At 52.1% G+C, this 122,172-nt stretch overlaps 4 protein-coding genes across 7 annotated transcripts in view; 1 reads left to right on the top strand and 3 right to left on the bottom strand.

Annotated features, from left to right (window-relative positions):
- Positions 1-1,473: 1,473 nt before the first annotated feature.
- UBE2O (ubiquitin conjugating enzyme E2 O) lies at positions 1,474-63,907 on the bottom strand. 3 transcript variants are annotated; one of them, XM_068209405.1, is made up of 18 exons: positions 63,490-63,907; positions 30,420-30,479; positions 25,271-25,381; positions 24,491-24,588; positions 22,974-23,037; positions 21,151-21,294; positions 20,406-20,515; positions 19,446-19,596; positions 18,156-18,661; positions 15,278-15,432; positions 14,272-14,384; positions 13,060-13,185; positions 12,013-12,102; positions 9,080-9,737; positions 8,074-8,210; positions 7,369-7,572; positions 6,630-6,687; positions 1,474-5,174 (listed from the first exon to the last, which is right to left on the bottom strand). In XM_068209405.1, the coding sequence occupies exons 1-18, from the start codon at positions 63,865-63,867 to the stop codon at positions 4,420-4,422; spliced, it is 3,918 nt and encodes a 1,305-aa protein (XP_068065506.1). In that variant the 5' UTR covers positions 63,868-63,907; the 3' UTR covers positions 1,474-4,419. The 3 variants fall into 3 exon arrangements, with proteins under 3 accessions (XP_068065506.1, XP_068065508.1, XP_068065507.1); XM_068209407.1 differs by lacking the exon at positions 63,490-63,907 and adding an exon at positions 62,909-62,992; XM_068209406.1 differs by lacking the exon at positions 30,420-30,479.
- Positions 63,908-73,739: 9,832 nt separating this feature from the next.
- AANAT (aralkylamine N-acetyltransferase) lies at positions 73,740-77,273 on the top strand. 2 transcript variants are annotated; one of them, XM_068209418.1, is made up of 3 exons: positions 73,740-74,775; positions 75,526-75,680; positions 76,279-77,273. In XM_068209418.1, the coding sequence occupies exons 1-3, from the start codon at positions 74,619-74,621 to the stop codon at positions 76,582-76,584; spliced, it is 618 nt and encodes a 205-aa protein (XP_068065519.1). In that variant the 5' UTR covers positions 73,740-74,618; the 3' UTR covers positions 76,585-77,273. The 2 variants fall into 2 exon arrangements, with proteins under 2 accessions (XP_068065519.1, XP_068065518.1); XM_068209417.1 differs by lacking the exon at positions 73,740-74,775 and having other exon boundaries at positions 74,799-75,680.
- A 410-nt stretch (positions 77,274-77,683) lies between these two features.
- RHBDF2 (rhomboid 5 homolog 2) lies at positions 77,684-97,041 on the bottom strand. Its single transcript, XM_068209408.1, is given in 19 exon segments — positions 77,684-79,492; positions 80,080-80,233; positions 80,438-80,538; positions 80,884-80,959; positions 81,177-81,271; positions 81,397-81,460; positions 81,904-82,004; positions 82,154-82,315; positions 82,645-82,719; positions 83,073-83,184; positions 83,321-83,533; positions 83,764-83,897; positions 84,234-84,359; positions 84,911-85,123; positions 85,195-85,387; positions 85,684-85,821; positions 85,823-86,028; positions 87,617-87,724; positions 96,951-97,041. Coding segments are annotated over 17 exon segments (2,559 nt in total). The 5' UTR covers positions 86,005-86,028; positions 87,617-87,724; positions 96,951-97,041; the 3' UTR covers positions 77,684-79,072.
- An 11,833-nt stretch (positions 97,042-108,874) lies between these two features.
- The window catches only part of CYGB (cytoglobin), a 13,486-nt gene continuing 188 nt past the window's right edge, over positions 108,875-122,172 (bottom strand). Inside the window, exons 1-3 of the mRNA XM_068209419.1 lie at positions 121,811-122,172; positions 111,357-111,588; positions 108,875-110,651 (exon numbers count right to left, since the gene is read on the bottom strand). The exon at positions 121,811-122,172 is cut by the window's right edge and continues 188 nt beyond it. Coding sequence (XP_068065520.1) covers positions 110,487-110,651; positions 111,357-111,588; positions 121,811-121,953 — 540 coding nt within the window. The 5' untranslated portion in view covers positions 121,954-122,172 and the 3' untranslated portion in view covers positions 108,875-110,486. The remainder of the gene's footprint in view (positions 110,652-111,356; positions 111,589-121,810) is intronic.

Below are 122,172 nucleotides of genomic sequence, written 5' to 3'. Positions count from 1 at the left end.
TGCAGTGACACTTGGGGACATCATGGGGAAGGTTCGGTGCCTGGATTCACGATGCCTGAATCCCTTCCTTCAGCAGGGAAGGATTCATGGAAGAGGTTCAAGGAGGGGTCGTTGGAGCTGAGGGGTTTGGCTTTCTGCCTGCAGCAGGGGCCTTTTGGGGGACCCTTGCATCCCTTTTCTCGGGCTGCCCGGGGCCAGCTGGAGCCCTGCTACAGGTCCCTGCCCTGGGGCTTGCCTGGGGGGGGATTACTCAGCCTCTTTGATATAAAATTGCAGTAATTAAACCTCATTTTCAGCGCTCAAGTACAAAGCAGAAGAGTAAACAGTGGTGGCTATTTGCATTTATTCAACTGCAAACTATGCAATTAGGATGGCAGATCCGGGAAAGAAGAGCACGATTGTCCTCCCCCATGGCCTCTCTTGCTCACGGAGAGAAGCCCTGTTCCTGAGCCAGCAGGGCAGGCAGCAGCTGGGAACCACCTCCCAAAATAAAGTTATTTCCCCCGTGGCACCGGGCCAGGTGTAAAACCAGGCTGAGCAATAACTTTCTAACCCTGCTGAGCTGCTGGAGGGAGAGCCCGTGGCAGGGGATGCGCTCGGAGCTCTCGCTGTCTGTCCCCGACTCGGATCAGCAGCAGAGCGGAGCCGGTCAGGCTCACAGCGCCTGGAAGGCTCCCTGCAGGCTCCTCCCGGGATCCTGTGAGGCTCCCAGCAGCAGCTTGGCCGGGATCGCCCTTGCCCTCCTTTTCCTGGGTTTCGCTGCACAACTCTGCCATCACCCATCTGCCTCCAAAACCCTCTGGACGGCAGCGCCCGGCCCTCCCCCCGCACAGCCCCGCTCCCGGACCGAGGGAGGGGGCAGAGCGGGCTGCGAACACCTCCAGCACACCGAGACACTGCCCCTGTCGTGCACTGGCACCTCGAGCTGCTCCCGCAGGCTTAGGGCGAGCAGGGAGGGCTCCCGAGTCCAGAGCACTGCTCCAGATTCCAGCAGCTCGGACACGGCTGCGTGCAGCCCCATCCATCACAGCTTACCTGTGTGCGGAGGTGAGGGGCAGGGCAGAGCTCCCAGGGCCCTACCAGGCTGGGGGGCTGCAAAAGGTTTTTGTTTTTTTTGGTTTTTTTTTGCCCGAGTCTGGCCACGAGCACCGGGGCCACCAGAAGCCGTGCTTGGGGCACGCACTGAGCCAGCCGCAAGCACCAGGTGCCAGCAAGGAGCACAGAAAATGAAAAAATCCCAGCCTGAAAGATGCCCCTCTGTACATCAGGGTCTTGGGGAAGAGTTCACAGAGAGCCACAGAAGCAGCCCCTCGCTGCCAGGCCTGCCTGGATCCCTCTGGACTCACCGGCCCCAGCTTCAGCCAGCGGGACCCTGGCCAGCCCCGAGGCTGGCGCAGGGATGAGCTGGAGAGGGGCAAGTGCCAGAAGAGCAGCAGGGGGTGGTGGGGGAAAGAAAGAGACAACTCACAGGTCTACTCACAGAGGCAAAATTTAATGGCAAGTCATCTTCCCTCCTTTATTACACCTTGGTTAGCCAAACAAAAAAAATCTGCAGGTAAAAAAAGTTTTAATGGTCACACAGCACTTTATACATATATCATAAGCAACCAAGCATCCACATCTGCACGTGAACGACACACCTCTAAGCATGGCCTCAATAGTCAGGTTTGTTTTTTTATTCATTAAATACTGTACAGAATCAAGGCTACAAACTGATTTTGTAATGCTTCTTCCCCCTCCCCAGCACTTAAAACAGTTACAGGCTGCTCTCATTTGTACATCACACAGTCGTGTAGCCAGTTTTAAGGCTAACAATATGCATCATGCTTTGGCTTTTTTTGTGTGTTTTTAAATTTTTTTAAGGTTTTAGCCTTTTAAATTTTGTTACCCTTAAATATTACATACATACACAAAAAATTACATAGCTGCAGTGTGCTCACCACCAACCTCATCACCCAGGAGCTTCACATTATCAAAAGCTTTAGAAAATTTGTAAACCTCTGTGCACGCTTGGGTTTGGGACAGCTGCAGAGAGCGAGTGGTGCCAGGGGGAAGCAGTGTCCCCTCCAGAAGGCCAACATCCACCTCCTCAGAGGGAGCCCAGCCTGTGCAAAAGCTCTTGTGTAGGATCAGAGACTTTTTGGGCAAAGGGGAGGACGTGGTGCCGGCCCTGTGAGATGAGAGCTGCAGAGTAAAGGAGAGGAAAAGGGGAACTCAACAGCTCCTCCATCCCCAGTGGGTTTCTCCCTTCCTCCATCCCTGGTCCTGTGGGTGATGGGGCAGCCACAGCTCGGCTCTGGGGACAGAGGGTGTCAGTGTCTGGACCACTAACTGTGGTTGTGCCTGGAATCAGCCTCTGCCTGTTCCCCTGCCCTGGAGCAGTGGCCTCACCTCTTGCCCCAGCCCTCCGAGACACTCCCGTGCTCCACTCAAAGGGATCCACTCACTCCCGAACGTGGCCGTGGTTACAGCTCCAGCCTGCCCTGCACCCCAAATCGGCACCTGCCCGCCTTCCCTCCCACCTGCCAGGCAGGGAGGGCTCCTGGAGCAGGGCTGGAGCTGCTGCAGATGATGCACCCACAGAGCAGTGTCTGGAGACCTCTGCAGCCCAGGTCTTCATCGCAGCCAAGCCCTGCATCCTCTGGAGCACCAGGAGAAGGACGTGTCTTCCAAAATCCCAGTGGTGGATGGCGACATGAGAAGGGCTTTGTGCAGCCAGCCCCTGGCTCAGGAGCATCATGGGGGCAGCAGGAAAGAACAGGGAGCTGGGGAGGGTGGGGGTGGATTTGGGCTGGTCGGTGCAGCCCTCAGCGTTTCTGGGAGCAAAAAGCACTGCACCAACGTGCTGGGATTCTCCCGCTGTTCTCTGTTTATAACTGCAGCCACACTGAGCAAGAGCAAAAGCAAAGGAGAGCTTTGGCTCCATCCTTACCTCTGGCAGAGCCATCTGCTCAGCCCAACTCCTCCCTGGGAAGCCTGGCACCACTGCCTCGCTGTGCAGCTGGAAGGACTCTCCCTGACAGACTGTGCTCCCCATGGATGCTAGTGGGTGCCTCTCCAGGGCCTGAGCACTGGGCAAAGGCAGCAGGGCTGGAGTGTGACCGCCCAGCTCCAAGTGAAGGTGTGTGCACACAGGACCAGAGGCTCAAAGTGCTCAAGGTCACCAGCTCAGGCTGCCCTCACCAGGTGCTTCCCAGAGCGTCCAGCAGAACCATGGCAGGGAGTAGGGATGGGAAGTGCTGTGCCCACAGTGCTGCTGACCACAACCAGGCCACCATGGGAAACAGCTGACAAGGGAAGGAGCTGAAAACGGCCCAAAACAGCACTGCTGTAACAACGCAGGAACCGGCACAAACTGGTGCTGCCACAACAGGGCCTCGCCATGACACGGCTTCCCTGGGGTGACTCTGGCTCCCACGGCTCCTGAACACCCGTGCACAGCTGGACGAGGGAGCAGCAGCCACACCAGGCTCATCCAGATCCACAACAGGCCCCAGGATCACTCGCTGCTGCCTGCCCGGGGGAGGCAGGGATCCAGGGTGGGTGTAGTGCTGTGTGACAGCCAGGATGGCTGGGAACAAAAGATACGGATACCTAAGCAAGTAACAAGGGCAGAACCCTGAATCCCATGTACTTCTAGAAGACAGGCATGCATGGTGGGGAAAGGGAAGTTTGCCTCACTCTGGAGAAAAAGAAGTGGGGAAGGCTAGACTTGCCTCCAGGTGACTGACCTGGAAGTTGCAGAACTGTATGGAAAGTCTGCAGCACTCCCAGGGCAGCACAAGTGCCAGTGCAGAGCTCTGGCCCTGCCTACCAATCCCAACTGGAAGAACCTTGTAGCTATGGGTGAACAACTAAGACTAGAGCAACTCCATATGGTGTAGACAACTCCAATGCAAACACAATCCAATGCCTAAGTAGAGATAAGCTGGGGTAGGCTTCATAGAACCCATGGGAATGCCGAGAAAAATAAAGACTGGGAGGGCATTGCCCTTCATTTCCAGAAATTACAGCAATCCCTTCTCCTGGCTGGAACCCCACCAGAACAAACTGCTGGGTGTAGTGCTGGGTGGGAAGAGTCCTTGTGTGGAAAGGTGCCCCAAGATGAAAGTGCAGAGGGAACGTGGCTGCAAGACTGCTTCTGTGCAGGTCTCAAATCTTACCATTGCAGGGTCAAACTTGCAAGAAGAGCATGTACATGGGACAGGGGAAAGGAAGAGGGGTTAGGGGCAAAGAGTTATTCATGCTTAAACAACCTTTCCTCAGAGGAGCAGTCAGACCTACCACCTTCTTTGGAACAAACCAAGCTGAGGAGGAAAAGCTGGAAGGAGAAGCCAGTTGACTGATAACAGCATTTGCCAATTTACTTTCTGCTGCTTTCCCTTCTCCCCTGCACCTGCCTGTCCCTAACCTGAAGGTTTATTTGTCCTCTGTCCACTCTGGGATGTTGGCCCCTGCTAAGGCAGCCCGGTACTGCTGCAAGACACCGCGGATGCTTTTAATGAACCCCTTGGACAAAGGGAAGAGGGGAAACCCAATATCAGGGTAACCGCTCTTCTCCGGCAGGAAACTCCTGTAGCTCTTTCTCCTTTTCTTTGGTTTCACGCTGGGCTGCGAGGCAGAGTCCTGGGCAGCCTTCCCCTCGTCCGTTCGGTCTCTGGCCAGGTCCCCCCTGGCTTGGCCTGTGCTCTCCGAGTCTGAGTACTGTTGGAGGTCGCCGGTGTTGGGCGTCGTGGTCGGGAACTCCGACTCGTCCAGCTCCTCCTTCGCGTCCAGCGCCGAGTCGGACAGTTCGGCGGCCAGCCCCTGCTCCGAGCCGCACTCTGCCAGCGCCCCCGCCGTGTCCCCGGGGCTCTCGGCCAGGCTGCCGCCGGCGCACAGGAGCGAGGCAGAATCCGCCCCGTTGGCCTGTTCGTGGCTGCGCTCCACCAGCTCGTTGGTCTCCAGCCAGGACTCGATGCGGGACACCAGGCGCCAGCCGTTGCAGCGGAAATGCTCCCGGATCTCGTGCTCGAAGACCTCCACGGGCCGGCGCAGCAGCTGCATCATGGACTGCACCACGCGGATCAGCGTCATCTCGTTGTAGCAGCGGCTGTTCTCGTAGCCCTCCTGCAGCCCCCGGTCGCTGTCGAAGCCTGCCTCGTTGTAATAGGGCTCGTTCACCAGGATGAGACCTGCCGGCAGAACGGGACACCGAGGGGTTAAGACACGAACGCCAAGAATCGCCGTCCCCTGCCAGTCCACTCCTGCCGAGAGGGTCAAGATCAAGGGGCAAGCACAGGCCAGGCTGAACCCCCAGAAGGCGCAGGATGCAAAGGACTGGGGTTGCAAGGGGAGCACAGTGTGACGTGGTAGGGACCTCAGACTCTGCGGGGAGTGGCATCCACGTTCCTTGGCTGGCAAGAACAGCCCTCTGCCAGCACAATGCAGAGGGCACACAACAGCAGAGGAGGTCAAAAGGGCAGGAAGGGAGAGGTTTCACAGCTCCTTTCACTTCCCTCCTGCAAAAAACCCCACAAACACAACAAAAGCTTTTATTTTCCTCCTCCTCTTAATCAGAACAAAGGCCAGGCTGCAGCAACAGGCTTTGAGCTGGCCAGGTTCTGCTCTATCCAGCAGAGTCCCATCAGACAGTGCAGTTCTGAGACACAGAAGACTTTGACAAGTCACCTTTACCAAGATTTCTCCTGCTTACTTCTGGTCTAATGAAATTACAGGTATGTAGCAACAGCCCCAGCATTGCCAGGCTGCTGGCAGCCTGCCACAAGTTGCATTAGAGCTGGGGAGATCATGTGTCTCTCAAAACCCAGGCAGCAGGAGAGGAGATTTTCCCCTAACACCAAGTTGCTCCAGTAAAACATTTAGTATTTCATTTTCTAAATTTGGATCCTTGGCTTTGGAAACAAGAAAAGGCTTTTATTGTGGTGTCCTTCCCCCACAGGAGGATACAGGTGGACTGTGGGAGTTCAGAGGAGCAGGAGTTGCCTCCAGTCAGCAGGAACCCTTGCTCTGTGTCAAAGGTTTCTCATCACATGCCTGAGTTCCCTGCACAGAAAGGCACCCATGAGGAAGTTACGTGATTTAGTCTGTCTGCTCCCAAACTGGATAGGGCAGAGCAAAGCCCCATGGCAGGAAGCCCTGGGGCTCGTCTAGGCACACCCCTGATTATTCTCTGTTTGGTAGGAGCATAAACACAGCATCATGTGCAAAACATGTCCCAGGTAGGATGGGCGGGTGACTCAGTGGGGATAAAAAAAAAGTCCTGCAAATGAGGCCCAGTTTAGCAACTTCAACTAACTTTGGTAACAGGCTGAGGACACGGTGGTTCACCTCTGTCAGCTCAGCGTAACAAGAAGACAACTCTGTGCTTGGCTGCTGCAGTGAGAAGAAGGGAAAGCATTGTGTCAGAGCCCTGGGATGCAGCCAGAACTCTGGGCATGAGAAAAGCTGGCACCTGCTTCCACTGCTCAAGCAGAGAGATAAGGACACTGCTTTGTCCAGCAAGGTGAGACCAAAAGGCAGCACTAAGCCAACTGGGGTGGCAGATCCCAATTGTGTGCCCCCCATAAACCAACATCCCTTCCTCCCTCTGCCTTTTCTTGCCCCACAGGCTTGGCAGGAGCATTTACCTTGGATGGAGATGAGTACCTGAAGGAGACTGGATTTACTGGTCCACCTTTCTGTCCCCTGAAATGCAAACACAAATATGTTAAAGGGCTGAAGCACCACCAGTTTGCTCTGTGACTATTGTCAGATGAAGTGAGGCCCCAGTTGTTCTGCATTCCTGTTGCTGACATCCTGTGGCTCACGGCAGGAACAAGGAACTGACTCCAGGAGCACGTGATGTGCTGGTGTCCCATCTCAACAACACATCTCTCCGTTATTTTTTTACCCGCACCACATCCCCTCAGGCCAGTTCTGTCTGGAACTGTGTAACCTTACACACCAGCCATCAGTTCCAACCCCTTCCCGGCTGCCCTGTCCTGCTCAAAACCTATTTCCCTGGGTCTGTTTATTCCAAGTCTCCAGCTGGACTTTGTACCATGCTACATGCTTTGTCCACAGTGTGGAAGACAGAGCCCTAACCCATAGGCACACCCCATGCTGGTGTTGGCATCTCTGCTATGGCTGGACTGACCACAGACTTCTCACTGAGGAGAGACAGTTGAGCCAAATACAGACCCAGAAAAAGCCTAACTACACCAGTTATCTGCTCCAGACACCTAAACCAGTGCCCAAAGCCTAAGCTACCCCAGCTCAAGCACCACCTAAGAGAGAAGTCACCCAGGTCTGGTAAGGAAGTGACTTGCTCCAAAAGCAGCCCAGCACAACCCCTGCTCCCCAGGGACAGGTGGAGGACAGCATTACCTTGCCTATCCAGGTCCCCAGGAGGCTGACACACACTTTGCCATTGTCGTACAGGTTGGGATTCAGCCTCCCACTGCACTGGGAGAGGTAGCGGAAGAGAGGCGGGACAGCGGGGTAGATGTTGGGGAGCTGGATGTCGAAGAGGAAGAGGCCATCTTCGTAGGGTGTGCGTGTGGGCCCTTTGATAAGCGCTGAGAAGAGATCCTGTGGGGAGAGGCAGGAGATCAGGCACTGGGAAACACCCTCTTACCCTGGCAGAGCTGTATGTACACAGAGGGATAGTGGGGATGTGATTAACTTGGCCCTTTCAAGTGTCAGCTCAAGCAACACATCTCAGGGCACCTTCCCCCGCCAGAAGTTGCACCCTGAGAGCAAAGCGAACCTTTGCAACTGAAACAGGGCTTCGAGGAGGGCCAAAAATCCCAAATTTACTCCCAGCTGACACAGGCCCTTGCTGGCTGCCCGCCTGTCTTCCCACTCAGCACCCAGAACAGGCTCCCTGCAATCAGCAGCTCCTTTTTTTGCCACCCTGACGCAGGGAATGCAAAAGCAGCCATTTTGGGTAATTACAGCCCTGTTTCACATGATGCACACATTCCTGCAGCTCTAATGCAAAGGATTAGGGCTAAGCAGGGAATTCCAAGGACAGGGATCTGGAAGCTGAGCCCAGCACTACCACAGAGGCATCTGAGAGCAGGCACTTGCCATTCGATCCTCGAAGGTTTTCACCATGATGCCATCGGGCAGGGAGGTGGCCAGCAGAGCCATCTCCTTCCGCACGGTGCTAAAGAACTTCTTGGCTTCTGGAGGCTGGAACTCCATTTTCTTGAAGGCGTGGGAATCTGTGGGACAAGGGAGACAACAGAATTACAGCTTGCCTTTGGAAACTGCCACAGGTTCCTCACGAAGGCAAATCTGCCCATGAGGAAGAGAGGAGTTAACTTGCTTTGGTGCTGAGCCAAGAGGCAGGAGAGATTATTTCCCACAGAGTACAGCAACCGCAACCTGCACCTCCTGTTCTCACTGTCCCACACAACACTGTCCCCTGTGGCCCAGCAAGGAAACTTGTCCCACAGCTGGGACAATCTCACAGAGCAATGGCCCTTTCCCTGCCAAACCTAAGCACAGCTCCCCACTTTCCCTGGCCCACACCTGCAGCTTCACAACAGTCTGGCCACCCTTCCCACCCAGGTCTGGCCTGGTTGGAGCACCTTGGGCTCTACTGTCACCAATGTTCCACACAGCCAGATGCTCTTTTTATCTCCGGCCACTTACACTGGTGCCAGTGAATAAGGACACCCACTCACCAATGACACCCAGCACAAGAACACCAGCTGTTTTTGTTCTGCTTCTCAACCAATTCAGCCTTAAAAAAAACAAAAGCCTGAACAAACCCTGAAACTTGCAAGGAAATGTCTACAGTGGAAAGCAGCTGATGTCTGCAGCCCTCCAATGTTAGTCACCACCCTGGGAAAGAGGGAAGCGCACTTCTGAGGCTTGGGAAGGTGCAAGAGTGCCTAGAGATGCTATCTAAAAGCCATGCTTAGGTCCCAGAACACACTGTGCTACAGAAGTTGGCTTAATTTCTCTTTAGTTAATGAGCTATGAAAAGGACTAAGAAGAAGAGAGGATACAGAATCCAAAAGGTTTGAGGCATAGGATAAAGAAACACTGCAGGAGAGCAATGAAGGACCGAGTATCCCACACTCACCTGGAGCATACTCCAACACAGAGAACACCTCTCCCTTGGCACTGGTGAAGGTGACTCCAGGCTTCCCTCCACTCTGCTGGCAGAGCACTGGTGTCTCACTGGGCCACTCTGACCTCACTGGTGTCTGTGCCTCTGCTTTTTCTTCCTTCTTCTCTGTCTCTACCATGGCTTCCATCTTTTCCTCCTCAGCAATAGCCACATTATCCAAGGTCTTCTTTAGGTTTTCCTGCAGCTTTTTAATATCGTCCAAGAACTTCTTCTCTCGAGTGGGTTTTTCCAGTTCCACAGTTGGGGAGGTGGGAGAGCCAGTCAGCAGCTGCTCCACAGTCATATTTTTCAGGCTTTCCAAGATCTTGATGGCCTCCTTTAGTTCCCGGAAGCTCTTTGGGGCTCCATCCTTGCCAGCTTTCTCTGTAGCAAGATCTGCAACTGCCATAGCCACAGCTCCCTGGACTTCTTGTTCTACTTTTTTTACCTCCTCTGCTGCTGGTTCCTCAGGCTCAAAGTCCTCAATTTTTGGGTGGTCATCTTCCATGAGGCCATTATCTGTCTCCCAGCTGTCACTTTCATCCTCCCACTCTGAGGATGCCCCGCTGGTGCTGCCATCAACAGAATCATAGTCTGACTCCTCAATTTCTGATTCAATATTGTACAAGTGCTAAAGGAGAGCAGAGTTACATGAGATTTAGGCTGAAGCACAGTTTTAGTTGTTTTTAAAAGTAAGTAATGAAAAAGGAGTTTCCATTTGGAACTGGTTGGGCTGTTTAAACCCATTCCATCTATATTGGCACCGATTATGAAACCACACAGTCCCATCCTCCACTTTTCCAACTATTGCACTGGGGGTAAAACTAGGGCAAGCTCTAGACGGGCTGCAGTCCTTCCAGTGTCTGGGATCCAGCCCTGGAGAGCAGGCAGGTGCCCCACAGCTACCTGGATGCCCCAGGGTTTCAGAACACAGAGCTCAGAATGTATTTGGTATCATGTGAGGAGTTGGTATTTCTGGTCCTGCTCCTGCACCAGCAACTGTGCTGGCACAGAGCCCTGGTTTGGCTGCCTCCACACGCTGTCCTTCCACAGAGACAATGCTGGAACCAGGAACACATTCCCATAGCAGCTCTCCTCTCCTGTGGCATGCAATACTTGCCAACAGAGCCTTGCTAGCCTGCTTTAGCTGTTATATGTGGCTACTGCTTAAAATTCAGCTGGGACAATGGAGCCTCACCCAAGTTGCTGAATAAGCTCTTACATAAAATGCTCTCTTCCCTCTCACTACTGGAGGCTGAACACATCCCCAGTCTACCCAGCCTCACCTCCTACAACTTGCTTTTGCACATGCTGCATCTCAGGAGGTCTCTCTGCAGAGGTTTACAGACCTCCTTCAGCTTTAAGCACCAACACAGAACCAGGGGAGCAACAACACCTTTACAGTGACAAGATGGGAGCATTTTATCCACAAGCTTCTGATACTTGAGTGACAGCTCAAGAATCCTCTTAATCTTGCAAGATATGACCCCAGAGGCTAAAGCACAGGGACCCTCAGTCATCTTGTCAAAGCCTTCAACTGAACCAACACTGTTGAGCCAGTCCTGTGCCACCCGGAGACAGGCAGCCAGCAGAGGTTAGCTGGGTTCAACACAAGTGACTGCAGGCATGAAAAGCCATCAAAACTCACTGCCCTCAAAGCTAATCCAAATCTGAGTTGGAAAGTTAATTAGCCTGTTATGCCATCTTTATTTTTAGAGCTGTGAAAAAGCACCCAGACAGCTCGTCTCTGGGCACATGGTCAGGCATTGATAAATCATGGTTTTACCAACTGATAATTCATGCTTCTGACATTTCCCTAAGTCCCATAATTACGCAGAGGAGCAGAATCGAAGGGACTGGCGTGACACAGCAGGAGCTGCTGCAGAGCCCTGGCACTGCAGTGTGAGAACAGCCCTTTGTGGAGCACGCATCAGACCTCTGATTGTGCCTGTGATCCAAGCACATGTGACAACAGCAGCCTGCTTTGTACGCCCCAGTCCACTGCCACAGTGCAGGCATTGACTATTCTACTGTAATTAATGCAGAGCTGCTTGGTTTAAAAAGGAATCTTGCTCAAGTACATTGTACTTGCTAAGGCATCTCTGCAGTGGAGGCAGTGGCTGCTCTGTCAGTGACAGAATGGGACTCTACAGCTGTAGGTTGTTTTGTATCTTTAGGCTGTCTGCCTTCATTCCAGGCAACAAGGAGAGAAGACATGGGATCAAACTGTATGAGGAGTAGCAAGGATGACTACAAGACATTACAACAAAAGCCTTAGAAGAACCCCAGACAAATCAGCAGGGTGCAGTGGATTAGCAGTGTGGCTGTATCTGTATTTTTCAGCTTGCACTCAACCCTTTCCCTCCCTGCCCTGGGATAAGATTTGAGTCTGATCCCTAGGTTAGCTAAGGTGACAATTTGTGGGTCTGGCCCAGCTTCTGGAGGAGCTTCTTTAGCTAAAACCCCACCATGGAGGCATTTCACAAGAGAGAGAGAACATGCAATCATCTTTTGGCAGTGCCCTGGATGGGCAATGCACTAACCCGGGCTCCAGACAGAACTGATGACCTCTGAGCTCTGCAAAGCACCAGGTGCTGGAGGCCAGGAGCAGGGCTGTGGGCAGAGCTGGGAGGCACTTGTGAAGGCAAAAAGAACCTGTCCAGGCTTTCCTAATCACTAGATTAGAGAGCAGTTGTGACCAACTAGTTGCCCAGACCTCCTGACAAAAGGATTTGCCTGTGATACCAGAACTGGGAAGCCACCCTATCATATGGGACTGCACCAATGAACAGAGCAAGAGCCCCTCTCAAGAACCCGGTGAATCTCTCTGCACACAGGATTTAAACCCACATCTTGTCACTCAGCTAAGAATTACAGTGATACTGGGAGCTGGAACAGGACCTCACCTGAGGCAGAATGATAGTCTTGGAATTGTCAGCCCACACCACTTCCACCTTGCTGCTGACATCCACACGAGCCACCTGTCCGACTGAAGGCTGTGGAGACAAGAGTGGTTTGTCAGTCCCTTTTCTTCCTCAGGCACTTCAGTGCAGAGCAGGAAGGATTTGAGAAACACATTCCCCAGCTGGAGAACCACCTAGAGCAACACCTGCATCCTACGTACAGAAACCACGTAACTCTGCCATGGAGGTGGGGAGAACTCTTCTCCACAAGGAGCAGGAGTGCTGGTCTGGCAGGAGATCCTGATCTTTGACAGGAGCAGTGGCCTTTCAGTGCCAGCAAGGGACAGGTCTTCTGTGGAATGGGGGTGCCCTCTAGTGGGGTGCCCTCAGCCCCCCCAACACCCAGCACCAGGGGCTCCTCAGAGAGCACTGGCATGAACAAACAAGCCACAGTCTTGCAGGGTGTGCAGGCAAGGAGCACCTTGCCCTGTAGCAGGTTATTTAGGTCAGCTGAGCAGGCTGGGAGTGTTTCGTGCTGTAAGAGCAACACTACACCTTTTAACACTTTTTTAGGGCAGTAGGCTCAAAAGCTGGAGGTACCTCCAGGGGTGTTTCCTCTATAATATAAATTATTCCTTCTTCCATCAAGGAAATCAATCAGCTCAACAAAATTAACATGAACATAGCTCAGTTGCCATAGCTGAACCCCAGTCTTCTGCTGCCAAGTGAAACTGTTTTCATGACAAAACCACCTCACGGTTGCTCAGGAGCCCACAGAATATCCTTTTATTACAAGTTACTCTGAAATCCTAAGCAAGAGCTCTATGAAAAGCCCTCAGGCATATGTTCAATTTTTGTCTCAGCTTCACTCTTGCTCTGCTGCAGACTGTCATCAAGGTCAAAGGATTTCAAGGTTGCATCTCCACCAGACATTGCTCTGATGTGTTACTCATGACAGCAGGGGACACCAACACAAAACCAGGAAGCTCGGGAGTTTATTTAGGATGCCCATGTGGGGCCTGTGGCCACACCACCGTGCCCAGGACCCACCTCATCCTCCTTGGCCGCGGCTCCATCCGAGTTGCCGATGCGGATGACGATGTCGGTGGTGCGGAAGCGAAAGTCGGGGTGATCGGCGATGTCGTACACGCTCACGTCCTCCTCCTCCCCGATCAGCTGCACCGAGACACAGCGCAACACGTCAGCCCCACGAGGCTGCACCGACCCCCAGAACACACCTTCAGCCCTCCAAAGCATTTTGTGTTTTATCTGATCCCTTTTCAGCTGCCCCAGCAGCCTGCAAGGGGCTGCTGCTGTCCCTCTTTGTCACCTCATCCAGTCACATGTGGATCAAGGCACAACAGAAGGAAGCAGATATTCTGTCTCATCTGCTCACCCTCACTTTTACCTCAGGGTCCATGCCACCATGTCGAGGAGACGTGCAATCACAGTGTTTTATTCCCTTCTGAACACCTAGATTTCTCAATGCAGTTCACTGGGGCCCAAAGGGCAAGAGTTTACTTTTGAAATTATCCAATGCAACAGGGAGTATATGAGAAAAAGACTTGTCATTTAATGGGAAACATCTTTCCTTTGATTCTTTGATTTCCTTTGATTTCTCCTGGAGAAAGAGAGCTAGGAGCTCATGAATTATAAGAAATAAGTGCAGCACAACCCCAGGCCAGACACATGTTATGCTTCTGCATGTGAAGGGCTCTGCTCAGTTATGACAATGTGGCCTGGCACATTGAAAAAGCAGTGTCGAGGCCCCCACTCAGCTCCAACTAGACTGCAGTCTATCAAGACTCTGGAAAATACAGCATTCCTATAAATCCCAAGAAAAAGGCATTAGGGTAACTATGGGCAATAGTACCTGGCAGAGGCAAGCACAAGGTGCAGTAGACTGATCCTCTTTCTATGAACCATGCAGAGACATGGGGAGGAAAAATTCTCATAGTGAACTCAATAATCAATTGTCTGTGACAACTTTAGCAAAAATATTCATCCATACCAGAACCCGATGATACCATGGGAAGTAAATTATCTGCCTGGTCTTTGCCACCTCACAGGCATCTACAAGTATGAAGTGACATCACCTCTAGCTACGTCTCCCATGCCCATAAGCACTGTTCCCTTCCTCAAGGACACACAATCAATGCAGAGCTGATTTCCAGGCTTATCTGTGTTCAGCTGTGAGGTTTGTGTTATTTTGTGGCTGCTTTCTCTTCGCTGGTTGCAGCAGGCACTGGTTCCTGCACTTACCTCCACATCATCTCCACTGGGTTTCAGCTTGAACCACTTCACCACACAGGTACGGCCGATGTGGTCCCCAGACTGCACCACTCCATACAACCCAGGATCCTGGGAGCTCTGAGCTATTGGTCACAACGGGAGGGAAGAAAACAGACAAATCAGGCAAAGGAGCACAGACTTTGCTGAGTGACTGAGGCTGTCAGCTCCTGGGCTCTCATGGCTAAAGCCTTCCACTTGTGAATGGCATGAGGAAAAACACTTCTTCCTACGCAGTGAGAATTGTTGCCAAACTAGAATGGTGGAGCTGGAGCTGATGGGTAGCTTTAGTTTCCACAGACTACGTGTAACCCAGAAGACCAGTCAGACATTACTCATCAGAAATGGCCACATAAAACAGCCTCTCTTTATGGTAAGCCAGCTTTCCTGCTTCCCAGCCTGAGCATCTTCTGGTCCCCACTGCTGAGGGTCTACCCTTGCTAGAAAAGGATCTGAGAGCCAAATGGCATCATCAGGATTTCATATCCAAAAGCCGTAAGTCTCCTTGAACTTATCCTGTGGCCCTCACTAGTGTCACCAATTGGTTTGGTGAAGAAAAGGGATTAAAGAAGAGGCCTCTGGCTCCCAAAACTCTCAATGAAAAAAAAAAAGTGAGGGTCATGAGAAATCAACCATACAGAGAAAACAGCCTGAGGTAAGCTGTTTGTTTCTCCCCTCACTCTGGGATCGAGCTCAGAGCTGCTGGCACTTTCAAAGTGGGCAACTCCTGCTCAGCAGGATCCTGAAAATCCTAGTTTGGATCCTTGGTATTTATTCTTTCCACATCCTTCCTGTTGTCATAGTTCAACTTTGGTACGTAAATAACGGTTTTCTGCTGCCATTCCCACCAAGACAGCTGAATCACTGTTGTCCCTGTCAGGTGCCCTCCCCAAGTGAGCACTAACAGCTACAGAGCAAATTAGGGGATCCAAACTGAACCATACTTTGCAATTAAGAGCATTGTTCTGACACCCAATACCTCTTTTGTCCACTACAAAATCGCCGGGGCAGAACTCGTTGTTGTCCAGGTGATGGACGGGGATCAGCTCATTGGAGCGGATGTTTGTCTCCACGGTGCCATCCTGCCACATCACGTCAGCTGAAGTCATCGTGGTCACCACTTCCACAGCAACCCTGGCAGCACACAAAGGCAATGGGTTACCAAAGGGAACATCAGGGATCAAGATGGACCTCATCAACACAAAGGTACACGGATCAGCAGGCTGGGAAGCAAGTCAGGAAACCCCACATAGAACACATGGACACAGCTACACAGCAGGCTTTGTTCTGATGGGTTCTCAACCCCTGCAGGTGTTACATTGCTGAAGGAGGACTGACTTTCCAGGGAGCTCCGGCTGAGCTCACTTTTATTCCTATGGAGGCAAATTAACATCTACTAGGACCCACTTTCTGCCCCTGACAGAAGCATGACAGGAGCTTCAAATAGTTTGAAGCTTGAGATCTTCTCCACTGGAGCACCTTCCAGCTCTGAGGAGTCTTTGAAACTAGAAGAACACATGACTGGGAAGATAAATTATCACAGCCCTTCCAGAGAGAAAAAAAAACAAAATAAAAAGAAAAGAGGTTACACAATGAATGTGGGTAAAGCAAAAGGGTTTCGTCTAAAAGGGAAAAATGTCCTTCCCAGCTGTTCAAACACATACGTGTCTCTGCAGCACAGAAATTAAATCCAAACACACCACAATGGACCACATGCTGCTTCTCTGCTGTGGGGCTTGAGGAGGCAAAGTGCTTGGGGCAGGAGAGACAGCCTAGCTGGACACCCCTCTAATGAGCCCTCCACTAATTTTATCCCTCCTACAGCACAGAACAAACCAAATCCTACAGAACAGAACAAACCAAATCCCACACTGGCTTTAAATCTTCCCTTTACTTTGCTGGCCAGGCCTTCCAGAATAACAGAAGTGCTGGATTTATGTTGGTTTCAGAACCAAATCAGAAAGAAGATACAATAGGCAAATACAGCTGTTTGCCCCCAGCCCTGTTTTTATTAATGTCAGACAAATATTTTTAAATGGAAACAAGATGAAGCTTTTAGCAGGACCAGCACTCAACAGTAGAAATTATCAGAGAAGGGTCTGTAACAGGCCAAGTGTGTGTGTGATACACAACAAGATGGTTTCTGGGGGACATAGGACATGTCTGGAGGACATAGGACATGTGCTGCTGAGGATGGGAGTGGAAAGGCTGTGCAAAGAAATGAGGCTCTCTAGTCTGCAGCAGTGGCTTCAAACAAAAATCAAGACTTGATGTTAATAAAAATCCCTAAATAAAGATATCCAGCGGTCTGTGTGCTGCACAGAGAGCTGCAGCAGGTCACTCTCTGATGGCAAAGCCACATGCTGAGCTGGCCCCTGCAGCCAGACTGCCCAGGAGCTGACACATCACATGCGGTGACCAAGTGCAGGCAGCCCAAGCACTCGGCATTTCTCAGCAGTGCCGGGCACAACATCTCTGATGACCAGAGAAACATCTGATTCCTCAGCACCCCAGAGGAATATTCAACAGCACTGGCCCCTCACACTGAGCTGTGCCCAGCTGCCACATGTACCCTTCACAGCATCAGCTGGGGACTCTCAGTCTGTGCTGAAAAAGCCTCTAACTCCTACTCTCTGTGTCATGGTTATCTCTGCATCTCCTTCTATGAAGTTGCCCTGATCCAGCACTGGAATTTCTTGGGGCTGCCACAGGGATTTCTCCCCACTGCCTGTATGGTACAGGGAGCCACCAGGTGCCCCAGCTAAGCTCTCCTTAGCAAAACCTTCAGTAAAATGGAGACACTCAGCGGGGGAGTGAGACATGAAGAGTGAACTGAGAATCCGTTCCCAGGAACTCTATCACACACTCCCATTTTTTCTCACACTTGGATGCTGCTCTGCTGGGCTTTGTGACCTTCAAACCTAATTCCTCCAGAACTTACAAGGACTACAACAATCACTCACAGGCAAAGCTAAGTACCTACAAAAAATGCAAATGAAGTTCATGACATTCTCAAACTAGTGGATCTCTTGAATAATCTCTGATAATGTCACTTTCCTGGGAGAATTCTCACGTTCTCTTGCACCAGTTGATGCAGAATCTGTACACAACTAAGCAGTCCAGTGAAGCCTGAAGACAGGCAGACCACCTGTCAGATGTCCTTGCATCCCATGAAAACAGTTTAAACATTCCTAAGTTAAAGGCCAAAACTGCTGAGGTCCAATTTTATCTAGAAATGGGCAGACACATGCAGTGCTCCCTCCTCCAAGCTACTGAAATCAGTTCCTCCAAGGCTCAAGGAGGAGGTGCAATTTATTAATTAAAAAATTCTAATATTAAGTAGTATACTGCTGGCAAAAATTGCAGATCTCTGCAGAGCAGGGCCAGGATAACAGAGACCATGGCAGCACTACCACCTGCCAGCTCAGAGCTCTGTGATGCTCTGGAGACAGCTCTCTAGGATAAGCTGTCCATTCCTAGTGTGGTCTCTGCAGAAGCTGCCAATAACGTAACCAATTAGTGTCGTGTTTAAGCTGTGTGATCTTTATTCACCTCTTTCCCTGCACACAGAGTCTAGCAGAGCACAGATATGCTGTCCATGCCCCGAGGCACAGCTGAAACGGAATAGCATCAGTGTCAGGTCACATGGCCCCAGTTTCATCAGAGGCTGGACTGAGACCAAGCTGATTCCACACAGGCCACTGCACAGTCATCACAAGATAACTGCTGTCAGTTACTACCAAGTGGTGCCCAAAAATCCCCATCATCCTGCACCTGAGTTCAGGTGGTGCTTTATTGCTGAGCACTTGGGAAGGGAGATTTTGGCAATTACACATGGGTGTAGAAATCCAGCTCACCTGTCTCCTGGTTTAAACTCTCGTGAAACCTTGGTCTTCTTCTTCTTGTGCTTCCGCTTCAAGTTTTTGATGGAAAGAGGGATGCTCTTCTTGCGGCAGGTGCCACTGCCACTCTGGGACGAGGCAGTGGAGCTAGCAGAAGAGGTGACAGAACTGGTGTCATCAGTGTCATCAGCTGCCTCATCATCAGCATCCTGCTCCATGGACTGCAGCCGGTAGTCAGGCAGCCCTTCCTCCTTCAGGAGAAAGGGAGGCTGCTGCTGCTGTCGTGCTGCTGTTCCCCCTTTCTCCTTCCCTGTTTCTTCAGGCTGCTCCTCTTTTCTCTCCCCAGGACTTGGTGCACTGTTGGAAGAGTCATCCAGGTCACACTTGGATTCAGGCTTAAGCTCTTCTGATTTTTGGTCAGCAGCTGCAGCAGACTCTTTTTCAGGGGCTTCACTGGTGCTCTGAGACTCTGGGGAGCACGACATGATCTTCACGATCTGCTTCTTCAGCAGCCGTCTCACCTGGAGAGAGCAGACATGGGTCAGACCTGTGCCTGGACACTCATCAGGCTGCCAGCCAGCCTGGGGAATGCTCAGCTTTGTGCAGGAAAAACAGCACCCATGGGGCTCTGCAGATTTCATCTGCACCAGACTACTCTGCAAAGCAGCATCTCACGGTGCTCTGCTCAGGAGCAGCACTGCACTAGTAAAGTCAGTAAAGTAAAGTGAGCTTTGCTCCTTCAGCTTATTTTAACCATGCATTGAACTTTTTTGTTACGAAAGGCCACAAGAAGCTGCCCAAGTAAATCCATGTATCATGCACAGACATGCAGACAGGTCACCATCTACACACTGATGACATCCTGCTATTCTAGGAACACCATGGCTCTACAGCCAGCAGATACAGACCATAGCATGACTCAATTGGCCTAGGAAGCAAAAACAACTTCCTTGTTTCACTGCAGCAAGGATTTAACTGAACATTTCAGCTCCATGAGAATGCTAAGGAAAACAACATGTTTTTATGTCCCAGCTGTCACAGCACACTTGACCCCTGCAAGGTGACACTTCTGTGTTGAGGCCCTGTTCATGTTCTCTCAAGGTGCTAGCTGCATGCTTCACCCAGAGCAGTCAGACTGCTCCACAAGGTGACTTCCCTGCTGGCAGCAACAAGCCATTACTCTTCACAACCACTTCAGGAGTCACATTTCAGACCACATGACTACCAGGAAGATCTCTGCTTTAAAAGCCACAGTGAACAGAAATGCTTACAGAAGTCAACACCTCCCTCAACCCCTCAACTCACCTTTTTGGCTACTGATCCTTCACCCAGGACACAGTTCCTCTCTGGACATTCACAGGTGATTTTTGCAGGTTCCACTTTGTCTGGGAACACGTAGAGGCACCTTTCCCCAAGCTGCCTTTGGGCATGGTCAAAGCACCCCAGACGCTTTACCCTGGCAGAACAGGAGAGCCGTGAGCACAGAACAGTAACAGAACCCAGCAGTGCCCAGAGCCTTCACAGGGCTGGCATGGCCTCACACCAACAGGGCTGCTGCAGGGGTGGCAGAGCACCACACCAAATCATTTCCAGGCACACAATTCTAAAGGAGAAGGGGGAATCTCACCAGGGACTGGGTGGGGATACAAAGGGTTTGGGCAGGACACAAGGCACTCCTCTCCCTGTAGCTCCCCCCCTTCCCTCCAGAGAGAGCTGCCAGGAGACATTTGGGGTTTTTTGCTCTAATTTGAGAGTTGTTCCCCTCCAGTGCAGGAGCTCCAGGCAGAACCCACACTGACAGTGCTGCTGCTCATCTGAATTGTCTTTTGAGCTTTCCCAGCCCATTCCAGCAGCTGCAGCCTGCAGAGGGCACCAGCTACTGCCTGAGCACCAGCCCGGGCTGCAGCCGCACCCCTGAGCCCCACCCCTGACACACACGGAGCTGCAGCCTGCTCCAGGCAGGAGTCGAAGGACAGGGGAAGAAGGAAGCTGCTGCCAGACACCACTCTGTGCACCTGCCAGCTGGAGAGAACTTGGCATTAGCAGGATGCTTGCCCTCGTGCTGGTAACTCAAGTGTCTGCTAAACTAATTTGGAAGTTGCTCTCTCATATTTTTGAAGCTCTGGGATATGCAGGCATGCAATGTGGAAAAAAAAAGTCCCACTGGGAACAGCAGCATTGTGTCTCTTCACTTGGCAGGCCTGTCACCCACAGTCTGCAGGGCCTGAGTGCTGGGAGTGAAAAAGGGTTTTCAAGGGATCTCACCTGGACAGCTTCTCCTGGCTGATTATTGAGGGAGGAGGGCTCACGCTGTCAGTACCTCCAGGACAGAAGCTTTTAGTGATCCAAGTAACCTTTAATTCTACCACCTGTACCTACAATGTAGTGACAGAAAAGACAATTACACACTGCAGAGACTTTCCCAGACCAGTGTCTCAGATCTGAACGTTTACGTACAGGAAAGTGTAAACCTGCTTTTATCATTTCATGTGGGCAAGTGAAGTTTCACTACATCCAGGACAATCACAGTGCTCCCATAGCCTGACCCCTGGCAACAGATTCTACAGCTTTTATCTTCAAGGAAAGACAAGTGACTTGGGAAGGAAGCTATGGTACATGTAAATCAGCAGTCCAATGTCACAAAGAGATATGCTAATGGACTTGGAGCTGCTCCTTCTTTAAGCAAAGAATCAGCAATATTTCTCCCTTTTTGGACAGCATGCAACATTAAGTTTCAATAGAAGATGTGCTCCCACTGCCCTAACGATCAGTAGTACTGCCCTCTGAGTGTGCTGACACATGATTACTTTACAGGGTGCCAGCAGGGACCCTCGCTAGGATGCTAAAAAGTCCTGCCAGTCCCCAGTGAGAAATTTGTCACCTCAGAACACCACAGCCAGAGCACATTTGCTCTTGGGAGGTTACCATGGCAAGCTGACTCTGCTCCAAACAGCCAGCCAGGGACCATGCAAGGCAGAAGGTGGCCATGTGTCATGGTATCAGTCCTTACCTCTTCCACCACCACTCTGAACTTGCTCTTTGTGCTCAGAACAGGCTTCACACCCGAGAGCCACTGCACACTGGAGAACACTTTAGATGGCCCGATGAGGACTTGTCCAGGATAAAAGCCATAAGAATCATCAAAGAAGAGACCCTGTGGGAGAAATGGAGGGAAGAAAAACAGCGTAAAGGACTCTAAGATTTAATATCCCAGCATTTCCCTTCCACCTTTTGTGATCAGTAAAATTAACTATAAAGGTAAAGTCTGCAAGATGCCCATCTCCTGTATCTTGTCCTCTCCTGAAGGCAACCCAGCAGTTCCTATAGCAACCTGCTCTGTCACACATCCAAACAGGACCAGGACTTCGTGCAGGAGAAGCAAAGGTACTTGCAAGAAACAAAAGATGCATATTTCCACACAGAGGTTCTCAGTAACAAGGTAGCCAAGGTCAGCAGGGCAAGGATATCTCTCTCTTTTCCATGCTCTAATTCAAGCACCTGTATCCTTCAGAGGCAAAGGATGTGTGCTTGTCAAATTTAATGTGTAAGTATTATTCTTGTCTCATGTGGATTAGTTTATACGACAGTTCTTTGAAAACAAAAACAGGACAGTAAACACAACAATTGCTTTCCTAGAGCTCTTCCCACTGATACTGAGATTCAGAGTGTGGGGGCGGACAGATCAGTTTAGGGTAGATAAAATACTTAGCATAAAACTGCATTGAGTCTTGTAATTTGTCAGAGGGGATAAGAGCAGTGTGACAAGATCTAAGTCAGGTAACCATCTAACACACAGCAATTCTGAGCACAGGATCAGGAGTAACACGGGAGACAGCCTGTGATTCAGCCCAAACTGTGATTCCCCAGAGGACTCTGTACACTTTAAAGGCAGCCTGACTCAAAACAAGCCATCTCAAAATTGGGTAACCAGAAGCTAAATGTTGCTACAACATCCATTTAGTGAGCAGAAAACACACTGCACAACCCAAAGGAGCAGAGACTGAGGTATTGGAGAATATCGAGTGACAGACCACTCCTTTTCTGTACAGAACCAGAAAACCACAGCAGCACATCCTATTGAACTGAAATTCCATTTACTCTTCAACAAGCTGGCATCAAGTTTTAGCAGAAGTGCAGTTTTAGATCAAAGGGACCTTTGCTTTGAAGGCTGGGAAGGATAAGAGCTCAGTGCTTTGCTAGTTCCTAAGAATCACACGTCATCCTCTGCCATCTCCCAACACTGCTGCCAGCAGTGCAGCAAGGCCCTTAGGAAGAACAAGCAAGCTGTCATCAGCCTTTGAAGGTGAGAGAGGTTAGATCTCATCACACAGCAAACTGTTTTACCCAAAAGCAAGCAAAACCTTCCCTGCCACATGATTTGGAAAATGCCAGTACAGTGGCAGGTCTCAGTTCAAAAAACACCATGGACTGCAGTAACAAGAGACATTCTCTTACATGACCTGAAAACCTGCTTCTAGCAGAACACCTGTTAAACAAAACACCTTTTTCCAGAAGAGGAACAGTTTTTAAAAGCAGTAAATTGATTAAGAGCCTTTAGAAGCACATGAAGACAGAAGGAGCAGTGAGCGAACTGCCTCGACACCAGCTGACAGTGTTACACAAGTTGTTTACAAAAAAACCAGTTGGATGTATCAATTGAAATACCTCCTCAAACCCTGCTGACGACTAACACCACCTCTAAACTGTTACTGTAAGTGATAAAGTCTCAGGATTAATAAATGCCCATGAATTTTGCCTTCTCCCTCCCTCCTGCACAAAAAGTTTCCGAGATAAAGTTGATCAAAAGGACTCTCAGGAGAGCCAGCAGCTCACCGAGTCACTGACGTGGGGACAAACATCATACAGCTTGGCTCCATCTTCTGTGCTCATGGAACACCTGGAAACAGACAGGAGACACATGGTCACATTTCCAGAGCCATCTACCCCAAAAGCAAACAGCACCCAAGGAACTGACACTGCCTGAGCAGGTCTGGCCATACACCCAGCAGTGTATCACTGAGCTTTTATGGGCCAGAGAATAACTCGTTATAGACAAGCTGTAAAAGCATTAAAGGTATCATCTAAAGGTCCCATTCAACATGTGAAAAACCAAGCTAAGTAACAGGCTGGATGCTGGAGAAGATGTGTCTGCTGCAGAAGTCCCATCTGTTAATCACACCATGCTGGGACCTAAAGGCAATTTGGGTGTGTTTTCTTTCCTAATAGCTTCATTTTGAGAGGAAGTTCTGGCATTTCAAATGATTTCATTAGGAAGAGGTTCTGTAAGCAGTACCTCACTTTACACAGCTGTGCAGGAGCTGGTACAAGATTCCAAGCAAAGTTTTAAATTGCACCAGTAACTGCAGGCATTACAGATAGATGTGTGGCTATTTTTCTCTCCTAGTTTAACGCAGACTTCATAACCTTCCAGCCTGGGTTAACTGCACAGTAACACAGTCAAACTCCCAGATGCATCCACCAATCATCTGCTACAGCTCCCACATTAGTCACTTCTCTTAGACTCAGAGCTGGCTGCAGGATTGGGGATTTGATTGTTGTGTTTTAAACATCAATGTCAACACTCAATTTACAAGACAGATGGGCTACTCCCCAGCTGCCAGGCCCATACGCCTCTTGGCCCTCCACTGGTTCCTTCCTTGCCTTGCATCAAGAGTTTTTGGATAAGACAGGCCTCAGTAACAGAGAACATAGTAAATCCATAATGGTTAGCACACAAGTCACTGTCTCACATGCAAGAGAAACAGAATTCAGATCCTTCTGCTGGTTTTGCAGAAATTTCACCACATATTTCTTTCAATATCTCTGGTTAAATCTTTTTCTAGGCTTTGGATTGTGTTTTCATTTATAAAAAAATCAGTGAAAAAGAAAGCTGTTCTATCTTGGGTAGCTTTTTCATCTTTGATAAAAACCACTAGCCTGCAAATTTCCACCATTTCACACACCCTTTTTTAAGGTAAGAATTCTCCCTGCATCTCAGTGAAGTTACGCTCTCCTACTGAGAAACAGTCTGGAACAACCACCCATCTTAAACAGCTACTTTTACAGAGGAGAAACACAGTTTAAAGACCAATGTGCTTTATTTCTGGAGCACTGATCTGCTGGGATTGGAAAAAACTGTCACTTTTCAGACTACAGCTTTTCCAGAGGGTTGTCAATGAATCTCAATGTTTTCAGAGAAAGAAGTATTCTCTTGCTCTACATCTGAATATCATGCAAGCAGATAACTTATCACTATGTAAATGAAGCCCAAACTGTTTCTTGTTCTTATAAAACAGATCAGGATTGTGAAAACCAGGGAGGACAGTTTTCCACAGGAAGGAGAGAAGTACCTGGCTCCATTGGAGAGCTTGAGGATGACCTGGTTCTTCAAGTCATAGACCTTGCCCAGCCAGCAGTCATAGGCTATGTAGTCACCATACATGAAAGGCTGTGATGAAAACAGGAAACAAAACTTTAAAAGTAATTGTTGTAGCTGGAGCCAATTTTATCACTAAGACTATTTTTTCATCCCAGAGGAGCTCATATCCTACTATCTTGCTGCAGGCTGTGACTTGGGATGCGTTATGACATTCCTGCTCTTCACTTCCAAATTATCTTTATCTCAGAGGAAAAAGAACAATGAAAGAACAATGAAACCAACCAGTTGGTTTCCACCTGGTCCCTGGAAACCAACTATCCACTCAAAGACAGAAGCAGATATGTTTGAGACTGTTCCAGCTCAACATGCTTGACTCATCTCAGCATTTTTATAGCCTGTTTAAGCAGCAGTGGTGTTGCAGCTCAGCAGCTCTGGGCCACAGCCACGGGCTGCCCTGGTCAGGCTGCCACCAACTTTCCACACTCAGTGCAGGAGTTCTCACATAATTTAATGTCAGTCTAGCTCTTCAAGACAATTTGGTCTCAGCAATGTGATGAGAAACACAGAACAGATGGGGAGATGAGGAGATGCTGCATCATCTTCTGCTAGGGAGGTTTTTAAAATAAAACCAAACTGCAGATGCATCTTGCACAACATGGATGCTTCGCCTTTGAGAGAGATTTGAAGTACAGCAGCATCCCTCCAAACCACCAGGCCCTGGCTCCCACGTGTATTTTGGCTGTGTTCTCACCCAGATATGCTGCAGGTCTTTGCTGTTGACAGGGTAAAGGATGCAGTTGGTTCCCACCAGCTTCACAGCACACTCGATGTTGACGTCAATTACGGTTCCACACTGACTGTCCTGAAAACACAAAAGAGAAAAAAGGTTTGTTACCTAGGGAAGGTCCTACACACAAATGTATGTTTTGTGTACAAGTCGTAAGTTCAGACAAACTTCAAGACTAAACCCCCTATTATCCTTCAGGTGCTTGTTCTGCAGGGGCATTTCATGCAACACTCTGAGAGCTCAGAAGGTGAGATCACTATTACAGACCTGTAGTGTTTTCTTCACAGTTAGAATCTGAAATAGCTGCTAAAGCAGAGACTCCTACACCTGGTCAAGTAAGACCATACTGTATCAGGTGATAAGTGATTTACTTGCTTTAAAATCTGCCTGGCTCCCAGCTCCACAGGACCACTGTGCAGATACTGCCTTGAGTCAGCAAAGGCAGGGGCAGATCAGCAACAAAACAGAAATTCTTTAAAGCTGTTGTGACTTTAACTCACAATTTTGAAGGACATTATAAATAGTCTTTATTTTGTGTCATAGTGAAAAAAAATCTGGTACCTGTGGCCAAATTTCAAGGTTTGCAGCCAGATAATTCACAGTTGGTCTAATTATAAGATGGTCTGTCATTATCTCCCTCACTTTTTAACGAAGTTTTAATCTTTTTTGTCCCCAAGAAAAGAAGGCATGCTGTCAGGAGCCTTCTGGGGGCAGCTTGGCAGGGAGCACACAATGTGCATGTTGCTCACACATATGGTGGGGGCTGCAAGGAAGGACTGCTAACCCAAACACTGTCAAAGGCAGCAGCTGCCCTGGCCTCCTGACAGCTGGGACAGTCAATATTCTTATTTATTAAAGACCACAAGTCCATTATCAAAGCTGACTGAGGGCCAGCATCACAAATACCCTGGTATGAGCTGTCCTTATCTCAAACATCAAGGTCTCTGCTCCAGCAGGACTCGAGCACAACACTCAAAGGGCTTATACCCTGCAAGAAGTGGATTTGTTTGCTCAGTTCTGTTCTTTCAACCACGGGAAATGTTTAGCCAAGCCTTTCACTCAGAGCCCTGGGCAGCCCTTGTGGGACTCCAGGAGTTTGCTGGTGCTCAACTGATTCAGTTTCATCTTGGGGACTGGCAGTTGGAGCAAAGACAGTCCAGGGTAATTCCTGGACAGACTGCTCAGCCCTTTTGGCTGGCTTGCTTTCCACCTGCCTGCTGCTAGCTCTCTCCTCACCCCAGCCCAGCCCAGCCCAGCGCCCTGCAGCCCCGAGGCTCCCAAGGCAATGGGATCAGGAGAGTGGGGCCTGCCCCAGGCAGAGCTGTGCCAGCACGCCCGGGAGAGCCAGGCTGGCAGACCCCAAAGCAGCAGGGGCTCATTCCCTCCAGCTGCTCCACATATCACTCCCATGCCTTTCCAGAAGGGCTGGGAAGCAAAGGGAGCCTTTCCCAGCTCCAGCTCCATTACAGCAGACTGCAGCTATGCTTGTTGCCTGCACAGGCTGCCAGGAAAGAGCCTAGCAGAGCTGTACAATCACTCTCACCTGAAAAGGGTTGGCCAGAACTACTTTGGCTTCACAACATCTACTGCCAGCACGATTCGAGCCGTGGGATGAGTGAGGCCTGCTCAGAAGTGGCACCTGCTCAACAAACCCACAGCTTCTGCAGGCTACAGCACAGCCACCTGCCCCGCTTTTCCTCCAGAGTCAGCTAAAACAAGTATACCCACACCATCCTCTGGCTGTGCTTTGCAGTTCAGGCCCCATGTTTTAGACTGTTTTTTAGTCAGAATCAAAAAACCCTCCAGAAACAAGTGGCTTGCCCTACACTCTGCATTTCAAAATTAATTTTTTCCCTTAATCAGCAGCCAACATGACAGCAGCTCTGAGACATGATACAATCCAACACCTGTGATTTCTGTGGATCATATTGTCTCCTTGTCTAAAACCCATTTAATGGATGGTGAAAGTACAGCAAGCAATAAAACCAGGACTGGAGTGACTGATGTGCTCCAGCACCCTTCTGCCTGTTCTCTAAGAGAAGGTACCTGCACCACCCCAAAGGTGCCTCCCACCTAACACAGCTGGGTGCTATTAGTCATGGCCAAGAGCAACAGGTTTAGATCAGCTTCCTTCTCCTTCCAGTTATAAAATGCTTGAGCAAGTGCAGAGGCCTGTCTGTGGTTAAGAAAGCAGAGATCAATGTTGTGAGCAGCCCCAGGACCTACAGGGCTGTGTCAAATCACAGTTCTCCTCCCTCACCTGCCCCTGAACCCTCCTTTATTATGGGTTTACTTATTTCCCTATCACATGAAACATTAGCCTGCGACAGAGGATGCAGATTCGCAGGCTGAGGGGTTCTGCTGAATCACTGAGTTTATAGCAGTGCTCAGCAGTGCAGTCCCAGAAAGAGACATTGCCAACTTGTCTCACCTCCAGGGCAGGTCCTCAGCTGGGCACAGCTCAAACACACCCATCCTTTCATTAGCTTATCCCATTAAAGGAGGGGCCAAATGAAACGAGCTGACATTTCACAGCTCTGTTACAAAATCCATTTCCATCAATTCCAACAGCAGAACTGGAAAAGGGAGGAGACTGAACTGAGTGAGGAGAGCTGATGGGTTCAAGCCATACTCATTCCACAACTGAGTGCACTCCCTAGATCTTGTTCCTGCTTCTTCAGGTACCCTGACATCAGGCACCACACTGGAGATAATGAGTATTTAAGCAGTGAATGGATTCCTTCCCCATCAGAGACAAGGCTTTAAGGCAGACCAGCAAACTCCCATCCAAGAGTGCAGCAGCCCTGGAAACACAGCCATCAATCCCATATCTTCCACCTCTCATCCTTCTATTCTTTCCCTCAGCACTCTTTCCTAATAAGAGGATCTTTACACCACCTTTATTCCTTTGTTTAAAAGGGACAGCATAGCCCAGAATCCTTTGAAACAACAAAATCCAGGTGTCTGACAGATTACAGACCTACTTCTTACCTTTTCCCCAATTTAGCATATCATCTGGAAAAATTACCTCTGCCATTTCTCCTGCTTCTCATCCAGCTGGATTAGACTTTCAGGCCCGACTGCATTCATTGAAAATAATTTCATTTTATACCTTTCCCCCTGAAGCTGTCTTTTCCCACACTCAGTGCTCAATGAGAAGCACATGGATTTTGAGTCAGCTCTCCTCTCTTGAGGAACAGAGGATTTCGAGTTCTTCTGGCTCAAGGTTAAAAACAAGCCCTAAGACTGTGTGGAATACAGAATAAGTTCCACATTCTCCATTTGCCAGGCCAACTGGTGCAGGGCAACCATCCCACATCCTGAATTTGGCAGGCTGACACTTACAGGTTTTCTATTTTAAATGCTCCTGTAATTTTTTGGGATAAATCTGTTAGCAAGTGAAGGTTGTCTTTGAGATAAAGGGGGTTTATTGTTTAACTCACCCCCACTAACATTTAGAAACATTTGAGGGTGAGGACATGGAAGTCATCCTCAGATTTGTTACACTTTTTAATAGAGAGAAGAAATTAAGCTATAATCTCACCATTCCATCAATTAAAAAAATGAAGTTACTGGGCACAAGGGTCAAGCGAATACCATTATTTAAACATGCAAACCAACAAAAATGAATGTGCAAGACAACTGCTGGGTACATATCTACCCAAGCATGTGCAGCAAGCCAGGGGAGCCAATTTCTGCTCAAATGAGAATGGAAAATGCAAACAAAAGCAGCACATCCATGTTTGCCAAGAGGAGAACAACCTGCTGTCCTGAAAGCTTAAAATGACTTTAAGAAGCACTGGATAAACAGTTGAGAGATAGGACTCAAAGCATGCCCCTGAGTGAAAAGAACATTCTGACAGCTCCAGCTGTGCCAGGTACAACACTGTGAACAGCCTATAATTCCAGTTTCTACCTGTTCATTGTTTTGGATGAGAACTCTTTCATAAAGCTGCAGTTTTAGAAAAAAATGTTGACTTCAAATTTCCATTTCAAACAACCATTAAATTTCTTAAGGAAATACTTTGCTTCAGCAATTTTAAAATTATTATTCAAACTTCTCATTCCTTTGTTTTCCCCTTTGTAATATGCTGTGAAAAAGGGAGTGGGTTTACTTTTATTAATTGACAAAAAAGGCTTTATTTAAAAATAACAAAAATCCAAACAAGCCAGACAGGTCAGAGAATAGCCTTCTCTATCCCTGCACCAGGCTGCACACCATGTGGTGCAACTGCAGCAGTTAGTGGCCAGCTGCTTCCTTCTTCACAGCCCTGGTAGCCACATTGCTGGAAGCAAGTCAAGAGAAGATAGAGGCAAGCACATGGCAAGGCCATATGGCTCAGGGTTAGAGGTTAGCTCTGAGCCACAGCAAGAAACTGCCAACCTTGCTGAGCTCCTAAAGAGTGCACATCCCATCTGATCATCAATACTCAACAATCTCCCCAGTATTCCCTACACAAAACCCAAATCCACACATCTCTGATAGACACAAGTGCCATACAACTAGAACAGAGGGGCTGGGACATAGAACAGCATCCAGAAAGAGCAAAGGGAACAATTATCAGCTGCTGTTTAAGAACCAGCTTCTTTCTGTCAACCCAGCTGTGTTGGATGCTCCAGCAGTGTTGGGTTTGCTGAATTTCTGGGAGAAGCTGGAAAAAATGCTGCTTACTGTAGATTGAGAGGTGTGTCTGAAAATATTCCCTCCAAATTCTCTACCAGAGCATACAAAGAGGCAAAGGCAAGCGGTGGAACTGGGATCTGCCCCCACTCCAACCTCCCTGTTAGGTCTGGGAGAATAGGTCCACAGTCCCCACATCTCAGAATGGATTAATGTAAAACTAAGAATGGCAGGGTAGACAGGCTTCTTGTCTCCTTCCCTGACCATGCCCAGGACTGCTTGCTCAGGAGACCTTTGCAGCTATGCAACTGTACAGAGGCAGCCTTAGCAGAATTCCATTTTCACTGGAGGCAGCTAAGTCTATCCAACACACGAAAAATAGAACAACCTCAAAGCATTACTGTCTAGCTCCATTCAGGCAAATTGGCAAGTCCTAGAAACCTATGCAGCAGTATCACAATCAAAAAGGGACAAAGAAAAAAAAGCACTTACACTGGAGCTCATGTGTCTGACCACATCTCGAGGGACCACTGAACGATCTTCAAGCTTCAGCTAAGGAGAGAGAGAGAGAGAGATTGACTTTAGTGATGACCCCAGATGACACTCAGTCAGAAATAACATGACAAATACAAATGCACAGTATCCCAATCCTCCAGACTGAGGAGGATTGCAGCGGAGGATGCTGAGGCACTTCCATACACAGAGTTAATCCCATTGGCACACTTGCAAAATCCAGTTGACAGATCTGGGGATCCATCCATGACTGTGCTCTAAGTCAGCAGACACATCAAAAAGGGTGCAGACATTGACTCATTCATCCCCTCAAGTCTGCCTCTCCTCTTCCTCTGCCTGCACCATGCATCATTTCCTACCCACATCCAGTCTATGTAGTAGAGAAGACAGAAGACACACAAAGCAGCACATCACACCACAGCTCTGTATCTCATCTTTATGCTTTTCACCCAAGATTCTCCCAAATATATGTGGAAAGCCTGTTTGGCTTGGGACACAAAGCAAGGTCCTCTACAGTAAGAAGTCTTGGCTGGCAGGAGAATAGTTGACAAATCCACTGCAGCAAGCACTTGTCTTGAAAAAAAAAAAAAAAGGAAAAGAAATGGCTGTTTCTGCACTTAGAAGCTCTCTAAGGTACATGCAGGTAACAAACATCAATAAGGTCATGGATAAAGTCAAAGCACTGCTTACTCCAGCTCCTGCTAAAACACTTGCTGGCAAAGAGCTCGTTCTGGCAACAAAGGATGTGGTTGGACCATCTTTATGTACCCTACAGCAGCTCACACAGACCTGTGGACACCAGGAGTGCTCCTGGAAAGGGAAAGCATCACTTGATGAATCTCCAGTGATTAACCAAGTGATGTCCTTCCAAAAGTGGCCCTTCATCCAGCTGTTTCAGTGACCTCAAGACTACTTGCAGGCTATTTCATTAAGTGTTTTCAACAAGCTTAAAACTACAAAATGCAGCTGCCATTGAATACACTGGAATGCTACATGAGGGATGATGTCCTATGGGAGGCCACAAGACTGAACTCCAATTTCAGGCTTGCTCAGCCTCCCAGTAACTCAGCTAAAATCTCCCTCTGCTAAACAGGGAGAAGCCTCATCTGCATTTCAGTGGTCCAGAAGTTATTTGCATTGGTACATCACTGAGCCCTGCAAACACACTCATTACACACCCGGTGCTCTGGGAAGTGCCACATGAACGCACCATCAGGGACACAGCCTCTCTCACATGTCACTTTCAGAACCAGCCGTGCCACTCCTGCTGCGTTCCGGGCTTTTCCTTGTTCATCCCAGCCTGAACTCCACTGTGCTCTGTCAGCATTTCATCCTAACCCACTCCCTGGCTTACAGCCTGCTTTACTAAGTTAGACAAATCTGTAATTCAAGGCCAGGATCTGGAATTAAACCAAAGGATCTGAGTATTTATCATCTTCTTGACTGTGTGTTTCAGTAAGAGAGGAAGAGACCCAGCCAGGCAGGCTTTTAGACCCAACTTCTGGAGTCAGAACCACACCAGAGTGGGAAACCTGAAGCCCACAGCACATTTCCAGATTGTAGAATTGTTTTCACTGCCTCCCACATCCCACTGCGGTACATAGATAGACATCAATTTTTATGAAGTTTTCTAAAATTATTTGTTAAAATAAGTACTGTATAGGCAGCCTTTTAAAATCCAGAATCAGGCTGCAACATTTACATTCCAGTAAGTAGTCAAGCATGAGGAGCAGTTTGGGTACTGTAACTGAAGTATTCTCGCTGCACAGCTCCAAGTGTATGATGATACTTTCATTTCAAAATGCATTAGGGCTTAAATTGATGCATTATGTTTCAACACACCACTCAGCCATACTGTTTCCTATGATGCAGCCTCTGAAGAACCCAGATCATTAAGATGATTTGATGTTACCCAGCAGCAGCAATATCTTTGGGTTAGTCAATGCTGATAAATCACAGAAGCTGTAAATCAGCAGCATTCCCATTTTGTGATCCTTCCTCAAGAATATAATCATACCAATTCTTCCCAAAGCAAAGCATAAAACTTCCTCTACAGGGGGACTATATTTAACCTATTTTCAGGTCTCTTGGCTTTTAAAGGTAGCATTATTTTCAGCTACATGTGCCAGACCCACCTGTCTCAGTAGCAAGAAAAAGCAAGCCAAGGAGCAGGCAGAATGCCAGCATCAACAATAAATACTTCACAGGTCTGTCATGTCACAAAAGACTCAAAAGCCACAAGAAACCCAACCAGAGTCAGCTGGAATGGCTGCTGATGAACACAACAGTTCAGTGATTCCTCCTGTCCTCTGTCACACCCAGAGCAATGCGATCATCAACCAATGGACAGCCTTCCTCCCTCAGCTCTGAGGGAATTCTGTTGCAGAAGCACTTTTAAAATAGGTCCTCACAGTTGCTATATTTACATCTATGAAAGTCAGCACTAACATGGCTGGGTTTCTGTTCTAGCCACGTGCCTCAGCAATAGCCCCAAGAATGAGAAACAGCAGTTTCCCAGAGATGCTCTGAGGAATCCTATGCTCCTGTATGCCAAGCTGAACTCCCTCCTCAAATGCAAGATGTGTTTGTGTTGCTTTTTAAAAAATAAATTCACTATTACAAATGTTAAATAAGGCAAACCAAAGACACTCATCACTATACACACATTTTGCCCGGGTGAAGAGGGATGACACACCAGCCTGGGGTCAGTTATGTTCCTTAGGGCCTCGACTGCAAAGAGAAGTGGCAGAACAGCTCTGGCCCCCATTTATTTCCTTTGCTATTCAGATGCTCTCTTGGTGCTCAGCACTGAATCAGTGCCTGAGCTCCACAGCAAATTTACTCATCAAAAGGCAGCAGCTGCAATCTGGAGAACACCTGATAGTTTAGCAGGGCTGATGATGCTCTCAAACCACACACAGCAGGAGGAGTACACAAATTCTGATTTTCTGCATAGATAACAAGCACCAACAGGAGCACATTCACCTTCTCAGCTGAGTCATCTCACCTCAAATGAAATAAGGGAGCCATCAGGGCTCACACCTGGAACTGGGCAGACTGGGAGAGGACAGACACTTCCACTGAGCATTAGTTCATTAAGCCTTGGGAGCTTTCTGCTTTCATGCACTTGCCCAATTTTTTATTACAAACTTGTTATTTGAAACAAAATCTTTGTGGTTTGGGTTTTGTTTGTTTAAACTAACAGCAAAGGTTGAGAGAGATGTCTGACAGAAAACTGAATTCCCACTTAAGCAAACAATTTGGCAGTGAGGAGCAAACATCCCCAGGCAGGGGTGGGCTAAACTCCCACTGTAACTCTGGGTTTTATCTCTCAACTCCCCTGAACAAATGCAATATATGGTGCCAATTTTCCTCTCCAACAACTCCCTGCTGACAAGAGCTCAAAACCAGAACAATTTACTTTGATGATCTGGACTAGCCACAAATGCCAAATACTGTGGCAGGTAAATAAGCAACAATCACTTCTGAAGTTCAGTGGCAAATAATATGGGAGTTGCTGGGATTGATGTAGGGACAAGCAGCCCTGGGTGGTGTGAATCCAAACAAACTGAGCACTCGAGATACTCAGTAGTGCCATAAATCCCTGGTCTCTCTCTGCCTAACTTAGGCAGAGCTTAAATTCACTAATTAGCAATTTAGGTTTGCTTGTAACATCACTGGTACCCAACAGTGGACAAAAACCACTCCCGCTACCAGTGTCACCCTCTCTCAGAATGTTTTATCCAACAAAGGAGAAAGGACAACTCATTCACACTTACTGCCACCACATCCCTTCCTTTCCTATTCCCACAAAGATTCTTTTCTGCATGGGGCAGGAGTCTTGGTATTTCACTTCAGGAGAAACAGAAGGTGATAATTCTGCCTGCAAATAGCATTTTGGTTTGCTACTGCCACACTGCACTCCAGGTAAACAATATTGTCACAGGAGGTAGGGATGAAAAAACTGTCCCCTGCTCCAAACATCCCAAGAACAGAAGCTGGGGACAAGTTTAAACACAGACAGGAACCTGAATGCATCAACACACAGTCCTTGGTTGTTCAGTCTCAAACATGCCAGGACATACCTTCCTTCAGAGGGGCTGACTGCTGAGCTGCATTGCAGGTTCATCCCACACTGGGACACCAGGAAGGACAGGAGACCCTGGCACTGTGACTCAACACTCAGCTACACGCAGATGTGGGAGCACACCTTCCACTCCATCAATCATGAGTTTACAGCTGCATTTCTGCTCAGCTGCCCAGCAACAGAGAGCACCCTGGCTGTGGGAGAGGGCACCTGATGCACTATAATGCCTGCCAGTGCCAGCTGCCCGTGTTAAAGTTCACGCTTGGCCAGTGCTGTCTCAGATTCTGGAGCAGCTGAGGGAGCTGGGGAGGCTCAGCCTTGAGAAAAGCAGGCTCAGGGGGGGACATCTTCCTTTTCTGCAACTCCCTGATAGAAGCTGTAGACAGGTGGGGGTCAGCCTCTTCTCCCAGGTAACAAGACAAGAGGAAGCAGCCTCACATTGTGCCAGGAGAGCTTTAGACTGGATATTAGGAAAAATTCTTCATCAAAAGGGCTGTCAAGCACTGGCACAGGCTGCCCAGGGAAGTGGCAGAGTCACCATCCCTGGAGGGATTTAGAAGATGTGCGGCTGTAACTCTTGGGGACATCATTTGGGGTAGGTTTGGCAGGGCTGAGTTAATGGTTGAAAAGAGAATGAATGGAAAGTCTTTTCCAACCTAAAGAACTGCAGTGACTGACCAATAAAGAATTACATGTGCTCAATTACATACAGCACAGAATTACATACAATAAAGAATTACATTTGTGGGACAGCGTGATCCCACAGCCTCTACCTCCAACGCAATCACTGTGGTGACAACATCACTTTCTATTCCAGACACATTCTGAATTTCATCCTCCAAAACAAGAGCTCTGGAAATAAGCTCGTACAGATGGAAGAGAAAAAGCAGCACACACGTGGGTATCTGCTTATAAAAATGAGAATATAAGGTACCACAAAAAAATGGAGGAAAGCACAATGCTGGAATGAAATTCTGTAGGTTGACCTGAACTGCTGTATTATGGTTGAGATGTTTATCCAGCTGACTCAGAAGTGAATTATCTATCATGAAAGATGCTTCTGCCTCTTGACTTCAGCTAGGACTTGGACAGCAGTGGCCACCAACAAAGGCAGAGAGGCCAGGCTGTGACCTGCACAGACCTGTCACTTCCACTCTGGGCTACTTGCCCATCTCACAGGTCCCAACCCTCCCCTTGCACATCTTGTATAACTGATATTAATTTCAAGTACTGCTTCCAGGCTCTGCACCTACAAATGTAAACAAAAAAAAAGTAAAAAAAGAAATTGCTTGCAATTTTGTGAAGCCTATTTTGAATTCTCTCAATGGGACTAAGAAAGTGTGAGGGGGAAAATAATAATGCCTTTTTTAGATGTATTATCATTTTCTGGCCTCCTTTTTAGTGAAGCCAAGGTTTTATCCATAGAAGACATGTCACACTTGTCTTTTTGTGACAATGGACAAACATTGTGATGGAGAAGATACAAACTAGGTACTTGATTTCTGTTCAACATCAACAGGTAGAACTTTAGACTCTCACAGATGGAGGTTTTTTTAAGCTGCACTGGAGAGTTCTCCTGGCAAGTCAATATCTGAAGTGTTCTGGAGTTAAAAATTAATCCATTCCCTGGGACATTCCTCCAGGGTCACCAGGACTGTCACTGTCCTATAAACCCCACATTAGCATTGTTTTGAATGGACAGCATCTACTTGAGAGCTTGGAAGTTGCCATGGAAACTTGTAACATCAATGCTCAGAAGATGAATAAAACCCACAGGTTAAGAGCAAACCACAGGGAAAGCAACTACTGCAGCAACAGGTAACAAGGCATGACAGACCTCTCCAAACCTCAGTACCACACTCCATAACCAGTTAAAGCTAAACCCAAATGCCTGGTGCTGGGAAAAGGTAAAACCTTGCTTCACTGAGCTGACAGGCAGGCTCCTTGGAGGTATTTTGAAAGACCTGGACAACCTCTCACCACCTGAAATAGCAAATGATGTACCACAGTCCCCATGCCTGGTTTCTAAATCCAAAAGCAAACAGATCCTTTTCTCCTCCAGTCCTGAAGCTGTGGCTTGGAAACTTCCATCAGATGCAATGGTTTGTGACTGGGACACTGCCAGGCTCTTACTGGAGGTTAAGAGGAAACCTCCTTACTACATGAAGCAGCTCCCGGCCACCAATCTCCAGCCCCAGGCACTAGGAGAAAACAAAGCAGCTCCAGAGCTGCCTTGACACTGGAAGGGCTGTGGGGAGGGTGCTCATGGAAATGGACAGGAGGCAGCACAACTGGCAGTAGCCAACTCAACTCAGCATCCCCTAGTTCTTATTTTTATAACTCTAAGGCCTGATTACACACTCAAATTCACCTCAGCTAAAACAGCAGTGTAGCAATCAACTCAACACAAGCTGCTTTTATTTTAGATTTAGATGAGGTGTCTAAAAAAGCAAGTCAGCTGTCCAAATATAGCATGGATACAGCAAGTTAGATGACAAAAGTTCAGAAATTCAATGACCCAGAAGACCTGAAGCCAAGATATTAAAATATCTTTTCAGTATCAACACATTACCAATGGCATCACATACTACTCTTGGAAAAGTATGTTCCATATCCAAAGTTCACCTCCCGTGAAAGACTTGTGTTACATTGATCAGATTGCATTGCATGTGAGCAGTTGTAAAAAGCAAGGACAGAAGAAAAAGCAACAGCAGAGAATCCCCTGGAAGCTCAGAGTTGATTCACACTGTGACATTTGAAGTGGCACATGTTGCTTCACTTCTAACTGGAGTTTTACAGCCACACTGGGGTTTTATGGGAAAGAAAGATGGGCAAATGGGACAGAAGACAGACTACTAGAAACTTAACACTCCTGAGAACTAAAATTCTACTACCCAGAACAGCTGAACAATGAGCTACACAAAACAGAGAGTTTTAAAAACAGCCCTTGAGGGATGCAGCTGCAAAAATATGAAAATAAATCTTTTGCACTGATTGGTACAAAAGTTCTGCCTAGGACACCTTCTGGCTACTCCTACATGGCAAGCACAAGTAGTCTGTGGCTCTTCCAGACAAAAAAATCAAAGGCTCAGGAGGCTGTGGAGACTCCTGCATTACTTACAGAAGAACTATACCCTTCTGGGGCAAGGTCTAAACTTTCACCTGCACAAGTATTAAATGTCAGAGTAGTATGTGGCTTCCTACACCAGCACAGAACTGAGCTGGTCACTGCTCTGCCACATAACTCATACCTTTAATTCACAGGATAGTTTGGGCTGGAAGGGACTTTAAAACCATCTTGTTCCACCCCCTGCCATGGGCAGGGACACATTCCACTATCCCAGGCTCCAAGCTCTGTCCAACCTGGCCATAAACACTTCCAGGGATGGGGCAGCCACAGCTTCTCTGGGCAACCTGTATACATGTGGAGATTTTCACCCATTTTACTTTAGCATTGCTCTGCATTTTCGTAATATGATATTGCTTCTCATCTGAAAGCACTCAAAGAATAACAAAAGGAGAAAATATTTAAGTTACTTAGGATTGCATCAGGAGATTAAAATTTTGTTCAAATATGAACAACTGAACTAACTCTGAAGAGCCTTGAGTGACTCAGGAACACACAGTTCCACTTGGTTTGCTCAAAGCAGGGGAAGGACAGCAAGCAGCATCTTTGTTTCCTGTATTGTGTACAAGAGTCCAAAAGCTTGTTCATGAGGCTGCTTTGGGCAGTGCAAAACATCCCTCTGAAAGGTCAGGTTGATGATTAACTTCAGGTACAGAAGGACAGCACAGGGGTAGGCAGCAGGGGTGCTAAAATGCTCCCGGATCTGAAATAGATGTTTTAGAACACTTCACAAAGGCTAAGATGAAACCAAGACAGCTTTGCATCGCAGCAGCTCTACCTGCAGGCAGTCACCTGATCACAGATTGCAATTCTTTTGTTCATGCAACCAGCAGCTCTGAATCTGCCAATCATCCAACATTCAGCACAAGCTGAGATTCACCACTAAGCCAACCCCAAGTAGTGCCTGTTACCTGCAAACTACTGTGGATTGATTGTACAGTTTGAACATAACATTTTTTTCAGAAAACAAGAAAAAGGCATGGCCTAAAGCAGAATTTCCTAATTAGCTCATGAAGATTCCATCAGTGGTAGGGATGAACACAGCAGTTTCCAGCCCCAGGCCAGCACACACTGCTCTAAAACACACTTGCCTGTCACCACCTGAATTGCCTACAAATCTCCAAGCCCCCTGCACTAAGGGAACATGATTTTTTATCTAATTACACACAAACTGTATCCAAGGCTGCCAGAGCCAGGCAGCACCTGCCATCATGCAGAGTCACTGAGTAAACAACAAGTGAGTTCGTGGCAGGCAGCAAAGAGAAGTCTCTGTGACACCCACAGGAGACCAGGCAATCTGAAAAATGAGAACTAGATCCACATCACTACTCCCTTTTGACATTGCCAGAGGTGCAGGGAGCCTTGTAACACAGCAGCTTCAAAATCCAGCTGTGTCATTAGTTCTGATAATCTCCCAACGCTGTGAAGCCTCCCTGGGGACCTGCAGCTCTCGTAAGACAAAGTGACAGCTCTGTAATTTGTCTTTATGACATATTATGGAGACACAGAAACCTGAAGTCACTCAGCTGAGTCCTTTCCAACTGCAGGCTGGAGCTTCCTGAGTCTCCCCTATTTTCACATTGATCCGCAATGGACTTGCAGATATTTTTGCTCCTGACCACACCATCTGTTTTTATTTTTGTCTTCTACATTATTTTTGGGTAATAAAGTACAAAACTCTTTTCACAGCAAGTTCTGGTCTTTCAGTCACAGCCAAACAATGCAGGATCTTCCCCTCCTCCCAACAAATATCACCTTTGAGCCTCCTGGCAGAAAGACACTGAAATATTCTACTTTCCTTTGCCAAGAGATAGAATTTAGTTAAAAAGTCTGAATAAGTCATTGGATGAAACAAAATTGCACTGTGATTGTAATGAGGGTAAATGCTGTGCTTTGGAGAAGAAAAATTTGGCTTTAACAGAAATCTTTTGCTAAGCAAAAGTAAACCTTCTATTTGGATTTCCCTTGTCCAAGAAGTACATTTATTTTACTGACAACAAATAACTTCTCTGGTTCTGCATATTTACATGACATTTTGGAAAACACTACAACACAGACTCCCTGGCCCAGTGAATTCCCCACTCTGAAAAAGAAGTACAAGGCAGCAGTTCAAGGGAAGGAAGATAAGACAACAGGAAGGTTACTGGGTTGTTATTATTTAAAGGAAAATAAACAGGTTTGGGAGCATTTCCCAGAAGAGAGAATGTGGTTGAGAGAGAGGAGGATCCTGGAAGTAGACAAGCAAAGCTGCATAAACAACAGCCACCCTCAGCTTTTCAGTATCCTCAGCCTCACTTTTCTATCTGGTGTGTAAACGCTCAACATCGCCACACACTCACATGTGCCAGCCTGGGTTGGATACCTGAAAAAAGGGTAAAGCAGCAAAGACAACCTGGTATCTAAAGAAAAAAAAATACAAAAGAGTTTGAATTTTGCCAACCTTGTCATCAAGTGCTGTTTGTTCAAACAGTACATCCCATACTCATTTCCATTAACCAATAACCAGGACTTTCATCTGGGAACACAATCAAACCTTGTATCTGCAAAAAGGTTTGCAAAACTTTAGAGGAAAGAAAAATAATAAATAAAAAATCATTCAAAAAGCATGAACGTAATAATGCTCAGCATAAAGATATAGAAGGGTAAAGTTTAATAGTACATGGCTATGACTAGAAAATATGTAAAGACCTTTCAAGAGAAGATTTAGTGACTAGGAAGTCACTTAGAGTCCTACAGGGAATCTTTCAAAAATGTCCCCAGTTACAGGATTTAATCTAAATGTTGGATTTTAGTTCTTAGCAGCAGTTTATAGTAAAAAATGATCTCCCTTCTCAGTGTTTACAGTTCTCGCCTCAAGTACTCAGTCTTCTTGGTACAGCAGTTCTGGGAACATCAACTGTTAAAAAGAAAAGACAAAAGGATCCTCTCCAGATGCAATGTCCCCAAAGCACAGATTATTACAGGACACCTCCTCCCATCTTCTTACAGTAAGATGGCTGAGTAAAAGCAATCCTGCTCTCTTATCACCTCTGCCTAAGCACTTGAGGAAAGCTTGACCAAGAGCAGTGCTCCAGCACCAGATGGCACTGTTACCTGAGGAAAACCACAGGAGACCAGAGTTACAGACACAGGAGAAGCTGGTTGAGAGCAGTAAGCAGGAAAGTGGACAACATTTTGCCTCTACATCAGCCAACACTGCTCACAGAGGCTGCCTCAACCCTCCTGCAGTAAAGCCTCACCCAAAGTACAGATCAGAGGCAGCAATCTCCAGGAAGAAACTGCTGTGAGGAACCCAGCAGCTGCACAGAGCCCCAAGCCCAGTGTGTCAAGAGATGCCTGGTTCCAGCAGGACCTAAGGAATGGCTGCAGAGACCCTGGTGGACATCTGACCACACAGGTGAAAGCAATGGCCGTGCAGCTCTTCTGGCAGCATCTGCTAAGCTCGAAGGGAGATGCTTTTGACTGCTAGAAGAAACTCTCCTGAGGAGCTCACATGGATGCTGACACCATCCAGTGTCATAGGAAGAAGAAATTTCCATTTGAGCCTCCAGTCTGGATTCCCAATAGCCCACTGTTTGAAGTTGCCAGTTAAACCGTGTTCCTCCTTGCATGCAAAAACAGTCTGTCCAGAAGCTCTTCCATTTACCTGGAGCAAAAGAATTCTTCAAATTGTTGCCTTGGGAAGGAGATGGCAGTTATTATGCAACAGGTTTTCCAAGTTCTTGCTGGACCTGGATGGATGGGGATGCCATCTGGACAGCATCAGCAGCACAGAAATTAGTCACTGGCCACTCTGAGCTGCATTTGGGGCATACGCCAGCTCTGGAGGAAAGAGTGGGGCTGCTCAGATCCCCATCTGCCTTTCAGAGGATTACAAGGATGCTGTGAGGAAATCTGTGTGACTCTTGCTGGCCAATTCACTCCTGAGGCACAACAGTGTACCTCACCTTTCTACATCTTTGACAGCAGAAGTAAAGAGTGTATCCATGAAAAATATTCTTTTGCTCCACATTCCTGGAGCAAAGCAGAATGGGATCTTTTGCTGAGCTAAACTGGACTCTGCTGGGTTGGTGGTAACTCTGTGCTAGGGCTCAAAGCATCCTCCTTCCCCTTTGCAATCAGGTCAGCAGAGTGCAGGAGAAACTCCTTATTAGCCCACAGCAAAAAATCCACCTTGCAAAAACTGCCAGGGAGCAACAAGAGGGAGACGTATCAACAGAAAATCACCGTGTCTGCTTTCCAGCTGGTTAGCTCATTTGCTGCTGCTGTGAATACAAACCAGCCATTTAAATTAGCTTCTAATTGTTCACAATTATTCAGACACAGCATAACCTGCAAGCAGGAAGACGTCAGGCAAGTAGGAAAGAAAGAATGGTTTCAGACAAGATTCACATATTCATGCCTTGCAAGTCTCACAGCCTGCCATCTCCAGCAATGCTGCCTCTCTCACGGACCTCCCAGATGTATCTTTGGCATTGCAGAGGAAGGAGATAATCCACGGGTGTTCCTACACTCCAGGTTTCTACTCTTTCTTGCTCCCATTTTTGGACTGGTTCAAAAATTAAACCAATAATATTTTGGTCTACCCCAGTCGTTCACAGTCTCTGCACACACAGGCAGTTTGAGCAACACTATTTATAAAGCTGCTTAAAATTCTGGACACAGCCAGAGCTCTTTGATAGGATGTCAGCCATGCGACACCCGAACGTAGGAGGTTGACACAGGATGGTTAGTGTAATACAGCCCACTCTCCTTTCCCTTTCTTTCACCCAGAGCCTCCACTACCACCCTCATAGGAGTCCCTTCCCCCCACAATTACTGCAATTTTCTCTCCTAAGAAAGAGGAAAGATAGTGTGTTATCCTTAAATCCCTAGTGTGCCTGTTTTAGTTCACATATGAGACCCAATGCAAGTCCAGTCTGCAGGTCAAATTACTTCAGGGGACTGAATCCAGACATATCTTAAAGAAAAAATTCCCTCACATTCAGCCCAGATTGGATCCAGAGCTAGAGCACTGCCCCAGAGCCAAAATACTCAAATAGGTCTAGTAACTTCAGCAAATTTAATAAACTTGAGCAAGAATATTTTATCAAGTACAGAATCTCCTAGAGGAGACAAAATAACCCTGAAAAGCAATGTATAAATAGCTGTAACTGAAAGCACAGCAAATGCTGTGTCATGCCACATTCCCAAGTCAATCCCAGGCAGCCAGTGCATGAAGCTGCCCAGCCTCCCTTGTACCTTCTCTGAGGTTCATGCCTGCTCTGGAATCAGAGCATCCCCCTGGAGAAATATTCCCGGTTGATCTCACATGCAGAACACACTCCCCAAACACACTGCAGTGCCTCAGTGCTCTGTTACATAGGAGGAACACTGCATGGACAGACAGGCTGCCTGCAGCCCCAGGAGAAGAGGGAGGGCAGTTGATTCCGAAGGCAGATCAGGACCTGGCTAGCTTAGCTAAGAAATACAGGATGCTCAGGCTGGCTTTAGGGGCCGTTCCCACAGCTAGAGATTAGTGACTCTGGGGACACTCAAATTTAGCTGACAAGGAAACCAGGGTACTGTCCCCTTATGGGGACAGAGCCAGGGCAGAGGTCTGGGGTCACCTCGCTCCCTCCTGGCACAGAGCAAAGGCAAACACTGCTTTAAGAGGTACAATGGCCAATGCTTGCTCCAAGGCAGAGCAAGCATTCTGCAAAGGCTTCCTGTTAAATAATACTCCTTCTGAGCCAGCTGTATCCACAGTTAAGTCATACAATCCTTAAAAAAAAATAATCAATGCCTTTACATTCAGCTGAAGCAACCTCTGGAATGTTAGAGAGAATCCACCCCAAATTCAGTGACAGTGTGGGTACCCCGTGCATGCATTTATTTCTGATAAACAGCAAAGCCACTCCCCCAGCTCACACTGCAGAAGAGTATGTGAATGCTACTGGGACAATGCAGCACAATTGCATCATAGCCCAAAAAACCTCAGCTGCATTTTCTATTCACTGAAAGAGTATCAGTTATCCCCCACATAAATAGATGTTGTATTTGCCATAACAAAAAGGAGGAACAGCCCCTGTTGAATATTATACACCAAGCTACAGAAGCCCACATATTTAACAACTGGATTTCTGCAACTCCTGCACTGTGACATCCCTTTCTGTGAGGGGTGGCTCCACCACCTGCAGAATGGCTGGGGGAAGACTAAAACATCTCCCAGCCACAGCAGGTTTAATTCACTGCTTTCTGCTTATCCACTTCATAATACAAAAGCAACCAACCTTCAATTTCTTTCAATAAATCTGAGAAAAATCTCAACAAGAACTGGTAACAGTTATGATACAATAGACACAGAAATATAAAAGCCCTGCAGAGTTTGACTCAATACCCCTGGAGCAAAGCCTTGCTTCTCCCCTCTTACACAGGTAAGTCTACTGGACTGACTTTTTCTTCCTTCCCACCTCAGCCAGAGCACAAAGCATTCAACATATTTAAAACTCATCAATGTCATCATAACAACACTCCTGTATCATTTTGCCTTCGGGTGTTTTCTTGGCTGACTTCTACACCATTTACTGTAAGCTCTCCAGATTCTGCCAGCAGCCTGAGACAACACAGCATTTGCCCAGCTGAACATCCAACATCCGCATGGAAATGCCACTCTCCTCTACACATTACTCTGCAGGTTCAGGTATTCAGCAGCATATTTGATGTGGCAATAATTCAAGCTTATAGCTTGGGGAATCTTCTCCCCATGTCTTCCTTGGGAACTAAGCAAACAAGCAGCACATCTAGAGATGGCTCACAGAATTCAGCCAGCCCCTGGTGTATGTAAACACTTACAGCAATGGCACGGGAACCACAGGAGTAATGAAGCCAGGTGTTCCCTGATTTTGTACAATGTACACTCAGTTCCTATTCTAAACCTGCTCAAAGGTAGATTATTAAGTTCTCTACACATCTTTTAAGACAAAATCCTTTCTATGTGCATTAATCCTTGCCAGTGTGGTTTTCCTCTGGACATAACATACAGACAGCTACAAAACTCCTCTAGGAATACATCTTTATGCTCCTCTGCTCTGCACAGGCTCTACAGCCCAACAGCTATAGAGCAATCACAAATTACTGGGGAAAAGTATCTCCCAGGATACTCAAATCCAGTTTTCAAGGAAGGCACAGTGTTTAGGAGATCCAGCATCTGAAGAGTCCCCAGGGGAGTAACATACTTCTAGACCAACCAGGAAGCTGTGAAATATTCAATTTTTAACCAGAGGAGTGTTTCCGAGAGACCTGGAACTGCCCCTTCACTAAAAACATTTTACCTCTTACAGGCAAGCAAGGTGAGATTGATCGTTAGCAGAACTCACCTCAGAGCTGACTATTTCCCTGTAAATGTCAAAGACTAAAGGCACAGAATTTTCCAAACTGGAGTTTAAAACTGTTTTAAGGGATGTTTTGCTGTATCTTTCACCTTGCATACAGATCAGGAAGCTGCTCCTAGCAGGAAAATTTCTTTGGTGTCTTCTTGGCCCAATGTCACAAACACCACACAGTTACACCACACAGTAACATCACCTGTAAGGTATTTCAATGCAGAGCTGGTTAGAGAAGATGCTAAAATAGCATTGAGAGATGTCATGTTTGACTTGGAAACTCTCAAATGTTTCATATTTACAAAGTGCATTTGGTTCCCCTCCTGTCTTTCCCACCCCTCCTTCAGATGTGACAGCTCAGCCTAATGTCTGAGATGAGCCAAGGTCTTTCATCTAAAGCACCTTCACTGCCTCTGTGGACTCTCTCAGGTGTAACCTAACTGGATGTAAGCAGCTCTACTGAGATGCCCTTAGAGGAGTAAGTGCTCACTCCAGACAGCACAGGCAAAAAGCAGTCAAAGCCTGTTTGCCCAAAGTCAGCAGTTCTGCCTCCAAATGGCCACATGGCCAGGCAGTGAGAGGCTGTATTTTCCCCTCTAAAAAAAGCATCCAGAGCATCTCTCACAGCAGGGAGGTACCAGGTCCTAGCACAGATGCAATACAGTCTTGCACTGTACCTGTGCTAACAGCAAATATCTTAACCAAGAAGAAAAAAATACTAAGGACAAATGATAACGCTAATCCATTACAAAGCCACTGATCCCTGTCCTGGCAGTGGCTTGACTCCAAGTGTATGCTTTGCACATCTGGATGCCTTTGCATCTACACATCAAACAAAAACAGTCTGGTGAACAACTAATCAATAGTCTCCTCTGCAAAATAAATTTTACCTTTTTAAGTCAAGCCTGTTATCCTTGACAGCGAGCCCCATATTTCCTGGAACTGTAATTCAGTTGATGCCTACTTCCTAAAGCTACCTTTTTTGAGGATATATTGCTCTGCACATATACAGTGCACCCACAGTAAGTGGGTATTTTGTTTTAACACCAGATTCTGTTATGTGCTGTACATACATAATATGTTCTTTGCTTTAATGACTTCAGCTATAAGAGAGTGATTTCAGCTCATCACAACCCCAGTGAAACAATGAGCCATAAACACAGGTAGAGCAGATTTGCAAACACTATAAAAATACCCTTGCAAGATGACTGAGAGGGCTCTGCTCCCCTGACAGCTGGAAGAGTGCTCTGCCTCTTCCTCTTCTGAAAAATTGAGGTTAACTGAATCTGCCTTTACCCAGCACTGACAGAAAGCCACAGTCAGGACTGTTCTGAAAAGCCTTGAAACAGGGACAAAGCTGCAGGCCTGTGACCGAGGAAAGGAATGACTGGACAGCAGATTTCAGAGTTGCTGAAGAGTCACATGGCATGAACTGAACAGCATTAGCACAACAGTAAGCAGAACTGCTCTGAGGTGCTGAGCCCCAGCCATGTTCTGGGAAGGATCCATGGGTTGATAAGCCTCAGGCTGCATTATACGGCCTGTCATTCTTAATTGAACACACAAACTAAGTTCCTCCTTAAAACTGCCCCTGCTCATTAATTGCCACTCTACACTACTCAGATGTGGCAGGCTCCTGAACAGGAGATGTAACCCCCAGCAGCAACTCCAACCAAGTCACAAGAGGCACTGCCAGGACACTCCTATGCTTACAACAGTGATTTTTACTTTTAAAAGGTTGCTCAGCTTTGCAGGCATAAGCAGGCTACCGTGCCATCAGCTACTGAAATGCAGCAGCACTGGGGTTGAACATGGTTCCTATGAAAAACCAGGTGCACCATTACACTGGGGACAATATCACACCAAGAAAATGGCACTTCTCCTTGCAAAGGTGAACACTTCTGCATATACTCAAGTATCCACTCATGTACTCAAGATACTGTCAAGATTAAAAAGTATGTCGAGTATACAGAAAAAAAAACCACAAAAGGGACGTTTTTGCTAGGAATATGAAATGACCCACAAAATACAGAAAGCACCTGATGCAGTAGAGTCTTTACTGAAAAGTCTTCAACCATGAACATCTGCATAACAACCAGCAGCCTGAGGCTTGCTGCTGACAGGCATTCATCATCTTCCTGTCAGAATTTTTTGGGGGATACATCCCCTACCAGGTGTGCATTAGGTGGTCCCAAACCTTTGCAACAGAGTCAAGCAGTGAGTAGAGTACTTCCTTCTCCCCACACAGCCAGCTTCCATCCCACTTAATTCCTGCATTTGGATTAATCTCTCATTACCCCAGAGCTCAGTGCCTGGCTCAGTCTGCCATGGATGCACTGTTACCTTTATCCTATCCAACACTTAACGGGGTCTCAAACCAAACTGCTCCCCTCCACCCTGGCCGTGATCTCTGACACCAGAGAACTATGATTTGGACAGGGAAAACATGGCACACAGGAGCATGGACTGGTCAGGATGCCAACACTAAAGCCTTAAGGACTGTAAGTGCCATGGCATTCAGTTTAATTAGGCTTGCTTAATGAGTCACACTAAATAGCATATATATAAACCAGATTTTCTGTTAGTGCAAGGACTTCACTGGATTATTGTGGTGAAATGCTGCCACTACAATGGAGTGGCTTTTCATTTTATATACTTAATCATGACCTACATTCCTTTGCTCAAAGCAGCCCCATTTCTAGAGGGAATGTGCTCTTTAATCATCTCCAGCATTTTTTCAGAGTTCAGCAGGGATGGATGGAGTGGCCTTATGTCTCTTCAGATAACACAGCTCACAGAAGCGCCATGAGAGAGTGGTAAAAAAGCCACCAGGTTCAAATAATGGCAGGCAGTACTTGCAACCTGGTCTGATGAGCACCCTCTGCTCCAGAGACCACTGCCCCCACATGCCCTCAGTGAGCCTGGCCAGCTGCTTTACCTTGTTGGACAAGAGCTTATCCCCTGGGGAAACTGCAGTCTAGATCAGATTTGAGGGGGAAGACAAATTCAGGAGGTGGCTTTGGGGCACTCAGAAAGCTCAACTCTTGTCTCCACAGAAAAAGGAGCCTGTGAGCCACTAGTGAAGGCAACAAAGAAAGACAAGCAGACTCATGGGCTGCATTGAAATTAAAAACAAACAAACAAAAAAAACCACAACAAAAAACAAGCAAACAATAAAACCCCAGCAATTCACATGTAAGGATTATACCTAACTCTTGTGTCCAAAAAGTTCTGGGAAATTCAAACTGCTATCAAGATGCAGCCTCTACTAATGCAGAGCTAGCAAAAACCAACCCCTCAAAACACACACACCCAACTAACCCTAAGAAAGTCCCCAAGAAACCAAAAATGAAACACAGAAAGTTCAAAAGAGAACTTGTGTAAAGAGAATTTAAAAAGAGAAAAGGGAATTTGTGTAAAGCTGCTCTGGGGCAGCATATCCACGGAGCCAGGCCCATCCCTCAGAGCTGCAGCCTGAGCTGCTCAGAGCTTCCCCATGGCACACCAGGGACATGGACACAGTCTGTCAGCAGGGCATCAGGGACAACAGCTCACACTGAGGCCATCAGAATGCAATAGGAACTGAGAAAAGGCAGGAAAAGCACCGACAGAATAACACACCTCACTGCCACAGCCTTTGGAAAACACACAGTTGAGCAGTGCATTCTCCCCATTGGAATTTGTTTCAGGTATGATTTTCAATCCCATATCAATTTTAGACATTCAAAATCCCAACAATTTTTTCAGGCTGAACCTCATCATTTTTCTGCCCTCTCCATCACCAGCAGCAGTGCAAGTCCCTGATCCCTCTAAAGGCTGCTTGCTTCGAGGATGCAGAACAGGATACGCCCAGTGCTGCAAAGCTCAACACCACTGACAGCAGTAAAAATAACTCCTGCTTTGGTACACACTAAGCAGTTAAGAGCAGCAGATGCACATAGAAAGTGCATACAATAAGCTGTCACAAAACAACAAGGATTATGTTGCGCAGAAATAGGTCTCAGATTTAAACAGATATGAGATCACCAGGGGCGGGGAAAGAAAATCACAGATGAAGAAAATCCCACGATTTTTCCTCTGGTTCGTATCACTCCAAATAAACTAAGGAGAGAACAGGCTTAAAGTTCCCTGTAATTGGAAGGAAACAAGCACATCCTCTCCTTTTTTGTGGTATAAACGCCTTCCTTTTTTCTGATACACTGGCAGGGAAATGTCAGTGAAAAGAACTTTGCACTAAGACAGTGGTCAGGCAAGTGTGGCAGCCAGACCACATCCAAATGCAGGCTCCCTAAGGCAGGACAAACCTGAGTCTCTCTGCAGCAGGACCCAGCACCACAGACACCATTTCTATGACATCCACCCCCTCACTGCAGCACCAGCACTTCTCAGGTTCCTGGTGCTGTTCAGCATCTCATCTACTCAAACTTCTCCATCCTGTGCGCCAGCCTTGGAGAAATGAAACAAATCTCCCAAACCCAGCTGTGTGCAAGCAGGCACCCTTGCTCTGTACAACATACATGCTGCTTCAGCCCCAGATTCAGAGCTCTTTATAGCTTTTGGTCTGGTCGGCAGACCAGGCTGAGATAGGGTAAGAGAAAAATAGGAATTACTAAAAATCACTTATACAGAGGTGTGGTACACTCTTGCCCATCAGTGCATGAGTCTGTCACCACAGCTGTGCTCCAGATCCTTTTCAGGACTACATTGTCACCACAATGCCACAGGCTTCTGCACTAAAATCCTCCTTGACAGTCAAAAGCAGGGCAACACAAGGATAAATTCCATGGGCTTTGGGTGTCCAAGTTCTCCAGACAGGTGCTCAGAAGCCTCAGTGTTAAAGCACTGAAGTGTCATGCACCTTTAGAACTGGAACAGCCCAAAGATCTGATGTCTGCTTAAAATCAGTCTGTAATCAAAAGTCCCAAATCTATTTCATCTATCAAAGATGTTTTCCATAAGGTAGCTTTAAAAAAAGACATCAATGGAGTTTAAAAAGAAGCTGCTGATCTCATTCTCAAGAGCAAGTGATGATTGGTAGAGTTCATCTTGAAAAGTGATTGTAATAATGGCAATTTGCAATTGAATCTAACTTTTCTTCTATCACATGTACCCATCTCAGATCCATCCACAAGGTTCAAGAAACACTCCAGGGTTGAATGGATGGATCAAGACAAACTAATTTTCCTCTTGCAGGAACTATCAATGTCAGAAGTACAGTCCCACAAAACACTGCAGAGACAGCATGTGACAGATAAATATTCCATTGGGAGAGTCACAATGGCTCACTCTTTCAGAGGACAATTATAAAAACCAAACTGTGAAGATACTTAACACTCCACCAAAAAGCAGACTGCCAGATGTTACCAACTGTCTGGGCACTCAAACAACACTTCTTTTCATAACAAAAAGAGGAGAAAATAACCCCTTGTGATGTGCACAAAAGTAGGGAACTGAAAAATATAGTTTCCTGAAAAAATATCCCTTATGGTGGCAGAATATGGTGGGATAAAACCAAGACAAACCTAACAGTGTAACATTTTAACAACAGCAGCTTTTGTGAATGGAGCATTGAGATGATTCAAGGAAGTATCAGAGTTTCAAAACACTTCAAGAGTAGCTCTGATCAATATCTATCTCACCATTAGAACATCTCTTGGCAGAGACACTGCACGTTTCAATACATCTGACGAAGACAATGCCTCTCTTGGCTCTGAGACACACACTCAACATGTCACTCAGATTTCACCCAAGTGACATTTCAGTAGCACCTGCCCCCAGTGAAAACAGCTATTTATAGCAAGGTGGGTGTTGCAAAGGGTGATTTCTCCCATCACTTGAGGCCTGGGTGTAAATCACAGACTGCATGTTGTCATTTCTGATTAAAAGCTCTTCCTGGTCTCTAATGAAGATCAGCCACTTTGCTAAATCACACTGTACCTGAATGTGGCAGGTGCCTGGTTTTCTTGAAAGCAGGAGATAAACTCAAAGGCACTGTCTGGATGAGACTAAGCTTAAGTAGCTGCACTAGGTAATCACACAGCACATACTAACCTTGCAATGTTCCTCCCAGAGCCTCATTTCCATGAGAACAGAAGAAACATCCTTTGTTTTATTCTTCTTCAGAACACAGATAATCCTGCTTCATTTTATACACCCTAAAGCAATTTGGAGGGAGGGAAGGGGAAATGTTATTTTAGCTCACGTGTCTTGTTCACTAGCAGGAAAACCTAAAAGCTCAGCTCAACATCACTCCTCAATGCAGATACAACATTCCCAGGCTAGAAAGTCGTAATTACCAGTTAAGCATTTTGAGACTAGCTATGGATCTTTTTCTGATGAAACTGGAAAATTAAAGAGAGCAAATGGAGCCCTGCCAGCCATCCAGAGCAGGGTAGGGACTGCTCTCAAGAGCAATGAACATGCTATTGCCCTGAATAACTTAATTCTCAGAGAACAATGAAAATAGCAAAGGTAAGAGATGTGAAGAGAAAGGGTCTTTGAGTCTTTCCAAGTGTGGAGAGAAAACTACACCTAATCAAAGGGAAGAATGCTTCAGGAGCTCTGAAGCAGCCAAATGGTATCAAAATCAAAGAAAGAGTTATGAAAAAACAACCTGCTACAACAACAAACTTTTGTGTACAGCAGCAGTACCTGATCCTCTTACAACCGCAGCAGGAACCAGCTGAGCCAAGAGCCCAGCTAGCAAATACTGAAGAACCCTTTTGAAGTGAACTTGGAGACCTTGCCCAGGAATGGTTCTCCAGGTCCTCACTGTGAAAGGAGGCTTGCCAGCTGTTACAGACTCTGGGTGATGGTACAATATTCAGAGAATTGATGATGCATTGTTCTAAATCACCATCCTGTCTCTCATGTGCTACTAATTCCATGTGTTACCTTACTTATTTCTGCTTCGCGTGAGTTTAATGCTTCAGAGAAAAATGACAAAGCTTATACTTGAAATATTGGGATCAACTTAATTATTTAATAGTGTTTTAGATTAGGTGCTTTGTCCTTTCATTATCCCTAGCTACAGTTTGCAACTTGGTGTCTTTCCTACCATGCTCATTTGAGTACACAGGTTGGACAATGATGCTCTGAATATCATTTTGCCTCTAATCCTTGACCTTTTGTTTTAAGGCTTTATTCAAGCATTGCCAGCACAGCAGATCAGAGGCAGACAACCTGAACTGTGCTAAAGCTGGGCTAAGTTAGCAGCACTAACAAGAACAACTGGCACTTCATAAAGATTCCTTAGGCTGCTTTCCAAAACAAGTATCATGGACTCCTCAGCTCCTGGGGTGTTCAGTTTGCTGCCACTATCACAAATTCCTCCAGCACCAAGAAGTAGAAAGGAGACACAAAGCAGAGTTCTAAGATTGCTCATAAATGCTTTTGTAGAATGGCTCGCTAGCCCAAACAGTACCAAGCAGCCACAAAGATCCCAGTTCTGGAAAAGAACTCTCCACCCTGAGTTTGCTGCCCTCTCAGCAGTACCAGAGCACAACATTCACTCAGAGACACAGGAGTACAGAGATGGGAATCTGCCCTACAAACACCACCTTCAAAGCTGATTTTTCAGTCCCTTCATTTCGCATCACACTCTCCTGACAGCAAGCACTTATCACTGCCAGATTAGAAGAGATTATCACAAGAGAAAGTTAAGGTTCTTTCAGACACTAAGACAGGAAAGCGCACTCAATGGTTACTATCAGAGGTAAGGTGGGTGATGAGACCTCTCTACCCAACTGACCATGGTCAAAGTCAAACACTTAAATCCAACAGGCTGAGTTTCCAGCACTACCAATTTACAATCTGGCACAACCACTAAAAGGGAAAAAAAATTGCTTTTGCAGCTCCACTTTAGGAGCTCTCAGATAAGAGAGCTGCCCTGCATGGCTGTACATATGCTAATCAGAGACTGCTGGAGCTCAAGAGAAAGCAACTTTGTGGGGCACTAACACAAGAAACCAAAGCATCCCTGTGAGGGAGACCTGAGGTGTGAATACACGTGCAGTGTATGCACCCAGTGCCAATTAAGCAGCAGAGTACACGAATTAGTGCAACACACTCATTCCTTCTGCATTCACATATTAAAATAAGAGGAAATTCCAATCACAATTATTTTAACCATTGTGCACAAGTAGATAGATTTCAAATGGCAACTAATACCTATAGATGGCAATTTGGTACTAAATTATGTTACTGAGAATAGAAAAAAAGAACACAGCACAATTAAGAGGAAGCCAGGAATTCAGCCTGGATTTCTTCCAAAGTGCAGAGTGTCAACACTAAAAAAAAAAAACAGAAAGACTCTTCTAACTGAAGAGTTTACACATTCATTGAAGTGACCAGAGCAATTACCATATTGGTGATATTGATTTTCAATAAATTGAATTTTCTCTAGGCTCCACAACAGAACAAGAAACACGAGAGCAGATCACATAATATTCCTGTGAAATACAAAGAGTGCCTGATGTGGGAATTGTTTTCATCTAACACGGGCTCAGGAAAGAAACACTAACAGCATTCAACAAGGCACTTGAGGCTGATCAGGGCAGCCAGAGTGAACTCTGATGAAGAAAGCACGGTGTGAACTAGAGTAAGTGTGGGCAAGGGTTGCAGAATAGTGGGGAAAAAGCCTCTTCAGGAAGGAAGTCAGTGATGTACAGTCTGAGGGTGAAAAGGGAGAAAATAATTGTGCTTCAGCACATAATAGCACATTTATAAAGACAGGCAGCTATTTAGGAGTTAGATTTGCTTTTTACTAGAGGAGATGGGTGTAAGCTGTTTGCATGTTTATGCTAGAAATTACAGCTTTTCTCATCCAGACTGACACAGGTTCCTAATTCACGGAATCGAAGCAAAGAGTTAAGTCTTTAACAGAACTCCTCTGAGACAGAGCAGGCTGCTCCTGCAGTGATGCCCTCAGCAGCACCAGCCCAGAGTGCTAGCAGGGAGTTCCTGGCCAGCACACATTTTGTTACAATAAAGTCACCCTGCCCTTTGCTTTATCATTACATTTCATTTGAAAACCAAATGACATTTTTCTCCATCATGTACCAGCACAATCCCCACCACCACACAAAACAAAACAGAGGAAGTTTCTGGCCCCAGAGTCAAAGGCACCAAAAAGCAGAATCAGCTGTGTAAGTCAGATGTTGTGGGTGAAAAAGTAGTTACTGAGTCAATGACACACTCTGGATCTGCTTGTCCAATTTTAACACAAAGTGAGATCTCACAACATTGACATAAGGGTGATAAAAATATCAGTAAATGAATTAAGAAAGCCATTGTCAAGTTTCTTCCTAAACTAAGCAGCCAGGAATGCTGGTGTTTCCTGTACAGTGTCACCTTCCCTGCTGGGGCATTCCACAGGGTGCTCTCTTCTTTCTTGTATTTCAGGAATGTACAGCAGAGATGCACAGTCGAGGAAGTTCTGTGATTATGTACTACTACAACAAGGAAGAGCTTCCCAAGCTCTTTGGAATACACTTGAAATGTTGGCAAGACCATCCCTCACAGGAAGCAAATGAATCATCCACATCTGCAGACTTTAAGAAACAAAAAACACAAAAGTTTTAAACAAAGGATGGAGATTTCTCCCTCTTCCCTGCTCCCACTTTCTGCTTTAAATTGAACCCATGGACAGTTCACTAAGACAAGGCTGTACCACAGCATGGGAAATCAGAAAAACTTCAACAACCTGCAGCACAAGGACAGAGAAAAGACTTCTGACAGAAGTCACATATGCTAAGGACAAAACAAGGAGGCTTATGGTGTATCATTTCCACCCAGTTATCCAACTGCATAGTACACTAAGTTTAGAAAATGTGGCTATTTTGTCTCAAGACTCATGTTGTTTCAAGGAACTTGGACTCAGAGGCTGAACGGAAGCATAAATATTATTTGCAATACTCATGAGATTTATTCATTTGGATTAGATACATAACCCACCTTCCAAGAGGGAAAAAAACCCCAACTTTCATCTTCAAAAGCAGCAGAAGGGCAAAGGACAAGCAGGGCCTTGCTGGAAATGCCATCAGCTCTCAACAAAAATATTAAGCAGTGTGCCGTGCACACCCATGCCAAATACTGAAAAGCAAAGATGTGAGGGCAGAGAGCAGAGGCAGCACTGAACACTTGGGATGGGCAGCAGCCCCTCACACTGCTGACACCTCCAACCCCTGTCCAGCAGCAGGTAAAGCAGAATAGCCATTTTAGTGCCATGAGGGTAAAGGAAAATACAAAGGTTTCTTGGTGATCAGTACTACTCAAGCTCCAACTGCTTCTGTATAGCTGCTGCCCACAATTTCACTGAGGACTGAGATCTAGGACCAGTTCTCTAACAACAGATCTTGAGCCAAGAGGTCTGAAACCCACTCGATTCTGGAAACACCACTAGGAACTAACTTCAGAATTAATCTCAGCTGTTCTTCACTGACTACTCTTTTCATCCAGCCTTGCAAAACCCTCAGCTCACTAGATTTATACCTAAACTAACTTTTAAAACACTGGGTTACTCAGTTTAGCTCCTCACATAAGTGAAACCAAATCAAACTTGAGTTACTCAATGCCAAAGGGTGAGTTCCCAAGCATCCCATTTCACACATACACCAAATAACCAATGTATTGTGGCTCTGCCTGAGAGTAATTTTCCTAAACAAATCTCTAGCTGTAACTGCACTGAGGAATGTCAAAAAGTTTTTCCACTTGAGCCCTGGAAATGGTCAAATAGAGAAAACACTAGGCACACACCAGGAAAACACCACCTGGCAGCACTAATGCTGGCTGTCTTACCCAGAGTCACCTGAGGGGAGAGTTTTTGTCACCTTTCCAACACCCACTACCACATCAGAGCCCAGGAAATGCTTTGAAGATGAAAAGTGCTACTTATTTGCTAAGTATCCTTTATCAGCAGAAAAGCAGCACCGTTTCTTACACCCAAATGATTCATACCTAAAGTTTTTTTATTCTCAAAGAAGTTATATCCTTTCAAAAGTAGGTAAAAAATAAATCAGTCATGATGGAACTAATTCCAGCTCACTGTATTAGTGTATTTTACTGAGCAGAAGATTCATCATCCACTGACAAATGACAACTGTAGCCAGTCACTTCCACAGGAATAAGATACCAGAACTCCCAGCTCCAGGCTAAGAAAAATAGTTAAAAGCCTTAAGCCTCTCATCTTTTTAGCTGGTGATTAAATAGCCCTCTTCACTTGTCTGTCCCCAAACCATTCCCTCACAAGCAGAAAAGCTAAAGGTTTTACAGGCAGCAGTAAGAGCAAACCACTGAGACTGTGTCTGATGTGTGCTGAATACAGAACCACACGGCACCACTGCTGCAGTTTTATTGTACAAAACCAATCCTGCTTAATGGACCAAGGGTATGGCTGTGCAGTTTCACTTCAACTCAAGAGGCTGTAACCAGAGGCTGTGAAGTGATACCACTGCAAATGCAAGCTGAGCATGGTTTCCTTGTTCCTAATGTACTCCTGTGAATTTCATTTTTCCTGGCCTGGAAGCTACAGTAAGACACCAAGTGCTCCTGTCCTCTCCTGGCCTGCTCTGCTGCCAGTCCTTGGTCTCACCTCCTGTCAACAGCCTCCACACTGCCCATTCTTTCACACAGAGAGCAGCAGCACCAGCTGTTGAGGAAAGAAACAGCAGTCACGATTTTAAACACAATGGCAAAAGCATGGAAAAAAACCAGCTCTGCAATCTCAAAGAAGTCTACCTACCTAGAGCATCCAACATACATCATAAGGGAGATGGTTGTTCAAACCCTTTGAAAAACTGGACAGATTATTTATGGTGTAGCTTGAGGTGTCCCACTTTCAAGATCTCAGCATATGTGCATAAAAAGCATTTTGTATCTTGGCTTCCACCTTGTATATCCGAGCAACCTCATGCACCATGCCAGCAGCTAACACAGCAAGCAAATCCAAAAACTCACAAAACTACAGAGGTTCATCGAGATACTGGTCTAAGACACCACTTCTACACATTAACTATTCATTTGTTAAATTTTAGACCAGCAGGTCAGCAGGTCCATGGTGCACACTCTTATCTAACAGCATAGAAGCATCAATGCTATTTAGCTTAAGTCTTCCTAGTAACCTGAACTGAACTGCAGCTCCCTGCAGTCAGAGCTTCTCTGGTACAACCTGCACCTGACTGATGGAAAAGGCTGAAGAAAGCATAAAAGTGATGCCATTTCTTTAAAAAGCAATCCAAAAACTGTACAGAGGTACAGATTTCTTAGTCTTCAAATCTGCCCACTCCCAACCCGTGGTTTTGGCCTTGATCTACAGGCCATTCTTGGAGGGGAAGAAGGAGGACATCACCTGTCCTTCCCCTTACCTCTCCTGCACACGCACATATTCAACACAGTTATCAAATCCACATCCAGAACCACTGTATTTGTTTCCATCTACATCACACATGAAGATTTGAGCCCAGTAAATGTTCACAATTTCCTCTTGTCTCTTCCAAGGCCTGGTCCAAGTGCTTCTAAACATGGGGCAGAAAGCACAGCAGACACACGACTCCATCCCTTTCCTTTTGGCCAGATGTGCAAACACAATAACCCTGAAATGCCCAGGAAGAAATGCTTTCTATCTAGAAATGCATCCAAGTCTGTAAGTCTCCAACTGCACCAAGCCAGGCTGTGTGTACTCCGTACCACCACAGGCACAGCATCTTCTGAAATTCAGTCAGCACAGACCACAAACAGCACTAAAGCTAAAAAGACACCTGTGAACTTGAAACTCGGGCACATCTGAAAGTGCTGCAGCTATTACAGTAATCAGAAATCCCTAGCATCTTTACTGTCGAAACCACATGCTGTTCATAGTATTTGATGTTTTTAATCACCCCTAACAATCATTACCCCTCAAAGTTTCCTGCTCCCTTCACAGAAACATTTAACATTCAGAAAGAAAAAACCCTATCCCAGTGCCAGGATATTGTCATTAAGAGAAACTCAATTTTGCTTAACTTCATAAATTCAAGTTAGCAGAATATTTTCGATTCAGACATAAACATGCACCTTTCTATTTAGCAGCCTAAAAGCAAATGGAAGAAAGCACAAACATTACCATGGAGCCTCTCTTCAGGTTTTTTCTTCCCCCCTAGGAGATAGCATTCTCGTACCTTGCCACAGGTTTAAAGGTCTCAGGAATGGAACACACCAGCTACACAAGGTGGAGCCTGAGCTGAGTTACAGGTCAAATACTCTGGAGAACTATGTAACACACAGAAGCTGAGCCATCATCTCACATCTCAGTTCCAGGAAAGTCAGGACTGCCAACCTCAAAAGGAAGCACAAGGATTTCAGCTCAAATGATCAGCTCCTGTACTTAAAATGACCTAAACACAGGTCCCTTTGGGCAAAGACCCTGCACATGGCAGGAGGTAACAGCAGAATGGAAAAAATGAGGCAGGGTTTTCCTAAGTAGCATTTAGGAAGGTGTCATCACCTCTGAGCCTTTGAAATCCCCCAAGCAATTAAACAGTCAAAGGAGAAAAGGCTTTTAGCTTTCCAAACACCAATTATTTCCCACACCAACACAGATGTTGAACATTAAAAATAATGTCTTTCCTCTGAAGAGAGGAGAGGGGCTGAGGACAGCTGCCATAGGCAAGCAAGACCTTGTCCCGAACAGCATTTATCAAAGCTGCTGCTATTTAACTTCATTAAAGAATCTTCAGCCAAAAAAGAAACTTTATAAAATTGTCTAAAGTCCTTTTTTTTTTTTTTGCCAAAGTCTGCACTGGAGCTGCATCGCATCAGCAAATAAATTTGTATGAGAAAGCTGCAGCAAAATGTCTCACCCACACAGGTATTTCAGAGCCTGTCACAGGCATTGATTGATTCCTTCTAAAGCTTTTAGTGCACATTAGTTTGTTTACTAGTCCTAAAAGCATTACTAATTTAGTTTGGGGTTTTTTTAAGCTCCAGCAGCACACTGAAAGGGAGCACACCTTGGAAGAGAGCACATCACAAACACTGCTTGCTTGAGGACAGGCTTCGTTCATTTTAAAAATAACACTCCCGTCTCCATTTGGAATAATTATAATAAATGGCTTAGCCCAGATGGCCACTTTCAACTCCTGAATTACCAATTCACTCTGCACACAGTACACAAAGCAGTAACAGTGTATAATATTTAGTACTCCTGAGACTTCCACACTGTGAATTGTGCCGGATTCCACTTTTACAGTAAAATATTAATGAGGATCCCCAAGTCCAAATCACAAGAGCCAAACAAATCAAAGTAAAATGGGGAATTGACCCAAGGGTACCTAACCTTGCAATGGATACCCACAGGATGGAAAGGTCACACATTAATTGGTTCTATATTATGCAGAACTGCAAAAATTCCAGTAAGCCTTTACTCTTCTGTCTCTAACAGCTACAAACATCAGGTGGTTTCAAAGAAGCCCCCTGGGAGACTAACTGAAATGTCAGATGCAAGAAGAGGGTTAGATACAGCTTCCTCACACGGTAAAACCCACTATTAATAGTTTATGGGCATGGGATTTGTGTGCTGCAACAGAACCAGAGTTTGGCTCTGTGGCCAGCATTTCCTCACAGCCCCAAAAAGGATCCTGCTATCCCTCTTCACTTGCCCAATGTGTCCACACTGCACTTCCAGATGGCCAACATCTCACCAGGTTTGAAGATGGAAGATTTTTAAGGCTGTTTTCACGCCTCAGTTGTAAATAAGTTGCAGAGTCACTAGCTAGGATTAACATCTGAAGGGCAAATGCTGGTGGGCTGGGATCCCAGCAGTGAGGGCTCAGAGTGGCTGTGAATGGACAGAGGGAAAACACAGACCTTGAGTTTCTTCAGAAAGTCCTCCTGTGACCTTGTATTAGATCCATGACCCAATACCTGAGGTCAGGAAATCTGAGGTCAGGAGTGAAGGGTGGAAAAGAGCAGAAGGTCTGTGGGATGAAGCAGAGCTGAATTCATGGAGAGCCTTTTGGAGATAACATCAGATAATTTCCAGGTAATGAGTTTATCAGCCAGCAGCTTATGTCTGAGGAGTCCTGATAGTTTGAATCTGTTTCCAAAGCAAAGTTGGATGAGGTAAGAGAGTCATCCAAACTAATTCATATTCTGGACCTTACAAAATAGGCTGCAAAAAACTTTTTTAATGGACTCTTAGAGCAAACCTGGGCTCCTGCAATGGTCCCTACATATACCTCAGCCAGACCTGCCTGTGTATCACAGCATCACACCAAGCCCTCACTCCCAGAGGTAGGCACAGGAACTCAGGAGGCCTGGCTGGCTGAAGGCCTTCAGATAAGGTGCTGAAACACAACACCTGCACTTTCCATTTCCTCCAGCTGCACAAGAGGCCTATCTGCCTTGCCCAGGCTTTGTGAAAATGAAAGGCTGCAGGGAGCTCTGAGGCTTTCAGGGGAGAGGCAGGAGGAAGAGCAGCAGCATTCTAAAGTCCCCAGAGCCTGACTAATACCTAGTATGCTCAGGCATTCCCATAAACTTCCCAAAGGCAGCTCAAGTGTGCAGCAGGAATGCTGAACTACAGTGGAGAGATCCTGAAATTAAAATTCAGCTGGGTCCCAAGAACTCCTGATAATTTATTGAAAAAAAGCATCAGGTTTTCACAGCAGTTCACAGTACTTCCAAACCTGCCTTCCAAATTACCTCCAGAGGTACGGCTTTAGCCAGCCAGAGGAACTGCTCTGGAGATTTGTTGGGTCAGACAAGACATGGATGGCAAATATATTTGGAAAGAGAAGCTTTCTCCTTCCAGGTCTGCTTAGGTTTTACAATACTCAGCAACAGTGATTTCCCAGTGTCTTAAATGGGTGATATGGCCATGGAAAGCAGGAAAGGAGCACTTGAAGCCAGAGAGAAAGAAATCCTGGCTCTTTTTATTCTCATCATTGTTATGCTGCTAATGACTATCAACAGGGGAACCAAAGGCAGGAATGTGCTCACATATACAATTCCTGGAGGAGCTGGTGGGGCTTTGCACCAACTGCTAAGCTCTAGGTCAGGAGAAAAGTTTCTATTACTGACTAATATCAGTAATTGTGTGCCTGGGTTTAAGTGGAATTCTGCCTACTATTCCCAATAGGAAAGAGCAACAGCAAGTGTTGAACCAGAACCAACAGCAAAAACTACTCGACAACCTACATCAAAAAAACCCAAACTGTCCAAGAAAAGACAGGAAAGCTGAAGGATTAATTGGGTACAGAAAGCTGCTTTTGACCTTTGCACTGGAAGCCAAAGCTGCTGTTTCACTGGACTCAAAATTTCCAACAACTTTATTTCTCCCTCGGTTAATACGCTTGCTCTATCCAATACACACACCATGATTCCCAGATCCTGAAGCACCTGACAAACAGGAGGTAGACAGGCAGCCAGCCTTTTGTGTGGAATCAGGATCCGATACACTAAATAGATACACAAAAGCCCTGGTCCCAAGAGCACCTTCACTCTCTGCCCATTCCAAATTTAAGGGAAATAAAAGAGTGCAACAAGCATCCTCTGGAGTCCAGGGTTGAGCTGTCACCAGGACAGGTTAATGTTTTAAGGACATCAAATAAGACCCTCACAGCCAAAGATGCTAGAGAGTCAGGCACAGCCAAAAGATGTACCTGTAGGCAACAGCACCAAGAAGCCAACAAACTTTAGACCCAGGAAAACCATATAATGGTTTGTACCAGCATGGACAAGCTTGTCAGGCTTACCTGGCTGGTTCTCACACATCAGTGGAACCCAAAAGAGACTGGGTCAGCAAGCAGCTAAAAAACCCAATTATAACCACAAAACCATGATCAGTCCCACTGCATGTTTCCAGTGGCATCATGTTTGTTTTCAGCAACCCCAAACTGCAGTGCAGACTGTACACAATGCCTCTCAATTTGGTTAGTGGGCAGCCTTCCAAAAAAAAAAAAAAAATCAATAGAAGTACACCTAAATTTCTCTAGCACTCAGGAAACTTCTCCCCAGGGTCCATTACCCGAGTGGTAAAGGCACCTACACCAGAGCAGCAGCACTAAAAGGGAAAACAGACAGACTGTTTATTTACATAAGTGTCTTTGATTTCTGATCCTCCTCAGTCCAGCTTTTTCTAACACTGCAATGGGTGCAGTTACCAAGTGACTGAAGTGAGAGCTAACACTTCTGGATTTAGGAACCCAACAGCACCAACTAAATCCATGGTTACTCACCCAAATGGAGGTGGCTTTGTTTAGATGCTGCAAACCAAACTCAACTTGGGACACATTTTTGCTGCAACAACACATGAAGATTTTACTGGAAGGCTGCAGTGATTGAATTACGGAGTTTCTCTAGAGAAAAGAGGCTTTTTTTTTTTTTTAAGGTAGAAACACATCATGTGGCAGTGTCTTCTCAGAATACCTGTTTTCATTTTCCTTATCTCCAAGCAGTCACGTGTCTAATGACACTACCACCTAAATTTAGCTCATTCTCTAGCACTGGCAATCCCAGCGATGCCTTTAAAGACTGCAACACACCTTTCTTCCACTCAGTCTCCCCTCTCTCCTGCCGTGTCTGGGGCCGTTTCTGGAACAGCAAAGCAGACGGCTCTCCAGAAGCCTCCTGCTTTCCACTGCCAGCCCAGAGGAGCAGGGGGAGCCTGCAGGGACAGTGCAGCCACCCGTTCTGCTCAGTGCAACGCCCATCCCTGGCAGCCCCTTTGTGCTCTATTACAGTGCCCCCCTCGCCTGCTTTTGTCTCTGAACTGTCAGTCAGCCTGGGCGAAAACCCCAGGCCAACTTTGGGAAGTGGGAATATTCCAAGGCAGACCTACACCTTGTGGCTCGTCAGATATAATTAAGATGCCACAGATTTACGTGCAACTCATTAGCAAGGGGTAAATGCTCACGTAAACAAGGGCAGATCCAAACCGTGCTTGCTTCCTGCTGAAATCTTTATCCAGGGGTGGTTTCCCTGCTCGACTGCTGACTCCCCTAGAACAGGCGGTGACGACACTGTTCAATAAAGGCTGAGACACTGGCCCACAACTCCAGCAAGTAAGAGCTGTCTGGAAGTTGGCTCAAATCACCCTCACAGGCCCGCTTCTCCTTACGCCAGCAAGCCCCACTGCCTCAGCAGAGCAGCCGTGCTCTGCCATCAGCGCAAGGCAGCAGCAGCATCCATGCTGGGCTGCCAGAGGGAGCGCGATGAAGGGAGGGAACGGGATTTCACACTCTGGAGAACACCGTCCCCCTTCCCCGCTCCGACTGCTCGCCGCACGGGCGGGCAAGGACGGGCGTCACGGGGGAAACGGGGGCAGCAACCTCCCGCTCGGGAGCCTCCAACGCACCCGAGCCCGCAGCCCCGCAGGCCGTGCAGGCCCTGCCCCGGGAGGCCTCCAAGGCGGCGGCCCCGTCTTGCAACCGGCGCCAGCCCCCCGGGGAGGGACCGGGCCCGTGCAGGCCGCGGGCCGCCCCCCGCCCCGGTTACCTTGGTCTCCTTGACGTGCTGCTTGATGCCCTCCGGGTACCACTGCACCCGCACGTAGCCCCGCCGCAGCGGGCTGGCGCGGCCCTCCTCCCCGCCGCCGGCCCCAGGGCCTCCCGACTCGGAGCCGCCCGAGCTGGCGGCGCCGCCGGCCGTGGTCCCGCGCCCGCCCTCCTCAGAGTCCTCCTCCGAGTCCTCGCCGTGGATGAGGCGCACCAGGCCGAAGCGCACGGAGCCGCGGTAGCGGCCCGACACCAGGTCGTGGGAGAAGAGGAGGCGCTGGGAGCCGCCCGGCGGGGCGGAGAGGGGCAGCGCGGCCGGGGGAGCCGGGGGAGCCGGTGCCGGCGGTGCCGGTGCCCCCTCCTCGGGCTGGTCCGCCATGGCGCCGGTGAGCGGGAGCGCGCGGCCGGCAGGAGGCGGAGGGCAGGGGAGGGGCGGCAAGTAACGGCCCAGGGGCGGGGCCAGAGGGGGACACGCCCACAGCGAGCACAGACCACGCCCACGGGGAGGGGCGGGAGGAGGGGGCGGGGCCGGGGGCGGGGCCGGGGCTGCGCTGCGTTACCGGCCCCGGAGCGGGGGGGGCGGCTTGGTCTGCTGATCCCGGGAACGGGGGGATTGCATCATCGCCCCCAGGGATGGGGGGCTGCCTCGTCCCCAGGAGTGGGGGGGCTGCATCCTCCTCTGACCCCCAGGGGCGTGGGGCTGCTCTGCATCAACCCCAAGGATGGGGAGACTGCATCATCATCCCCTGGGATGGGGGGCTGCACTGCATCCTCCCCTGACCCCCAGGGGCGTGGGGCTGCCCTGCATCATCCCCAAGGGTGGGGGGGACTGCATCAATCATCATCCCCAGGGATGGGGGGCTGCACTGCATCATCATCTCACCCCCAGGGGCGTGGGGCTGCTCTGCATCATCCCCAAGGATGGGGGAGACTGCATCATCATCCCCAGGGATGGGGGGCTGCACTGCATCCTCCTCTGACCCCCAGGGGCGTGGGGCTGCTCTGCATCATCCCCAAGGATGGGGGAGACTGCATCATCATCCCCAGGGATGGGGGGCTGCACTGCATCCTCCTCTCACCCCCAGGGGCGTGGGGCTGCTCTGCATCATCCCCAAGGATGGGGGGGACTGCATCATCATCCCCAGGAATGGGGGGCTGCACTGCATCCTCCTCTGACCCCCAGGGGCGTGGGGCTGCTCTGCATCGTCCCCAAGGATGGGGGGGACTGCATCATCATCCCCAGGGACAGGGGGCTGCACTGCATCATCATCTCCAGGGATGTGGGGAGCTGCACTGCATCGTTCTCTGATTCCTGGGGATGGGGGGCTGCACTGCATCATCCCACGAACCCCAGGGGGGGAGGCTGCACTGCATCGTCCCCAGGGATGGAGGATCCTGCGCTGCATCATCTCCTGGTCCGCGCAGATTGGGGGGCTGCACTGCATTGTCCCTGAGCTCCAGTGATGGGGGGACACTGCACTGCATCCTCCCCCAGTTCTCAGTCGCTGTGGGCTGCCCTGCATCACCTCCCGCTGCCCAGTGATGGGGCTGTGCTGTTTACAGACCCCTCTGCCTGGGCACAGATGGGGGTCCATCCTGGCACTGGGCACTGCTCGATGCTGGGAGCTGCCCTCCAGCTGACATCAAAGCATGGTCTTGCTTTTCATGGCTCCTAGAAGCCCTCATTAGGGTGTGCAAATGAGCAGAATATTTGGCTTCATTGACTAAGGATTCTTCCCCTCTGTCTGCAGAGATTTAGTAAACAGAAAAGTTTTTTTAAGCAGGTCCTGCTGCTCTGGCAGGCAAAGGACTAAAGGAATCCAAAATAGCCTTCACTGCCTATCTTTTACCACAACACATTCTGCCTCTTCTCTCCCTAGACCTTCCTGCCTGTGCAGCACTGGCTTGAATATCAAGAAAATGCCTGAAATCCTCAGCCTAATTTGTTCTCTTGCAGAAAAGACTCCAGGAGCAGCAGAGCGGTGTTTTCCCTCTCGTCCTCTCCCTCCCAGACTGCTCTGCCTTGGCTGGATCAACCAACTGGCTTTCAGTCCATCTTCCAAGGTTTCTCCTTTTAGGAAAAGCAACCAGGATAAAGGTCTGCCTGTGCTCGCCTCCTACATTCTGGAACCCGCTCCTCAAGATTGGGATTTTCCTATCTTGCAAATGGCCCTAAAGCCCTGGGAAGCAGCTGAGAAAATGCTGGGCAGGCAGTGTGTGGGTGATGCGTGCACTGGGAGCTCTGCCCAGCTCCTCACTACCCCTGGGTGTGGGTGGCAGGGCAGCAGGATGCTCGGAGGGATAAAGAAGTACAAACTATCCCTGTCCTGCCTCCGAATCAGGGAGCTGCAGGCAGTGAAGCCCTTTAGCCCCTGTCTGCTCCCAGGCCAAGCCAGCCTCCACCCCAGCATTTAATCTCTCCCCACAGCATCCTGTTAATCAGAAAGGCAGTGTTTTAATGGGATTCTTTGCTGGAGCATTTTTGGCTTCAACCCCAGGGATAAGAAACAGAACAGAGCTAAAAGGGACCAATGGGTGGCTAAATAGCAGCATGCCCTAGAGGAAAAGTTTAGGTACCCAATTTAGATACCCAGTCAGTGCCGCTGTGGATTTACAGCTGTTTCTAGGGATGTGCTCCTGGGAATACAGGCCTGCATCCACATGCCCTGACCTCTGTGGACAAGCTGTAGAGTTGATAGGCAGCATTCAGAACTTCTAGAGCATGAGTACCTCTGGCATGAGGATTTCACCCTCTGACCATTGCTGTGCTGGAGGGGGGAGTATGACACATCTCCCCAGGGCGTTCATCCAGCCCACCTGGAGCTGTGGACAAGGTACCAACCCCTCTCCCTCTGTAGCCAGGGAGAATTGTGCCTTTGTGGAAGCAGAATCAGGCCTTTGAGAAAGGCAGAAGGTGCCCTTTGACTTCATTTAATCTGATGCCATGTCTTCTCGAGGTTTCAAAGCAGAGCTTTATGCAGCACAGTGATAAATGTACATCTCCTTAATGTACATTGCAACAGCCACTAATAAAATATAGATACAGTAATGGGCACAATCATAGGTGGAGATGGAAACTGTCCCTCTTCAGGGCTATTATGTTCTGAAGAGCAGTGGTGGGGTTTCAGGTAGCCACAAATAGCCATGAAAACAATCACATTATACCCCTGACCAGGCTCACGGCAGGGGGATTATAATGGGGACAAGTCAGGGCTGTTTGCTCGTTAGCAGGAGTCAAGCCGGGTGTGTTTTTGCACTCTGATCCCTGCTGGAGCTCTGATATGCTTCCATCAGGAAGTGGCACTGAAGGAGGACTGATTGCTTTTTTAGGACACAACAGGCCAGGGCCTTGGCTGTCACAATATTGATGGCCTGCAGATTTTACAGTGCCTGGGTGTCAAAATGAGCCTCTCCTATTTAACATCACTATTCAGATGTCTACTGAGGCACCTCTGCAAGTCCACACCACCCAGCAAAACACGCAGGACTTGTGCAAAGTGACACATGCCAAACAGCCTCCCTGCCCAGTTTAGGGACAATTCTTGCTGGTAAGGCTGTTTTGGGAAGGGACGGCCTTTACTCTGCAGGAGAACATCCTCCCTGGAACCGAGCTCTCCCTGTGATCTAACCACCTTATGGCACTTAGGTTAGATCACCAGCATCTCCCTGCTGAGACACTGCTGCCCAGAGGGCGTGTCAGAATGCCCGGAGGGTGCCAGAATACCCAGAGGGTGCCAAGATGTCCAGCAGGTGCTGGGACACCCGGGATACCCTTTATCTCCCTGTAGAGGTACTGCTGAAAAGCAAGCCCTGTCCTTCCTCCTTGGCTCTCTCCCCGGGCCTCTTTGCTCAGGGTTTAAGGGGCAGGTGCTGGGTTTAAGGGGCAGCTGGGGGGGCCTGCCAGCTGCTGGAGATACCCGCAGGATACCAGGAGGCGTGGCAGGTGCCAAGGATGCCAGCAGGGTACCAGGATGTCTGCTGGGTGCTGGGGATGTCTGCCAGGCTCTGGGATGTCCACAGGGACTGGAATGACCGCTGGGTGCCGGGATGTCCACGGGGGAGGGTGCCAGGTGCCCGAGGCCGGCAGGTGCTCACAGGGTCCCGCGGTGTCCTCTCGGTGCCGGTGCCGGGCTGCGGCGGGGCTCTGGTGCCATCTCGTGGGCTGTCGCCTCCCGGCGGCTCCGGTCTGGCGGGGGGAGCGGGTGGCACCGGCCCGTGGCTCCCCAGGGGCGGCAGCTCCGCTCGGAGCCCCGGGGCTGCAGCCGGGCTCCGTCCGCCGGGCTGAGGGCTCCGCGCTCGGCTGCAGGTGAGCGCTCCAACCCCTCTGCTCCGCTCTGCAGCCCCTCCTTGGCCAGTCCTCCCAGTGTTTCCCTCTTTTGCTGCTTCGCAGAGGCACAGAGTCCCTGTCCTTTCCCTGCTGGGAGGAGCTGGTGCCTTCAGGAAAGGTCTTTCAGAGCAGCTCGTGTCACAGGGAATGGCTCCAGACCCTCCCACAGGGAGAGCTGGGGGTTTGTCTTCATCATCACGCAAACAGCTCAGCAGGAGTCCCTGTGTCCCCGTTAACATCAGAGAACAGAAATATGAGCAAGTGATACAGCAAATGGCAATCCTTCATCCTGTCTCTGTGATCCCAGAGAGCCTCTGGAGGCTGGGTGGGCAGGGAAGGAGATGGTCTGTGAAACCCTTTCCACCTCAAGCCATTCCATGATCCTGCAGGAATCGTGATTACCCAGCCCTTCCCTCTCTGGTTGTGCTGCCCTGACCAAACACTGCTGGCTCTCCTACAAAAAACTCAGAGCAGCATCACCTTGTACATGAACAACTCGATGTGAGCACGATCCTCCTCCTCTCCCTCCTCTCACCCTGTTCACTGAGACCACAACTCCCCCAGTGGGGTTGGTCCAGGCTCAGTCTCACCGTCCAGGATTTTTCTTCCCCGTGGGTGGCATCTGGTCCCCAGCCATCTCCAGGGGTCACCCTGGCTCCCAGCAGCAGTGTGCCAGGGCTGGATCGAGGGCAGGACAGATCCTGTAAGCAGCAGGATGCCCCAACAATTGCCAGGCTGCTGGAATCTCCTCTTCCCAAAGCCAGACTGGCTCTAAACTGCTTGGAGGTCTGGGTCTGGAGGGTGGGGCTGCCACTGCTGAGCTCCGTCCCACCTGCCCAGCTCTCTCCTCCCAGAGAAGCTCCTGCAGCCCCCACTGACCCCCTTTCCCCCCAGGAGTGTGCCATGAGTGGCCGTGACCTAGTTACAAACCCCAGATCACAGAGAGGAGAGGAGGTTAATCATCAGCAGCAGTGCTGTGCTCCAGGGAGGGGACAAAAGAGGTCCTGGCTGGGTCCTGGCACCCATCTCCTGCTTTTGGCTCAGGTTGCCATGGCCAAGCAGACATGGCTGAAACCATCTGCCAGACTTGTTTGCTCTCCTTTCTCAAAGGTAGAAGAGCAGTAAGATACACCAGGCCTGCAAAGGCACGTGTTTATCTACTGCAGGTCAAAGCCAGAGTTCAAAGCCTGTTCCTCTAACCATTGCTGAGAACCCAAAAAAGCTGTGAAGTAGCATCCTTTCATCCCTTCATGCCTTCCCCAGCTCCCTGAGAGTGTCTGTGGAGAGAATCTGTCCGGCCACTGATGGGCCAAAGGGAATATACCAGAGGAAAGATATATACATGTATATTTGCATGTTATTCATATTATAGATATACATACATAAACACTTGAGAGCACAGAGCAGAACTAGCCCCTCCAGGGCCTGCTCAGAGCATGGGGCTGGGGCTGGCCACCCTCCACAGGAGCCCTGTTATTGCTATTTTGAAGGAGCAGCAGCTGGCAGGTTCCTAAACCACAGTGTCCTGCTCCAGAGGAAAGGCTGGAAGCACACTGGCTTCTCAGGAGCTGCTGGTGAAATAAAACCACTCCTGGCAGCTTGAGAGGGAGCACTGGGGGATAGAGGCAGCAGGTGGGCAACCGGGCAAGTGCTGAGAATACAGAGTATGTCCAAAGAGCCACATCCTGCTGGGAAGTTACAGCAACAACAGGCCCCAGCACGAGTGATGAAAAAGAAGGTGAGGGAAAGGGAAATCAGAGCCCACAGCTGACCTCGCAGCAATGCCAAACTGCAGAGCCCTGCTGTTAGGTCATTGCCAGGAAAAAAGCATCATGGAAACATGGGTCCTGATGGCCGAGCCAGAGGAAGGCGCTAAACAGGGATGTACACAGCATCCAGCTTGGGAATTATGCAATTACGTGAGTCTGAGAGAGAAACCTCTCCAACGGCGTCACACAGGGAAGGATCCCGATGCCATCTGAATCCCGTGGCGGCAGACCCTGCCTCAAAGCCAGGGCTGCAGACACCGCAAGCAGCTTAATCCGCTGAGCACCGGGATAATGGGGCTCGGCGGGCCGGAGACACAGCACGGCGCAGCTGAGGAGCCCCTGAGCTGCGTGTGCATGGCTTCATTCCCAAGCCCTGGCAGAGGGGGGGCCAAGCCGTGATTCATCTGCCTCCCACATGTCTCCCCTCGCAGCAAATCCTCCGCGGAGATAATTGCTGTCTTCCTGAGCGGTACTCCAACAGAGGGACCAGCCCGGCTGCGGGGCCGCAGTGACAGCTCGGGGCTCTTTGAAGATGCTGAGAGAGCTCTAAATATGCAAATCTAGGCACACTGCTGTGGCTCTAATTTAATGGAGTTGTTGACCCTCTGCAGCTGTGTGGGAGCAGGAAGAGACAGACTGGAATGCGGCATCCCTGATTGACTATTCCAGCCACGGGCCAACCTCTGCTCTGCTGGGCTGTTTTAATGGCTGGGACTTGCTCCAAAATGCCATTTCTGAAGAGCAAAAAGCTGCTGGGTCATATTTCTGTTTCGATTCAATGAAAAAAACTGAAAAGAGAGAGATAAGGGTGTAGCTCCAGGTCATTTTTCCCATGGCTGGAAGCTAAAGCAGGTCCAGAGCTGCCCTGGAAATGTCTCCAGTGGAGCAAAGCCAGCTCTGCCTCCTGCTCCAGGCTTCTTTCAGGGTTGCATCTGGTTCCCAATGATAATGATGATGCCAACATCATGCTCCTGCCTGGGATAATCTCTCTTTCATTACATGTGTCCTGATGGAGACAAACATTGCTGGTTCTGCCTGTCCAGTTTCTTATGTAACAGCTCCCAGGGACAGAGGGCTGCATGGGGGAGAGATGCTTGGATTTTGGAATAAACTCCTTGGGCAAGAAACCTGAGATGTGACTCCCCTTCCTAAAAGGAGTCAGCTGAGAAACGCCCCCCTGCTCAAGCCCAAGCAATGATCATGCCTGGGACAACCAGCAGCCTCCCCATCCTTCCCCAAATAAAGCTCATCCACTCTGGGCAGGGCTGCCTTTGGCTTCCTATGGGCTGCTGATGCTGCTGGAGAGGTCAGGATCAGGCACAGGACAGTGCTCCCTTTCCTGGCTGAGTCCGCAGCTCTCCCTGCCCAGCCCGCAGAGCAGAGCAATCAGCTAAATGCTTTATCCCTCTGCGGCCTCACACCAGGAAAAAAAAAAAAAAAAAAAAACAAAACAAAACAGAAAAACCCTGAAGTGATCCCTTTGCTGGCCTGACACCTTAAAGCCTCTCACCTCTCCCTGTCTTTCATCGGAGTTCTAAACTCCTTAGGATGTCATCATGTGCTCCACAAATAACAAATATATATAAGCAGGGGCTGTGGACGATGCAGCAGACAGAGGAGGGGAGGCAAAATCCTGAGTCCTCCTCTCCTGCCAGCGCTGAGACGGCATCCCTGGAGGCAGGCGGGCAGGGAGCATCTCAGCGACCCTGGCTGGTAAGTACCCACATTCCTGTCACATCCCAGGGGCACTGACAGCCTTGGGGACAGCTGCTGGTCCCCTGGCCACTGCGGCTTGCTCCTGCGTCCCAGGACCCCGGAGGGGTGGGAGGTTGGTATACAGAGCTTGCCTTGCTGAGAAGTGGTTTTGGCACAGGGAAGGGTGTGACTCTCATCCCAGCTCCTGTCTCACCCCTACACTTCCAACATGTGCTTCCAAAACCCAGCTGCAGGGACTCTTCTCCCTGAAACCCTCCCTGTTCTCTGAGCTCTTTCACACAGTGTATTTGATTTTAAGACTGGGTGAATAACTCTGTCCTGTCAATTAATTTTAAAAATCCAGCTCCAAATCCAGGCAGACAATTCATAACTTAGTAAAAGATGTTGCCAGGGGGGTTCTGTGCACCTGCTTGTTTATTTACCTGTGAGCATCTCTCTGTGCCATGGGGATGCTCTGATTTCTGGTGCACAAACACAAGTAATGGCAGGAAAAATTTACAGAGCGAGCTCTTGGTTCACTGCTATGACACACAGACATAGTGGGCACATCTCAGGCAGGTCTGGCAAGGAGTCACAGCACAAAATTCAGCCTGGAATATAAGTGATTTGAACAAATACAGAAGGCTTTGCTGGAGCATCAGAGGACAGACGAGCCATGGTGAGAGAATTTTCCTCATTGCTGTTTCTCACTTACTCTGGGACCTGGGCAGAGTTTCCTTCACTTCTGCAGGTTTCATGCTTCCCATGGTACCCCCATGGCTGTTCAGGGCTCCTGGTTTCTCCAGGGTTAGGGAGCACTGTTGATTCCTCTGTGCTCTGCAGGTTCTATGTATCCCCCCTCCCCAGAAGACCTTATACTCTTCAGGGAGCTGAGAAACAAAGCAAGAAGTTCATTTCCAGAAAACAAATATAAATATATCAGCCCTTCAGCTGTATAACCTGGGTTGCCAGGAATAACGTGCTGGAGGGGAAAAAATACAAGGAAAACAAGCAAGTAGCAACCTTTCCCCTTCCCTGACTGCTCCAGGGTGTTGCTGGTTGGGGTCTCAGGCAATTTCTAAAAATAGCTGGAGGGACCTGCTTGCCCTTTCCCAGTTTTCTCTAATGGGATTGGAGCAGCCACTGAAATACGAGGTTTTGAACCTTCAGCTCCGTGGATATCCCTGTAGAGACTTCCTGTGACTCAGTGGTTTCCAGCCTCCCTATGCTCTGCCATAAAGACTTGCTTTTGGGCAGTGAGCACTGAATGGTGCCTGTTGGAGACCAAACACCCCTGAGGAACCTGGGCTGGTGGAAGGTGTCCCTTCTACCCTGCAGGGGGGTGAACTGCATGACCTTTAACAGTCCTTTTCAACCAAGCCATTCTATGATTCCACTATCCAGCTCCGTAATTCCCATGGGAACTGAAATGCTGGCCCTGCCTGAGGCCATATTCAACTGCCCTCTCTGCCCTGCCATCCCTGCACAGCCATCCCAGCCTGATCCAGCAGCATCTCCCCAGCAGCATCCCCAGAACTCACCCCAGGCACTCAGCACCCCCAGGATCAAACCACCACTGCATTTTCAAGGTCCCCTGAGCTTACCCTCTTGCCTACTCTGGGATTTATTCATGCAGATGAATCCCTAATCCAATTAGTAGGACGAGGAGTTCCAGAAGATTTGATAATAAACTCTACAAACATTAGACCCACCCCTCGCTCCCCCAGCACCCCACTGTCCCTGCCAGCTCACCCTGCTTTACTTTCCTCCTACAGGAGCGTGAACCATCCATTCCCAGCATGAGTTCAGTCAGTCCTTGGTGGCTGGAATGAGCACTGGGGATGCTAAATAATTCCCCTGCCAAGGAAACCCTCTGTCCCTGATGGATCTGCTCCCTTAGATACACACACACAGCCAAACCAGCGATTCATTGAAAATAAATCCTGATCACCTCGGGCTGGATAAGAGTGGCATTTCAAACATCCAGCCCTTGGCATTTCAGGATGGAAAATTCCCAGCTTGTGCCAGTTGTGCCCTGTGCAATTTTGTGCTGGTAATGCTTTTGTTTCTATAAATCCTATTAGCTGGAGGCAAGCCTATAATTAGCAGGGAAAGCCAGCACCTCTGAAACAATAATCAAAAATGACCCAGCTTTGCTCTGGCTTCACTGGAAATTGCTTGCATATTGCTCTGAGTTTGGATGGATGGTTGAATCGGTGGCTCTGATAGCCATTCCCACTATTTCTGTCTGCAGGATGCATGTGCTTAGTGAAGTTGTGGTTCACTGTGGTTCTCTCTGGGTTTATTAACTCAGTTCACTCACACGTGAAAGCAGAGGCAGATTGAAGCTACAGGCTCTGATCCAGGTCAAGGGATTTGTCTGGGCTGTGCAGGAGGGATGCTGCCAGATGACCTTGGGTGCTGGTGACCCTCTTGGAGGGACCCGTGTTAAAGGTGGAGTGTCCTGGTCTGGGCTGTGTCTGGTGGGATCATGCTACCCAAAGCTGCTGGGGCAGGGGGCAAAGCCTGAGGCTACCTCACCAGGGAGAACAGCCAAGGCTTTCAGCCTCAGTCACCTGCTCAGCCCTGCCAGGGACCCACCTCTGTGAGGTGGACATGACCTGAGAAGCCAACAGAGGCTGAGCTGTGACACTCACCTACTCAGTGAGTCAGAGAAAGGGGTAAATCCTGTCAGCCTGTGCTCTGGAGGAGGTAGCTCTGGCTCCCTGATGTGTGTCCCTGTCAGGGCATCTCTGTGACCTCCTACTCCAGCACAGCTGTGCTGTTCCAGAAACACCAGAGCATCACAGGGAACTTTCACACAGATAGATGCTTATTTTACAGCTCTTGGCACATCCCACCCTGCCTGTCCCCAGGGCAGCAGCTGGACTTGCTCCGGGGTTCTCCTGCCCATCCCACTGCCTTGTGCTGTCATGGGCTGGGCAATGTTGGGCAGGATGCTCAGGCCCCCACCTGCTCCAGCTCTGACAGCTCTGGTGTCTCTCCCTGCTCTGTCCCACCACCTGGATCACTGTGTTTTTGTCCCCCTGGTCCCTGGGGTTAGCTCAGCTCGCAGCCGGTGCCAGCCTCCTGTGTCCCTCGGCTCACAGCGAGGGCAGCTGGGGTCACTGGGGGCAGATATTTGCTGTCTATACAAACATAAATATCCATAGGAAAAGGGGGTAAGCAGCCTAATCCTGTCTGTGAACAACAGATACTTCCACTGGCTAACAGTGCTGGAGGAGCTCAGCTGGAATAAAGGTGTGGGAGCCGGCAGAGGCTGCCCCGAGCCGAGGGAGCGGTGAGAAGCCAGGCAGGAGAAGCAGGAGGAGGAGGAGGATGTCGGCACTCAGCGCGTTGCCCTTCCTGAAGCCGGTCCACCTGCGGTCGCCCCGCAGCTCGCCCGGGGGCCAGCGCCGGCACACGCTGCCCGCCAGCGAGTTCCGCTGCCTCAGCCCCGAGGACGCCGTCAGCGTGTTCGAGATCGAGCGCGAAGGTAAGGGGGACGGGGATCCTGTCTGGTGCCCTCAGCTGGATCCCTTGGCATCTGTTTCCAGTCTCTTGTGCTCCTTGTAATGGCGAATTCTCCTGTGGGTGCCCTCGTGGGAAGGATGCAGTGGCCGTGGCTTGTGGCCAGGCCACCACGGGCTCCCTAACGAGGTGGAGGAACTGTGGTTAATGAGCTGGAGAACCACGGGCCCGGCTCACCCTGGGGTGGGGATGGTGGGAGGTGATGCTGAGTAGGACCAGGTGAGTGAGGAGCAGCTCTCCCAAAACAACCCTGGGGAAGACAGGATAGGAAAAGGGGAAGTGGGAGGAAGGACACCATGCTCTGCCTCCTACTGCACAGGGGCACTTTGAGGTGCCACCCTGGCAACCTTTCCCTGTTTCCTTCACCATAGCTTCCCTCACCCAGACTCACCCAGCCCATTTCTCCCTCCTCTCCAAGGGCAGGGGCAGCCAGGGAGATGCTGAGAGGGAGGGCTCAATTCAGCACCCGCTGCTGTAGCTCTGGAATCAGCAGAGTTAGGAGCCACTCACTGGGCCATGGGGAACTGCCCCTGGAGAAGCAGAACTGCTCCTGGAACCATCTGTGTCCCTCAGAACTCCTGTAGCCCTAGGAGGCAGCAGGACACATGCCATCTCTCCCCATCACATCCCACTTTCCCTCCCTACATCAGTGCTGGGAGTGTTTCTGGGTCGGGTGTGCTTTGTCTCTCTCACTGTGTTCCCTGCCCCGCTCCAGCCTTTATATCGGTTTCTGGGGACTGTCCCCTGCAGCTGGATGAGATCCGCCACTTTCTGAACCTGTGCCCAGAGCTGTCCCTCGGCTGGTTTGAGGAAGGGCGGCTTGTGGCATTCATCATTGGCTCCCTCTGGGACCAGGAGAGGCTCAGCCAGGTATGACCCAGTCCTTCCCACCTCGTGCACCACCAGCGAGGGCACCAGCTGCTATGAGGGGAGCAATCCAGGACCCCTTGGGGCACCTCAGCCTCAGGGAAGAAGGGGCAAATCCAGCCTCAGGTCCTTCAGTGAAGGGTGGGATAAAGGCAGGCGTGACTCTGCCCTCAGGCAGGATCAGGAGGTTCCATGGATCCAAATGTTTGGCTTCTCCTTCTGCTAGAGACCCTCCAAAACCTGTCTCCTCCCGGGGAGGGGTTTGAGTGGCCCATCAGGGCACCAGCCCTGCCAGAGCCTGGGGACCAAGAGAAGCTCTCTGGGGCTCTGAGACTACTCCCAAAATCTTCTCCCACGACTAACTGCTGCAGGGCTGCTCTGGTGGAAATGAACTTTCTCATTAATTAATTTAAACTATGCTGTTAAAAAAATATGCCAAGTAATTCCCCTCAACATTCATTTTAAAATTAAAAACCCTCCTCCGAGGATGATGGGGGGAGGTGAACAGGGATGGGGAGGACGTGGACCCTGGTCCTTTGGGGTGGGGAATAAGAAGCAGGATGGGACTCCCTGGTCCTGCTAACCCGTTTCCCCCTCGCAGGCAGCACTGACCCTGCACAAGCCGCAGGGCTCGGCCGTGCACATCCACGTGCTGGCCGTGCACCGCACCGTCCGCCAGCAGGGCAAGGGCTCCATCCTGATGTGGCGCTACCTGCAGCACCTGCGCTGCCTGCCCTCGGCCCGCCGCGCCCTGCTCATGTGCGAGCCTTTCCTCGTGCCCTTCTACCAGAAGTGCGGCTTCCAGGCACTGGGGCCCTGCGGGGTGACCGTGGGGGACCTGGCCTTCGTGGAGATGCAGCACGCCGTGCGGGGACACGCCTTCATGCGCAGGAACAGCGGCTGCTGAGGCCCCGCTGCCCTGGCTGCCTGGGGGGATGAGAGGCTGCAGCCCCTCTCCATCCCCACCACTGTGAGCCACCTTCCCCGGCTGGCCCTGGCTACAGCTGCTCCCTCTGCCACATCTGCCTTCCAGCCACACCAACCTGGCCCCATCCCATCCCTGCAGGGCTGGGCACACAGGAATTCCTGCCAGATCCTGCTGGAAGCATCAACTCCCTGGGCTCTGCTTTAGCCAGGGCTGCGCTGGCAGGTCTGGGTGGGCTGCAGGGCCACCAGCCCCCTCGGATGGAAAGGTTTGCCCTGGGAATGGCTGGGGGCTCTGCTGGTTTGGGGACACTTCCACCCACCATGGATTGCTGAGACACCCAGCAGAGCCCCTGCAAACAAGTGCCTGGCATCCCAGCCTGGCAGCCCTCCCACCATCACCACCATCACGAGCAGAGCACACCAGGGCCCAGCCCTCCCCGAGCAGCCCCCAGACCAGGCAGGGGCCGTGGCAGCCACGCCACTGCCCACAGACATCCTTCCAGCCCCCTTGGAGCACACCCTCAGCTGCACATTGCAGAGCCTCCCCAGGGAACCAGTCCAAACCACGGTCCTCCCTGTCCCAGACCCACAACCAGGCCAGGACAAGCCTTCTGCAAACAACTCAGGTTGTTGGAAAGCAGCAAATAAAGATGTGGTGGTGATTTTCTACACAGCCCATGTGTGCTCCTGCCCTGCTTTGATCATGACCTCACCACAGTGGCCAGAGGGAGGGCACCAGCTGGTATGGGGGGAGCAATCCAGGACCCCTTGGGGCACCTCAGCCTCAAGGGAGAAGGGGCAAATCCAGCCTCAGGTCATTCAGTGAAGGGTGGGATAAAGGCAGGCGTGACTCTGCCCTCAGGCAGGATCAGGAGGTTCCATGGATCCAAATGTTTGGCTTCTCCTTCAGCTTGAGACCCTCCAAACCCTGTCTCCTCCCAGGGAGGGTTTGAGTGGCCCATCAGGGCACCAGCCCAGCTTGTCCTCCCTCCCTGCCACACCAGCCATCACCAGAACAACCAGAATCCCCCAAAAGTGCTGTGTCCCCACGCCCAAGAAGGGAGAAGAGACCTTGTGCATCTCATTAAATACAGGTAGAAATTTATTAAGGATGGGGGGAACCCCACAGCTTTTTAAAAAAGTATCAAAAAGAGACAAATGAGGTGAGGTGTCTGTCTTTGGCTGGAGCAGCAACTGGAGGGACAGAGTGGAGCTGAAAACTGGCCCAGGGTGGAGGGAGGGATGCAGGGAGGGATGCAGATTCTCCTGGGCTCACTCAGCAAGTGGTTGTGGAGAGGGAGCCAGGCTCTCAGCCCTTGAATATTCATCCCAGGACATCCTAACTGGGGCATTCCCACCTTCCCCCCATTTAAAAGCACTGAGGCCTCCAGCACCAAAGCAAAACATCTCAGGGGAGAGACAGCCTGGCACCAGCCTGGGTCCAAACCAGCCCAGAGGGGTCACCCGGACCCCCAGGAAGGACCTGCCTTCGTGCCATGGCTGGGGGGAAGGAGGAGGAGCTGCTGGGGAGAGCAGCCCAGGGCCGCGGGCAGGTGGCAATGTGCAGCCTTGGGCAGGGAAGAGGGAAGGTGACTGCCCCATCCTGCACTTCTCCATCTGACCAGCACCACTGGAGGAAGGAAGGGCTGCCTGGGGCTCCATGCTTTGAAAAAGGGAAAGGGGAAACAGCAGGGACTCAAGGCAGAAGGTGGGAGCACCGACAGCTTCCTGAGAGGTCTGTGGGCTCCAGAAGCAGCCACACGAGCCCCCCAGAGGGTTTTTCTCCATGTTTGCTTCCCACCATGGCACTACAAACACGGTCCTTGCCACTCCTCCCCTTCCAAAAGGAGAATTTCACTGAAATTAGGGAAGGAAAAACCCCCTCCGTGGGGACTTCAGGGGGAACAGGACTGAAAAATATCTTTGAAGTTCAGCCCTGAACATCTTGGAGCCACAACAGAGACTCGAGGGAGCCCAAAATGGGGAAACCCTGGGCCTAAAGAGCTGTGGATAAAAAGAGTGCCCCTGCAAAAAGGGGGTTGTGTTCACAGTATGAGCTGCAGCGCTGCAGGGCACCGAGGTGGGATGGGGCCCCAGACAGGCAGAGGCACAGGCTGGAGACTTCAGCAACTTCACCCCAGGAGTGCGAGTCCAGCCTGGCCATGCATACACCAAAATCCCACTTCCTTCAGCCCCTTCCCCACACAGGCAGCAGCCAGAGTCAGTCCCCAATCCAGTTATGACTTTCCAGCACCAGGAGGGAGCCCCAGAGGGGTTCAAGGCAGGGCTGGCTCAGTCCCGCTTCCCCAACGTTGAGCAAGGGGCACCCCAAACCCACCATCCCTGAGGATGGAGCCATGCCCAGGATCTGCCCCATCCTGGAGCAGCCACCACCATCTCCCACAGGCTGGGGAGGACCCACCCCGTGGAAAACATCGCCCGTCCCAGCCCCGTCCCTGCCAGCAGGGTCAGTGCAGGACCTGCTCCAGCTCGTACTTCTCGCAGAACTTGCTGGTGAAGGGCAGGCAGGTGAGGTACTCCACCCAGCGCCAGTTCACGGGGTACACGTAGAGCCACACCACCAGCGAGGTGAAGAGCCCCACGAAGACCAGCAGGGACACGATGATCATGGCCCGCTTGCGGTACTTGTCCACCGTGCCGAAGGTGATGTAGGGCAGGAAGGCGAAGGACAGCAGGAGCCCGCTGAGGAAGCCGAAGAGGTGAGCGATGTTGTCGATCCAGGGCAAGAGGCCACAGATGAAGAGGAAGAGGACGATGCCAAAGAGGTTGAGGAAGGCTTTCCAGGGTTTCTCCAGCACTTGCCAGCTTTGGAAGAGCTCCACGAAGAGGCAGGCCAGCAAGCCGAACTGGGAGCCGGCAGGGCCCACCTGCAGGGATGGGGGAAGTCAGGGCTGGACTCTGTGTCACCCCAGACACACCCCATGTCCCCCAGGGATCATCTCCTCCCCTAGCAAAGCGCATTTGGCTCCTGCATCCCCGTGCAGGACCCTGCATGGGGCTCAGAGGTGGGAGCCCTGGCACAGGAGGATGAGGAGGGGAGCAGGGTGGTGCTGTTTTGGCAGAGCTGATACTTTCTGTGACTCAGCAACCAGATAGCATCACCCCCATCGCAGACCACAGCCCCATCCTGGCACACCTGTGGGGGGATTAGGGCCCTTGGCATGATCTCATTTAAAACCTGACAGGGTTTGGCTGGCAGCAGATTAGCCATCTGCCTGCCCAGAGACCCCGCACGCTCACGGACACGTGGTGACATGTGACACACACGGCATGTGCCAACACCACACGTGGGGCAGGGACGCCCCCTCCCCCTCTCCCTGCAGCAAATCCTGCCAGGGGGTGAGAATAGGCGCTCCAGCCCCTTCCCCAAACCTCTGCCCAGGATGGGGATGGAGAGAGGCATCCTTTGGTGCCTGGGAGCTGACAGGATTTGGGACAGACCCCCAACCCTCACCTCTGCTCTGTAGGGTAGGAAGATGGCGCTGGCCAGGTTGCCCGTGATGCCACTGAGGATGAAGATGATGGAGATGCGATGCCAGCCCGCCAGCTTCTCCAGGTCCCGCAGCACCGTCATCTGGAACGTCACGGACACCAGGCAGTGGATGATGCTGGGGGAGAGGCCCTGCGTTAGAGACCCCTGCCCAGCCCTCCCACCCAGTGCCCCGGGGCACGAGACAGCTCACAAAGCACCCCCACTGAAGGCACCTGTCATCACAGTCTGGGAGTGCCCTTCCCTCCTCTCCCAGCCCATCCCGGTGGGCACTCCAGTGCCCAGTTCCCCCATCCCGGGGGATATGGGGGCTGTGGCTCACCCGGCATGCAGGAACAGGGACAGCCACAGGCGGTAGAACTGGTCAGGGACCTCCGGGTTCAGGAAGGGCAGGAGCCCACAGACCTCATCCAGGCAGTGCACCTGCAAAGGCAGCAGGGTTGTCCCCAGAGCCACAGGGAGCAGAGGATGGGTCACAGGGATGGGTTGCCAACGATGCCATGTGGCAGCTGTGAGGGGATTCTGGATGGTGTGAGGCACCCACATTGCCCCGGTGCTGGTAAAGGTGCTTCCTGCCCCACACCAGCAAGATGGGCACAGCAGCAGCAGCCTGGCCAATAGCTGGGCAAGGCACTTTGCATTGCTCCTGCTCACGCCCAACCCAACCGTGACCCGTTCCTGGTAGGACACTCTAAAGCCCTTTGGCACCAGCATGGCTGCTAGCGTTGTATCCCACATGCCCTGCCATGCCTCCCTGGCCCAGCTCACCTGCGAGCAGAGCGTTGCCTCCTCGTGGAAGTAGCCGTGCATGAAGTCGCAGTACTCCCGCGTGGTGATCTCGCAGCTGGCAGGGGGCAGGAGGGGGCTCGCTGGGGGCAGGGCACACTCAGGACACCCCTGAGCATCCCCCTCTGCTCCCAGCCTGCTGCCACTGTGCTTCCCACCCCACAAAGCTCTGTAAGCTCCCTCTGCCCCCAGGCACAGCTCTGGACACCGATGGGACACGAGGCAGCAGTGCAGAGGGGGCAGCCAAGCCGGGTGCCCCCTTTGCCACAACCCACCTGCCCTTGGTGCCGATGCAGCAGGGCCTGCCCTTGATCTCGCAGTCCAGGTGGGCGAAGCCCGTGTGGTTGGTTTTGGTCTCGTAGGTGCAGATCTAGAAGCAGGAGGGAAAGGAGCCCTGGTCAGAGTCTGGCCCCAGGCTGGCCCTGCAGACCCCTGCCAGGCTCATTGCCACTGCCACCGTGGAGCCACCAGCTGATGGTGGCAGCGGGCCCTTACCGGCCACTTGGTGATGTCGTCCGGCCACACATGGGGTGGGTTGGATGCGGGCTCCTCACACGTCCTGGCAGGAGGAGCGGGGTGAGCTGGGTGGGTCCCCCCAACACATTCTCCCTACAGACCAGTAACCCCCCTCAGGCACAGACAGCTCTGGGACCTGCCTCGATCCTGCCCACCAGTGGGTGCCCCACAACACCCCACAGCAGCTCCTTCTGCAGGTGAGCTCCACAGAACTCAGAGCTGTTGGACAACCCCACCGATGTCCACGGATGTTCCCATCCCAGCAGGACAGGGACAAATGCAACACAACCTGCTGCTGCCCGTGTTAAGGACAGGCCCCACCTCAGTTTCCCCACTGATTCCCTCTTCTTTATCACTCTCCTACAGTGTGCAAAAACCTCCCATCCTCTCAGATAAGAGGATTCAAGGCATCCAAGCTGGAAAGGCAGCCCTTTCTGCCATGTGCCACACACAGCCAGGCCACCTCCACCCAGCTGCTACGTCTACCTGGGGTCCTGGTGACACACAGCCCCCGAGGTCCGCTTCTCTCCCGAGCCCATGGCTGGCGCGTTGCTGCCCGGCCACTTGATGAACGTTGCCAGTGTCTCCTGCAGGGAGCATGGAGAGACTGAGGATGCAGCAGGGAATGCACGGCTCTGACCCTACCTGCATCCTGCCCTGGTGCAGTGCAGGGCTGAGATGGTTTCCCCTGCTTTCCCCGGGGATCTCCAGCCCTTCCCATGGCAGGGGCACGCACCGAGCAGTCCCGTGGCAGGGTCTGGATGCAGCCTGAGTTGTCGTTCTGGACGCAGCAGCCGGAGCCCCGCTCCCGGTCTCGCTCGCGCTGGATGAGCTGCTCCACCTGCCGGTCCTTCCGGATGCAGGGGGAGAACTTGGCTCCCAGGTGGATCAGGTCGATCTGGCAGGGAGATGCCAGTAAAGGGGATCCTTTGTCTGTGCACCTCCCTTTGCTCCAGCCATCCCCAGGGAGAGTTCAGCAGGGGCAGGGGGCCTCCACAGGCAATAGACAAAGGTCTCTGTCATCCCAGTGGAGAGAAGGCAGGACCATCCCACTGTGAAGCCACATGTCCCAGTGGGATGGGGGCCCAGGGTAGCAGGCTGAAGTGAGGAGGTCAAGCTCTGCCCCCCTGAGGAGAGGAGCACTGCAGAGAACCACCTCAGTTCAAGGCAGGGGAAGCAGAGGGCAGAGCGTGAGACCAAGGGCCAAGGGTCTGGCAAAGTCCTTACTGAGCTGGGCCCAATCCAGAAGTTTTCCTGCTGGATGTACTTGACGCTCTCGTAGACACCCTTATTCCTCAGCACCTGCCAAGAGAGGCCAGGGTCAGCTCCCACTGAAGGGATGAGTGCTGAGGGGTGCACCCCTGTCTCACTCCACTCAAAAGGGGCTGAGCAGCCCCTTCATCCGAGGGGAAGGGCTGCTGAGTTCCACCAGCAAGGCAGGAGAGGGGAACAGCTCTGCTCCCACCACATATTCTGCTGCAACATGGTGCTGCTCATTCCCTTGCCCTGGCCATTTCACAGAGCCTCTCAAATGCTGGCTCCCAGTGCCCCATGGTGTCATGCTCCCACAAGATGCTCCCAGTGCTTGCAGGGAGCATGACACCATGGGACACTGGTGGTTACAGTCCCTCCCAAAGGATGGCTCTTAAACTTACTAACTCTGTCGTCACGTGCTGGGCAAAGCCAATGGGTGCAATGCCGTAGGTGCCAATGACCAGCAGGGTGATGAGAATGTGGACAAAGGTGATCCAGTACGTGAAATACGGCCTGGAGGGGACAGGACCCAAAATTGGTCAAAGATGTCTAGGCAAAAGGACACTGCAGTCCCCCAGACCCTGATCCCCAAGAACTGAGGGGGACACACAAGTGGGTCGGGGTGTCCCGTGCCATCGGTGCCCCTCACCGGTGGCTGTCGGTGATCTCCAGCTGGGACTGCACGATGCTGCTCAGGCTGTGCCGGTAGGTCCTGTTCAGCCACTTGCCCACCACCCCCAGCCCGTAGTAGCGCTTCTTGCGGTCGAAGGCGAAGTGCTTCACCTTGGAGGCGATGCGCCTGCCCCGCCGCGGCGCTGGGCCCGCGCTGCCCGACACCGAAGCCAGCCGGACACCCTCCCGCCTGTCGAGAGAGGAGAAACCCATCACACCTGCCAAAAAGGACCAGCTGAGAAACAGCCTGTGGCTAGAGCCCCGGGGATGCCCTGAGATGAGGCTCTGAGCACTTCCTCTCTCCATACTCCATCATCATGGAAGTGCCTGGTGCTCATGGCTGGGGACATTGTCCTGCCTGCAGCAGGGCACCGCCCTGGGCAGCCTTGGGGGCAAGACCTGCTGAGGGTTGGTACTCACGGGGTGGGCTGCTCCACCTCAGGGGACACCCTGGCATCCTCCGCCACCTGGTGCATGCGCAAGTACGTGGCTGATAGAGGAGGTGACTCAAAGACGTCGTCGGGCATGGAGTATGTCTCATCGTGCATGTCCATCTGGAAAGGGGATGGATACATGTCCTTGGATATGTGCGATGGGTCAGAAGCCCCCTGACTGAGCATCCCCCTGGCCAGGGGGAGCGGGTGATCCCCAATGACATCCCACTAGTGGCCCATCACAGGGCGTGAAATGTGCCCAGATGGCAACATCATTCCCTGTCACGCCCAGGGGCCATCACCAAGGCTGGGGCACAGCAGCCACTGATGCCTCTGTTGCTGCTGGGTGGAGTGCCAAGACAGGGGTCCTTGTGAGTGCCCAGCTCCACACCCAGCCCCCTGTGCGGGGCACTGGGACGGCCCCAGCTCCAGCAGCCAGCATGGAAAGTTGCTTGCCTTACTGAAGAAGGACGAGTCCAGGGTATCAGCAGCATCCACCATGTCCTCGTCCATGAAGCTGGGGTACAGGAAGCTCCTCTTGCTCCTTCGCTTGGGAGCCAGTGGCTCCAGGACAGAGCGCCCCTTTGGCAGCACAAGCAAATGAAGGTAAGCAGCCAGAAGTCCTCAGTTTTTGCAGCATTGGGGGTTTCTCAGATCTTCCCTCTCCAAAGCCAAGTGGCAAGGATTAAATCCCAATCAGCCACCATAGCCCCTCGTGTGGGGAGGAACTGGTAGAAGATGCTGCCTTTAGCTCCTCAGAATTCACACTGGACCATGGCCACGTTAGTCAGCATGACAAGTGACCTTTGAATTCATCTGGTCTCATACCCACAAACCTGTCCCCAAGGTTTGTCCAGGGCTCCTCAGAACCAAGAAAATTGCTGGAGAGGTTTCATTGCCCCTCAGCAATGGAACCCAAAAGTTGTTTCTTTCTCAGATTGTCCAATTTCCACCAAAACTTCTACTTTTAAGTAGAGCTCAGGTTAAAAAAACCAATCTCACCCCTCAAACCCACCCTGGAGAGACAGCAGTCTCCATGCAAAGCAAACAGCCAAGAAACAAAGATGATGGGTGAAGGACAGAACTGAAACCCAGCTTAGGAGGATGATCCCCCTCACACTGCCCAAACTCACACGGAGGAGGGCTGCGGCCGCCTTGAAGCTCATGTGGGCGACAGACTCCCTCTTCCTGCGCGGCAGGCGGCCGTAGCCCGAGCGGATGCTGTTGAAGGACGCCAAGGAGACAACGCCGGGGGTGAGCGGGGGCAGGACGTGGTGGGGCGTGTGGGGACGGTCGGTCTCGTCGGGATGGCGGAAGGGACGGCCCCTGGCCAGCGGGTCCACGATCTGGGGGAGGGAAGAGGGGCCAGTGATGGCAGAGCAAGGCTGGCAGTGGGACCCCTCACCCCGAGCTCTACCTTGGGCATCTTGGCGGGCTTGGGTGACTCGGTGGCTTGGAAGGAGGGCGCCTCCTGGCTGGGCAGCTCCATGTCGCGGTAGGCAGGCTTCAGCTTGCCGTACCTCATGCTGCAGTGCTGCAGGCTCTTGCGCTGCCACTGCTGCCGCTTCCCCTCCCAGTCGCTGCTGACGCCGAACCACTGCGCTGTGCCCCTGGACACAGGGTGGGCACACCTGTCACACAGCTGGTCCCCCACACCACGCACCACCGTTCCACCCAGCCATCCCCTCTGGCAGGCGGTTGGGGTTGGGGTGTCTCAGCCCAGTCTGCAGCAGGGCAGTTCTGACCTGGCTATGGGTCAAAGGGAAGTGGAGGAAAGTGGTTCTTGCACTCCTTTCTGAGACACAACTCTCCAACCCCACCCCAAATCCTCTGCCAGTACCCACAATGTCCTGACGTGGGCCCCTCTGAGTGACCCAGCCACGGCTGGAGCCCAGCCTGCCCTCACTTGCGGATGCTCTGGGACAGGGACGTCTGCCGGCGGAAGCCGGGCTGGCGCTCCGGGCGGGGCTCCTGCAGGCTCTTGCTCTTGCGGTAGATGGGCACCTTGGAGGGCTGGAAGGCAGAGCAGGGCATCAGGGACAGGATGGCACCTGGCAGCCCCCCGAGCCCAGCGTGGGATGGATGCAGCTCCACCACTCACCTCCTTGCGGGCACCATCCTCCTCGGCCTCCCGGGGGGGGATGACAATGGAGAGGTTGGGGGGCTTCTTGCTCTGCAGGCGGCTGCTGCTGGAGCGGCTGCCCCCGTTCTTGTCCCCGGCTGACATCTTGGGCCGGTGGTGGTCGGCAGGCTGGCAGAGTGCAGGGAGTCAGCCACAGGGGGAGAAGTGTTCCCCCAGGAGCTTGTGTGTGAGGAAAGGCTGGGTCCTAGTAGGAGATGGGGTCTCTATCAGAGGGATATCACCAGACTGAGCCCCCTGTGTCCCTGGCTGTGCTGGTGAGACCTTGCCATCATGAACCCAGCTGCTGCGTCCCCAAAACCCTCATTCCATCCCTGAGTTTGGGTGGACAGGAAGGCTTACATTAACCACTCACTCCCGGTCCCCCGGGGGTCACCAACACCATCCCTTCACCTGCTGGGAGTAGGGCAGGGATGGCAACAGTGACCAGGTCAGAGCATCCCCATCATCCCAGCACATGCCTGTGGGACACCCAGGTTTCACACCCCGCCTGGATGAGCCTGACCACGTGCCTTGGAAATATGGGGGATCCCAGCAAGCCCTGGCCAGGCCCATGCCACACAGCTGCAGCACATGGGAACACCAGCCCTCCCAATTTGGCAAGGGAGCCAAGGGGAGATAGCAGGGGATGTCTGCAAGGAGGTCCTCTTGCCTGGACAGGGTGGGAAGAGAGAGGATGCACAAGGTCTGAAAACACCTGATCCACTTCCCCACATGCACCACAGCTCCCACGTGGGCCTGTCATGTGTTGGGGTGCCCCATGAAGGGGAGATGCAGGACATTCCCCTCTGGCACGTGCATGCACACACCAGGCTGGGAGACTGAATCCTCCCTGGCACCACGTGCAAGGAGAGGGAAGCTTAACAGCCAAGACGTGGTTAATTCTTCAAGAAATCCCCTCCCAAGGGTCCCTGCAGCCAGCTCTACCAGGCAGGGCTTGCTTTGCAGGAAAAGTAATTCCATCAGAGTGCAAGAGAACAAGTCCCAGATCCTATTAGGGACTATGAGGGCAATCAAAAGGGAGGCACAGCCCTCTCTGACCTCTTGTGCCAGTGCCTGGGGGACTCACAGAAGTCTCACAAGCATCTCTTGTCCCCCAGGACAGCCACGGCCACGGAAATGGTGACACCTGCCACATTTGCATAGTGCCACTGGCTGCAAAATGCCAGCTTGGATTTGCAGTCCACAGGCCTGGTTCCTCTCCCTGCCCGAGATCCCAATGACCAGACTCCTCCAGCTCTGCTCTCCTCAGGCAACATCACTTGAGCAACCAGATGAGTGACTGAGATCCCACCAGCCCCTTCTGCAACAGGATCCCATTGGCAGCCCATTCCCAAAGCAAGAGTCAGGGACAGGGACACTTTTGCAGCTCCCTTGGCACTTGGAGTCCTGAAAACAACCCTCCCCTTCGACCACACCACAAGCAAAGTCTGGCTTAAGAAGCATGGGGTGCCCAAGGGATCCGCTTCATGGGGAAGCAGCAGTCCAGAACCAGCTCCCCAGGGAGGGGAAAGCCTGGAGTCAGCAGCAGTAGCGGGAATTGCTGCCCTCCATCACCTCCTGGGCCATGTGATAATCTTCTGCTCCTGCATTAAAACAGGTGCTGGGCTCCCTCTCCAGCACCAAAGCTGGGAGCAATCAACTCCCAAATTTCTCCTGGGGGCTCAGCTAGTGCTGGTCCCCACGAGGGTCTCCTCACCTCATAAGAGTGACAGGGATCCTGCGCAGTGATGGCAAACACCCACGGCAGCCTTCCTCTGCCTCTGTCCTTCACGCGCGGGAGCCCCGGGACACGGCCAAATTCCTCCTGCGGGGAGAGGCTGTGATGAAAAACCACACATGGGAAAGCAGGAAAGGGCTGCAGGAGCATCCTGGCAGAGGGAGAGCTGAGCTCAGTGCCCCCTAGACCTTGGGGACAGGGCTGCAGGTGGCTGGGCACCAGGGACAGGGATCAGCCACTGGCACAGGCCAGCAGGAGGAGGAAAAGCTCCCATTTACAGCAATGCTCCATGGTAGGGAATAGCATGGGGCAGGCAGGGAGTTTTCCCCTGCTGCTGCTTTCCTGTCTCTTGGGAAGCAAGACACCCAGGAAGAGCAGGCATGGAATATGAGTGCCTCACTTGTGTATTTCTTAGCTGCTAAACTGGGAGAGTGCCAGCCCCAGCAAGTAAAACTTTCCATCCCATTGGTGAGCTGGAGGCTCTGTTTGTTTTCCTCCCAGGGCAGCCAGAAGTGAGCCCGAGATGGCAGCTGCTCTGGAGAGCTGGGAATGGGAACACACTGGGGTCAGAGCAATCCCTGGGGCACCCTCATCCTCCTCCAGCTCTGGGGAATGGCTCTGAGTGGTAAGAACCAGCACAGCCTGAAGCACAGAAGTTGGAGCCAAATTCTTACACAGCCCCACTCTCACACCCCCATCCCCAAATCCCATCCCAAATTGCTCCCATCACACCCCGGACAGCCCCAGATCTCTGCGCTTCCCAGCAAAGCAGGTTTGCAGCACGTTTAAAATCCTGGTCTCGCTTCCCACCAGCTGCCCACGCAGGGGGTGGAGGGCTGGACTGGCCTCTCCCGAGGTGACTCAGTCCCGGGGGAGCTGGCACAGCCTGGCGGGCACCTGCTGTCCAGTCACGGTCACGCGGCCGGAGCGCTTGTCACGGCTCTGTGCCTCGGCACACTTGGCATTGAGTGGGAGGGGGAGGAGGGCAGCGGCCCCCGAGGGCTCAAGGCTCCTTTGCCACACAGGCTGCAGGCAGCAGCCACCCCCTGAGCACAGATCCTGAGCCACCAGGAGCCTTATCCCGTGCCAGGCAGAGAAATCCCCAGTGGACGGTGCTGGGAAGGTGTTTTCCAGCTCACCATGTGCCTGCTGCTGGTGCCCAAGCCCTCTGGAGCTGGCGTGCTCAGCGTGGCAATGGGCCAGACGGCGCCTCCATGCAGACACAGCCTGCCATGAGCTTGGGCCTCCAGATCCCCTGCGGTCCCAGGTCCCTGTCACCCCCCAGCCCCGGCATGGAGGGCTCTGCCACCAGGAGCACGGCTCCCTGCCCGGCAGTCCTGGCACCAGCCGCCCCACCACAGGGCACAGCTGGGCTGCAGGTCCCCAGGGAGCCTCAGCCCAGTCCTTGGACACTCAGGGTGGATGTGGTGGCTCTGTCCTGGGGAACAGAAAAAGGAAATGAGAGGCAACATGCAGAGCTGGCATGGGGGGATGGCTGAGCACATGCCCTGTTGCAGGGACAAGGCAGGTCACAGCAGCAGGGGTGACGTGGGATGGGAGGTGGCAACCACAAGCACGTCCTGAGCTTGGTAGGAGCTGTGCTTTGGGCTGGAAGAATGGTCCTGGGGGCAGCACGTTGTCACCTTAGGCTGGAAAAATCTCTGTGCACTGGGGCTGCTGCCCTCGTTGGAACGATAAATGGGCAGGGTGTGGAGGGAGGACCACCTGGTCTGGTTGGTAAGAGGAGATCCCCCAAAGCTCTTGACCACTGAAGGTCACCAAAGCCTGACATCCAGCAGTGAGGGACACAGCCTGTGCTCCAACAGTAGCACGGGGGTGAAGGCCCCTCCCTTTCCCAAGAGGGCAGATGTGCTGGCATCACTGGGGAGCAACTGGGATGAGGTTTGAGCCTTCAACCAAAAAAGGCACAAGGAAGGTGACCAGGGCTGGCTCCCAGCCCCAGGGCGAATCACAACAATCACTGACCAGAGGAAGCACACCAAAGGGAGAAAGTGATGGAAAAAATGATGCGGTTCATACAAAGTGTCACCGCAGGACACGCTGGGACGGTCCAAGGAACACAAAGGGACCATCAGCAAGGCCAGGTGAGCAGAACTGGGACAGCCAAGGACAGCCATAGCACAAGGCAGCAGAGAGAACCCTGCAGAGCAGCCTGGCTGGAGGGGGGTGTGTGCAGTGGGTTCATGGATGCTTGGAGAAGGATTGGGATCTCTCTCCCTGAGCTTGTTAGCACTGGGGGAAGGGACATTACTGCAATAATGCTGTCTCCATCTGCTGCAGTTCAGCTGGAGGACAAAGCAGCTCTGAGCCACCCAAGGGTGTGGGGCAGGGGGTGGGACCCCCCACAAGCACCCATCATACCCATCACCCTGAGCATGATGAGCCCCAGCTCTTCCTCTCCACCTCCATGGGCAGGGAGAAAGGGGCCAGAAATGCCACAGGGCCCCCAAACACCCCTACAGCCTCTGCCACTGCTGGCACCCAAGAGCCCATCAGGCAGAGCTACGGCTGCTGCTGCCCATAAATGATTAATGAGCACGTTAAAGACCTCTCTCAAGGCTGGAGCTGCGTTAAAAGGTGCTCCCAGTTATTAAGAGCTCCAGATAGGAAACTCAATTTGTGCAACTGCTCTGAGCATCGAGCTCCGGTGGACTCACACCCAAGCAGAGACCCAGCACCTTCTCTGCTTCTGCTCCCTTTCAAAAAGCTTTTTACCATTTTGCAGTCTCAAGTTTCAGGGCTGGAGAAAAGGAGCCAAAGCACAAACAGCTCTTGAAATAAAATCATATTTTTGGAGAAAAAAAAAAAGAAAAACACTCAATTTTTTCCCCACATGTCCCAACCCTGTCACAACAGCACTGGATGGCAAAACTGAGACACAGGGTATTGCTCTGAGTCTTGAGAGAGGCCCTCTGTGCTTCAGAGGGGATGGTTAGCTGCCCTCTCCCTTATCACTGAGCCACACGGTCAGCATGGACACCCACGGGGGCTTAAATCCACATCTCCGTGGTGGCTGGGCTAGGAAGGTGGGGTCCGGATGAGTGCTGAGATCCCGTCTGATCCGCGGGGCGTGCAGGCAGCCAGCACACGCCTCACCCACGCCACCATTAGAACATCCTCTCCCATGTTCCTCCGTCGGGAAGGACATTGGGCAATGGCAGCAGGTTTGCTGAGCTGGGAGCACGGCACGCCCCAGGAGGAAGGAAAGCAGCTGAGGAGACAGAGCATGGTGGGTGGGGGAGCCACGCTGGGCCTGCTGATAAGGAGAGCCCTGCACAGGGACACAGGGACACGGGGACACGGGGAGCGGGGCCACTCGCCCCACTGCACACGGCAGCCCGGGCTGGGCTTCCCTGCTGCAAGGGCTGGGGGCCAGGAACGTGGCCCTGGGCTCCCCGGCAGTCCTGGGTGACGCCATCCCTATCGGCATGGAGAGGGAAGGATGTGCCTGCAATGCCTGGGAGCGGGTGGAAAAAGCCACGTGGAGGGTTTCCCACAGCCCAGCCACAGCCCGTTTCCCACTCTGCTTAATTTTTTACCAGTACAACAACCCCCACCCACCCCAGCACAGCAAGTGCTGGCACCCAAAGGCTTCCCAGCCTGCTGGGGTGGGCAAGTCCCGGTGGGCTGGGGTCCCTCTGTGCCACTGGCCACCCACCCCACGTGTCCCCACCTCCCTGGGGTCCACGCACCCTCACAGCACAACAACGCCAACCACAAACCCACTCTCTGCTCCCTGCAAAGGTGGTGGGAGCTGCTGGAGTGGCTGTGGCTGCACATGGGGACCCTCAGCCCACTGGCCCCTTCCTCAAGCCAAGTGAGGAACATGAGCGTGGAGATTTTGGGTCACCCCAGTGGTGACCTCTCTCGGGGAGAGCGAAGGGCCAAAATCTCCACCAGGAGCGAGGGAAGTGCAGCGGCTCCACTGGTGAACGTGCAGAGGGGTCAGCTGCTCCACAGGCAGGGTCACAGACAGACAAGGAAAGCTCTTTTTCGTTTTTCCCCAGCCTACCAGGATTGATTTAACTTGGTTTTATCTAAGAACTGATTAATTACTCAAGTCTACTCCAATTCCTTATTAGCTTGGTTAAACACAGAGTGCACAGACATGATGGTGCAAGTGTTTCAGCCCTGGCTGCACCGTCTGGAAGGGGCTGAGGAGTCCCAGGTTGGTCTTTACCCAAGGGAAGGGGACAGTCTGCCTGCAGGCCATGTGCCTGCCATCCCCATGCTGCAGGTCATTACTGAGTTCACTCCCACTTCCCTCCTGGAAGCAAAATTCTTTGTATGAAAGGTCAATGGGCTGGAGGGGACACTCCTCCCTCTGGTTCTTCTGCTGAACACTCATTCTTCCAGCAGCTTTTGGTGCCAGGGCTCTGGCTGGGCTTGCAGATTTCCCCAGTCCCCTGCTGCCTGTTTCAGAGCACACTGAGCCACCCAGAGCAGCACAGGACTGGCAGACATGCCCCATATTTACAGAGGGTTCCCTTGCCCTGGGCTCTGACCATCCCTACACTGTGTGGGAGGCAGCAGTGGGAGGTGGTGCTCAGCCCTGTGCAGGAATTTGGCTCACCCCAGGGATAAGATGAGCCCTGGGCTGGCAGCAGGATGAGCCCCCTTGGCTGCAGCTCCCTATCTCTGGGAACAGACTCCTTATCTCAACACAGCCATTCCAAGGCTTTTAGAAAGTGCTCCTCGCCCTGACAAAGGGGGAGCCCTGGGTGGACAACAGCAGCCTCCTTCTTTCCCATTCCAGGGCCAGCAGCTCCCTGAGGAGAGGGGAAAACGACATTGTGGTGTCCCTTTGGGCTGTGGATGATGACACCTCTGCTGGCAGGGGGCTGGAGGCTGTCCCCCAAACACCTCATTAAGTCTCAGAGTTCCCTGGACCCAGGACAACTGGGGGAAGCTGCTCCTCCCTCGTCCCAACCAGCAGCAGCCAAGCGTGGGTGGGCCACTCCTCGGCTTCCTTCCTTTCACTCCCGATTGCAGGAGGCCCGAAGCACCCAGACCTGCACCCTGCAGAGGAAAGGCTGACTGGGAGCAGCTCATCCCCATCCAGCACGGGGCAAGCCTGGCACAGGGAATCCCACACTCACTGGTACCTATGGAGTGCGATGCTCTTCCCACCACAGCATCTCCATGGACCCGTGCCAGCCAGGCACTTTGCAGCCTCTCAGCTGCCAAGAGCTGGAGATGGGGTCTCCTCAACCATCTTCACGCTCCTCCTGCCTGCTATCCCACCCCTGGGATGCTGCACCCACAGGGAAGCCACGCAGCTCAGCAGGGGCTGGAGATGCTGCTTTTTAAGGAGCTCTCCAGGAGAGCTTGGACTGGGTTAAGCCACCCTGTACAAGAGGTGACTGGTTATGGCATCACCCTTGGAAAAGCTGTACGACAGCAGCACAGCCCTGGTGACATGTCCCTGCTCATTGCATGGAGGAGCTGAGGGCAGGCAGGACACGCCAACGCTGAGGGTTGGGGATTTCCCCTGGCTGCCCATGGGCACAGAGTGCAGCCTTTGGGCTCACACGTGACAGGAGGTCACTCCCAGCCCTGCCTGGCATTCCTGCAGGAATTCCCTTACAGGAATAACTCCATCAGGGCCCCAGCACAAGCTGCAGCATGACACACAGGGAGTGAAGCCAGCCCCATGGTGTGGGAGGGGGCACTGGCACACTGGGCATCTTGGGGGACACCGGCCACATGCCGTCTGCCCCAAGTGCGTCTGTCAGACCAGAGGAATTAGACCAGCAAATATCACTTTTAAGCAATAAATCAACAAAACACAAACCAACAGAGGCTTCTTGAAGGAGGCTCCATTGCCCTGGGAGCTGCAGCAGAGAAAGGTGCCTGCAGATGGGAGGGATGGTCCTGGGGGATGGCTGTAAGGCAGGAGCATCCACTGAGGGACCACACCCCACCCATCTGAACGGCTCCTCACAGGGCTGGGCATTCAGCACAGAGCCCATGTGCCCTCCACACTGGTGGGTTTCTTCCTCCCATCCAATGTCAGCAGCTTGAGAAAAGGCCAAGGAGCATCCCTGGGCACTGCCCGGCTCTCTCCTGTCCCACTGCAGCCTCTGGCAGCACAGCATCAAGTGGGTTGGTTTATACCCTCACTCCCCCTGCCCCCAAGGCACAGCCACAGCATCAGCCCTGCTCTTGTGGCTGCACAAACTGTCCCCGAGGTGATAAGCTGTGGTTTCACTGGACACCTCCGTGCTTTCTGACTCCTTTGTGGCATTTCACAAGTGGGGAAACTGAGTAAGGCTCTCTGCCTCCTCACCCCACTGCTGCTCCACAGGCAGGGAGCTGGTTCCTTCTCCATCAAAGCCCACACAGCCCTCCCAGTTTTAAGTTCCTGGAGGACGAGGGTGGAGGAGGAAGCCCTCACATGCAAATCCCATAAATATTTGCTCCCCTGCCCTCCCAGAGCAATTATTTGGGGGCTTCCCCAGTCCTGTGCTCAGCTAACGTGACCAGTGCCCCACAGTGCCTTGGCGTGCGAGGGGGACACAGGGGTCCCGTGTGGTGGGCAAGCAGAGGGCAGGGTTGGCCTGGGTTCCTCCCCGGGTCCATTCTCCACCCTAAATGCCTCATTAAGAGAGCAACCACCAAACAACTGCTTTTTTTTTTTTTTTTTTTTTTTTTTTAGTAATAGGGATTAAGTGGGAAAAAGGGGTACCAGTGCCAAGGGTTTCCTGCATACCCACCAGCACACACAGAGCTCTCCAGGCTGACTTGGAGGACAGGAAATGACCATAACTCAAAGCACTGCACACCCCCAAATGACCACAACTGCTGGATGCCTGTAATTAAAAGGGACTGTGCCCACCCCTGCTGGGAGCTTGTTGTGTTATCAGACATCTCAGGGCCGGCAGGACAGCAGGAACTGAAAGTCATTAGGTAAAAAGCCCCTCAAGAGGAGCAGAGTTCACGATCCCATCACTTGTGGGCTCATAGAGATTTAAGTAATTAATTTTCAGTTTCACTAATTGACTCCTTCAGTGCTGAGCCCCTGACAGCACCAAACCTGCTCTCGCTCCTCTGGGTCAGGTCCCTGCAGGACTCCTAAAGCCCACAGAAAATGTGGAAATGCCTCACGAGCCCCATGTTGGTCTGGGCAGCTCTGCAACCTCCCCAGCAGCTGGTTCTCCATCAGCTGTCTCCTAGTTTCTTTGGTAATGAGCTCTGTTCTGATTCCTGGCTTGTCCCAAGGGCTGTTTTCAGCTCAGGAACAACCTAAGGGAAGGAATAAGGATGTATTTGAGGGATCCCTCAGCTTCACTGTAAGAGCTAAACAGGAGCAGCATCACAAGGACAAAAACACAGAACCAGAGGACAGCTTGTCTCTCATCCCAGCCCAAACACAGCCCACATTCCCCAGGTCCCCCAGTGCTTCCCAATGAGTGCATTCCCCCTGAGGCGACCCAGCAGTCCCCTCCCCACCGGATTCACGCCCCCGTGCTCTGCATCCCCAGCTCCGAGCTGCTCTCCCAGCATCCACAGGCATCTATTGTTCCTGCAGCGCCGCTCTCACACACCGAGCACTCACACGTGCACGGCAGAGCCAACACCGGGCTCGGCCCCGTCTCGCAGAATTTGCATCAGGGCCCTGTTGTGGTGTCAAACCCCACTCTGTGGTTTGCCCTTTCTCACTCTGGGGCTTGCAGCACCTCCAGGTGCCCCAGAGCAGCTGCAGCGGTGCCTCTGCCACATGAGCAAGCAGCAAAAGGTGCTGATCACCCCATTAGCTGCAAAGGAGGTGGGAAGGGCAGAGCCCAGGTGCAGCAGCTGGGAGCCCAGGGAGCCACATGTGAAGCCAGAGCTGACCAGGGTATCAGAGGCAGCTCTGGTTTCTCCCAGGCTCAGCCGCAGCTGAACCCTCCAGCTCATTTTGGAGGTGGGACAATTCCAAACTGGTTATTTCCCACTTGGGAAGAAGACAGGAGCCGAAGGATGCTGCTTCAGAGGGCACAATGGAGCGAGCTGAGTGGGCAGCGCTTCCTCACTCAGGACAGCCATGGCTCTGTGGTGGGGTGTGCTCCCCAGTTTCCCAGCTGGGCTGGAGGATGCGTGCCCAGGACAGCAGCAGCATGATGAGTTCACCCTGGAAATCCCCAGGAGCAACCATCCAGGGACTGGGAACGTGCAAGCAGGAGAATGTCCTGGCTCCTGGTGCCGAGAACGATGACGCCACGCTGGGGAAGAAGGCGGACACTTCCTCTTGCCACAGGGACCCAGTGGTCACAGTGCAGCCTCTCAGGTGCTCTTCCCCCTGCAGGACGTGGGCCTGGGGGGCTGAGCGAGAACTGCAGGGTCTCAGATCACCCTGGGCACCACAACCCGGCTGTAGAAAGCCTGCAAGGACGGTCTCTGCCCAGTCCTGCTGGCCTGGCAGCAAGGCAGGGCAGCATGGGGTAGAGCTCATCCTCACCCCCCTATCCCAAACCTGGAGGATCAACAGCAAAAACCTGACTAAAATACCCACGCACAGCATCCCTCTGCTCCCGGCGGGATGTACACACGGACGGAGGATGAGCCGACCCCCTGCTCTGTAAGGATCTCGTTCGCCTGCGCAGGGCTGGTGGCAGCACTCGCCACTCCAGGCAGCACGTGCGAGCGTCCCAGAGCCCTCAAGCAAACCTCAAAGCAGCTACAACAACAAAGCCCCGGCGGGCGGGAGAGCCGGAGGATGCCCGGGGTCACGGACCCGGCCCCCTCCGCTGCCCACCTGCCGCTGCTGAAGGGCGCTGCCAGCCCCGCTCACCTGGGGAGGGGGAAAAGCAGCAAACACAAACCAAAAGCACCCGCCCGCCTGGTTATCGGGCCATCGGCGCCACAAAGTAGGTTAGAGCTTTCCTCTCGGCCGAGGAGCGGGCAGGGTTTTGTCTCCGGCCGGGTCACCCCGCCGGGACACGCACCCACTTCCCGCTGTGAAGGAGAGGAGGAGGAGGAGGAGGAGGAAGAGCCCGGCCCCCGCCATCCGTCCGGATGCCCGCGCTGGAGGCGCCGGGCAGAGCGCGGGGCACGAACCCGGGCAGGGAGATGCGTGCCGCGGCCCCCGCCCCGCAAAGTGCCCGGGGTGGGACGGGGCAGCCCCAGCCAGCCCCACGGGGCCGGGCCGGGCCGGGCCGGGCCGGGCGGGAGGCGCGGGGCGGAGGAGGAAGCTGGCGGGACGCGGCGCTCACAAAGCAGCAACAAACCGGGCGGTCACGGAGCGAAGCGGCGCGGAGGCACCGGGACCCCCGCCCCGCACTGCTCGGCTCCCCTCCTCGGCCCCGCTCACCTCGGCCCGCTGCCGGTCCTGCCGCCGGTGCCACTCCCGGTGCCGGTGCCGGTCCCGCGGCAGCCGCCGCCGCCTCCACCTGGGCCGGGCGGGGCTGGGGGCGGGCCCGGGGCGGGGCCCGGCGGGGGCGTGTCCCGGGGCGTGTCCCGGGGCGTGTCCCGGGGCGGGGTCTCCTGCCGCGGTCCCGCCGGACACCGGCCCCAGCTATGGGGCATCCCCCGTGGGGAATGAGCCCCTGCGGTCCCCGCGGCACCGGCAGCTGGGAGCCGGCACCGCCGGTACCGGCACGGTCAGGACTGGGCGCTATCGGGACCAGCCGCTATAAGAACTGGCCATGTTAGGACTGGATGCTATTAGGACCAGGCACTATAAGGACTGGTCTCGATTAAAACTGGCCACTATTCGGACCAGTTACTATTAGGATTGGTAGCCATAAGGAATGGTCATTACTAGGAACGGTCGCTATTAGGGCTGCTCAGTATAAGAACTGGTCACTATCAGGACTGGTCAGCATTAGGACTGGGCATTATTTGGACCAGCCACTATAAGAACTGGGCACTATTAGGACCAGTCAGCATTAGGACCGGTCACCATTAGGACTGGTTGCTGTTAGGATCAGCCCTCTTAGGACCGGTCACTATTACGAGCAGTCACCGTCAGGACTGGTCACTACAAGAACTGCTCAGTATTAGGACCGGTCATTATTAGGACCAATCACTAGTAGAACTGGCCACCATCAGCACTATAAGGCATGTCCAAGGGGTCCTCCTGACCCCACATCCAAGCGGTGGGCACTCGGGGGTGGCAGGCAGGGGCAGGCTGGCACAGCCCCGTGGGCTCTGCGGGCCCAGGCACGTCCCCCTGGCCGGGCCAGATGTGGTGACGCCCGGCCGGGCTGGGGCAGCGGGCAGCGGCCGCAGGGCCGGTCCTGTCAGCTTTCACAGCCTGACTCATCCCGGGGCTGGCAGAGCTCAACCCCTCGGGAGCTGCACCTGCTCCATCACCATCAGTGCTGGGTTGCTCTTCTACCACAATAGCCTCACATTCAGTTCCCTCCATCCCTGAGGGGGAGACCCGGTGCTGGCAGGATGTGGGGGCTGAGGAGAGACCTTTGCAGATCGGGTTTGGCACGGCTGTGTTGCTGAGGGGTCTATACAGGATGATATGTCCAGGATTTTGCCACAAAATAAATTCTTGATTTGCAACTGGCTACAGGTTCCACATGAGCACCAGGTGAATTTACAGCTGAGACCAGGCAGGACCAGGAATTTTATGCCTTGCTATCCAAAACTACAATTTCCCCTTATATTTCTTTTCCCTGCACACCCACTGTGCTAAGCCTGACCTTGGGTGGTGCAGCCTGGATTCACTGGTGCCTGTTAGGGTGCTGAGCTCGTGCTCTCATCAGCCCTCTGCCTTCCATGGCTTCACGCTCAGCAAATCTGCTCCCAGTTCCTGGTAGAAAGGAGGGTGGAGGAAGCTTTTGGTTCCTGCCGGCTCCTTTGAAGGTGTGGCTTGAAGCGGGTGGAGAAGGGAGAGCCTGGCAGGTGCCAGGGTGGGTGTCTGGGCACAGACAGCCCGACGCGGGCAGTGCCGGGGGGTGGGGGTGTTCCCTGCCTGTGACTCAGGGGTGAGCAAAGGGTGAGGTGCAGGTGGCAAGCGGGGACCTGTGCCAAGGTGCCAGGTCTTCTCCCTGCATCTGGGGAGAGACAGAACAACCTTTGGGTGGGATAAACAACGGCTGACAAAACCCGTCACTGCCGTGGCCCTTGCCTGCGTCCTGCTCCAAGCTTGTGTCCTGTGGGATGTGTCTTTCCATGGAGGAGCCAGGCGTGATGGCAAAGCCCTCAGAGGGGAAGAGAGGAGGGTCACTGCCACCTGTGCCAACCCTGCTGAGCATTGGGCAATAAGGAAGCAAAAGAAATGACTGAAAAACCCCAAGGCAGTAAGGACAGGGTGTTGCGTCACTGCTGGGGAGACGCTCTGCAGAGCACTTCCCTTTGTGGAGCAAACGGCTCCACAGCCTGGCCAGAAGTGTTCTGGCTGGTCTGTGTTCCAAGGAAAGCAGGGAGGGGACACAGCACTGTGTATCCCAGGGCTGCGAGACCATCCTGTGCAGGGTGCTGGAAGGCCCCAGAGCGATGTGCTGGGCCCAAGGCTGGGATCTCTCGGCAAGAGCTATTCCTCCCTCTTATGCCATGAAATCCTCCTGCGTGAGATCTGTCCCCAGCAGCTCAGAGCCAGCAAGGTCCTGCTGCTCACTGCCCACCCAAGGCTGGGAGGGGGCTGCTGCTGGGGCAGGTCCTCTCCCTGGGTGTGGAGGAGCACTGCATTAGATCTGAGCAGCACCAGGCTTCTCTAGAAACCACAGTAGGGAAGGTTTCAAGGCATTTAAAAGAGGCTTTTCAGGGGCAAACTGAGCCCCGCTTTCCTTGGCCTTGTACCCTGTATCAGCAGATGAGATGTGTGGTCCCCTTCAACTCAAACCATCCTATGATTCTACTGCCATTCAGGTATGTTGTAAGAAGGCATGGCAGCTAGTTTTTCTTCCCAAGGATGCTGCTGAACAAACCCAGGGGCCAGTGAGGCTGTGACATGTGGCATCAACCCCGTTGTCGTGTATTGGGAGAGCTGGTGGAGCTGAGAGGCTCCTGCTCCCTGTGGAAAAAGAGCTCTGCATCCTGTGGGTTTGATCTTCCCCCTCACCAGAAACCTCCAGCCCTGGCTGCGGGACATGGGTGGAAAGGGCCAGTATTATGGGATGTGCTGGAACTGGGGGAATGGTGTTTTGGGTGGGCTCCCACCTGCAGAGGAGTTCCAGGAGCTTGGCATCAGCTCCAGTGACTTTACAGAAGTGTCACGAGGATGCTTGGGACAAAAGATCCCAGTTTACACAGCCTCAGAGTTTTTGTGTTGTAAAAACACCACATTCCCATCCCAAGGCTGCAGTCCAAGGTTTTGTAGTCTTTCCAACTTCTTTCTTAAATATCCAGGATTCTTTTCCCCAGTATTGGCTTTTTATGAACCCCCCATATGGATGTGAGACCCCTCTGCTTGTCTTGAGTTGCTCTAACACGAAGGCAGATGGGTTTGGTTTGTGTCCCCACAGCCCCTCTGGACACCCACCCCCCCATCCCTTCATCCCCTGGTCTCTCGGGACACAACCTGGGGGAAAAAACCTGCACGGAGGGGACCTGCACGGAGGGGACACACCTTGCCCCATCCCTCACCACCGGTTCGGACCCCCCGTGTCCCGCCCCCACGCTGCCTCACCTCCCTCAGGGTTACGAAATGCGTGTCCCTGCTGCCACCATCCCCTGGGGTCCCCTGGAAGCCGGCAGAGCCCCTGCGGGGCAGTGCCAGCGCCCGGCCCCGCGGCTGGATGTGCCGCGCTGCTGTTCCCGGTGCGAACGGCAGAGGCCAGGCCGTGGCCGCGCTCCGAGCGGGATGGAAGCTGCTCCAGCAGGGATGGAAGCTGCTCCAGCAGGGATGGAAGCTGCTCCAGCAGCAGCAGCAGGGGATGCTCAGCCTCTGCCATCGCTCAGCGCTCCCTTTCCTCTCACCTCCTTGCCACCAGTGTCCGCTGGTGCCACGCCGGGTGTCACAGCTGTCACCCCTGCCCAGCTCTATGGCACCAGGAACCCTGGGGACAACGTGGCTCTTGGTGCTTCATGCAAAGACAGGAGAAGTTTTTCCTGTCGGGCAAACTGGGAACTCGGGTCTGGTTCTGGGAGGGCAGAGCACACGGAAGGCTCCTCCAAAGTCTTCCCACCGGCATCACAGGGCTGGTGGCAGCGGTGCCACCCAGCTGTGTGGCAGATGGAGCTTGTGGTGTCATTCTCACCTGCCTCAGCCACCGAGGGGCTGGGACATGGGGACCAGCACCCACTGCCCACCCATGCCATGCTCTGCAGCTGCCCCCGTGCCCTGGCGCCCCAGCAGAGACAGGGATGCTCCTGTTCACCCCAAGTTCACAGCCTGGGCAACTGGGGGACCCTGACACCCATCCTCAGAGCCACTGTTACCCTCAGATCCTGACTGAGCCACCCTAAGCCACAGATATTATGGGGAAATTTGTATATTTACCCCTTTCAAGCACTGTCTCCTCCTGCCCTCTGGCCTTCCCTCGGCCAGCCTACAGTGGGAAAGCATTAAGAAATAAAACAATATCAAACGTAATCAAAGGCAAGCTGGTGGGAGTTTGTCTTCTGGGGTTTCCTCCTCTCTTATTGCTTTCTCAAAGAATAAACTCTTGGGAGGACTCTGGAGTGATTTAGTGGAGCAGGAAAGGTCAGGAGGCTGGGAGCTGCCTGCTCTCTCAACTCAGTAAATTCTGTGATTCTGTGACTCTGTGAAATAACCTAGGATAGTCCAGCCTTGGGAATTTTTCTTCTAGTGACTGCTCAGTCAGATGTCAAAGCTGGGAATAGCTTGGCTTGGTGGGGACCTGTTTGTGCCCCCGGCTCTGGGGCTCGGTCAGCGGGAGCTGCGGGGACCGGGGCTGGGGCAGAGGATGCTCCAAGGATGCCCCGGAGAGGAGGAGGCATCCAAGTGGGCGAGTTCACAGCAGCGCGGAGGAAGCGCTGACCTTTGAGAAGCGATCTTCCTCGCCCACTGCTATTTATCCAGCATTCCCAGGGCTCCTCCTGCCGCGCCTGCCGGGGTGCGGGGCTCGGCGGATCCGCGGCTGGCTGAGCAGAGGCTGCAGCGCGGTGTTTACCTGCGGTGTTCACCTGCATTCCCCTCCAGAGAGCCTCCCCGCCCGCCGCCGCGGCCGAGCCAAGCCGGGGCAGGGAGCAGAGCTCCATCAGCCCCGGCCGCTCTTGGCTGGGGGGCCAGGGGGGGTTCACATCCCAGGGGAGATGGGGGCTGGGTAGAGAGCAAGGCTGGACTGCCGAGACAGGCCCTTCCCCTGTGCATCGTTAGCAGCCCCACATGTCTGCTGGAACCACTTCTCTCCACAGGCGCCCCAGTAGGCACAACACCTCTGCAGACATCCCAGCCCTGCAGGTAACCCCTGCTCTCATCCCCCCAAACCCTCTGCCAGCCCCTGATCCAAAAGGGAACCATGGCACAGGGAGGTTTGCATGGAGCAGGGAACAACCGCAGTCTCACTGACCTCCTACTCAGCCACCACCATGAGGATTATTTTAAAACCAGGTTCCCCAAACTGACAGTAGCATTTCCAGGATCTGCTTCCTGCATTTTGCACTCTCTCTTCACCTCTTGACCTGGTGTGGATGTCAGCCAGTGCCCTGGCAGATGCAGGCCAGGGACTGCATTTTATGTAGGTATATATAAAATATTTTAAAAATTATTAAATCCTAAGTATAATCATAATTTGCTGGCTGCAGAGCCCCAAGTGGTGCACAGCTCTTGGCAGACAGATGGGGCATGGGCTTTCCTAAATTCAAAATAAATCAATTTATCTGCCCATGCACTGCCTGGCTTTCAGTCCAGCCAATCCTCTACCAAGAAAACAATGAAATAAGTGAAAGCATTTGTGGTTATTTACTTAAATATCAAAAGAAAGTAAATGAAAACCACACTATTCCTTAGAAAAGTATCCTCAAACCAAATCCCTCTGCTGTATAAATATAAACTATAGCAATGTGGCAGAGCCCGATGATTATTTTATTTCAGGATCTGTTTGGAACATCAACCTTGAAACAACAGCGTAGTGGGGCAGTTTTCCAAAGCTTTCCCTTAAAGAAAATACATTTGTCAATTAATGGGAAGGATTTGTAATAAACAGCAGCGACGGTCCCACCTATTTCGGGCTGGGAATCCCCCCAGCAGCAAAGTGATCTCTTGGTGAGAGATGGGGATATTCAGCTGCAATGTGGGTTTTTGGTGGTTTGTTCCCCAGGGAGAGGGCGGTGGGTGCTCATCAGAGAGGGGCTGGCAGTGGCCCCCCAGGCCAGCGGGGAGCAGAGGGGGCTCCTGTCCGGGCACGGTGCCGCCTCTCGAGATTCAGGTGTCCGGGAGCATCCCGGTGGCCTCGGCGCTGCTTCCTCCAGCGGCACCGGGGGGGTCCTGAGGGTGATTGGGTTGGGCTGGGGGCTGCGGGCCATGGCCTCACCCCGCCGTGTCCCTGGCACCCTGGGGGCAGCTCCTGCGCTTGGGGAAAGCGTGGTTTCCCAATCCTCCGCCGTCCCTGGGATCCCAGCCTTTCCCTACAGCAGCCCTCCTCCTGCTGCTGGTCCTCTCCCCATCATCCTCCCTCTGCCCCCGGCTTTGCTCTCGCTCAAGAGTGCCTGGGAGAAGAGAAACCCGGCTGTAAATTAACGGGGAGGATTTTTCAGTCTGAGATGTGCACTTCCCCCCTTCCTCCCCCCCCCCCCCGCAGCGCTGTTATTTCATCTCGGCTGCCAAACTCCCGGGAATTAATCCCGGCCGGCGCTGACAGCGTTTACATTCAGCGCTGCTCAGATAAACCATATCAGCCGGCGCAGCTGAAGAGGAGCCGGGCGCGGAAGGAAGGGCTGGCTCCTGCTCAGTGTCAGCCCCACTGGGCTGCGAGGGTGTTTTCCTGCCTTTTTTCTTCTCCCTGGGGGCTTTGCTCAGAACGAGGAGCCACCAAAACCACCACACTGGTGAGGGTGGCCATGGCAGGGTTCGTACAGCGAAGCCTGGAGCTCCTGGCTCTTATCCTGGTGCAGATCACACAGAGGGAGAAGGGACATTTCCTTCAAGCTGGTGGGAATCTGCAAGCTCTGTCTCCCAAGGCTTCTCACCCTGTGCCACCCCACACCCATGGGAGCACTTCCCCTTACTGCCAGCTTCCATGGGATGGGTTTTCCTAGGAATTTCAATAGCCATATTAAAAACTGCAGTGCAGTTATTGCATATTCTCTTTCCTAATCTCCCCCCTGCAGCTGTATTTCTGCCTGTCCCTCACAGTGACCTCCCGGCCCTCCCCTCAGCTGCCACCAGGTGCCAGCAGGATACAGACACACGGTGCAGATGTGTCACCTCTGATCCCACACCAGCACCAGGATGGTGGAGCCACCACTCCCCCAGCTTGTGACAGGCGTTGGGCAGGACCACCGGGCCCTGTGGCCACTGGTGGGGATGGAGAGGCTTTCCTGGAGCTGCAGCATGGCAAGTGGACTAGGAGCACACCCTGTGCCATGCCTTAGCTATCAAATTCCTCCTTCCCTCCATCTCCCAGCCCACAAAACATCACTGGGGCCACCAAGGTGCTTTCTCAGAGCTGGACCTCCACCAGCTCCCTTGGGCGAAGGGTGGCTCCTGGAGACCAGCATCCCCAGGCTGGGACACTTGGGAACAAGGTGGGCTTAGCACTCCATGGGCACAGGGCAGTGAGGGTGTGAGCCCATTGTCCCAGCCCCTGGGCCAATTTTCTGGTGTGGTGTGAGCCTCAGCCTCCTTTTCCGCCAGCACTTGCAGAGCTCTGGCGAGGCCACAGGGCCTGGGTCACGGTGTGATCATCACAGCCACCCTGACGTGACAGGATCTGGGGGTAAATATTAGTACGAAGTGAAGGGCTGTGTACATATTTTCTCCCTGCAAGGTAATGCTGAAATTCCCTGCTCCTTTTCAACAAGCTGTTAGAAAAAACAGCCTGATTTTAGCACCCTCTGGCCACTGCTGGTCCTGGCTACTCTCAGCTCAGCGTGCAAAGGTCTGGGAGCTTTGGGTGCCCACTGCAGCCTCCCCACTGCAGAGCCGAGTCCTTTTGCTCGTGGTTTCCCAGCCGACGTTTCCCATCTGGAGCAGAGCAGTGTGAAGGCTTTGCTGACTGTTCACTTCTGCCTGGAAGCATGTACAGGATGTGGCAGAGACTCTGAGGATGGCTTATTAATCACATTAACAGCACCAAGTGGTTTTTTACCCCACAAGAAAAGACACAGCAGGAGAAGACAGATTGAACCAGGCACTCATTTCCCTCCCCACATGAGTAGGCCTCTGAATCCCTTCTCTGTGGCCATCGCTGGTTGGGCTCAGTTTTGTGAAGCTGTAGGGAAAGAAAAAGGTTCCTCTTGCAAGGCCACCCTTCTAATTGTGGCCTGGGGACTCCAGAGTAGCTCAAGTGCCTGCCCATGCAAAACTACACCACTCAGCTGCTGTTTTTTCCAACTTGGAGGGCTGGAGAACAGCATTATTGCTCTCAGCCCAACAGGAGAAATTGGCACCAGGCTCCCCAAGACCCTGAGCAGCCTCCAAGGCACCAGTGTCCCCCCAGCCTCAGTCCAAAACTGGGATTGCTCCCCTTGAAATTATTTGTGTTCTACCACCCTGGTGATGGGTTTTCCCATCCCTGGAAGATGGTCCTGGATTTGGGGTAAAGAGGAGCACAATAAACAGGATTGCTTGAATTTGTTTTCCAAGCCTCCACAGCAATGGAGCTATTGGGACCATAGCACGAGTCTGTCTGTCTGTCCATCCTCTGCCAACAACTTTGGAAAGGCTGGCCAGTGACAGCTGAACTTGAGAGGGCCTGCTTTGCAAACAAGGGAGCTGGAAAGACCCACGGGGGGAAACCACAAAGTGACCCAACCCTTCTGGGATCCATCCCCCTGCAACGTGATCCAGCCTCAGCAAGAGGCGCAGGAGGAGCCACCAGGGACTGAGACGTGGAAAACTGGGCTGCTGCTGCTCAGGGAGCTGTTTGGTATTTTTACAGGCTGGGAACAGTCTCACAGTCCTCGGTGGTCGTGGCTGCTGCACGCTGTGGCCATCAGCAAGCATTTTGGACTGGCTGGGCTGCCAAAGGCACAGGAATAGCTCCTGATCCAGGGAGAGACCCTGCTGGTTTCCAGGTCGTACCTGGAAGCCAAGTGAAGAGCCTGGAGGAGGGGCAAACCCTTCCCTCCCCACCGGAGTGCACTGCTAAGATGCCTCCAGCCACCTCTACCACCCTTGGTGGGCACATCCACCCCTTTGCTGCTGCTAGACAGCCAAAAAACTCCCTCAGAGTGAGCAGGAACCCACACGGCCACGGGGCAGCCCCCCAACACCCCCGCCACCTTCCAGCACCCCATCAGAAAAAACCAAACAGAGCTGGATGGGGGTTTGATTGATTTATCCACTGAAGATACAAGTTTCAGTTTAATAACACCATTTTGTCCGGTTACAAACATACTAAAAACCTACAAAAAGAAAACCAAGTTACACCCATATACACGGAACTCAGGTATAAAACCAGCACGGAAGCGCCGGGGAACACGAACATGAACAGGATCTGCAGCAGGAACAGGAAAGACACGGAGTTACATCAGACCACGCTCATGTCTGTGGGTCACGCTGGGGCTGGGTCAGACATACCAACAATTAGAGACAATTTCAGCTGTGGAAAAGAATTAGCGCTGCAGCCTGGCACAGAGGTCAGAGCCAGGCAGGTGGTTTTGTCCCTCCCTTTCCCTAAGCTGGTCCAAGGTCAGCGCATGGGTTTCCCTTTTATCCCTCTGCCCAGCACTGATGGTGCTGGCCCCGAGCAGCCTTCAGTCCCACATCCCCGCAGCAGGGCAGCTTCCCTATGGCCAGGGGCAGGGAAGGCTGAGTTGTGGCACCAGAGTCCAGCCAGGTGACGTCTGGTCCCCCCTGAAGTCGCTGAGCATCCCCTCAGACAGTGGGGAGACGCTGTGACCTCTTTCCTGGGACAAAGTGGCAGAGATGCGAGAGGACCTCCCTGGGAGAGCTCACGGCTCGGCTGCCTTGGGGATTTGTCACCCCCCAAGAGAAGATGAGGCTGGTGGCACAAGGCCCATAAGGGTTCTGGTGGTGTTGAGGGGGGGTCTCTCTAGCTGGGTGCCTGCGGAGCTAAACTGCCATGAATGTTGGCAGTGGAGGGGGAGATGTGGTGGGTGGGATCCGTGCCCCACCCCAACCCAGTGCCTCCTATTCCTCCCAGGGCTCAACTCCCTCTGACCAAACGCTGAGCTTCGGGGCAGGGGACAAGAGCTGGTTGATGTGAGTGGGTGCTGCCAAAGGGACCAGGACGAGGTGCTCAAGGAGGACCCTGCCCCAGGGACACCAAATCCCCCCTCACTCAGCATTTCTCTGCCTCTGGCAGGGGACACAAAGGCTTTCCCACCTGGATCACAGCTCCAAGCCCAGCCCTGATGATAATGCCAAGGTTCTGCCTGAGCCAGGGGTTGGCTGGGTCTGGGGGGCACAGGGGTCCTCCACGGGCAGGGGAGAGCCCAGCTGGCCCCCAGCATGTGCTGGCAGTGATGCCTCAGCTCCTCACCTGTGAGATTTGGGGAAAAGGCTTTGCAAGTTGGTCCCTACCTGCCACCACCAAGGAGAGCAAAGCTCAGCCTAAGTGTGCCAGGAAGTGAAAGGTCAAGCCCCAGAGAGCAAGACCTGAACACAACGGGGATAAAGGGGCCCCCAGTCAGCTGTGGTGGGATCGGGGGGCAGCAGTGGGCTGGCAGTGACAGGGAATGGCTGTGCATGGGTGTGTGTGTGCTGGAGAGCCATGCACAGAGCCAGAACGTGGCCCCCCTTTCTGCTCTTCCACATGGCATTCATCAGCCCTGTCACTCTGGAATGGTACTTTTTCCTTACTCTGTTGATCTTCATCTCTCCCCAGATGAGAATGTTCCCGGATTTCAGCAATGCCTCTCCTCTGCTGCGGGCGGCAAAGAGGGGGCGTTCGTTTCATCTCCTCCCCCCTCTGCCCTCCCGAGCCTTGCCCCGGCTGCCCTCCTGCTCCGTGTTACTTCCTACGGAGCCGATAAAAATAAACGTGGTTTTGTTTGCATCTATTGGAGTGGCCTGCTATTTGGCTGATGGGGGGTGCTCCTCGAGGGACAGCAGCTGCACACATCTGGATCTGCTTTAGGAAAAAGTGCCTGGAAAAAACCCCAAGCCCAGCACACACACACGTGGGCGCAGGGGGCCGCGGGTCAGCTTTTTCTAGGGATGTAAAAAAAGAAAGGAGAAACCAAAGCACTGTTTAATGGGGAGGTGGGGGGACCTGCCTGCTGCTGCTCCCCAAAAGCCAAGGCACACGGGTAGGTTGGGTATGAACATGGAGAATTTCCAGACACTCCAAAGCGGCTTCTCTGCGGACTGGGCGCCCAGTTTTGGCTGTGGGAAGGGAGGGGAAGGATTTGCGCTGCAAAAATAAAATTCCCACCTGGAGATTATTAACCTCAAAGGTTTATGTGCAAATTTTGTCTAAAGATGAAACATCCCTGTACGGAAACATCCCTGGCCCAGCATCCACAGAGCACAGGGAGTACATGAACTGCTCAGAGAAATGAACTCCTCAGAAATATGTGCTGCTGGCCTCAAGGCCTTGGCAGGAGTCAGCAAAGCCATGCTCGTGAGTCCCGTGATGTGCACACACACAAATGTCATCTAACAGTCTTGATCCAAGTGATCCCTCTCCAGTCCTGCACTGGAGGGAAGTCAATGGCTGAGCAGGTTTTTCCTGTCCATCCCCACCCCAGGCAGCAGCAGCTGTTTGAGGGATGCCTCCGCTGAGCCTCGAGGGCTGAGCAGCCGCTGCGACACTCCAGTGTGAGCTGGAGGCAGCAGCCATTGGCACCTTCACCAGTGCAGGCTGCCGGGCTGAATTTTGGCAATGCTGACTCTGACAGCCACCCCACCCCTGTGCCTGTCCCTTCCTTTTACAACCCCCGGAGCCTGCATGCTGCCATGCCAAGGACAGCTGTGCCCCAGCTGTTATTGCCACCCAGCTCTGCGTGGGTGCCCAGGACATGCCACTGCTCCAGGCCCCGCCGCTCCTCTCCATCAGTGGTAATGTGGGATGCAGGAAGGAAAGAACTGCAAGGCCAGAGTGGCTGCAGTGACATTATTGGAGTCCTGGGGCTATTTTGAGACATAATAAACCTGTTCCTGGGGATGATTAAAAGCACAGGTGAGCACAGCAGGAGTTTCTGTCTGTCTGTTTGCTCTGGAGGAGGGAGGTCAGCCTGGGGGTGTGACACTGCCCCCACAGTGAAGGGATGTCCCCAAGGTGGCTGTGGGGAGCCCAGCTGGAACTGTGGGCTTGTTGCCTGTCCAGCTGGCATCCAGGAGAGGAGCTGGTCTCTCTCAGGAAGCTGCCAGCTCTCCAGGACAGCGGTGGAGCAAGGCCAGAGGAAATCTCAGAAGGGAACCCTCCTCCCACTTCAACAGATAACATTGCCCTTAATGCCTGAGCTCTAAAAATAGCAGAGGCCTTTAGGGAAAAATTGGGTGGCAAGGATTCCAAAGCTTCCCAGCACATCTGACATTTCATCCTCAATCCTTTGCCATTCAGTTCCCAGAAATGTTATAAATCCAACCACATGTGGGCAGGAGGCAACGGGGCTGCTCCTCCTCCCATTTTCATATCTGCAGGGGAAACTGAGGCACAAACCAGGCAGACTGACCTGGAGGTTCAGGAGGAGTTGGTGTTGGAGGCGGGATGAGTGCTCCAAGCCCTGCAGCCACGTTCTGGGGGGTGTGGGAGAAGCCTTTGTCCGGCACAGGCAGGAGCACTGCTGTCCCCAGGAGGGACACAGCTTCTGCGTGGGCTGATTTCTACCAGGCACTTTATTTGGAGGAACCCAGCTTCACCACGAGGGCAGGAATATGCTCTATACAAGGTATTTATTAATTTTAACAGAGAAGGGACCTTTCCTCATAACCAGAAATCCCTCCTGATATGTCTGTGCCATCTTTCCTTCTCCTAGTCACAGCCTGACCCCCGCTTCTCACTGAGAGGGCAGAGCTGGGCAGACAGACCTACACACACCAGCTCCCAGGCCAGTGGCACATCCTATGCTACCCAAGCCCCTCCTCGGGGAGCTGGAGGGCAGCGGGTGGACTCACCAGCTGCCCACACATGACACAGGGATCCCACCTACACACCAGGCTCCGAGCCATGAGGGATCCCCCCAAATCTCCTTCCCACTCTCTCGTGCTGTGGGGGAGCTTTTCTCCCACCCCAGGAGGGTTTGCAGCAGCCAGCCAAGGACAGGGACTGTGGGTGACAGGAGAGGTGAGCGCTGCTGCCCACCGGGAGCAGGGGGTGACGGGCACCCAGAGTGGCTCTGGCTGCCAGCCCTGCCAGGTGATACACAAAGTGCAAAGCAAAGCGTTCTCGGTGCCAGTCGGAGGTCTCCAGGTGTGCCCCCAAAAGCCAGGTTTACCCAGGGGCTTCACATGGAAAATGAGGGCTGTGCTGTTCGTCAGTGAACAGGGCAGCAGCACTTGTGCAAGGGACTTTGAGATGGTGCAAGTGAGGTGCAGGATTTGGGAGGTGGTGATGGACAGGCCAGGACAGGAAGATGGAGCCAACAACCAATGCTCTCCCCTCGCCCTCTGCATCCCCTTCCAGCATCCCCTGCAACTGCTTCACCCCGACCCACCCACACCCATCATGGTTCTGTGGTGTTTTTTTGGCTTATTTAGTTTGTTTTTAAACCCCATGGAGATCAAATTGTGACTTGGCAGCTGACGGAACTGGCCCTACCGGGCTCCCCAAACCGAGCAAAGACCTTGAGAAGAGACCAGAGTGAAGTCCTGGGGTGAGCGAAGCCCTCCCTGCCCCTCTCGTGGCCCCCTGGGCGCTCACAGGGTGGCAGTGGGGTACTGAGCCCAGCCCACCTCCTTGTAGGCTGCTGTCACGTGGGTGTAGATGAGGGTCTTCATCTTGGTCCAGGCTCCGTGTGCCTCCGGGGTGAAGTCGTTGGGGTATTCCTCAGCAATGACCTCCAGCATGACACCAGTGAGTTTCTGAGGGGAGGCAGACAGCAAGCAAGGGGTTAATGACTCTCCAGGGAGCTGCTCACAGCAAATTTAGCTTTTTCCTACAAAAACACTTGAATCCTGCTGCTGCCTGTAGGCCACAGATGTCCTGGAGGTCTGCTGACACCCCTGGGAGCAGGCAGGACAGGTAACCAGCCTGCCCAGGCAGCAGAGGAGGGAGCTGCTTGCAGGTTGAGGCATCTCCCCAGTCTGGGCACCTCAAATTATTTCCAGAATCATAGAATACTCCAAGTTGGAAGGGACCCATAAGAACCATCTAGTTCAACCCTTGAGTGAATGGCCACGTGGGGATCAAACCTGTGATCTTGGTGCTATTATTCCCATCAGAAAGAAACCAAGCAGAGCTGGAGGGGGCTAATCAGCCAACTAATTGAGTCCCTGCTACTGTGCTTGATTTCCAGAAGAAGGGGGACACAGCCACAACCATGGGCACAGCCAGGTGGGTTTCCCTGGGCTGGGGGAGGCACTGGGTGCTCTGGCACTGGCTGTGTGTGGGGACGGTGGTCTCCACAGGACAGTGCCACAGTGGGACACTCCAGCTGTGTGGGGAGCAGCCCTCAGATCCAGCCAAGCTTCTCCAGCCAAGGACAGGCAGCACCAGCTCGCCACAGCTCCTGCTCCCCTGCCCTCTTCCTGAAGCAGCCCAAAGGTTATTTCGCTCCTATCCTTTACCTTAAAGTAGATGGGCTCCACTTTGTGCTTGAGGGCATGGGCCTTGCCCACCAGGGCCAGGACAGAGGAGACCTTTTCAGAGTCGTTGAGGTTCTCCACTACAGTGTTGATGGCCCCCATGACCCTCCGAGCATGCTTGCGCAGCTGCAAGCTCCTCTCCATCTCCAGCGGGTCCTCCATGTGCTTGAACTGGCTGAAGTACTGCTTGGCCGAGGGGAAGTTCACAAAAAACCTTCCAGAAAGAGCAGACATGAAATGCCATCAGGAAGGGGAGAGCAGGCTGAAGGGTTAAAGCAAAGCATGGGGGATGGAGATGCTAGAAGCCACCTCCTGCGTCTCACACAGCCAGGGCTGATTTTCCTATCAAATTCCCCAGGAGCTGCAGCATTCAGCTGTCTGAAAACCAGCAGGTTGATGCCTTTTTCCCAAACCCCATCTGCTACAAGGTCATCACAGCTGGATACTCATTCTCAAAGCAGAAGCAAGACGGAGCTCTTGATGCCCAGAGATGCCACCCAGGCGTGCCAGATGCTGCATATGTGCCCACATATATCAAAACATCACATCCTGCCTCAGAGAGCTGGAGAAGAGCATGAAAACCTCTCTTCATCCCATCCAGCCTCTCCTTGCCCCCATGGGCTTTATTTCTGCATTGCCACCCAGAAGAGTCTCCCCTTGTCCAAGCTGCCCCACCTTTCATGGATCAGCCCCACCAGAGTCTCCAGTGGGACCTAAGGCCTGAGCTGATGTCACTGCTCATTTGGGACATTTTTCCCAGCACAAGGATACTTCAAAAACTCACCAGCCCCTCTGTGGGGGAGCCTGGGGACCATCTTTTCTGCGGGATTAAATCAACCCCAATGAAATGCAGCTGGAAGAAATGAATTTGTGGTCACAGCTGATATGCTGAGCTCCCCAGGGAAGTGGAGGGCTGGAGAGGACAGGGAGTTGAAGGGCACAACAGGGAGCAGAGCTAGAGCCACCAATGCCAACACCACCCATGCCAGGATTGCAGCTGGGGCTGACACTTGAGTCACATTAACCACCCCCTTCCACCTAACTTATGCAGGAGAGAACCACGTCAGTGCTGGTTCCCCACTTTCACCCAGCTCCCTCCCTCCTCTGGGGCTCTCCCTGGCTCCTGGGCTGGTGAAGGATGCTCAGGAGGCAGCAGAGTGCTCCCAGGCTGTCCCCCATCATTCCTGGCTCCAGGCAGACTGCCTGCTCTCCTCCCAAGCACCATCCCAAACCACGGGAGCCTGAACCCATCCCACCTCTCCCTCCAGCATCACTATTTCTCTCCAGAACCAGGTGGGATCCTCTTCCCCACTCACCACTCCATGAATAACCACAATATTGAGTACCAGGCTCCTTTACCAATTTGTTATCCTCCTTTCCCCCCCTCCCTTCCTTCCCCCGCTCCCTTGGCTTGTGAAAGCTTGGGGGCATTGCCAAGGAAGCGGTGTGAAGCTGTGCCTGGAGTGCACCAGAGCTTCTGCTGCTTCCCCAAGGCAGCTGGGATTCATCAGATGGCCCAAAATAGGTTTTGGAGGTGTGAAGAATGTGTGGCAGAAAGGGTGGGGGAGGAAGGAAGGTGGAAGGGGGAGACAAGGTGTTGCTTTTAAAACCCAGAGGGGACCCATGACAAAACTCCTCTTGTTGTTGTGCAGCCTCCTCTCCCCAGCACAGCTCCTCCTGACACATCTGGTCCCTGTCGGGAGAAATCACTCCCAGGCCTGGCTGTCTCCAGCTCCTGCTGCCACCGAGATGCTCAGTCCTTCAGCCCAGAGCTGTCAGAGAGGTGCTGGGGGATGGACCTGGCCAGGGCTGCATGGGTAACATCATTCCCAGGATTTAAGACTTCTGCCCTGGGCATCTCCCCACAGAAGGGCAGATGTTCCACTCTGGTTTAATGGAAGCATTTTTTCCAGCTGGACTCAGCATCCCTCTGCCCTCATCCCATCCCTCCCCACCTCTATTCAAGCTGTTGCAGCTCCAGTCGCCCAGCAAAGCCCTCCAGCTCCAACAGGGATCATCCTGCTGGAGTCAGAGCGAAGGGTTTTACCATCCCTGCGAGTGGATCTTTCCCCTTCACAGGCTCCCCCCAGGCACTGGGAGCAAGGGACGTCACTGGAAGTGGGACCTGCTGCCCAGCCAGGGAATGGAGGCTGCCAGCTGCTCCCTGCATGCCCCAGCCTCTGAACCCCAAACCATGGGAAGCTCCCTGAAAAGCTGTATTTTATCTCAGCTGAAGGGCAGGATGTTCTAAAGGCATGGGAAATGAATTGAGAAAAATTCCTGGTCTGAACCACGAAGGGAATGGCAAGGGGAGACTGACCTCTGCACCACGAGGATTTACAGTGTGTCCCCAACAGGAGAAGGGCCAAAAAGAGACCCTGAGACCATCACCTCCACCTCTCCCCACTTTTGGCCAGATATGCCAGGAGCAAAGACTGGTTAAACCCTCAAAATACCCCAACCTGCATGAGACCAGGCCAATGAAGGATCCAAATCCTTGGTTTCCAACCTTTCCCTGCTTTGCAGACCCTCAGGCCAGTGAAGGATCCAAATCCTTGGTTTCCAACCTTTCCCTGCTTTGCAGACCCTCAGGCCAGTGAAGGATCCAAATCCTTGGTTTCCAACCTTTCCCTGCTTTGCAGACCCTCAGGCCAGTGAAGGATCCAAATCCTTGGTTTCCAACCTTTCCCTGCTTTGCAGACCCTCAGGCTGATGCCCCTATGGGAGCTGAGCCCAGCAGCTTTCTCAGGGGATGTAAAACCAGCAAACCCTCAGCTCATGTGTTCAATCTTGCATCTGCTGGATTTCTTTGGTGGAGAACTGAAACAGAGGAGCCCAAAACATTTTCAGGAGCAAACAAATGGATGGCCAGAGACCTGCAGCCACCTCTCCTTGGAGAGCAGCAGGCGCCTGCAGCAAGAACTTCAGCCTGGAGCAAATATTTGAGCTGTCAAACCACAAAGAAGAGGGAAGGAGGCTCACTCAGTGGTAGTTGTTAATAAACAGAGAAGATTAATTTAACACAAAGGTTAAATATAACCAGAGGAAAGGAGGAAAAAAAAAAAAGAAATAAAATAATCCAACAATAGCGAGTTAGAAGAGGTGTCTGTTGGGGTTTTTCCATCTACAGAAAATTTTGAGAGTTCAAACCTCTTGGGCTCTGGAAGTTTTTTGGATCATTATGTGTGCGTGTGTGTGGTTTGGGCTTTTTTTCCCCATCAGAGTCATTAAAAGATGATATTTACCATTGCATATCACACAAAATGATGATTGATAGGAACCAGATGCCTGCATACCGATCTCATTAAATTTCTTTTTAAGCGATTCCATTCTCCACTCGCTAATTTGTACTCTGCCAGCTACATCTGGACCCAGCGGACAGGATGTCAGGATTGCTTTTCCTCTCTCTTTTGCCCTTGTAACAACTTTAAGGACACAACCATTCCCAGTAGCAGAGCCAAAGGAAATAATTAAGGTGCAAACCCACGGCAGTTACTGGAAACCTGTTTTCTGTTAGGAGGAGTGGCATCTCCTCCATCTCTCCCACCTTCCTCCCTCTCCCCAGAGCATACAGAGCAAATCCTGCATGGAGGAAACCTCCAAGCCCAGCCACCTCCTTGCCTCCCCAGCTGGAAAGAGGACACCTGGATGCTGCCTGCCTCCCCCAAGCTCCTAAACCCTTGAGACTTCATTTCCCCTGTTTGCAAACTGTGGGGTGAAAACGCTTGCGAGCCCTCAGATCTGCTGGGAGGCTTCAGCTGAACCCCAAGCCAGCACTTGTAGACTGCTTTTTTTCTAGATTTCCACAGAATCATTTAGGTTGGAAGAAGCCTTTAGGATCACCAAGTCCAACCCTTAACCCAGCACTGCCAAGCTCACCACTAAAGCACATCCCCAAGTGCCACATCTACACATCTCTTAAATCCCTCCAGGGCTGGTGACTCAACCTACCAAGGCTTTCATGTTTTCTCTCACCTCGTCCCTCTACGTGGGAGAAACTCTAAGGCAGCCGGGAGCCTCTCGTGTCCCTTTCAAACCTCTCCTTCCAACTCCTCTCTGGGGTGCCTACAAAGCAGCTGATAATGGGTAGGCAGGTGGTGTGTGATGCTGCTATTTATTATGCCGAGGGCTGGCTCACCGCTTCGCCTGCACCTTCCAGCCACCTGTAGCCCACCATCCCCTTTTCAGGCTGAGGAAAGGCTGCTGGGTGCTTGCCTGGGTGTTCACCCAGCCCAGGGTGAGGAAGGTCTCAGCTATGTCGATGCTACAGCTCAGCAAGCCAGAAAAAGGCAAATCTAATGACTAAGAAAGGATGGTGCCTGCCTGCTCCCATGTCCTCTGTCTGAAAGCTCCTGGCCTGGTGGAGATGGTGGTGGGAAACATCTCCAGCTCTGTCACGGGAGGGCTGGAGGGAAAAGGGCCAAGCCCCCATCCACACACTAATGCTAAATTCAACTTCTTCTACAGCTGAGAGAAACGTGTAGCTGGCCTTTCTCCAGGTGAAGCCCACATCCCGCTGCAAAGCCTTGGGAGCAGAATCCAGCACAATGCTGAACTGTGCTCGGAGGCTGTAATGCCCCAGTGCCCAAGGCAGAGGGACCAGGACACCCCAGTGAGCCTGGGAGTAGACCCCTCAGCAAAGATTCCACCAAACACATTTGGACATGAGCTAGAAACCCCCAGGGCCAGGTCCTGCTCACTTCTGTGCGCACAACTCACACCTCCAAGTCCTCACTGCTTTTTTTTTTCCCTACCACATATGTGGATTCAGCCCAAAGCCTCTTGGCTGCACAGATGAACCTTTAGGACAGGGGTAAGGACACCTTTCACCAGACGAGTGAATTAACAGCACCAAAATGGCCTTCCCACGTGTCTCTGGAGACCCACCTCCCTTGGAGCTGGAAGAAGACCCCTGGCTGGGTAGAGAGGTGGGTAACACACGTGCACAAGGACGTGGTCCATGTTCCTCTCAAACCGAACCTGTGTGCTGCTGGTTTCCACCACTCTCTCTCCCGTCCATCGCTCCCTTGGTGATTTCCAGCAGCCCTGGCTCAGCTCGGGCAGGATCGCCAGCCAGCCGGCACTCAGCGTTCCCCTGGCACCCTCAGCGCCTGCCAGCCTGGCCGGGGCTCTCCTGACATTTCCCTGCCGTTAATGAGCCCTGAAGCTCCGCAGGCGGGTGCTCGCTGAGCCGCGGCCGGGCACGGCCCCGCTCTGCCGCAGCAGCCTCGTTAACAGGGCCGGCTGGCACAGCGAGGCTCGGCCCTACCCGCCTGCTCGGGAGGGGAATTGTCACGGCTGGTACCGACCCATGCTTAGCCACAGCCAGGGAAACTGTCCGGGGAAACTGCTCGCCCTCTGTGCCTTTGCTTGCCTTGGTCATGGATACCCTTGCGGCTCTTGGGGTGCTGAGTGGGATTTTTCTACCCCCACGTGGCTTGCAAGTGATGCAAGGGCAGCACGGGGACAGGGGACATGGGAAAAGCTCTTCTCTGGATATCCCAAGAGCTGCTGGCAGTGCCGAGGTTGTGCGGGTGCGGGATGTGCCACAGGGATCCCCACACAGCTGCCTTGGCCATGGAGAAGCCACAGGGGCTGGTCCTGAGAGCTGTGAGCAGAGACAATGCAGTCGTAGGAGAAGGGGCTGTTTGAGACTGAGCTTATTAAACCCTCACTCGCTCCCTCAGTGCTCATGGAGCGGCTGTTAGGTTGGGAAATGTCCCTTATCTGTGCCTGTGCCAGCAGAGCAGAGTCCTGCTGCTCTCTGGTGCTCCTTGGCCCCACAAAAACCTCTCCCCAGCTTGACCACAACCATTCATGAGCGTGGCACAGGGACACTGCTGCTGGTCTTCACTGGGCCCTTTTCAAAGAGAGATACTGCATCTCTCTGAGCCACTTTGCCCTGAAATGTGTCCTTCATCAGCTGGGAACGGAGCCTTTCCCTATGGACGCCTCCGCAAAACACATGTTGGCTTTGGGGGTAGCTGCAAAATCACTTCTTTAAATGCCATTTTTGGGTAGATTCAACCCATATTTTTTTGATTCATATGGGGAAAAAAAAAAGGTTTTCTGCATTGCCAGACTCATTACTCAGATTTTTTGCTATTTTAACCTAGAACTCACAATAACGTCTGGCATCCAAGGAGTGCTTTCATATTTTAAAGCTCTTTGCAAAGTGTCTGAATCCAGGTGTGTTTGCTCAGACTAAGCGCCGTCAAAATCCAGGGGCCTAATCCTGCATTGGCAAACCTATTGCTTCCCCTCCTACACCTCTTGAGGGGGAAAGAGCACATCAGGAGCGATGGAGAAGGCGGAAATTTGGAAAGCTGATGGCTCTGAAATGCAGACAGAGAGAACAGAGTGATGGAGAAGCCCTGTGGAGGCGGCACAGCCTGTGGTGGCTGAGCCAGGTTGCGTTGCCTGCACTTGGCATGGCATTAACATTTGGTCCAGATTCTCCCGGGATCTAATGGAAACTACCCCTGGGTTTTATGCCCTGATGGAATCCATAAAGTTTTGTGGTCTCACATCTGTGCCTGTGGTACGTGTGTGAGGGTGTGGGAGCGTGTGCCGGCTGGGACAGGCTGCGCTTTTAGCCTTGGGGTGCTGGGCTTGGCTGGGGTCTGCAAAGGAGACAGGGTCCCAAACCCCCTCTGATGCTCACCCCGGGGTGCTCTCAGCCCCGGTGTGCTGCGGAGGGCTGAGCCACCCCCGGGTGTTTGCATCCCCCAGCCCTGTCTCACAGTATTGCCAACAAACTATTGGAAGGAAAAAAGGAGGACCCTGGGGAGGGACAGCCACAGGCTGGAGGGCTCCTGCACTGCACGGCGAGGGCTAACGCAGGTTCTGAATGCTGCCCTGCTCTCTGGCTGGGAGCTCTGTGCTGAGGGAGGGTTCAAAAAGGATTCATTCCTGAATAACAGATGGGGAAACTGAGGCGCAGCAACAAGCCCGGGGGCATGGGGAGGCTACGGAAGAGCTTCAGCCCAGGGCTCCCAGCCGGCCCACTTGGGAGCCACTCAGCCGGGAGGCACAGCCCCAGGGAGCAGCTCCAGCTCCAGCCCCAACTCCTGCTCCAGCTCCAGCAAGGGTTAAAGCAGCTGTGAGATGGAGCCCGCAGAGGCCCCTGAGCTCCCGAGGAGGAAGATGAGCGTGGCGAGGAGACTCTGCTTCCTCCGGGGCGAGGCTCCCCACCGAGGAAATTGTCAATTAGCGACATAGTTTTAACCACAGAGCGCAGATTCCCAGGATCCGGTGGCTGCTCAGCCATAGTCCCCATTATTCTTGTTTGTGTCCCCCGGGGTCCCAGAGCTCTGTGAGATCAGGGACTCATCGTGCTAGGGCAGGACCCCCGGGGTTTGCTGTGGGTTCAAGCACCAGCAGCAGCCACGAGGGATGGAAACATGATGCCCAGTTCTGTGCCTCAGTTTCCCCACCTGCAAAGCATGGAAAGGCTGGGCGTGGAGGGGTGGGATGCTGGTTAGGGACAAAGGGAGCTGGCTGGGTTCCTGCAGGATGGCAGCACTGCAGATCCCCCCATCACTGCCTTTTGGTGGGCATTGCTGCCTCCCTGCATCCAGCCTTGGAGCACAGGATCAGGCCCCCAGATTAATTTCAGAAGTGCTGCAACCCTCCAGCCCTTCCCACATGGGAAAATGTAATTCCCTGCCCTCAGCAGCTCTGAAGGGATGGAGAGAGGATGGAGCAGGTAAGCAGGGAGAGACCCTCTGCCACCAGGCGCAGCCAAGTCCCTGGTCACAACCCCAGCCACAGAAGCGCTGACTTTTAAAAGAGATTTACCTGCTCTCACCACTCTGCCCGTGGGGGTTGCACCAAAGGAGGATCCACAGCCACACATCCCCTTCCTTCTCCCTGGCCACACCTGTGCAAACCCCTTTCTGCCTCAGTTTCCCTAGCAAGGTGAGCAGGAACACCAGGGCAGGCACTGGTGAAACAGAGGCTGACTGGGGCAGCCCCCAGCCCCCGGCACGTTGTGTGTGTGCCCACCCAAAATGTGCTGGGCGGGTCACCTCGCACCGACCCCACCAGCGGCCGCCCACTGCCCCTTCCCCAGCCCCGACCTCTGGAGCTGCTGAATCACGTCTTGGGAAGCGGCTGCCGCCGGCCCGGGCTCCCGGCGGCCTCCACGCGTGACCCACTTCTCCCGCGGCTGCTGCCAGCTGCGAACGCAGCTGGGGGAGCGGCAGCGCCGGTGCTCCCAGCCCCGGCCAGGGCTGCCCTGCTTTCGGCCGCCACGTGCTTCCCCAGGGAGCTCAGGTGCAGCTCCGAGCTCGCAGCGGGGCTCAGAGCCGCAGGGCAAAGACCTCTTTGGGGACAGGGTTTGTGACCAGGGGGACACAAACCAGCCGTGCCATGCGCCTGCAGGTGGATCTGCTGCTCCAACCGGCGCTGCTGGAGGGGATGGTACCTCTCCCAAATGGCATCACTATCCCCAGGGACATGCACGAGGCCAGACCTCACTTCAAGCACCCCAGGGAAGCTCTGGCGAGGGAGCAGGTGGTGGGTTTAGCTGGGATGTGCCAGGGCACATGCCATGAGTAAGGACGTAAAGGCTCCCAAAGAGCCAAGGTTCACCCTAGCAGGCAGTGCTATCCTGCCCTGTTGTCACAGCAGGAGAAAACCTTCACCACAGTGCATAACTCTGCCTGGATCAAAAAACAAAAAACCCAAACTGGACCAAAAACTTCTGCTGGGAAAGTTTGACTTGGGACCAGAGCTCGGCCACCCAGTTCCCACGCCACACCTCGATTCTCCTTATGCCCAACCCTGCTCCAAGCACCGTGGGGACTCAAAAAGCAATGACTTGCCCTGGGTGAAACCCCCGTGGCATTGCCACAAGTCCCTCAGTGCCAGCCGTGGGCACACAGCCACCCTCCCTGTGTCTGTGGGCAGTGGGCACCTAGAAGTACTGGCAGATGGGGCCATGGCATGACCCAGATGCTGGGCAAGGGGCTGGCCACGCATGGCTGGTGGCCAAGCCACGAGCTGAACCTCGTGGGATGGGTCTGAGGGGAATCTTGTAACCCCCAGATCTCTGCCATTTCTGCTTCAGACCCAGCCTAGGTAGGTTTGGTGTCCCCAGCTGTCACACCTCCTGACTGCCCTGACCGCCTTCACAGAGTGGGGGCCATGGGAGAATGGGCTCAGCCATCAGCTGGCTCTGAGAGAAGGAAAGGTTTGTGAAGGAGGTGGAGAGGGGGCTCCAATGTCATTTTGGAATCTGCAGAGGGGTCTTGGTAAGAAAATCCCATTGCAGTGCTGGCAGCGAGCCTGGAGGGGAACTGGCTCTGCTCATTGTGATGTCCAGGGAAGCTCTGCTCCCTGCAGACCCCGTGGGCTCAGGGCTTTAGCTCAGTCAACTGGAAAACTTTCAGATGATCATTAGTGAGCAGCACATCCTTCCAAGGGGTTCCCTGCACACTCACAGTCCCCTGGTGCAGGAGAAAACGGGGAGGACACGACCCATACCTGAGGTGCCTGGTGTTTGGTCCAGGTGGGGTCTGAGCAGGGACATCCCAGCATTACTGACCCCAGGCATGAGGCTCTGGACAGGATCTTTGCTGTTTGCCAATTGGCCCCTGCAGGCATCTCACCTGCCCCTCTCCTTGCCCTCTTCAATAAGGGAATTGGCCTGTTGGTGCCATACCCCACTGATACCCCAAACTCCCCGGTGTACCTGGATACAGTTTTACTCCCAGACAACACAAGAACCCCCACCTGCCTCTGCTCCCCTCCTCCAGAGCATCTCCCCTGCTCTGGCTGCAGGTGCAGAGCTTTGAGCTGCTGTCTGTGCCCCATTGCCATCGGGAGATGCTCCACACCCCCCTCCGGGGCTGCTGTCCCCCCCTGCCCCCTCTCCTACCCGTGCCCCCCACAGCCCCTTCCACCACCAACTTCAGCGCTCTCCTTCCCGCCGACGCTGCCGCCGGAGGGACAGATGGTGCCCTCGGAGACACACCTGCTTGGGTTTCATCTTGGCTCCCAACTTGCATTATTTCACCCGCCAGCCTGCTACGGACCCGTGCCATCCGCACGCCGCTCCTTGGGGCGGCCAAAAACCCCAGACCCCCAACCCAGCCCAACCCGGGGGCTCAGCTCCCCCCGCCTCCGCCGCCCCCCCAGCCCTGGCCGCAGGTTAAGGTGACCTTTGCATGGAAGCAGCTTCCCCCAAAGTCCCCAGCAAGGCTCCCCTCGCTCCCCCCGCCGCTGCCACCCGGCTCAAAGGTGTGGGAATCCGAGGAGCGCTGTGAATCCCTCCCTGCTCCCAGGCAGCAAATACACCCAGCCAGCTCCCCACTCGCTGTCATTCATCTCCACTCAGTTCTATATATTGTTCTGCCTCTTTCTGAGCTATATAGAGATTCAGTTGGATTTGCTGCTTCTTTTTTTTTTTTTTTTGATTTGTTTTTAAATACCTGATGAGTATGGAGACCCCAACGTCCTCGCAGTTTGCATATACTCTGCTCCATATCTCTTGAATAACCTTTTTTTCTGCGTCTGAAATTTCTTCACTTCTTTCCCATCTCTCAATCTCCATTTCTCCCTGGACTTTCTCCATGAAAAACAGCCGGCAGGATCCTCCGGGAAGCCAGGAGGAGATAAAGAGAGATGTGTGTGAGCGGGTATATCCTGCGAGAGGAGACAAGGTGTTTGCTCGGCGGCTCTGCGACGTGTGGATGTGTGTGTGTGTGTGTGAGTGTGTGTGTGAGTGTGTGTGAGTGCAGCTGCCTGTCAGCGTGTCTAGATATGGAATTTAAAAAAATATCCCGGAGGAATG

This window comes from Anomalospiza imberbis, chromosome 19, assembly GCF_031753505.1.
Source record: "Anomalospiza imberbis isolate Cuckoo-Finch-1a 21T00152 chromosome 19, ASM3175350v1, whole genome shotgun sequence".
NCBI lineage: Eukaryota > Metazoa > Chordata > Aves > Passeriformes > Viduidae > Anomalospiza > Anomalospiza imberbis.
This window is presented reverse-complemented; position numbering and strand designations above follow the sequence as displayed.

Excerpts from the sequence above, each read along its gene's own strand:
- UBE2O (XM_068209405.1), bottom strand. The coding sequence starts at position 63,867 with ATGGCGGACCAGCCCGAGGAGGGGGCACCGGCACCGCCGGCACCGGCT. Across the intron at positions 12,103-13,059 it reads CCGCGGCCAAGGAGGATGAG|CCTTCAGTCGGACAGGTGGC; the intron begins GTGGGTCCTGGG and ends TTGTCTCCACAG. Across the intron at positions 6,688-7,368 it reads TGGGGACCTGGATAGGCAAG|GGGACAGAAAGGTGGACCAG; the intron begins GTAATGCTGTCC and ends TTTGCATTTCAG.
- AANAT (XM_068209417.1), top strand. The coding sequence starts at position 75,327 with ATGGGGAACTGCCCCTGGAGAAGCAGAACTGCTCCTGGAACCATCTGT. Across the intron at positions 75,681-76,278 it reads ACCAGGAGAGGCTCAGCCAG|GCAGCACTGACCCTGCACAA; the intron begins GTATGACCCAGT and ends TCCCCCTCGCAG.